The sequence below is a fragment of the Podarcis bocagei genome (genome assembly GCF_964188305.1).
Source record: "Podarcis bocagei genome assembly, chromosome: 11".
Classification (NCBI taxonomy): domain Eukaryota; kingdom Metazoa; phylum Chordata; class Lepidosauria; order Squamata; family Lacertidae; genus Podarcis; species Podarcis bocagei.
In genome coordinates, this window is record NC_138136.1 from 12626947 (window position 1) to 12771125 (window position 144179).

At 43.9% G+C, this 144179-nt stretch overlaps 2 long non-coding RNA genes across 3 annotated transcripts; both read left to right on the top strand.

The window, feature by feature from the left end:
* The first annotated feature begins 17063 nt into the window (after positions 1–17063).
* LOC308597895 lies at positions 17064–63477 on the top strand. Of its 2 annotated transcripts, XR_014013262.1 has the most exons (4): positions 17064–17163; positions 60464–60628; positions 61598–61695; positions 63115–63477. It is a non-coding gene; the product is annotated as an uncharacterized lncRNA (long non-coding RNA). The 2 variants fall into 2 exon arrangements; XR_014013263.1 differs by lacking the exon at positions 61598–61695.
* Positions 63478–97671: 34194 nt separating this feature from the next.
* Positions 97672–108288, top strand: LOC308597921. The gene is made up of 3 exons (XR_014013288.1): positions 97672–97793; positions 106982–107026; positions 108143–108288. It is a non-coding gene; the product is annotated as an uncharacterized lncRNA (long non-coding RNA).
* The last annotated feature ends 35891 nt before the right edge of the window (positions 108289–144179 follow it).

Below are 144179 nucleotides of genomic sequence, written 5' to 3' on the forward strand. Positions count from 1 at the left end.
AAATGGTGCCAAACAGTTGCAAATGCTCTCCTGAAAGCTTTGGCAGTCGAAACAGAAGGCTTTCTATCACAGGACAAGAAATCAGCCCTCCAAAACTTAACGGGTGGAAAAGATTTTTTTGAAACAATCCCGAAGCCCCGGGGTCACAATTTCATCAAAAATCTGACTTTTGGCAGTTCACTCAAAAATGTTGCCAGAAGCTTACAAATGCTCCCCTGAAAGCTTTTGCTGTCGAAAGAGAAGGCTTTTTATCACAGGACAAGAAATCAGCCCTCCAAAACTTAACCGGCGGAAAAGATTTTTTTGAAAAATCCCTAAGCCCCGGGGTCACATTTTCAGCAAAAATCTGACTTTTGGCAATTCACTCAAAAATGGTGCCAGAAGCTTGCAAATGCTCCCCTGAAAGCTTTGGCAGTCGAAACAGAAGGCTTTTTATCACAGGACAAGAAATCAGCCCTCCAAAACTTAACCGGCGGAAAAGATTTTTTTGAAAAAATCCCTAAGCCCCGGGGTCACAATTTCAGCAAAAATCTGACTTTTGGCAATTCACTCAAAAATGGTGCCAGAAGCTTGCAAATGCTGTCCTGAAAGCTTTGGCAGTCGAAACAGAAGGCTATTTATCACAGGACAAGAAATCAGCCCTCCAAGACTTAACCGGCGGAAAAGATTTTTTTGAAAAAATCCCTAAGCCCCGGGGTCACAATTTCAGCAAAAATCTGACTTTTGGCAATTCACTCAAAAATGGTGCCAGAAGCTTGCAAATGCTCCCCTGAAAGCTTTGGCAGTCGAAACAGAAGGCTTTTTATCACAGGACAAGAAATCAGCCCTCCAAAACTTAACGGGCGGAAAAGATTTTTTTGAAAAAAATCCCTAAGCCCCGGGGTCACAATTTCATCAAAAATCTGACTTTTGGCAGTTCACTCAAAAATGTTGCCAGAAGCTTACAAATGCTCCCCTGAAAGCTTTGGCTGTCGAAAGAGAAGGGTTTTTATCACAGGACAAGAAATCAGCCCTCCAAAACTTAACCGGCGGAAAAGATTTTTTTGAAAAAATCCCTAAGCCCAGGGGTCACAATTTCAGCAAAAATCTGACTTTTGCCAATTCACTCAAAAATGGAGCCAAACAGTTGCAAATGCTCTCCTGAAAGCTTTGGCAGTTGAAACAGAAGGCTTTTTATCACAGGACAAGAAATCAGCCCTCCAAAACTTAACCGGCGGAAAAGATTTTTTTGAAAAAATCCCTAAGTCACAATTTCATCAAAAATCTGACTTTTGGGAATTCACTCAAAAATGGTGCCAAATGGTTGCAAATGCTCTCCTGAAAGCTTTGGCTGTCGAAACAGAAGGCTTTTTATCACAGGACAAGAAATCAGCCCTCGAAAACTTAACCAGCGGATAAGATTTTTTTGAAAAAATCCCTAAGCCCCGGGGTCACAATTTCAGCAAAAATCTGACTTTTGGCAATTCACTCAAAAATGGTGCCAGAAGCTTGCAAATGCTCTCCAGAAAGTTTGGCAGTCGAAACACAGGGCTTTTTATCACAGGACAAGAAATCAGCCCTCGAAAACTTAACCAGCGGATTAGATTTTTTTGAAAAAATCCCTAAGCCCCGGGGTCACAATTTCAGCAAAAATCTGACTTTTGGCAATTCACTCAAAAATGGTGCCAGAAGCTTGCAAATGCTCTCCAAAAAGCTTTGGCAGTCGAAACAGAAGGCTTTCTATCACAGGACAAGAAATCAGCCCTCGAAAACTTAACCGGCGGAAAAGATTTTTTTGAAAAAATCCCTAAGCCCCAGGGTCACAATTTCATCAAAAATCTGAATTTTGGCAATTCACTCAAAAATGGTGCCAGAAGCTTGCAAATGCTCCCCTGAAAGCTTTCGCAGTCGAAACAGAAGGCTTTTTATCACAGGACAAGAAATCAGCCCTCGAAAACTTAACCGGCGGAAAAGATTTTTTTGAAAAAATCCCTAAGCCCCGGGGTCACAATTTCAGCAAAAATCTGACTTTTGGCAATTCACTCAAAAATGGTTCCAAACGATTGCAAATGCTCTCCTGAAAGCTTTGGCAGTCGAAACAGAAGGCTATTTATCACAGGACAAGAAATCAGCCCTCCAAAACTTAACCGGCGGAAAAGATTTTTATGAAAAAATCTCTAAGCCCCGGGGTCACAATTTCATCAAAAATCAGACTTTTGGCAATTCACTCAAAAATGGTGCCAGAAGCTTGCAAATGCTCTCCTGAAAGCTTTGGAAGTCGAAACAGAAGGTTTTTTATCACAGGACAAGAAATCAGCCCTCCAAAACTTGACCGGTGGAAAAGATTTTTTTGAAAAAATCCCTAAGCCCCGGGGTCACAATTTCAGCAAAAATCTGACTTTTGGCAATTCACTCAAAAATGGTGCCAGAAGCTTGCAAATGCTCTCCTAAAAGCTTTGGCAGTCGAAACAAAAGGCTTTCTATCACAGGACAAGAAATCAGCCCTCCAAAACTTAACCGGCGGAAAAGATTTTTTTGAAAAAATCCCTAAGCCCCGGGGTCACAATTTCAGCAAAAATCTGACTTTTGGCAATTCACTCAAAAATGGTGCCAGAAGCTTGCAAATGCTCTCCTGAAAGCTTTGGCAGTCGAAACAGAAGGCTATTTATCACAGGACAAGAAATCAGCCCTCCAAGACTTAACCGGCGGAAAAGATTTTTTTGAAAAAATCCCTAAGCCCCGGGGTCACAATTTCAGCAAAAATCTGACTTTTGGCAATTCACTCAAAAATGGTGCCAGAAGCTTGCAAATGCTCCCCTGAAAGCTTTGGGAGTCGAAACAGAAGGCTTTTTATCACAGGACAAGAAATCAGCCCTCCAAAACTTAACGGGCGGAAAAGATTTTTTTGAAAAAAATCCCTAAGGCCCGGGGTCACAATTTCAGCAAAAATCTGACTTTTGGCAATTCACTCAAAAATGGTGCCAAACGGTTGCAAATGCTCTCCTGAAAGCTTTGGCAGTCGAAACAGAAGGCTATTTATCACAGGACAAGAAATCAGCCCTCCAAGACTTAACGGGCGGAAAAGATTTTTTTGAAAAATCGCTAAGCCCCGGCATCACAATTTCAGCAAAAATCTGACTTTTGGCAATTCACTCAAAAATGGTGCCAGAAGCTTGCAAATGCTCTCCTGAAAGCTTTGGCAGTCGAAACAGAAGGCTATTTATCACAGGACAAGAAATCAACCCTCGAAAACTTAACCGGCGGAAAAGATTTTTTTGAAAAAGTCCCTAAGCCCCGGGGTCACAATTTCAGCAAAAATCTGACTTTTGGCAATTCACTCAAAAATGGTGCCAAACAGTTGCAAATGCTCTCCTGAAAGCTTTGGCAGTCGAAACAGAAGGCTATTTATCACAGGACAAGAAATCAGCCCTCCAAGACTTAACGGGCGGAAAAGATTTTTTTGAAAAAATCGCTAAGCCCCGGCATCACAATTTCAGCAAAAATCTGACTTTTGGCAATTCACTCAAAAATGGTGCCAGAAGCTTGCAAATGCTTTCCTGAAAGCTTTGGCAGTCGAAACAGAAGGCTATTTATCACAGGACAAGAAATCAACCCTCTAAAACATAACCGGCGGAAAAGATTTTTTTGAAAAAATCCCTAAGCCCCGGGGTCACAATTTCAGCAAAAATCTGACTTTTGGCAATTCACTCAAAAATGGTGCCAGAAGCTTGCAAATGCTCCCCTGAAAGCTTTGTCAGTCGAAACAGAAGGCTTTTTATCACAGGACAAGAAATCAGCCCTCCAAAACTTAACGGGCGGAAAAGATTTTTTTGAAAAAATCCCTAAGCCCCGGGGTCACAATTTCATCAAAATTCTGACTTTTGGCAGTTCACTCAAAAATGTTGCCAGAAGCTTACAAATGCTCCCCTGAAAGCTTTGGCTGTCGAAAGAGAAGGGTTTTTATCACAGGACAAGAAATCAGCCCTCCAAAACTTAACCGGCAGAAAAGATTTTTTTGAAAAAAATCCCTAAGCCCAGGGGTCACAATTTCAGCAAAAATCTGACTTTTGCCAATTCACTCAAAAATGGAGCCAAACAGTTGCAAATGCTCTCCTGAAAGCTTTGGCAGTTGAAACAGAAGGCTTTTTATCACAGGACAAGAAATCAGCCCTCCAAAACTTAACCGGCGGAAAATTTTTTTTTCAAAAAATCCCTAAGCCCCGGAGTCACAATTTCAGCAAAAATCTGACTTTTGGCAATTCACTCAAAAAAGGTGCCAGAAGCTTGCAAATGCTCCCCTGAAAGCTTTGGCAGTCGAAACAGAAGGCTTTTTATCACAGGACAAGAAATCAGCCCTCCAAAACTTAACCGGCGGAAAAGATTTTTTTGAAAAATCCCTAAGCCCCGGGGTCACAATTTCAGCAAAAATCTGACTTTTGGCAATTCACTCAAAAATGGTGCCAGAAGCTTGCAAATGCTCCCCTGAAAGCTTTGGCAGTCGAAACAGAAGGCTTTTTATCACAGGACAAGAAATCAGCCCTCGAAAACTTAACCGGCGGAAAAGATTTTTTTGAAAAAATCCCTAAGCCCCGGGGTCACAATTTCAGCAAAAATCTGACTTTTGCCAATTCACTCAAAAATGGTGCCAAACTGTTGCAAATGCTCTCCTGAAAGCTTTGGCAGTCAAAACAGAAGGCTTTTTATCAAAGGACAAGAAATCAGCCCTCCAAAACTTAACCGGCGGAAAAGATTTTTTTGAAAAAATCCCTAAGCCCCGGGGTCACAATTTCAGCAAAAATCTGACTTTTGGCAATTCACTCAAAAATGGTGCCAGAAGCTTGCAAATGCTCCCCTGGAAGCTTTCGCAGTCGAAACAGAAGGCTTTTTATCACAGGACAAGAAATCAGCCCTCCAAAACTTAACCGGCAGAAAAGATTTTTTTGAAAAAATCCCTAAGCCCCGGGGTCACAATTTCAGCAAAAATCTGACTTTTGGCAATTCACTCAAAAATGGTGCCAGAAGCTTGCAAATGCTCTCCTGAAAGCTTTGGCAGTCGAAAGAGAAGGCTTTTTATCACAGGACAAGAAATCAGCCCTCGAAAACTCAACCGGCGGAAAAGATTTTTTTGAAAAACTCCCTAAGCCCCGGGGTCACAATTTCATCAAAAATCTGACATTTGGCAATTCACTCAAAAATGGTGCCAAGCGGTTGCAAATGCTCTCCTGAAAGCTTTGGCAGTCGAAACAGAAGGCTTTTTATCACAGGACAAGAAATCAGCCCTCCAAAACTTAACCGGCAGAAAAGATTTTTTTGAAAAAATCCCTAAGCCCCGGGGTCACAATTTCAGCAAAAATCTGACTTTTGCCAATTCACTCAAAAATGGTGCCAGAAGCTTGCAAATGCTCCCCTGAAAGCTTTGGCAGTCGAAACAGAAGGCTTTTTATCACAGGACAAGAAATCAGCCCTCCAAAACTTAACCGGCGGAAAAGATTTTTTTGAAAAAATCCCTAAGCCCCGGGGTCACAATTTCAGCAAAAATTTGACTTTGGCAATTCACTCAAAAATGGTGCCAGAAGCTTGCAAATGCTTCCCTGAAAGCTTTGGCAGTCGAAACAGAAGGCTTTTTATCACAGGACAAGAAATCAGCCCTCCAAAACTTAACCGGCGGAAAAGATTTTTTTGAAAAAATCCCTAAGCCCCGGGGTCACAATTTCAGCAAAAATCAGACTTTTGGCAATTCACTCAAAAATGGTGCCAAACGGTTGCAAATGCTCTCCTGAAAGCTTTGGCAGTCGAAACAGAAGGCTCTTTATCACAGGACAAGAAATCAGCCCTCCAAAACTTAACCGGCGGAAAAGATTTTTTTGAAAAAATCCCTAAGCCTCGGGGTCACAATTTCAGCAAAAATCTGACTTTTGCCAATTCACTCAAAAATGCTGCCAAACGGTTGCAAATGCTTTCCTGAAAGCTTTGGCAGTCGATACAGAAGGCTTTTTATCACAGGACAAGAAATCAGCCCTCCAAAACTTAACCGGCGGAAAAGATTTTTTTGAAAAAATCCCTAAGCCCCCGGGGTCACAATTTCAGCAAAAATCTGACTTTTGGCAATTCACTCAAAAATGGTGCCAGAAGCTTGCAAATGCTCTCCTGAAAGCTTTGGCAGTCGAAACAGAAGGCTTTCTATCACAGGACAAGAAATCAGCCCTCCAAAACTTAACCGGCGGAAAAGATTTTTTTGAAAAAATACCTAAGCCCCGGGGTCACAATTTCAGCAAAAATCTGACTTTTGGCAATTCACTCGAAAATGGTACCAAACGGTTGCAAATGCTCTCCTGAAAGCTTTGGCAGTCAAAACAGAAGGCTTTTTATCACAGGACAAGAAATCAGCCCTCCAAAACTTAACCGGTGGAAAAGATTTTTTTGAAAAAATCCCTAAGCCCCGGGGTCACAATTTCAGCAAAAATCAGACTTTTGGCAATTCACTCAAAAATGGTGCCAGAAGCTTGCAAATGCTCTCCTGAAAGCTTTGGCAGTCGAAACAGAAGGCTTTCTATCACATCAGAAGAAATCAGCCCTCCAAAACTTAACCGGCGGAAAAGATTTTTTTGAAAAAATCCCTAAGCCCCGGGGTCACAATTTCAGCAAAAATCTGACTTTTGCCAATTCACTCAAAAATGGTGCCAGAAGCTTGCAAATGCTCCCCTGAAAGCTTTGGCAGTCGAAACAGAAGGCTTTTTATCACAGGACAAGAAATCAGCCCTCCAAAACTTAACCGGCGGAAAATATTTTTTTGAAAAAATCCCTAAGCCCCGGGGTCACAATTTCAGCAAAAATCAGACTTTTGGCAATTCACTCAAAAATGGTGCCAGAAGCTTGCAAATGCTCTCCTGAAAGCTTTGGCAGTCGAAACAGAAGGCTTTCTATCACAGGACAAGAAATCAGCCCTCCAAAACTTAACCGGCGGAAAAGATTTTTTTGAAAAAATACCTAAGCCCCGGAGTCACAATTTCAGCAAAAATCTGACTTTTGGCAATTCACTCAAAAATGGTACCAAACGGTTGCAAATGCTCTCCTGAAAGCTTTGGCAGTCAAAACAGAAGGCTTTTTATCACAGGACAAGAAATCAGCCCTCGAAAACTTAACCGGTGGAAAAGATTTTTTTGAAAAAATCCCTAAGCCCCGGGGTCACAATTTCAGCAAAAATCAGACTTTTGGCAATTCACTCAAAAATGGTGCCAGAAGCTTGCAAATGCTCTCCTGAAAGCTTTGGCAGTCGAAACAGAAGGCTTTCTATCACATCAGAAGAAATAAGCCCTCCAAAACTTAACCAGCGGAAAAGATTTTTTTGAAAAAATCCCTAAGGCCCGGGGTCACAATTTCAGCAAAAATCCGACTTTTGCCAATTCACTCAAAAATGGTGCCAGAAGCTTGCAAATGCTCCCCTGAAAGCTTTGGCAGTCGAAACAGAAGGCTTTTTATCACAGGACAAGAAATCAGCCCTCCAAAACTTAACCGGCGGAAAAGATTTTTTTGAAAAAATCCCTAAGCCTCGGGGTCACAATTTCAGCAAAAATCTGACTTTTGCCAATTCACTCAAAAATGCTGCCAAACGGTTGCAAATGCTCTCCTGAAAGCTTTGGCAGTCGAAACAGAAGGCTCTTTATCACAGGACAAGAAATCAGCCCTCCAAAACTTAACCGGCGGAAAAGATTTTTTTGAAAAAATCCCTAAGCCTCGGGGTCACAATTTCAGCAAAAATCTGACTTTTGCCAATTCACTCAAAAATGCTGCCAAACGGTTGCAAATGCTCTCCTGAAAGCTTTGGCAGTCGATACAGAAGGCTTTTTATCACAGGACAAGAAATCAGCCCTCCAAAACTTAACCGGCGGAAAAGATTTTTTTGAAAAAATCCCTAAGGCCCGGGGTCACAATTTCAGCAAAAATCCGACTTTTGCCAATTCACTCAAAAATGGTGCCAGAAGCTTGCAAATGCTCCCCTGAAAGCTTTGGCAGTCGAAACAGAAGGCTTTTTATCACAGGACAAGAAATCAGCCCTCCAAAACTTAACCGGCGGAAAAGATTTTTTTGAAAAAATCCCTAAGCCTCGGGGTCACAATTTCAGCAAAAATCTGACTTTTGCCAATTCACTCAAAAATGCTGCCAAACGGTTGCAAATGCTCTCCTGAAAGCTTTGGCAGTCGAAACAGAAGGCTCTTTATCACAGGACAAGAAATCAGCCCTCCAAAACTTAACCGGCGGAAAAGATTTTTTTGAAAAAATCCCTAAGCCTCGGGGTCACAATTTCAGCAAAAATCTGACTTTTGCCAATTCACTCAAAAATGCTGCCAAACGGTTGCAAATGCTCTCCTGAAAGCTTTGGCAGTCGATACAGAAGGCTTTTTATCACAGGACAAGAAATCAGCCCTCCAAAACTTAACCGGCGGAAAACATTTTTTTGAAAAAATCCCTAAGCCCCCGGGGTCACAATTTCAGGAAAAATCTGACTTTTGGCAATTCACTCAAAAATGGTGCCAGAAGCTTGCAAATGCTCTCCTGAAAGCTTTGGCAGTCGAAACAGAAGGCTTTTTATCACAGGACAAGAAATCAGCCCTCCAAAACTTAACCGGCGGAAAAGATTTTTTTGAAAAAATCCCTAAGCCCCGGGGTCACAATTTCAGCAAAAATCAGACTTTTGGCAATTCACTCAAAAATGGTGCCAGAAGCTTGCAAATGCTCTCCTGAAAGCTTTGGCAGTCGAAACAGAAGGCTTTCTATCACAGGACAAGAAATCAGCCCTCCAAAACTTAACCGGCGGAAAAGATTTTTTTGAAAAAATACCTAAGCCCCGGAGTCACAATTTCAGCAAAAATCTGACTTTTGGCAATTCACTCAAAAATGGTACCAAACGGTTGCAAATGCTCTCCTGAAAGCTTTGGCAGTCAAAACAGAAGGCTTTTTATCACAGGACAAGAAATCAGCCCTCGAAAACTTAACCGGTGGAAAAGATTTTTTTGAAAAAATCCCTAAGCCCCGGGGTCACAATTTCAGCAAAAATCAGACTTTTGGCAATTCACTCAAAAATGGTGCCAGAAGCTTGCAAATGCTCTCCTGAAAGCTTTGGCAGTCGAAACAGAAGGCTTTCTATCACATCAGAAGAAATAAGCCCTCCAAAACTTAACCAGCGGAAAAGATTTTTTTGAAAAAATCCCTAAGGCCCGGGGTCACAATTTCAGCAAAAATCCGACTTTTGCCAATTCACTCAAAAATGGTGCCAGAAGCTTGCAAATGCTCCCCTGAAAGCTTTGGCAGTCGAAACAGAAGGCTTTTTATCACAGGACAAGAAATCAGCCCTCCAAAACTTAACCGGCGGAAAAGATTTTTTTGAAAAAATCCCTAAGCCTCGGGGTCACAATTTCAGCAAAAATCTGACTTTTGCCAATTCACTCAAAAATGCTGCCAAACGGTTGCAAATGCTCTCCTGAAAGCTTTGGCAGTCGAAACAGAAGGCTCTTTATCACAGGACAAGAAATCAGCCCTCCAAAACTTAACCGGCGGAAAAGATTTTTTTGAAAAAATCCCTAAGCCTCGGGGTCACAATTTCAGCAAAAATCTGACTTTTGCCAATTCACTCAAAAATGCTGCCAAACGGTTGCAAATGCTCTCCTGAAAGCTTTGGCAGTCGATACAGAAGGCTTTTTATCACAGGACAAGAAATCAGCCCTCCAAAACTTAACCGGCGGAAAAGATTTTTTTGAAAAAATCCCTAAGGCCCGGGGTCACAATTTCAGCAAAAATCCGACTTTTGCCAATTCACTCAAAAATGGTGCCAGAAGCTTGCAAATGCTCCCCTGAAAGCTTTGGCAGTCGAAACAGAAGGCTTTTTATCACAGGACAAGAAATCAGCCCTCCAAAACTTAACCGGCGGAAAAGATTTTTTTGAAAAAATCCCTAAGCCTCGGGGTCACAATTTCAGCAAAAATCTGACTTTTGCCAATTCACTCAAAAATGCTGCCAAACGGTTGCAAATGCTCTCCTGAAAGCTTTGGCAGTCGAAACAGAAGGCTCTTTATCACAGGACAAGAAATCAGCCCTCCAAAACTTAACCGGCGGAAAAGATTTTTTTGAAAAAATCCCTAAGCCTCGGGGTCACAATTTCAGCAAAAATCTGACTTTTGCCAATTCACTCAAAAATGCTGCCAAACGGTTGCAAATGCTCTCCTGAAAGCTTTGGCAGTCGATACAGAAGGCTTTTTATCACAGGACAAGAAATCAGCCCTCCAAAACTTAACCGGCGGAAAACATTTTTTTGAAAAAATCCCTAAGCCCCCGGGGTCACAATTTCAGGAAAAATCTGACTTTTGGCAATTCACTCAAAAATGGTGCCAGAAGCTTGCAAATGCTCTCCTGAAAGCTTTGGCAGTCGAAACAGAAGGCTTTTTATCACAGGACAAGAAATCAGCCCTCCAAAACTTAACCGGCGGAAAAGATTTTTTTGAAAAAATCCCTAAGCCCCGGGGTCACAATTTCAGCAAAAATCTGACTTTTGGCAATTCACTCTAAAATGGTACCAAACGGTTGCAAATGCTCTCCTGAAAGCTTTGGCAGTCGAAACAGAAGGCTTTTTATCACAGGACAAGAAATCAGCCCTCCAAAACTTAACCGGCGGAAAAGATTTTTTTGAAAAAATCCCTACCCGGGGTCACCATTTCAGCAAAAATCTGACTTTTGGCAATTCACTCAAAAATGGCGCCAAACGGTTGCAAATGTTCTCCTGAAAGCTTTGGCAGTCGAAACAGAAGGCTTTCTATCACAGGACAAGAAATCAGCCCTCCAAAACTTGAAATCAGCCCTCAACAACTTAACTAGCGGAAAAGATCTTTTTGAAAAAATCCCTAAGCAATTTCAGCAAAAATCGGACTTTTGTCAATTCACTCAAAAATGGTGCCAAAAGCTTGAAAATGCTCTCTTGAAAGGTTTGGCAGTCGAAACAGAAGGCTTTTTATCACCGGAGAAGAAATCAACCCTAAACATCTTAACCCACGGAAAAGATTTTTTTGAAAAAATCCCTAAGCCCCGGGGTCACAATTTCAGCAAAAATCTGGCTTTTGGCAATTCACTCAAAAATAGTGCCAAAAGCTTGAAAGTGCTCCCCTGAAAGCTTTGGCGATGGAAACAGAAGGCTTTTTATCACAGGACAAGGAATCAGCCCTCAACAACGTAACCGGCGGAAAGGATTTTTTCAAAAAAATCCCTAAGCCCCGGGGTCACAATTTCAACAAAAATCTGACTTTTGGCGATTCACTCAAAAATGGTGCCAACCGGTTGCAAATGCTCCCCTGAAACTTTGGCAGTTGAAACAGAAGTCTTTTTATCACAGGAAAAGAAATCAGCCCTCAACAACGTAACCGGCGGAAAAGATTTTTTTCAAAAAATCCCTGAGCCCCGGGGTCACAATTTCAGCAAAAATCTGACTTTTGGCAATTCACTTAAAAATGGTGCCAAACGCTTGAAAATGCTCCCCTGAAAGGTCTGGCGATGGAAACAGAAGGCTTTTTATCACAGGACAAGAAATCAGCCCTCAACAACTTAACCGGCGGAAAAAGATTTTTTTGAAAAAATCCCTGAGCCCCGGGGGTTACAATTTCAGCAAAAATCTGACTTTTGGCAATTCACTCAAATATGGTGCGAAACGGTTGCAAATGCTCCCCTGAAAGGTTTGGCGGTCGAAACAGGACCAGCTTTCCAGGTCATGTGGCCAGCAGGACTAAACTGCTTCTGGCACAATGGGACACCGCGACGGAAAGCAAAATGCACAGACATACCGTTTACCTTCCTGCTGCAGTGGTACCTATCTATCTACTTGAACTGGCGTGCTTTCGAACTGCTAGGTCGTCAGGAGCTGGGACAGAGCAATGGGACCTCACCCCGTCATGGGGATTCAAACCTCCAACCTTCTGAGTGGCAAATCCAAAAGGCACAGTGGTTTAGACCACAGTGCAACCCATGTCCCGAATAAACAAGCACACAATCACTGATAGCTCCACCCGCCATTGTGAGGCTCAAAGCAATGAAGATGATGCCTCCCCAGCTGTTGCCATTGGCTGTGGGTTTCTTGTGATGCCACAAAAGCCCTTGGCAACTGAGGGGATATAAAGGCAGGCCAAGGGAAAAGCCCTTTTATATTTCCAGCAGGACAAACCTGGCAATAGATGTGACATTCAGCACTGCCCAGGTTTCTTCCACTTGGAGGAGGCAAAGTGGTGAATGGAAGGAGGCAATCCTCTGGCAGTGGGATGCTAGGGAGCGATAATAAGGAAGTTTGCTTGCTTGAAGGCTGCTGGTACCCGTGGTTGGAAGCTGGTGGACATCTCATGATGGACCTAAGAGAAGCTGGCAGATGTTGGTGGATGTAAGCCAGTGGCTTTTGGATTCGGAAGTTAGTGGAGGCTACAAGGCTAAAGCAGACTGATGTTTGTGGATGTTGGCTGATGGAAGTTCACCTTTGGAAGACAGTCATCAGAAGCCAGTGAATATTTGTGGACTGTCATGTTTTTGGATGTCGGCTGGTATATGTTTGTGTGAGTAAATAGGAGGTTTCAAATGCGGTTGAGGCAGAATAGTGTTTGCATGTGCACGAATGTGACATGTGAAATGTAGATATTCATGAATAGATGGAACCCATGGGAGGGGGGATATTGGTTTCATGGAATCAGAATCAGGGAATTGAGTTTCAGAGGGACCATGAGGGTCATCTAGCCCAACCCTTTACAGTGCAGGAATCTTTGTGGGGCTGAAACCCACAACCCTGAGATTAAGAGTCTAGTGTTTTTTGTGTTTTCGTGTTGTATTTTTATGTTGTGAACTGTCCTGTGATCTTTGGATGGAGGGCAGCATTCAAATTTTAATAATCATAATCATAATCATCATAATAAATATTGGTAGGCTGAAGTTAGCAGGTGAAGTTACCAGGCAGAAGCCAATGAAGGGTCCTGAGTGATGCTGTCAGATGGTAGCCTTAAAGCCTGGCCATCTATGAGGTAGGGTGAAGCAGCCACCTTGGCCTTTACAATCATAGAATCATAGAGTTGGAAGGGACCCTGAGGGTCATCTAGTCCAACCCCCTGCAGTGCAGGAATCTCAGCTAAAGCATCCATGATAGATGGCCATCCAACCTCTGCTTAAAAAACTCCAAGGAAGGAGAGTCAAGAACCTAATATGTTCAAGAACCTAATATAATTGTCCATATGCTAATACATTCCTCTAAGAAAGGAGAGTTCACAACTTCCTGAGATTGCTGTCTATGCCCTTTGACATCCCAAAGTATTTATTAGTTAGTACATTTAATAATAGTTAGCATTTATGCATAACTCTTGGGGCTTCAGAACACTTCTCTTACAGTGGGTGCTATAATCCTAACAAGGACAGTATTGAAAACACCCTTATCTCAGATAGGAAGCTACAATTTACCCAGGAGCACCCAGCGTATTCATGCCAAGGTGAGATTTGAACCAAGGACTTGGGTGATTTGTGGCTCAGTCTCCACACCACACCATGCCTTGACATTTTTAATATCCTTCTTGAAACTGAAAATCACAATCAGTACTGCAACAGCTGCTCAAAGGCTTTTTTTGTAGTTACCTTCTTGAGTAGAAGGCAATTACACGCATGTCGTTAGAACAATCTCAAGAAGACTAGGAAACATTATGTTCCCTTGCTATAATATGTACCACACAAAGCAAAAACATATAATCTGCGGTTGGAGCAGAGAATGAATTACAACAGTAACAATTATTTTGCTTAATAGAACGCTCACAAGCTGAAACCTACCTTGTTAATCCAGTTTGCTCTGCCCAACGCTGATTAAGGTACATTACTGCATAGCTTGGTAAAATCATGCAATTTCACAAGCATTTTACAACTGCTATTAGACACAGGGACATAGTGTTCATCTTCCAATAGCACATTTCTACGGTTCCATAAGATCTGATCTGCAACTGTTAAAATGACCCAGTCATTTCCCTAAATTTAATATTGCATAATTCAGACACTCTAGTGATGGTCAAAAATGTGCACCATTCGGTCAAAACTGTACTTATTTATTTATCTACTTGTTGTTAATGTGTGTGTTGTTGTTTTTAATTATCTGATTGGTTTTTTATGGGTGTGCGCCTTTTTAAAAATACTGCTTTTATTTATTTTAATGGTACAGAAGATACTGGTAACTCTTGAGGCAACAATTGTTACAACAGTAAACATTAATTATCTGATTGTTGATTTATTTTATGGTTAAAAGTTTGGGGTCTTTGCGTCGGGCCAGACCATATTTTGGAAAGAAAAAAAATATGAATGAATTCCTATGCCCCACAAATAACCCAGAGATGCATTTTAAACAAAAGGACACATTCTAATGTAAAAACACACTGATTCCTGGACTGTCCGCGGGCTGGATTTAGAAGGCGATTGGACCAGATCCGGCCCCTGGACCTTAGTTTGCCTACCCCTGGTATATATTATGAGACTAAACCTGGCTCTGAGTGAGTTTCTTTTAAATACATATTTTTACATTTATTTTCTCTAAAAGTACGTGTCTCCAAAAAACAAACTGAGCCAAGTAGCTCCAGAACATTTGAGAAATCATTACATTAAGAAATCATTACATTCCAACTAGTGGAATTAGTCCAGGAGGTGAGAATTAGGTTGGTTCATCTCAGAAACCAGAAATATTGAATTTCTTACTCATCTTTGATATAGGCTTCTCCAAGGAGTTCAGCAACCGCTTTATTCTGCCTACATGAAATTTTGGGAGGGGCTATAATGTTAATTCTCATTAGCACTGCAGCTCTGACCCTATTGCATTTCATTAACCTGCAATCATATTACAGGTTGCCCTGAGATGTGGAAGACAAATAAAATGAATGGCATATTTTGTAACACCTGGAAATAAGCACATGCAGGAACTTATATATTGCTTGTTTTGTTTTTGTGTTCCCGTAGTGGTACTTCTGGACTACCTGTCAGATATTATAAAAAATACAATAAAGACATTGACAAAACAAAACACCTTTGTCACCAAGCTTGCATATTCTTACTTCCAAAAAATAGTGTAATTAAAGTGATTTTTTTCCTGGGGGCACGCATACCCCTAAACAATTTGTGAATCTTTGTACTTTTGTCCATTTACTGTACTATAAAATGGTGATTTTCTTGAGTCAAAATGAGAGTACCCCTAGACATTCTTTTTTTAGAAAAAAAGCACTGAATAAAAGTATCTGTATGATCCATTTTGTCTTTCTCACGTTATAAGGCCCTACATTGTATTTATTTCCTGTATCACAGTGATGCAATGTAGCTTCCTTTAGAGACTTTAGGAGTATTTATGGGAGCCAGTTTCCTAGGAGTTTCCTAGGTTACTGGATCTGCGATATGGGAACGACGTTGTGAGCTCAGGCAGTGACATGGCTGAGATCATCATAAGCAGAACTGACAATCTGGAACAAATCAAGAATCTCATAGGTAAATGATTTGCTGCGTAGATTGTCTAAGAGGATGCAACTTAATCCCGGAGATATGCCTTTTCAATTGCCTGACCAAAGGATGTTACCATTGAGTGAGAAGGTTTGCATCATACAAAACAAGGTGTGTAATGAATTTAACCAAAGTGAAGGTAACAGGAACATGGATCAGCATCGCTGTCTAAAATTAACTGAAGCACATTAGAGTATAAAGTACAAAGAGCCACCAGCAAGCTCCCGTCAGCCATTTCCAAGAAGATATCCCCAAACACAAAAGCTGCCCATGTTGGGCAGCACAGCAAATAAACACAAGTTAATTTCCAAGTTTAGTTCATTAAATATTTCTAGTGTGACAAGTGACATGTTCTTACAATCACTGCATGCTCTAGGAGTATGGACGATTTAATCTGTTTCATGCCCTCCAACATTTCTCAGATGAAAATAGTGGCATCCTATATAGCAACAACAATTTTATTATTTATATCCCACACATCTGACTGGGTTGTCCCAGCCACTCTGGGCGGCTTCCAACTTATATAAAAACATCATTAAACAGTAAACAGTAAGAACACCTCCCTATACAGTGGTACCTCTGGTTATGAACGCTTCTGGTTGCAAATGCTTGGGGTTACGAACTCCGCTAACCGGGAAGTAGGTCTCCTGCTTGCGAGCTTTGCCCTGGGATGTGAATGGAAATCGTGCACCAGAGGCACGCGCACAGTGGGAGGCCCCATTAGCAAAAGTGCACCTCAGGATAAGAACGGTTTCAGCTTAAGAACAAACCTCCGGAATGAATTAAGTTCGTAACCAGAGGTACCACTGTACAGGGCTGCCTTCAGATGTCTTCTATATATTGTATAGCTACTTATCTCCTTGGCTCTGGGGTCACATAACTCTAGGTTGCAGGGTATCTCCAGAGGCAACAAGGGCTGGAGCGCTCCTCTGGGGGCCGCTCTAGGCTATGGACATCTCTGGACATGGCACAAGTTGGGGCGACCCTCTGGGAGCTGCTCTAGGCTGCGCTGTGTCACGTGAGGCTGCACAGGGCAGGAGCAGGAGGCCGAAGACAGCAAAGGGAAGAGGGGAGGGAAGGAGGAGGTGAGAGAATGGGTTGTGGCTGCAGGCAGGCAAGGAAGGGATTAGTGCCAGTGACGGGGATGGTAGTGGGTGCCCCGAATTTCCAACACAAAATGTTAGAGGGTATGTATTCAGCTGTCTGAAGTGGTATGCCAGAATACTTGGTGGATTGGTTCAAGAGGTAAAACCTATTATCCAGAGACTCACACCACTTCACTGAAGGTCATAAAATTACCAAAGATTTTTAAGTTGTATATACAGTGGTACCTCGGGTTAAGTACTCATTCTGGAGGTCTGTTCTTAACCTGAAACTGTTCTTAACCTGAAGCACCACTTTAGCTAATGGGTCCTCCTGCTGCTGCCACGCCGCGCCACCAGAGCACAATTTCTATTCTCATCCTGAAGCAAAGTTCTTAACCTGAGGTACTATTTCTGGGTTAGCGGAGTCTGTAACCTGAAACGTATGTAACCCGAGGTACCACTGTATGTACTATGACGGGATGAGCTCCCGTTGCTCTGCCCCAGCTCATGCCAACGTAGCAGTTCGAAAACACACCAGTGCAAGTAGATAAATAGGTACCACTGTTGCGGGAAGGTAAACGGCGTTTCCGTGTCCTCTGGCTTCCTTCACGGTATCCCATTGTGCCAGAAGCTGTTTAGTCCTGCTGGCCACATGACCCGGAAAGCTGTCTGTGGACAAACGCCAGCTCCCTCAGCCTGAAAGCAAGATGAGCACCGCAACCCCATAGTCACCTTTGACTGTCCAGGGGTCCTTTACCTTTTTTACCTTTACTATGACCGGTTAGTAAACTAACAAAATATGTAGTTAAAGTCTTCTGAAAGTGAGATATTATTCACAATGCATGTACTCACTTTTGGTGATGTGTTTCCACCACATAACCCTAACTCATGATTCAAGGTGTACTGCAACTCACAGGCCAGAGTTACTACTTCTTCACCAAAATTCAGTGCCCCTCTGCCTCTTGCACTCCTTTCTAAATAATATTTGCAGTGCCCCCGGCATCAACCCCAAAGTTCTGTTCCCAGTGCAATCGGAGCTGTCACACTCTCCAAATTCTGCCTCTGGTGGCAAGTAGCTCTGCCACTGTGTGATTCGATGGACAATGATTTCTCCTTCTCTGGCTTCATCCCCCCCAGAAAGATTCAAAATCCTACAATAAACCTCATCACAAGATGTGTGGGATCAGTAAGCCCAAGTGTAATATCTGCCTCTGCTTTTCAGTAGACAAGAAGGGACTTTCGTTATAGGCCTCATTTTATAGTAAGCAGAGCAAAATGTACTCTGAGCCTGTAGGGTTTTATAATTAAAACATTAGATGTCCACAACCTCAATATTTTACCCTTGCTGAGTACACAAGTTGGAAACCTTTCGGACACGCATTAAAGGAATGCTGAGACCCACGTCTCCTGTAATTGCATTTGGGAGTCTGCATCGTTGGCAGAATTTGTCTGCATTTGAAGCCACCTGGTGTTATTTAGAACATATGGCAGCAGAAAGAGAGATAAAAGAAAAGAAAATTAGGACAAGAAGCACCTGGCTCAAAAGCAGTTGCTCATCACTGCTGGCTAGAAATATTGAGCTCTAGATCCAGTTTTGTTACGTTTAGAAATCAGTGATGCTCCTCAAGCACATGGCAAGCTATTCTCTATATTTAGCCCCAACGTTGCATCCAGGCAATACTGGGAGCAATATCTGAATCCTGTTTGCTGAGGCAAAGTTCACAATAGGACAGTTTCCCCCTTTCTGAAGCCTCATAAGAAAGCCAGACTCTTCAGGTGATGGGGTTGATTGCCTATCCTTAGGGGCAGTGGTGTAGTGTGGGTTGCCAGCACCCGGGGCGGACAAGCCACCAATGCCACCAGAGCACCCCCCACGAGCCAATGTTGTAATTGCAGAGTCCTGTGCACAACGAAATGATGAGCAGTACGTGCCACATGCTTAATGTTCCTTTATTTTCAGTTCAAAGTGGAGAAATTACAAACATGCATCTTGCCTCTGCGGGAGCAGAGAAGCAACCGTCCTTCTCCTCGGAATGAAGAACTCCGAGAGAACAGTGAAAAACAGGAAACCAGTGTACGTCACATCCAGCTTCCCATTCCCGTGGGAAAACCCAACAGTACTCTGACTGTGGAATGTAAACATTGTCTTGTGACAAGCACTTCGCTGCACAGTGAAGGAGCAGAAACCAACAGCCAAGTGGGGCTGCACTGTACCGTCTGCCTGCCCATGCAGGGGGGAGCCTGGCCAACCTATGGCCCTTGGCAGACAAATCCCCCCAATGCCCGTGGACAGGAGCACCAGGCCGGGCCACAGTAGGGTCAACCCTTGCCCGCCTCCCTCCATCCATGCCAGCTCACCATGGACCCGAGCTGTTCTGCTGCCTTTGCCAGGGCGGGGATCCCCATGAAAGCCTGTGCCTTTCCCCCTACAAATTTTGCGCCCAGGGCCACAGTCCCCCACGCTATGCCACTTCCCTTGCAGACAAGTAGGGTTGGTTGAATCTGTCAATCACTGTTTCTGTTTCTCATTTTTTACAATTTCCAATTCTCCACATTTCCACATCTTTTGCATTTTTTTATTAAAAATAAGTCCTTATGAAAAGTCTGTAACATTTCTGCTAGTATCCACATCTTTGTAGGCGATGCTTATTTACAATCTTACTAGAGAAAGGTAAGGAACGTGGACGTCCCAACTTTTGAAGTTGCAAAGACAGAGGGTTTTAAAGTTCATCTCTTATTTTGGAATTCTTCCTCCCATTTGACTTGTGATGGAAGCGAAGCTTAATTAACAGTGATGTTCTTTAACTTAAGAAATTGCAGTGTACAGAAAAATTAATGCAGGAAAGACAAAGTAGGCTGATTAGTTTTCAAGGTGGAAAGAGACAATACATAGTGTGGGCTTGGCTTGCTCAAAAGTGGTGAGTTGTAAGCTCCAAGGGAGGGGATTTGATTTATTTTGAAGATTTCTGTTCCACTTTATCTTCAGTGAGTGCAGAGCATTTTCCATCAAATCACTAAACCATCAAGCTGATGAATAAAAAACAATAGCAAAATTATTATCAAAGAAATAAAATGTTCCCATCAGAATGAGCTATGGCACTAATCCATAAAAAGGAGACTGACCCCACTTGCAGCAACAGAAAAGTAGTGAATATTTTAAAGACCATCTGATCCTGAAGGCATTCAGTGCCCGAGGTAGGCATTCCATAAGTTTGGTGCCAGTAGTGAGAAGCCCCTGCTTCTGGCAGAGCCCAGGGTGGCACGCCTTCCGCTCTCATGCTCGGGAGCAGCCAACTATGGTCCTGTGTTGAAGGAAAGGTATTTATTTTCCTACAAAATTGTTTAAACATTAAGTGTTTGTTTTGATTTCAAATTCTCATTCCTGATCACTACACAGTCAGACCGCAGTTTTCCCTTGCTTTATTTTACCTGCTTTACTTATAAACTCCAAAAGTCAGATTCATGCGTTATTCCATGCAGCAGCAAATAATAATAATAATAATAATAATAATAATAATAATAATAATAATAATAATAATAATAAATTGTATTTATATCCCGCCCTCCCCAGCCGAAGCCGGGCTCAGGGTGGCTAACAACAATCAAATAATCAAACAGTCAAATAATCACACAATCTAAAAATATTTCATTATAAAAATTAATTAAATCAAATTGATGGCAACCAATTAAGCAAAATTCTGTGCAGGTTGCCAGAGGAGGGAGTCAGGCTGCGCCCTGACCAAAGGCCTGGCGGAACAACTCTGTCTTGCAGGCCCTGCGGAAAGATGTCAGGTCCCGCAGGGCCCTAGTCTCTTGTGACAGAGCATTCCACCAGATTGGAGCCACAGCCGAGAAGGCCCTGGCTCTAGTTGAGGCCAGCCTAACCTCTCTGAGGCCTGGGACCTTGAGGATGTTATTATTTGCAGACCGTAGGTTTCTCTGTGGGGCATACCAGGACAGGCGGTCCCGTAGGTACGAGGGTCCTAGGCCGTATAGGGCTTTAAAGGTTAAAACCAGCACCTTAAACCTGATCCTGTACTCCACCGGGAGCCAGTGCAGCTGGTATAGTACCGGATGAATGTGATCTCGCAGCGAAGACCCCATAAGGAGTCTCGCCGCGGCATTCTGCACCCGCTGGAGTTTCTGGGTCACTCTCAAGGGCAGCCCCACGTAGAGCGAGTTACAATAATCCAGTCTGGAGGTGACCGTCGCATGGATCACAGTGGCTAGGTCAGGGCGAGAGAGATAAGGGGCCAACTGCTTAGCTTGGCGGAGATGAAAAAATGTCGCCTTTGTTATAGCTGTAATCTGCGCCTCCATAGAGAGGGAGGTATCGAAGATTACACCCAAACTCTTAACGGACGGTGCTGGCACTAATTGCACCCCGCAAGAGATGGGAGTTGCCCCCTCGATCCCATATCGTCCCGCCCCAGCCAGAGGACCTCTGTCTTCGAAGGATTTAACTTCAACCGGCTCCCACGTAACCATCCAGCCACAGCTTCCAGACATCTGGTCAGTGTGTCTGGGGCCGAGTCAGGATGGCCATCCATCAACAGATAGAGTTGGGTGTCATCAGCATACTGATGGCAACCCAGCCCAAAACTCCGGACAAGCTGGGCGAGGGGGCGCATAAAGATGTTAAAAAGCATCGGGGAGAGAATCGCACCCTGAGGCACTCCACACACCAAGGAGTGGCGCGGTGACAATTCCCCCCCAAGCGCCACCCTCTGTCCCCGACCAGAGAGAAACGAGCGCAGCCATTGAAGGACTGTGCCCTGGATCCCCACGTCGGCAAGGCGGTGGTCCAGGAGTTCGTGATCGACCATGTCAAAGGCTGCTGACAGATCTAGAAGAATCAGCAGCCCCGACCCACCTCGATCCAGCTGCCTGCGGAGATCATCTGTTTGGGCGACCAGAGCCGTCTCGGTCCCATGACCAGCGCGGAAGCCGGACTGGAATGGATCCAAAGCAGATGTTTCATCCAGAAACCTACCAAGCTGTTCAGCAACCACAGGTATAAATTATTGGGTTAGGAAATACAGAAAAATGCTTCTGAGCACACAGTCTGCACTTGAAGTGGTCAACCCTGACATGTTTAGCACATCCAGAGGGATTTTAGTACATGGGCACATTAATACTCCCATTTGCACTCCAAATGCAATCTGGTTAACCTGGGGAAGACTGTACAATGTGCCTTTGCTAAATGTACAGTGGTACCTCGGATTAAGAACTTAATTCGTTCTGGAGGTCCGTTCTTAACCTGAAACTGTTCATAACCTGAGGTACCATTTTAGCTAATGGGGCCTCCCGCTGCTGCCGCCGCACAATTTCTGTTCTCATCCTGAAGCAAAGTTCTTAACCCAAGGCACTATTTCTGGGTTAGCGGTGTCTGTAACCTGAAGCGTCTGTAACTTGAAGCGTCTGTAACCTGAGGTACCACTGTAATTGGATCTGAAAACCCTCACTGTTTCTTGTTTCGCCATTATCTCCCGATTTTAGTTTTATTTTGAAGTTCCCACTCTATCAGTCTAATTAGATGAATTTGTTCCTCTTGATTTTAAGCTAAACGAACTGTTTTATTGACAATAGGGTTGATCTATGTTTCTGTGCTTTCCAAGTATCATTTGTGAATTTCTCTATCAGTTGATTTATTTCTTGAGCTGCCACAGCAGGGTACATTAAACAAAAATCAGTCTTGTAGCTGTTGATTTATTTGTATCCTCTTTTCCAGTTTAGAGAACGTTAAATTGATTTTGAAAGGAACTTAACTTCCTTTTCATATACTTTAAGAGAAAATACCACTTAAATAAGCCAGATTAGGTCTAGGTCTTTCTATTCATATTAGAATGGTTGCAATCAGGGTTGTATTTTGCCTTATATACGAGACAAATCTTTTACACCACATTTTTATACTAAAGACATCTCTTACACATCACCTTCCCCAACTTGGTGCCCTCCAGATGTTGGACTGCAACACTCATCAGTCCCAGCTAGCATGACCAATGGTCAGAAACAAAGGTCTGATAACATCCGAAGATCACCAAATTGGGGAAAGCTGCCGTATAAATTGGCTGCATTTAGAATGTGCTTGATCAACAACCTCAGATATGCAGATGACACAACCTTGATGGCAGAAAGTGAGGAGGAATTAAAGGACCTTTTAATGAGGGTGAAAGAGGAGAGCGTAAAATATGGTCTGAAGCTCAACATAAAAAAAAACCAAGATCATGGCCACTGGGCCCATCACCTCCTGGCAAATAGAAGGGGAAGAAATGGAGGCAGTGAGAGATTTTACTTTCTTGGGCTCCATTATCACTGCAGATGGTGACAGCAGTCACGAAATTAAAAGACGCCTGCTCCTTGGGAGAAAGACGATGGCAAACCTAGACAGCATCTTAAAAAGCAGAGACATCACCTTGCCGACAAAGACCCATATAGTTAAAGCTATGGTTTTCCCAGTAGTGATGTATGGAAGTGAGAGCTGGACCATAAGGAAGGCTGATCGCTGAAGAACTGATGCTTTTGAATTATGGACGAGATGGATGGACAGTGTTCTTGAAGCTACCGGCATGAGTTTGACCAAACTGTGGGAGGCAGTGGAAGACAGGAGTGCCTGGCGTGCTCTGGTCCATGGGGTCACAAAGAGTCGGACACGACTAAATGACTAAACAACAACAGCAACCTTCTTCAGGCTCACTTGCTTCCCTCACTGCTGCCACTGCTATAAGGAGGAATTCAGAAGCCCCCTTCAGTTTGTCATCCAGACCTGGCAAACTATCATCTTAACTGTGGTTTGCTTAAAGCAAATCCACTCCAAACTGTGGTTTATGAAACTGGTTTGTTTCAGCATATCATACCTAAGGCTGTCACAGTTTAGGGTTCAAATGTAATTCTAAACTGTGGTGATATGAAATTGGTACTTAACACTTCCAAACTCCTCTTCAGGACAGCACGAGAGCAAGATTGGGGAGAGCACAGGATCCCTGGGAAAGGCTAGGCTTGGTTTTTTGTGACATCTTGATGCAACCGCTGATATATATTGTATGAGGTAGGTAGTCTGTGTTGTGGGAATGTACATATGGAGCGGCTCCCTCTACTAAAATCATTTGAAAACTATAGTGGTGAAATTTGCTCTTTCAGTGCATCAGAGGCACAATATCTTAGGGTTGCCATATTTCAAACAGTGAAAAGTTGGGGCAAAATTGCAAGAGAGAGAGGGGGGGATTTTCCCAGACATCCCCCCCCACTTGATTTCCACCCAGGCACTGCTGCCAACTTCAGTATTCTGGATATGTCTGGAGAAATCTGGATGTATGGCAACCCTAAATATCTACAACAGATTGCATATCAAAGTGCTATGGTCTGGATAGAGTGCGTTCCCTAGCTTTTTCTGTAGAGCACATGACACTTTCTGAACACAACTAGTGGCGTCACAATCCTATTTCCCAAGCAGTGAGATTTTCAGGACTATCTTTAGAGAATGCTGGAGGCTTGCACTATCTTTGTAATTATCTGTTCATTTAAAAAATAATAATAAAAATTTACAGGTTGAACAGGAGTCACGGAGCACAAAATCAGCTGCACAGGTTTTATCAGTTGTACAGCTACATCAGTCCAAGTCTCACCAAATTCAGATCCAAATTCCAGACAGTTGATTGATGCTGTCAGGCATATGCTTTCAGACACAATGCACAACTTCCAGCAATCACCCTCCGGCTGGGTTTTACCAGAGATACAGTACAATGTGGTTTTAGATCAAAGTCACAGAGTGACTGTCGGTTGTCTAAGCCATCCAAACTTAAGAGCTGCCACTTTTCTTAACAGGGCAACATGACTAACCATCACATCGGTAATGAGCAGGTAAGACTGCATGATTCTCACCAGATAATTGCACAAAACTGCCTTGCAATGGCAAGAAAATCATTGAAGGAGCTCCTCTTAAGTTTGTAGCAGGAGAGGCCTGACCTGGTCGCTCCACACAGATTGCACAGCCTCTGGAGAGGTTTGCAGCTCAACTCAAAATAATATTTTTCACTGCTTCCAGATTTTGATCTCATTGCACATACAGTGGTACCTTGGGTTAAGAACTTAATTCGTTCTGGAGCTCTGTTCTTAACCTGAAACTGTTCTTAACCTGAGGTACCACTTTAGCTAATGGGGCCTTCCGCTGCCGCCACACAATTTCTGTTCTCATTCTGAAGCAAAGTTCTTAACCCGAGGTACTATTTCTGGGTTAGCGGAGTCTGTAACCTAAAGCATCTGTAACCTGAAGTGTCTGTAACCCAAGGTACCACTGTACTATTGAGGCATCAGGCATAAGCCTGCATTTTTATTAATGTTTGATCAGGGCTTGTATATTAAAGAGAGAGCTTAAAGATTTTCAAAAGTTTCATGCCAGGCAGAAGACAGCTGCTTAGAGAACCTTGGCAATGTTTTCCTCCTAGACAAAGGGGCCCCTTGATTTATAGCAAAAAACAATTCTCAAAGTCGTAAAAAGGGGGAATTACAGGCTGAGAGAGAGGACACTGACCCTACATGTTACAGAAGATAAAAAAGGCAGAGATAAACATAATTAGGAATGAGTAAATAGTAAAATAATACCAATGTGCCTCCCAGTAAAATGAGCCAGATCTTCTTTCTAAGGTTAAAAGGCCAAGACCAAATGGAGAAGCATCTAGCTGGCAGAAAGAGAGCATTTTTGGGAGAGCATTTTTGGGAAGTCTTTTTAAAGCTGTTTCTTTCTTAAACTGAGAGAGTTAAAGGGCAATAAATGTTGGGAAAAGCAGCTGGCTGAAGGGGGGGGTGTAAACTGAAGAGGCTTCTTTTAAAGCGGTTTTTTACTGAGTTCCTTTTCTACTTTACAAAGGCCTTATTCCTTTTAAAAGGCTACCTATGTTATGTATTAAAATATATTGGTTTAAATGTAATTATGCAAAGGATTTAAGAAATGCTAGATTCTTATTTCATATAGTTGTAAGAGTTGTATTTATCCTGAAATTAAGTCAGCCACCAGCCTAGCCCCCCTGCCAGACAGGAAGACGCCATCCAAGCAGTCCTGATATATAGCTGTCAGGCATTTGTTTAGAAACCTTCAAATGAAGGAGATCTTTCAATGTTGATGTGAAACTCAAGATCCTTGACATATGTTTAAAATAAAAATTTAAGATTAACCATTTGTTTTAGAAGGCAATAGGGCAAGGAGGGCAAGAGGTGAGCTGGTAATTAAGATTCCTTGTTGAGACACATGTAAGATATATTACTACTTATTTGTCATTTATAGATGTAACAATATATAGCTCTTTGTGTTCCATATAAGGACAGGAGGATATGGGTGTATCTTTTAGGATTGGTTATAGCAATCAGCCAATAGGAAATTCAACCAGGCTGATTGGACAGAGGCAGCCACAGGAGGAGCAAAGGGGGCTGGATTAAGGGAATATAAGTGCTGGCCATAATGGCAGGAGGCCAGGCCAGAGCTTGGTAACCATATACCACTGTGCCTCTCATTTATTTGTCTGACAAATAAATAATTATTTTAATTTCTCTATTGCTGCGTTGAATATTTCATTCCAGCTAAGCGTTAACCACAAGCAGGGTGCTACACTATAAATCCCCCAAGAGGTCTTTGTAAGTGACAGAGTCTGAAAGACACTGTTCGTTTTTTAAATATACCTGCACTCCTGCAGTGGCTGAGCTTTACAAAATACTCACTCTTATTAAAACAGCGACATGGGGAGCATATTCCTCCTTTGATGACTGACACTACCATTAATTAAAGTCATCTGACTGACTGAAGGGAGAAGCAGCACAAAGACTTTAGTTTTGTACAGCAAGTTCAAAATCTGTAAAAAAAGGTAAAGGGACCCCTGACCTTTAGGTCCAGTCGTGGCCAACTCTGGGGTTGCGACGCTCTCTCGCTTTAGTGGCCGAGGGAGCCGGCGTACCGCTTCCGGGTCATGTGGCCAGCATGACTAAGCCACTTCTGGTGAACCAGAGCAGCGCACGGAAACGCTGTTTACCTTCCCGCCAGAGCAGTACTTATTTATCTACTTGCACTTTGATGTGCTTTCGAGCTGCTAGGTTGGCAGGAGCAGGGACTGAACAATGGGAGCTCACCCCGTTGCGAGGATTCGAACCGCCGACCTTCTGATCGGCAAGTCCTAGGCTCTGTGGTTTAACCCACAGCGCCACCTGTGTCAAAATCTGTACCTGGTACTAAATAAATCCTGGTACTAATCTCTGTGGCTGCTTTTCCAATAAAACCTATGGTTGCTTCCAGGTGACTCCAATGTCTGAAGTTTTTCTAGTGGATCTCTCTCAACAGTTCTGCCTCTTAGTTGCCCTGTCAGCCATTGTAGAATCATAGAATCATAGAATCATAGAGTTGGAAGAGACCACAAGGGCCAACGAGTCCAACCCCCTGCCAAGCAGGAAACACCATCAGAGCACTCCTGACATATGGTTGTCAAGCCTCTGCTTAAAGACCTCCAAAGAAGGAGACTCCACCACACTCCTTGGCAGCAAATTCCACTGTTGAACAGCTCTTACTGTCAGGAAGTTCTTCCTAATGTTTAGGTGGAATCTTCTTTCTTGTAGTTTGGATCCATTGTCCCGTGTCCGCTTCTCTGGAGCAGCAGAAAACAACCTTTCTCCCTCCTCTATGTGACATCCTTTTATATATTTGAACATGGCTATCATATCACCCCTTAACCTCCTCTTCTCCAGGCTAAACATGCCCAGCTCCCTTAGCCGTTCCTCATAAGGCATCGTTTCCAGGCCTTTGACCATTTTGGTTGCCCTCCTCTGGACACGTTCCAGTTTGTCAGTGTCCTTCTTGAATTGTGGTGCCCAGAACTGGACACAGTACTCCAGGTGAGGTCTGACCAGAGCAGAATACAGTGGCACTATTACTTCCCTTGATCTAGATGCTATATTCCTATTGATGCAGCCCAAAATTGCATTGGCTTTTTTAGGTGCCGCGTCACACTGTTGGCTCATGTCAAGTTTGTGGTCAACCAAGACTCCTAGATCCTTTTCACATGTACTGCTCTCAAGCCAGGTGTCACCCATCTTGTATTTGTGCCTCTCATTTTTTTTGCCCAAGTGCAATACTTTACATTTCTCCCTGTTAAAATTCATCTTGTTTGTTTTCCCCCAGTTCTCTAATCTGTCAAGGTCGTTTTGAAGTGTGATCCTGTCCTCTGGGGTGTTAGCCACCCCTCCCAGTTTGGTGTCACTGCTTGTAGTCACTAAGCAGTAGCTTAAATCTAGGTAGAGTTCTTTGAAAGCCATTTTGCGTTCCCGGGGAGATGACGCTGCGGGCTGGGAGCAAGCCTTCCCCACGCGCATGGGGTGGGATAGCCCTTGCGCCATTGGATGGTCCTCAGGCACGTCATCCTTAGGCCGACCAATCCGGACGGTCCAGGGGCATGGCCCAGGCTATTTAAACTGTCCACAGCTGAGGACTTGCCCCTGTTTTCTCCCTGCTCTGTCAGTTCTCCTGCCCTTAGGTTAGGCTCGTTATGTCTTGACCTTGCTATGGACCTTGGTTGCTCGCCTTGGTTGTCCAAGGGGCCTGGTAGGAATTTTTTCCCACTTGGCAAATTGGCACCAGCCATTTGGTTTTTCGCCTACCTCATAGCAAATTGTTACAACTTTGTAAGGTTTGGCGGTTAGGCATTGGAGTATTCGGTTGGAAGTGAGGGGAGGTAGTGGCCATCACCTACCCCTCTTAATTTAAGGGTATTCCATTAAAGGATTCTGGGGGGGAGTGGTCTCTGTCTGAAGCCCCAAATGGGGGGCTAGGGCCATGGCACAACCCCTAGCAGTGACCCTGGGGGAGTTCCTGGTTGCTGTGCATCAGCAGGGCTCCTCCTACTGGTGGTTAACCCTTTCAAGACTCCTGCAGACGGGCAGATATAGTTGTGTGGTTTCCAGTGCCTAAGCCAATACCACTCACAATCTGTAACCAATAGAGTTGTGGCCTGTTTCAGCCATTAACCTAAAATACTGTTCCATGTGTCTTTATTCCACTTCCCAGGAGGGTTTGGGACCTTGCCACACAAAAACAAAGCAATTGAATTTCAGCACCCTCCATGAACTCCATGTTGGCAGGTCATTGTCTTGCATTGAAAACAAGCCTTCCAAACTGTCAGCAAACAATTGCTTAAAAAATAAAAAAAGTGGCTTCATGTAGTTATTAAATGAGAACAAGGCAGCCTGGTTCTATGGGGCTCCCATACATTTAACAGCCTTTACCAAAAGTGTAATGGGTTTTGAAGACACTCAAACTCAGGACAAAAGGGAGAAATGTGCTTAGAGAAAGGCACGCTTGGCAAACCCTCACCATGATCAACTCCAGCCCGGAAACCTATGTCTCCACTGTGGAAGGGCGTGTGGATCCAGAATTGGCCTCCACAGTCACTTACAGACTCACTTTTAAAATTGTGTTTATGGAAGACCATCTTACTTGGCTATGAGGGATCGCCAAAGAACTAGTTGCATATCCCATCTTAACAGACAAATACAGATTACCTACAAATGCTCAATGGCAACATCTCCAGATAAAACACTTGTTAACCACCATCTACGGGCCAGCAGCTTTTACAGCCTCAGAGACCCCAGAGATATTGAAGCAGTTGATTAATTCTTATGCCACAAAAAACCCCAGCCATCAGCATATATAAATCTTTGTTACTAGCAAACCAGTATAATACACAGGCACTGAGGGGGGATTGGAATAAAGAATTAGGCATCTCACTTTCGACCACACAGTGGGAAACTGTTTTAACTGCTATAACAAGGGTGTCTCTGGACCTTAAATTGACAAAAATATAATATTTAGAATACACTGACGTTTGTTGAAAAAAGGGCTATCTAAGGTATCTATCTGTTGGAGATGCAATAGGGATAATGCTTCTCTAAAACGTATGCTTTTTCATTTTCCTGTATTGAAAGATTTTTGCCAGAAGGTAACTGAAACTATCAACAGAACTGTACGGAACAACCTTACATTTACAGAGCAAAATATCCTCTTGAATTATATACCCAGCACATGGGACCTTAAAAAAGGACAATACGAGTGGTCTCTTCTGCTTAACTCAGTGGTGCAGGACTTTTTGGTGACTGTATGTGAAAATGAACTTCATGCTTATGCATGTTAATTGTTAATTGTTCAACATCCCTGGAGAAGGTACACCCTTAAGATGCTACTTTATGCCTTATAACTCTGTTTGAAATGTATGTGCTAGCCTGGATCTACAGCCACACAATATGAATCATACTTAATTCTAAGGACTCAGCTATACAGCTGCAAATAAAACATTTTAAGTGTGTTGTAACGTGCAATATACAAATGCGACACTAGATGGCAATGGTGAGCTATGGCAAATTCAATATAGTTTTCAAAAGGTTTTTTAAAAAGCATTTTCATAGCATTTTTTAATATGTGTGTAGATTCCACCCAGGATTCAGTGAAAACAGGTTTCAACCTTCCCCATACTATTTGTAGATGGCAAAGTGGGGGATACATGTAAACTGCTTAGATACCACTTGGGCAATTGAGCACATAATGTAATAAAATAATGATAATAATTTTTGCATATGGATGAAGGAAGACATGGACTAAGAGCTACAAGGAGGGTGGGCCAAGTCCTTTGCTTTCCTCAATATTAAAATAATATAGAATAATACTTAAATAGGATCCACAGTTGCAATTCACAGTCATAATTCACAGACAGTGAAACTAGGAGGAGCCAAAATATATTCAAGCAATAGACTGAAAATTTTCAACACTTGAGGACTATCTATAGCTATAAATTGACAGAAAATTTGTCAGAAAGTATGATTAACCATGGAGTCCTATGCATTTACTTAGGAAAAAGTCTCATTGTGTCCAGTGAGACTCCCTAATAAGTGTCCTCAGGACTGAAGCCTTAGGCTACACATTGCAAGTGCATGCTCACTTGCTTGGCAGTAAACTTGATTCTACTCAGTAGTACTGCCAAGGAAATACAGGATCAGGCCTGCAATCCTACTGCATTGGAATTACGGTAAGTCCCAGCAGTGAGTTGACTGCTGAAGAAACATCCTTAGGATCAGGCTACATGGAGGGCTGCAGTTTGTCTGAAACTCTTCACTGGCTGCAGAGATGAAAGGAGCCTGAATTCCAGATTTCTTAGATCTCACCACTAGATCATGCTGTGACACAATAGATGCCTCTACAAACCTAATTTTCAAAATCTGTTATCTAATGCTGCGTAACACAGTGGGCCTGCAGAAACTGACACATTTCCTCTCAGTTCGATAAGGCTGTTTTTATCCGGAGATCCGAACACGATTTTAATCTTTCTGAGAGAAGCTGAAATCTTATAGGGGCATTTGGGTTCTTTTGGCAACCATTGCTGAATCTGAACTCCTTTATTTTTCATTTTACACACAAGGGTTCTGTGTTGGGAATGGGAAGAAGGAGTGTAGAAACATTTTTATACAGTCATACCTCGGGTTACAGACGCTTCAGGTTGTGCGATTTCGGGTTGCGCACTGCACCGTACCCAGAAGTACCGGAACGGGTTGCTTCCGGGTTTTGGCACTTGCACATGTGCAGAAGTGCTAAATCATGCTTTGTGCATGCACAAAGGTGCCAAATTGCAACCCGCACGTGCACAGATGTGCCGCTGCGGGTTGCGAACGTGCTTCCTGCACGGATCATGTTCGCAACCCGAGCATCCACTGTATGTGTGTGTATGTTATGAGAAAAAAAACGGCTCCTTTTCCCTTATCAGGTACCCAAGAGCCCATATAGAGTCCTTTTGTAGTTTCTCTATCAGCAGGAGAAAATAACAGAGGCCAACCAGAGAATATTGAGAAGCAAAGCAGCTAGTAAGCCTGATCTTTATTGAAGCTGTTGCAACAGCTTGGTACATTTATGAACATCTATTTTACATATGTAAGACCTTAAAATTATTATAACAATATATATTGGTGAATTTTGAACTTGTCTAGTTTTGTGATGAAATGCAGACAGATCTCAAGTGCAGCAGCCCACGGTGTTTACTAAGCAATTCTGTCTGGATTTTTTGGCCTCTGGCGATACTTGTGGCTCTCCTTGACATTTTATGCAAGAAGAAATAAAGCAAATTTAAAGTTGCAGGAGTGGCCTAGAGTAATTGATGCTGCAAAGATGCATGCCAATTAGCAATATGCATTTGGTATATAAGGTAAAGGGACCCCTGACCATTAGGTCCAGTTGTCACCGACTCTGGGGTTGCGGCGCTCATCTCGCTTTATTGGCCGAGGGAGCCGGTGTACAGCTTCCGGGTCATAATAATAATAATAATAATAATAAATTTTATTTATATCCCGCCCTCCCCAGCCGAAGCCGGGCTCGGGGCGGCTAACAACAATAAAACAGTATAAAAGTACAACATAAACAACATTCTAAAATCATTCATTATAAAAATTAATTAATTCAAGCCACTGGCAACCATTGGGCCAGAGCTCTGCGAAGATTGCCGAGGGAGGGAGTCAGGCTGTGCCCTGGCCAAAGGCCTGGTGGAACAGCTCTGTCTTGCAGGCCCTGCGGAAAGATGTCAAGTCCCGCAAGGCCCTGGTCTCTTGTGACAGAGCGTTCCACCAGATCGGAGCCACAGCCGAAAAAGCCCTGGCTCTGGTTGAGGCCAGCCTAACCTCTCTGAGGCCTGGGACCTTCAAGATGTTTTTATTTGAAGACCGTAGGTTTCTCTGTGGGGCATACCAGGAGAGGCGGTCCCGTAGGTACGAGGGTCCTAGGCCATATAGGGCTTTAAAGGTTAAAACCAGCACCTTAAACCTGATCCTGTACTCCACCGGGAGCCAGTGCAGCTGGTATAGCACCGGGTGAATGTGATCTCGCAGCGAAGACCTCGTAAGGAGTCTCGCTGCAGCATTCTGCACCCGCTGGAGTTTCTGGGTCAGTCTCAAGGGCAGCCCCACGTAGAGCGAGTTACAATAATCCAGTCTGGAGGTGACCGTCGCGTGGATCACAGTGGCTAGGTCAGGGCGAGAGAGGTAAGGAGCCAACTGCTTAGCTTGGCGGAGATGGAAAAATGCCGCCTTTGTTATAGCTGCAATCTGCGCCTCCATGGAAAGGGAGGTGTCGAAGATTACACCCAAACTCTTAACGGACGGTGCTGGCACTAATTGCGCCCCCGCAAGAGATGGGAGTTGCCCCCCCAATCCCATATCGCCCCGTCCCAGCCACAGGACCTCTGTCTTCGAAGGATTTAGCTTCAACCGGCTCCCACGTAACCATCCAGCCACAGCTTCCAAAAATCTGGTCAGTGTGTCTGGGGCCGAGTCAGGATGGCCATCCATCAACAGATAGAGTTGGGTGTCATCGGCATACTGATGACAACCCAGCCCAAAACTCCGAACAAGCTGGGCGAGGGGGCGCATAAAGATGTTGAAAAGCATCGGGGAGAGTATCGCACCCTGAGGTACTCCACACACCAAGGAGTGGCGCGATGACATGTGACCAGCATGACTAAGCCGCTTCTGGAAAACCAGAGCAGCGCACGGAAACGCCGTTTACCTTACCGCTGGAGCGGTACCTATTTATCTACTTGCACTTTGATGTGCTTTTGAACTGATAGGTTGGCAGGAGCTGGGACCGAGCAACGGGAGCTCACCCCGTCGCAGGGATTCGAACCGCCGACCTTCTGATCAGCAAGTCCTAGGCTCTGTGGTTTAACCCACAGCGCCACCCGCGTCCCTTTGGTATATAGTCTTTTTGGTATATAGTCTTTGCCAATTTTTGAGTTTTCAAGTTTTACCCTATAGGCATTTTGTGTCTTCCAAAAGTGCCACGTAATATCAAACCAATCTAGAAAATAGTTATGTAAAGGAAACAGCAGGGGTGAAGAAACTCCAGCATCTCCTACTCTTCATCCTACTGTTAGCGATGATTAGCTGAATGAGATAACCACAGATAAGGACAGAAGGCGAAAGCCCACTGGCCACTTTCCCTTCCAGTAAGATGTCAAGGCAAGTCCAGAGGGAGCCTTCAGAATACCAAATAATTAGATTCCAGCTGCTTTTCATGTGATGAATAAAAAGCAGTTGGCTCTACGGTCTAGCAGAATGTGGTAGGAAGCTTATGGTGGGGTTCCCCACCATAGTTTGTAACTTTGGGGATCATATTTGTTGTTGTTGTTTTGTTTTGTTTTTTTTAAATACTCACAAAGAAAAAAGACTTCTCGTAAGTTGGAGAAAACGTAATGGGTTTCCAAAAGAAAAAAGTACACCCCCACATCCTGAAGGGATACTGTCTACTATTTCATGTCATGATTCTGCTGTCTCAGTCTGATACATGTCAGCATGAGGCACAAGAGCTACTTTACACTTGATGCCCAGTGAGATGGTAGAATGCCTGACTGTGTCATTTCAAGCGGCAGGTGGGTGTGTCTTTGAAAACTCCCTCATGTTAACACACATCATCTTGTGTGCAAAAGAAAAAAGAAAGAAAAGAAAGCCACATTGTGTAGCTCTCTGACTGTTGTACAGCAACACGAGCAGTTTTGAGGAGAATGTGCTTCTGGCGCAACGGGATACTGTGATGGAAACCAGAGTGCATGGAAATGCCTTTTACCTTCCCACCACAGCAGTACCTATTTATCTAGTTGCCCAGGTGTGCTTTCGATCTGCTAAGTTGGAAGAAGCTGGGGCAGAGCAACAGGAGCTCATTCCATCACGGGGATTTGAACCGCCAACCTTCTGACTGGGAAGCTTGGTGGTTTAGACCAAGGCACCACCCATGTCCCAAATAATCAAGCACACAATCACTGAAAGGTCCACCCACCATTGTGAGGCTCAAAACAGTGAAGATGATGCCTCCCCAGCTGTTGCCATTGACTGTGGGTTTCTTGTGATGTCACAAAAGCCCTTGGTAGCTGAGTGGATATAAAGTCAAGCCAAGGGGAAAGCCATTTTCTATTTCCAGCAGGACACACCTGACAATGGATGTGACATTCAGCACTGCCCAGATTTCTTCCACTTGGAGGAGGCAAACTGGTGGGTGGAAGGAGGCAATCCTCTGGCCGTGGGATGCTAGGGAGCGATAATAAGGAAGTTTGCTTGCTTGAATGCTGCTGGTATCCATGGCTGGAAGCTGGCGGATGTCTCATGATGGACCTAACTGTAGCTTCTGGCACAACGGACACCGTGATGGAAACCAGAGCACACAGAAATGCCATTCACCATCCTGCCACAGTGGTACCTATTTATCTACTTGCACTGGCATGCTTTTGAACTGCTAGGTTGGCAGGAGGTTGGCAGAGCAACGGAAGCTCATCCCGTTGTGGGAATTCGAACTGCTGACCATCTGATTGGCAAGCCCAAGAAGCTCAGTGGTTTAGACCACAGCGCCACCCACATGCAACAATCTCATCTTAATAAATAACAGTTGATTAGGCTGAGAACAAGTGCCAAGGCTGCATGTTCCTACAGCTATCACATTTGAATCCTGCTCTTCTGAGGCAACCAAGCTTTTCTGCATATTTGGTTAAGGGATTATGAATGCAACAACAATTATAGCATGCTGGCGTACTTTGAACCCCATCTTTTGCTGATATCATATCATGTTCCTGGGTAGAGTCATCTTATGCAAACAGATTATAATATATTAAATGTTTAATGTTAAATAATGTATCTGTGTTGCCCACGGCTCCCAACAAGCTGCAGCAATGAACAGTTTTACTACCTCTATTAGTACATTTGAATGACTGCCTGTTTGTTTACTAGTCCCATCGCTCAGAAAGGTAAAACAAAAACTCTGAACCAATTTCTGACGGAAAATTATCCATTGTTGAACTGTTGCTGCACATTTCCTGTTTAATGAGAAGTGTTTAGAAGCTTTAGGAAAAGCTATTGTTTTTCTGCAATTTCTTGAACGGCCAGGAGAAAGAAGAATTTGACTTCCAAGTCCAATGCAAAATTTATAGGCTAAACTGCTTTCAGTGACAACATTTCTCAAAGTAATGTGTAGCAGAAGTGAATATTCCCCCCCCAAGCATATCCTGTTTAACAAAATGCAACACCCGCCTGCTGCTTCTGTAACTCTCTTTAAATAGTAATCCTATTTTAACAGAACTTGTGGTTATGCAAACAATGTGGGTTTTCCCCAAACCACTCAGTAAATGGGCCTTACTGTCCCAACAGAAAGCAAAACATACTTAGCTGTCATTGCACATATTCTTCCTTTCCCTATTTTCCCTCCAGTAGCCAAAAGTCAGATGATGTGGGCGGGACACTCTTCCTCTCCCAGTACAGAGGCTGACTGGCAAATGTTTATCAGAGGAGGAATAAGACTCAGGGAGATTGACTGTGTGACAGTCCAGACCCTCCAGGTGTCCCTGTTTTCCAGAGACACTCCCAGATTTACAGAATCCGATTTGATCCAAGAACGTCCTGCTTTTCTTTAGGCCATCCTTATTTTCATCAGAGGTGATGGAGTCATGTGATCCCCAATTCAAGGAGAGAAGTAACTATACAACCTTTAGAAGACCCTGGAATTTTTAAAATGTTTAATGTTTTATTATGGTGTGTGTGTGTGTGCGCGCGTGTGTGTCAGTCAGGATGCTGTCATCAGCTCCTGGCTGGTTGCCCAGGAAAGTATAAAGACAAGGAAAAGTTTCTTGCCATCCTTTTTTATTTCAGTCTTTTCAGACAGAGGCTATAGAACCCAGCCTCTTGGACAGGCATAGGCAGACTTGGCCCTTCAGATGTTTTGGGACTACAACTCCCATCAGCCCTAGCCAACTGGTCAGGGATGGTGCGAGTTGTAGTCCCAAAACATCTGGAGGGCCGAGTTTGCCTATGCCTGCTCTTGGATAATGGCATTGTCCCGAGTGAATCTCCACCCCTTGTCTCTCTCTCTCTCTCTTTTTAATTTATTTAATCATTTTTTCAATACAAACAACCGCAAAAGACACATACAACAAAAACCATAATAACACTAATAACACAATTTGACAATTCAGATTTGAATACTGATATACCAATGACTACACCTTTTTAACAATATTTCCCCACCTCTCCTCCCCCTACTTCCCACCACTGTCCGCCTTATCGCTCTTGGATAAAGGCGTTGTCCCGAGTGAATCTTCACCCCATCTCTTCCACCTTCTCATTCATCATTATCATCTCCTCTGTGGGTGCTGCTATGTGCCTTCTGTCTTTGAGCTCTTTGCTCTCCTACTTTTAAGGCTCACCGGGTTCTAGGAGATGGAGGGTCTGGGATGCTTTCTAATGATCCCATGTCAGCTGGGTGTTGTTCTGGCTCTCCCATGATTTCCCAGCTTTCCCTCTCATCTTCCTCTGAGCTGTGACCTCCCTCAAACTCATGTTGTATACCGTCTTCCTCTTCCTCCTCCCTGGAAGGGTCAAGCTGGGGAGGCGAGGCGGTCTCCACCATTCGTCCTCTGCCCAGTCTCTGACAATATTGTGTGTGTGTGTGTGTGTGTGTAATCAGTCAATGACCAGTAGAGAAGATAAGAAGAAAACAAAACACATAAAACACAATAAAATACACTGAGTACAGTGGTACCTCTGGTTACATACTTAATTCATTCCAGAGGTCCTTTCTTAACCTGAAACTGTTCTTAATCTGAAGCACCACTTTAGCTAATGGGGCCTTCTGCTGCTGCCACGCCGCCGGAGCACGATTTCTGTTCTCATCCTGAAGCAAAATTCTTAACCCAAGCTACTATTTCTGGGTTAGTGGAGTCTGTAACCTGAAGCGTATGTAACCCGAGGTACCACTGTATACTATTACATGCAGAGATTAAAAACAATGTAAAATATTTTAGAAAAAAATAAGAGATATAAAATAGTTATTAAAATGGTAAAAAGACAAGGTAAGGTGTTAAAAATTCTAAACTTAATACATGATCCTGCGCCGACAAACTATTGCTGCTGCACAAAACTAGCTACCTTGGCAGTCATCTAGTATTCAAACTTAATGTGTACCATGTTTCATTCCAATATCGCAATAAAAAAATTCCTTCCAGTAGCACCTTAAAGACCAACTAAGTTAGTTCTTGGTATGAGCTTTCGTGTGCATGCACACTTCTTCAGATACACTGAAACAGAAGTTGCCAGACCCTTCTATATAGTGAGAAGGTGGGGAGGGGTATTACTCAGAAGGGTGGTGGGAATGGGAGATTGGCAGATAGCTGAGATGAGCCTGTTGACGACTCTTAACGACTGTAATAGGTCTTACAGGAAAAGGCAAGGGGTGAGAAGGTGAGAAATGGCTTAGTCATGTATAATGAGATAAGAATCCAATGTCTTTGTTCAGACCAGGTCTCTCCATGGTTTTAAGTTTGGTAATGAGTTGCAATTCAGCAGCTTCTCTTTCCAGTCTATTTCTGAAATTCCTTTGTAGTAAAACAGCTACTTTGAGATCTTGTATAGAATGTCCTGGGAGATTGAAGTGTTCTCCTACTGGTTTCTCTGTTTTGTGATTCTTGATGTCGGATTTATGTCCGTTTATTCTTTGGCGTAAGGTTTGGCCTGTTTGTCCAATATAGAGAGCTGAAGGACACTGTTGGCATTTAATGGCATACACAATGTTAGACAATGAGCAATTAAATAGTCCCGAGATGGTATGTGTGATGTTGTTGGGGCCAGTAATGGTGTTGTCCGGGTGTATGTGGCAGCAAAGTTGGCATCTGGGTTTATTGCAGGCTCTGGTGCCAGTGTCCGTGTTAAGTCTGGTTGTAGTATTATTATGGGTTAGGAGTTGTTTAAGATTGGGTGGCTGTTTGTAGGCAATGAAAGGTCTTCCTCCCAGAGCTTGAGAAAGAGAACTGTCATTGTCCAGGAGAGGTTGTAGATCTCTGATGATGCGTTGTACTGTTTTAACTTGGGAGCTGTATGTGATGACTAGAGGTGTTCTGTTATTTTCTTTTTTGGGTCTGTCTTGCAGCAAGTTCTCTCTGGGTATCAGTCTCGCTCTGTTGATCTGTTGTCTAACTTCATCTGCTGGGTATTTTAGTTCTGAAAAGGTTTGCTGTAGATCTCTTAGGTGAGAGTCTCTGTCTGTAGAATTGGAACAGATGCGGCTGTAACGTAGTGCCTGGCTATATACAATGGACTGTTTGGTATGTTTGGGATGGTAGCTAGAGGCATGTAGATATGTTTGTCGGTCAGTTGGTTTACGGTATAAGGTGGTGTCTATGCGCCCATCCTGTATTTTTATAGTAGTGTCCAAAAAATGTATTTCTTGCATAGATTGATTCATTGTAAGGTTGATTGTGGGGTGAAAATCATTAAATTTCTGGTGAAAGGTGTCCAGGGTCTGTTGACCATGTGTCCAGATGATAAAAATATCGTCAATGTATTGCAGGTACAAGAGAGGTTTGAGTGGGTAGGAGTTTAGGAAACGTTGTTCTAAATCTGCCATGAAGATGTGGGGCCATGCGGGTGCCCATTGCTGTGCCGCTGATCTGAAGGAACAGGTCATCACCGAATTTGAAGTTGTTGTGGGTAAGGGCAAATTGGCAGAGTTTGGTGGCAAGGTCCGCTGTGGTTTTATCTGAAATGGTGTTCCTTATAGCTTGTAAACCATCGTTGTGTGGGATGTTGGTATACAGAGATTCCACATCCATAGTAGCTAGTATAGTATTGTTGGGAAGATTATTTAAAGATTGTATTTTCCTCAGTAAATCTGTGGTGTCACGTACATAGCTGGGAGCACTGATGGCATATGGTTTCAGAACAGAGTCCATATAACCGGAGACACCCACTGTAATAGTGCCAATACCTGAAATGATGGGGCGTCCTGGATTTCCTGGTTTGTGTATTTTAGGTAGAAGATAGAAAGTTCCTGGTCGAGGTTCTGTTGGTGTGTTGGTGAGGATCTGTTCTTGGATGTGTGGGGGTAGCTCCTTAACAATCTTGTTCAGTTCTTTCTTGTATTCTTGTGTGGGGTCTGAGTCCAATTTTGTGTAAAAGGCGGTATTGGAAAGTTGTCTGTGAGCCTCCTGAATGTAGTCAGTTTTGTTCATGATGACGACAGCTCCACCTTTGTCTGCTTCTTTAATTATAATGTCTGGGTTGTTTCTGAGATTATCTATGGCTCTCCTTTCAGCATGGTTCTTTAATAAATATATCATGCTACAAAAGAAACAAACTGAGAAGCAAAGTAATCGTTGAATGGGGCAGTTAAGATAAAGGCTTCACTTTGCTTCACTGATGTTGTCATACTGTATTTGCTAATTCTTCAAAAAAACCAAAAATAGACAAATAATAATAATAATAATAATAATAATAATAATAATAATAATATGCTAAGCAGCTCTTAAAAAGCTGTGAAGAAAGGGAAGAAGAAAAGCACTTTGGGCATTGTGAGTTACTGTTCTCTTTTTTGTTCTCGGACTTTTCTTATTTGTTATTTCCCCCTTTGGACTCAATTTTAGGGCCATAGAGTCAGGAGTTGGGAGAAAACAGTGTGAAAAACAGTGTGAAAAACAGGCAAACAGGAAAGCCTAATTATCTAATTATCCAATTACCTAAGCATTTAAGCACCTAAGGACCTTGCTCTCAAGTTTAAAGGGACTGACTCCCCACGGTGGACTGTACTAAGTATTGCATCTCAATTTGGGAAGCCGACTGTTTTGGGACTAAGAACCTTATAAGTCAAGCTGTTATCAAAGGACTGGTTGGAATAGCCCAAATAGGGGCAAGAAGAATACAAATTAGGATACCACTGCGACGGAAGATCAACCATCCTCCTCTAAGCCTTAGAAAGGAGGACAATACATAAACATATTGGCTAAAACGAACGTTTAGAGAAGAGGGGTTTGGGGTCCTCTTTCTACCTTTGGTAATCTATCACCTGTCTTTACGTGTGGTTAACATTATATGTTGTTAATATACAAAGGGGTTTATAGCAACTTTGGAGATTAATACCCCTTAGGGGTTAATTGAGCAACTGGATAGCCCAACTATAAGGATAGGAGGATACATACCGGGAGGACAGGTGATTTAGTGACATACGTAGCAATACAAAGGAACCCACGAGGTTTAAAGAAAATGTCACACACTCAAAAGAAAGGGGCAGAAGGAGGAACCCCAACTGATAGGAGAGCCTCAAAACAAGAAACTGAATTTAAAACAGAAATATTGAGGATGTTTGCAGAAATAAAGCAAAGTGAAAAGAACTTAGAGACAAAATTGGAACAGGTGGACAATAAAATTGGAAAAATGGATAAAAAGATTGAGGAGACAGTAAGTGAGTTAAAAGGACAGATTAAAGAGGTTTCAAAAAGAGTGGATGAGGGATTAAAGAAGACAAAGCAGGAAATGAAAGAAATGAAGCGAGAAGAAGAAAGAATGAGGAATGAGATAGCAGACTTAAACAGAATACAGGAAGAAATAAAAGACTCTATTGCAATGAATGAATTAAAACAGAGGGAGATTAATTTAAGACTGAGGCAAATCCCGGAAGTACAAAATGAAAATATAAAGGAAAGATTAGTAAAAGAAATAGCACAGTGGATGGAGGTAGAGGAGGAAGATGTTGCGAGGACAATTATAAATGCATATAGAATGAAAATAAAATCAAGTAAAGCCAGGAAATTCCCAGGGGACTGTTTAGTCACATTTAAAGATAGAGAGATGAGAAATCTGATTTTGCAAAGAAATAGGGAAAAGAGACTTTATATTGACGGACATTACATAATCATATTTAAAGATATTCCAATAAGGCTGCTAAAACGAAGAGAACCCTATAAACCATTAGTGCAATTGCTCAAAAAGAATAGGATTGACTTCCGATGGGAATTTCCGGAAGGTGTCTCCTTTTTTTATAAAGGGGTTAAAAGAAGATTAACCAGCCCCGAGGAAATAGGAAAGTTTACAAGAAGATATAAAGAGCTTCAGTCGGGAGAGGAGGAGTTGAAAGGTGCAGAAGGCGGACTTAAATTGAGGGAAGAACTAGAGTTAGGGGAAGAGGAAGACCAAAGCAGAGGAGAATTAGAAGAAGAAGAAGAGGAGGAAGAAGGAGAGGAGACAGAAAGGATATAGAGTAACACCTAAATTAGAGTAACACTTAAATTAATATGTCTTTAAAAATATGGAATTGGAATATTAATGGAATGAACGATAAGAAAAAACGGAATGGAATCGAACGCATCTTAAAAAAGAAAAATCTAGATATTATATGCCTCCAAGAAACACACGTGGCCAGCAAACATAAAAAAATCCTTATTAATAAGAGGCTAGGGAATGAATTTATCTCTTCGGATAAAAAGAAAAAAAGAGGAGTAATACTCTATATCAAAAATAATATCGAAGCACACCAATTATTTAAGGATGAGGAAGGGAGAATAATAGCAGTTCGCATTAAATGGCAAGGTGAAACGTTGATAATAGTGGGGATCTATGCTCCAAATGGAAATAAAACGGAATTTTTCAGACTACTGGAAGAGAGATTATTTGAATACCTAGATCAAAAAATTATAATAATGGGGGATATGAACGGGGTGGTCTCAACGGAAATAGACAGACTAAGAAAAACAAAGACAGAAGGAGGGAAACTACCTAAGACATTTTTTGAAATGGTCAAGAACTGTAATTTAGTAGATATATGGAGATTGAAACACCCCTTGGAGAAACAATATACATTTCACTCTGAACCAAATCAATCGATGTCAAGATTAGACCAAATATGGGTATCAAATGAACTAACAACAAGAATTACAAAAACTGAAATCCAGGCTAAAGTTATTTCTGACCACAATCCCATAACAATGGAGATGAGGGGAATTGAAAAACGAACCTTCAGATGGAGACTAAATGATAATCTGTGGGACGACCAAAAATTTGTGGAAAAAATACGGACGAGACTATTTGAATATTTTACAGACAATTTAGATAAAGGGGTAAAAACAAGTGTGGTATGGGATGCCAGTAAGGCTGTAATGAGGGGCCTGTTTATTCAACAAAATGTGTGGAAAAGAAACAACAAGGAAAAAAGATCTAAGGAGATTTTGAGACAGATTATGGATTACGAACAAAAATTGACTAAAAAACCAAACAATGAAAGGATATTGCAGGAAATAAAGTCCCTCCAAACACAATTTGCAATGTTAATAAATAAGGAGGTGGAGTGGAATATTAAAAGACTAAGACAGAAAAATTTTGAATTTGCCAATAAGTCAGGGAAATGGCTTGCATGGCAAGTCAAAAAGAGAAAGGAACAAAAAACAATTAACAAAATACAATTAAATGGAGAAGAGGTAATAGATCCCAAAAGAATTAGAAAAGGATTTGTGGACTTTTACGAGCAATTATATAGAAACAAGGATAAAAACAACAACAGGAAAATACAAAGATATCTAGAAGAAAAAATGGTGAGGAAAATCTCGACAGAGCAAAAAGAAAGGTTAAATGCCCCAATTTTTAGAGAAGAGGTGGAAGAAGTGATAAAGGAATTGAAAAGAGGGAAAGCCCCTGGCCCGGATGGGTTCACTTCAAGCTATTACAAAGAAATGAAAGATATATTGATGACTCCGCTAGTTAACGTGATGAATAACATCTTAAAAGAAAGAGAGATCCCAAGTACTTGGAAGGAAGCTTTTATTACAATAATTCCAAAACAAGATGCAGATCTAACTCAAGTAAAAAATTACAGACCCATTTCTTTATTAAATACAGATTATAAGATCTTCGCCGGAATCTTAGCAAAAAGATTAAAAAAGATATTAATAAAGGTCATCCACAAAGACCAAGCGGGCTTTCTACCGGGAAGACAAATAAAAAACAATACAAGAAGTATAATTAATATAATAGAATATTTATCGGATAGATATGACAAACCAGCTAGTTTAATTTTTGTAGATGCGGAGAAAGCCTTCGATAACGTAGTCTGGGATTTTATGTTGAGAAATTTGGAATTTATGGATGTGGGTCAAGAGTTTTGGAATGGGATAAAGGCAATATATACAGAACAGAAGGCGAAGTTGATAATAAATAATGTCATCACTGAAGATATAAAAATCTCTAAAGGAACAAGGCAGGGCTGCCCTCTTTCGCCGCTCCTCTTCATAATTGTTTTGGAGGTCCTACTAAATGCGATAAGGCAAAATAAACAAATTAAGGGGATAACATTAGGTTCAAATGAATACAAGGTTAAAGCTTACGCTGATGACGTGGTTTTAACGGTGGAAGAACCTATAGACAGCATAAAGGGAATTTTGGAAGAGATGGAGGAATTCGGGAAGTTAGCAGGATTTAAACTGAATAAGAGCAAGACTAAAATGATTGTTAAAAATCTGGACCAAGACAAGATACAACTATTACAACAACAAACAGAAATTGAAGTCGTAAATAAGGTAAAATACTTAGGTCTTTGGCTCACTAATAAAAACATCGATTTGTACCAAAATAACTACATCCCGGTCTGGAATGAAATTAAAAAAAATTTGGAGATTTGGGCCAGGATGAAACTATCTTTTTGGGGAAGAATATCTATGGTGAAAATGATGATACTCCCAAAAATGCTATTCCTATTCCAAACGATACCCATAATTAAAGGCACCAAAAATTTTAAAGAATGGCAAAAGGCGATCTCTAGATATGTCTGGGAAGGAAAGAAGCCCAGAATTAAGTTTAAGTTATTAACAGATACAACGGAAAGAGGGGGCTTTGCCTTACCAGACATGAGATTGTATTACGAGGCTGCATGCCTTTGCTGGATAAAAGAGTGGATAAAGCTGGAAGACACAGAATTATTGGATCTAGAAGGGTATAGGAATAGATTTGGGTGGCATGCATACCTGTGGAGGGATAAAATAAGAGTACATAAGGGATTTTGCAACCATATCTTTAAGGGTCCTTTGATAGAGGTCTGGAATAGGTATAGGAATATATTAGAACCAAAAACCCCACATTGGTTGTCCCCATTAGAGCTGATAAGTGTAAAAAAAGTTAACATGGAGAAAAAATGGGGCAGGTATGGAGAAATGGTAATGAAGGAAGGAGCGAAATGGAAAATAAAACCATATGATCAGGTTAAAATATATACATATGACTGGCTGAGCTACTTCCAGATAAATGAAATATTTAAAAAAGAGGTGAAGGAAAGGGGCTATGAAGAAAAGGTATCGACATTTCAGAGAGAGATAATAAATAATGATCGTAAAAATCTGTCAAAAATGTATAATATACTGTTAGAATGGAATATGAAAGATGAGAAAGTCAAAAAGGTGATGAGTCAATGGGCAAAGGACTTCGGCTACGAGATTCAACTAGAGAATTGGGAAAAACTGTGGAGAGTGAATATAAAGTTCACTGCATGTGTGTTACTAAGGGAAAATATGATGAAGATGCTATTCAGATGGTACATGACACCTGTAAAATTAGCTAAGATGTATAAAACAGACAACAAATGCTGGAAATGCAGACAAAAAGAAGGAACGTTCTATCATCTATGGTGGGAGTGTACGAAAGTTAAAGGCTTCTGGGATGAAATTTACAATGAAATCAAAAAAATACTAAGCTATACCTTCGTAAAGAAACCTGAAGCTTTTCTATTAGGATTGACGGGAAAAGACATCAAAAGAGAGGATTGTAAAATCTTCCAGTATGCGGTAACGGCAGCTAGAATTGTGGTAGCGCAGAAGTGGAAACAGGAAGAAAGCCCAACGATAGCAGAGTGGAGACTAAAACTGATTGAATATGCTGAGCTGGATAAATTAACAGGGAAAATTAGATATATTAAGGATCAAAAGTTTATTAATGACTGGGGGAAATTTGTGGGATATCTGGAGAACAAATGTTTTGTAAACACAACGCTAGTGGGATTTAAAGAGGCACTGTAAAGCATTAAGAGGTACTGCTTATTGGATATAATGTATGAAGGGAGGTATAAATGGCAGTATGAACGATTGGAATGTGCTATAAAGAAACAAATACGAATGAATGTCAACGACGCTGAAGGAAGTCTAAAATGTATGAGATGTATGCAATACGAATATAATGTACATATATGGAATACTAATAAAATTTTAAAATGCAAAAAAAAAAAAATAATAATAATAATAATAATAAACCCCCAAAACCTGGACATTTCATGTAAAATGCAAAAATCCACCTGGGCAGGCATACTCCCCCCCCCAAAAAAAGAGGACGTGTCTGGGGAAACCTGGACATATGACAACCCTGTCATAAGGAATAATTGTTTTGGATCTACCATTAAACTGAATGGGCTCAAGGAGCTGGGGATTTTATAGGAGTGTATGTGTGCAGTTCAAAAGCACGTGAAAGTGCAAGTAGATAAATAGGTACCACTCCGGCGGGAAAGTAAACAGTGTTTCCATGCACTGCTCTGGTTCGCCAGAAGCGGCTTAGTCATGCTGGCCACATGACCCAGAAGCTGTACGCCGGCTCCCTCGGCCAATAAAGTGAGATGAGCGCCGTAACCCCAGTCAGCCACGACTGGACCTAATGGTCAGGGGTCCCTTTACCTTTACCTTTATCTGTGATTTAGGCTGCAGTGGCAGGTGACGCAGTAGGACTGTGCACTTACGTGACCTCCCTGCAGCTGAGTCAATGCTGCTACTGGGATGGAGAGCAGTGTGGTGTGACAGCGGTGAGGTCAGTGCGGTGCAATCACACGGGCAGGAACACCAGATTGGCTCCGCCAGCGCATTCGCACCACGCTGACCATTCTACTACCTCTTCTTCCCATTGCATCCTGGTAACCACCAGCAACTCAGCAAGAGGAAGATCAAGTAAGTGGCATAGCCCCACTGAATTCCATATACGTGTAACTGGGAGCAAGCCTTGCTGAACTTAACGGGAGTCCCTTCTGAGTAGATAATGGTGCTGTTATGAGATCTCTGTTTCTCTCTCTGATCGGATTCATTACGTTTCATGAGATCTAAAAATATATCCTCTTCTTGTAGCAGATGTTTGAAAGGCTGCACATTTATATTCAGAGATTCCTGCTCATCCACGAGCATCTCAATATGATTTATGAACTAATCTTGGCATTCGGTGCCTCTCAAGAATTTATCTGCTTGCAATTCTAGGAACAGATTGGAAAACTGGGTATCATTAATTTTGTCTCTCTGCAATACTTCTTCAAGAAGGAGAAAAAACTGTCGCTACAAGATTTAAGAGGGACGTGGGTGGCGCTGTGGGTTAAACCACAGAGCCTAGGGCTTGCCAATCAGAAGGTCGGTAGTTCGAATCCCCGTGACGGGGTGAGCTCCCATTGCTCGGTCCCTGCTCCTGCCAACCTAGCAGTTCAAAAGCACGTCAAAGTGCAAGTAGATCAATAGGTACTGCTCTGGCGGGAAGGTAAACGGCATTTCCGTGCGCTGCTCTGGTTCGCCAGAAGCGGCTGAGTCATGCTGGCCACACGACCCGGAAGCTGTACACCGGCTCCCTCAGCCAATAAAGCGAGATGAGCGCCGCAACCCCAGAGTCGGTCACGACTGGACCTAATGGTCAGGGGTCCCTTTACCTTTACCTTTACAAGATTTAAAGCCTTCAGTAAACCAAGCGCTTTTGCTTCTGGAAACGGACATCATCGAACATTTAACTAGAGAAGGATTCCAATGAAACCATTGTCTGAGTATGCAACTGTAGTTCAAGAAAATGACATAAATATTTATTTCTTAAATTTATATCACACCCTTCCTCCTGATTTAAGGAAAGCCCAATGAGTACAAATACATCTCTGGGTGGATATTACTGGGGCTTTAAAAAGCCTACAACCTTCTGAATGATGGCTGCTAATACTCTTTTAGCTGTTACAGATACAGTGGTACTCCGCAAGACGAACGCCTCGCAAGACGGAAAACCCGCTAGACGAAAGGGTTTTCCGTTTTGGAGGCGCTTCGCAAAACGAATTTCCCTATGGGCTTGCTTCGCAAGACGAAAGCCCATAGGGAAATCTCCGGGGACCTCTTTTAAATGCTAGCGGTGGGGAGCAAAGCCTTTCCCCCCCCCCACCGGCCTTCAGAAGAGGTCCAGGAAGGCTGGCGGGGGCCGAAAGGCTTTGCTCCCCAGCGCCAGCATTTTAAAAGCAGTCCGGGATAGCAAGGAAGCGCTTCCTGCTATCCCGGACGGCTTTTGAAGGCAGGAGAGATCCGCGAAGCCTGGGCGCGCTGATGTCAACGCGTGCAGGCTTCTGCATGCCGGCAAGTCTCCGCCAGCAGCGGCAGCGCTGCCGCTGCTGGCGGAGAGATCCGCGAAGCCTGGGCGCGCTGCGCGCAGGCTTCGGCATGCCGGCAAGTCTCCGCCAGCAGCGGCAGCGCTGCCGCTGCTGGCGGAGAGATCCGCGAAGCCTGGGCGCGCTGCGCGCAGGCTTCGGCATGCCGGCAAGTCTCCGCCAGCAGCGGCAGCGCTGCTGCTGCTGGCGGAGAGATCCGCGAAGCCTGGGTGCGCTGCGCGCAGGCTTCGGAATGCCGGCAAGTCTCTGCCAGCAGCGGCAGCACTGCCGCTGCTGGCGGAGAGGTCCGCGAAGCCTGGGCGCGCTGATGTCAACGCGCGCAGGCTTCTGCATGCCGGCAAGTCTCCGCCAGCAGCGGCAGCGCTGCCGCTGCTGGCGGAGAGGTCCGCGAAGCCTGGGCGCGCTGATGTCAACGCGCGCAGGCTTCTGCATGCCGGCAAGTCTCCGCCAGCAGCGGCAGCGCTGCCGCTGCTGGCGGAGAGATCCGCGAAGCATGGGCGCGCTGCGCGCAGGCTTCGGCATGCCGGCAAGTCTCCGCCAGCAGCGGCAGCGCTGCCGCTGCTGGCGGAAAGGTCCGGGAAGCCTGGGCCGGACAGCTTTTGAAGGCAGGCGGGGGGAGCAAAGACTTTCGCCCCCGTCAGCCTTCAGAAGAGGTCCAGGACCTCTTCTGAAGGCTGGCGGGGGGCAAAAGTCTTTGTCCCCCCTGCCTGCCTTCCCAGGGGCTTTTAAATCGCCCCGACAGCGGAGAAGTCCTCCGCTGTCCCGGGGCGATTTTAAAATGCCGCCCGCCAGCATTTTAAGATCGCCCCGGACAGCGGAGAAGCCCTCCGCTGTCCCGGGGTTTTTTAAAATGCTGGGGGTGGGAAGAAAAGCCCTTGTCCCCCCCCCAGCCTTCAGAAGAGGTCGGGGGACAGACTGTCCCCGGACCTGGTCTGAAGTCGGTTTCCCTAGGAACGCATTAATTGATTTTCAATGCATTCCTATGGGAAACCGTGCATCGCAAGACGAAAAACTCGCAAGAAGAAAAAACTTGCGGAACGAATTAATTTCGTCTTGCGAGGCACCACTGTATCAGTGGTAGACAACTGAGGGGCTGAGCTCTTGACACTCTAGCTGCTTACTAGATGAAATAAATAGATGCAATAAGGTTCTTGATAATGTAAACTCATTTGTATTACAGTGGTAGCTTGGTTCTCAAACACTGAAAACCTGGAGGTGTTCCAAATGTTTTTCAGAAGCCGAAAGTCCGATGCAGATATCAGCTATTGTTTCCAGGGTGCCTGCACCAATCATAAGCTGTGCCTTGGTTTTCGAACATTTCAGAAGTCAAACGGACATCTGGAACGGATTAAGTTTGGCACTTTTGTTTTTGCTATTTATTTTGTGTGGGGGTTTTTTGAGGCTTTTTTGGTTAATTTGTTTTTGTGACTTTGTGGATGATAATTTTTGTCATCTACAATACTGTCTTATTTATTTTATAGTACAGCACATTGATTATTGCTTTCATTTTGTGGATCAATGGTCTCGTTAGATAGTAAAATTTATGTTAAATGCTGTTTTAGGGGTTGTTTTTAAAAGTCTGGAATAGATTAATCCATTTTGCATTACTTTCTATGGGAAAGCGTGCATTGGTTTTGGAACACTTTGGTTTTGGAATGAACTTCTAGAATGGATTAAGTTTGAGAACCAAGGTACCATGGTACTGTGACACTGATCTGTTATATTTGATTTTGATATGTAAATTTGTCTTGCTGTGCTTAGTGCTTCATATTTACCTTTTTAGCATTTGTTAAGCTAAATATTTTTGTTATGTCCTGTTTCAATAAAAATTAAAAGGCAATATTTTTTTAAAAAAAGAAAAGAAAAAGAATTCTTAGGGCAGTAGAGGGGCACTAACAACATAGTGGATCCAGGCAGAGGAGTCTTCTGTTGCATGTGATTAATTGTATTTATATACAGATATTCAAGGTTACTGAAGATAATACAAAATAAGACTGGAAGGAAAATAAGTAAACGCATGCCGATCCAAATCTGTTGCCAATTTTTATGAATTCATTTGTCCCCTGCAAAAATTAGAAGGGAGTTTCTCCTAGGGTTGGTTTTTTTTTTTTTGGGGGGGGGGTATTATTGTAATGCAATATAATTCATTTATTCTTTCACCACCACCTAGGTTGAAAGGCATCCACTCTAGAAGGAGTGCTGAAACATGCCTGTGAATTTAGATTAATTGGCTAACTAATATCACAGTCAGTGATAAAGGAGGGGAGAGAAATATTACCTCATTAGTTCAAACAAATGGCCCTTCTTGCTAACTTCACGCAGAATGCCATATTTAAAATGTCAGACAAGCGCAATATCAGCATCACTCAATTGCAGACCCCAAGATAAACCATGTGGAACCTCAATGAGTAATGAATTTTAGAATCACCCTTGACAGCAAGCTCCATAACTGTGTTGACCTCACTAAAAATAAATTAGAAGGTAATGGCTCCTCTTCATGGTGAATTTTGCATTGCAAATGGATATTGTCCTCCAGGAGCCTCATTCAGATTGTTTCTCAAAGAGATTTCAGAAGTGCTGTCATGCCATAATAAAGCACTTGGCAAGATTTAACAGGCACTGATGCCAACCAGGAATAATATTTTTAAAACCTGTTTTTATCCTAGTTTTGAGAATGCCTTTTACCTGTTGTTCAACTTATTGTTCTACATCACTACAGTCGTAGATCCTAAATAAAAGTAGACTTCATTTTAGCCTCTCTCCAAACATACAAATCAACATTCTTAACCTATAATTTCATTTACGCTTTAGGTACAGAATGGTGGAAACACAAACAGAAAATAACAAGTATGGAAATAATTACAACAGTGAATAGAGTAACAACAGGAGGAAACTCCTCAGTTTTACTTGCAACAAGTTTAATAGCGGATGGCGCTGTGGGTTAAACCACAAAGCCTAGGGCTTGCCGATCAGAAGGTCGGCAGTTCGAATCCCCGCGACGGGATGAGCTCCTGTTGCTCGGTCCCAGCTCCTGCCAACCTAGCAGATCGAAAGCACATCAAAGTGCAAGTAGATAAATAGGTACCGCTCCGGCGGGAAGGTAAACGGCGTTTCCGTGTGCTGCTCTGGTTCGCCAGAAGCGGCTTAGTCCTGCTGACCACATGACCTGGCAGCTGTACGCCAGCTCCCTCGGCCAATAAAGCAAGATGAGCGCTACAACCCCAGAGTTGTCCGCGACTGGACCTAATGGTCAGGGGTCCCTTTACCCTTACCTAATATAATACAGGCACAGAATTGTAGAGCTGGAAGGGATCTCGATGATCATCTAGCCCAACCCCCTGCAATGGAGGAATCTCAACTAAAGCATCCATGACAGATGGCCATCCAACCTTTGTTTGAAAACCTCCAAGGAAGAAGAGTCTACCACCTCCCAAGGGAGTCTGTTCCACTGTTGAACAGCTCTTACTGTCAGAAGGTCTTCCTGATGTTTAATCAGTGAATTGTAGTATATTTATATAATTTTGAACAAATGTTATAAAGCAGCCATTCTTCTTAGACATTTCAATTATCCAGGCAAACGTGATGATGTTCATTGGTACGCAACTACTGCATGCTAATTGGGAAGCTACCTTAAACTGAGTAAGACTATTAGTCTTTCTAGTTCAGATTTGTTAATAATAATAATAATAATAATAATAATAATAATAATAATAATAATAATAATAATAATTTAGTATTTATACCCCACCAATCTGGCTGGGTTTACCCAGCTACTCTAGGCGGCTCCCAACAGAATATTAAAAGCACAATAAAACATCAAACATTAAAAACTTCCCTAAACTTCCTTGACATCTGATGGGAAGGCGTTCCACAGGGTGGGTGCCACTACCAAGAAGGCCCTATGCCTGGTTCCCTTAGCTTCACTTCTCACAGTGAGGGAACCACCTGATGGCCCTAGGAGCTGGTCCTCAGTGTCCAGGCAGAATGATGGGGGTGGAGACGCTCCTTCAGGTATACTGGGCCAAGGCCATTTAGGGCTTGAAAGGTCAGCGTCAACACTTTGAATTGTGCTCGGAAATGTGCTGAGAGCCAGTGTTTGTACTGAGAGGTCTGTGCTCTCCAGAGTCAGAGATCTAATAAGATGTTGAGTCCATAGATATACACATGACCAAGTATTGTTGAACACCACCCCAATCTCCAAGCAACGTGAAATTCCTGGGATTCTAGGCACTTACCAAGGGTTCAGTTTCCTTTGGAATGAGGAGGAGCAGAGACTGTAGTGTCTTTATGATGTATGGTTTATTTACACATATATACAACCTGAGCCTACAATAGAGGGGTTCACAGCATTAACACCCCAAGAGGGTCTTGCTTACTCCCATAGCCACAGCCTTAGATTTCAACTGAAATTAGGCATGATTCTGGCTCCTGGCTGCCCAGCCTGCAGCCTGCAGCCTGCCAGCTTCTAGCTTCTAGCTCACATAACTCAACTTTCAGTTCTGGCCTTTGTATTTCTAACTGCCGGCCAGTAGAGCGATGGGGGCCCACCCACTGGCGGAAGAAGAGAGCAGGGGGAGCACACCGCCCCCAGCAGAACGATCCCGGTGGGGTGCCATCATGGCTGCCCCCCACCCTTGTTGGGCGCCACGCCCCCACAGGCATACAGTCTACCCGCCCTCTGCACACTCAGAGCAGTAATGGTAGAGGATGGATGAAGTTAACAAAGTGAGAATTCAAGAACAGGAATTCTATTAACACTTAGGATAGTTGGTGAGCTGTAAATCCAATGGAAGGTAATTACATTTTATTGAGAGAGAACCATTTATATTGCTTATTCAAGCCTAAAGAATGTGTCACATATGCCCATGAAATCTATTGAGCTATTTTTTTTATTTTTGTTGTTCAAATATAGCAACTTTTAAAGTCAGAGACAAAATGCCCAAGGAAACAGAGACAGGGCCTCACAGGTTCTTCTATATTTTAGTAGTTGCGGCTGGCAATACACATTTCATCACCTTCCATTTTAAACCGTCGTTAATACGCATACATTTTCCATTTCTGTCTCAATTAAATCAATTATACTTAACAGAACCTGTGCCTTCAGGGGAAGTGTAACTTCAACCGACCAGTTTCTTGGACACAGGAAATTTCTTTTGCTAGTTTTCCCTGTATCTATATGGCTTTGTTTTTGTTTTGTGTTCAATGGGAGCACATTCTCCATTCACACCTATGATTCACCTCCTGAGTCAGGCTAGGAGAAAATGGATTATATGATTGTATTGTATACAGAGCAGCACTCACCAGACATGCCAAGCCTTCTTTCACACCCTATTTTGCTTGCCTTTTCAATTGCAATTTGGCATCTCAAGTCCCATCAATCAGGTTGCTTAATGAGGTACTGTAGGCAGCTGTATTTGTCAGCCCAGAGGCTAATGCACAATGTGCTTGTTCCAAAGGGGTTTTCTATTTCATGCATATGATGAAGTAGGCTATTACCTACAAAGTTCATTGCTCGGTCCCTGCTCCTGCTTCTGTTCCCCTCAGTAGGGAATCCCCTATCACCACTACACGCCTCCTCTTAGGTTTGGTCGGGGTTCTTCCGTGAGCTGTCCATTCCAAGGTCACCTGCACATTCCCTGAGGACTGACTTTGCTGCTCGTCTTCATATACCTGATCGACTGTAATGAGGGAGAGATCCTCAAATGGAGTCTGCTCTTCGTCTTCCATGCTAGGGGAGAGGACCTCAAAGCGATTGTGTATTTCTAAACAATCAGAGCGAACCCTGGGCCTCCTACTTCTTTGAGTCACGTTTCTCCATATATCTGGCTCCTGTGTTGGTGAACTAGCCTCCTTCTCAGGGGAGTCCCCTGTCTTCTCCTTGGTGGAGACGGTGTGCTCTGTTGCTTCCAAGAAGAAATCCAGCTCTCTTATTCTTTGGAGCGTAGCTACACGTTCCTCCAGTTGCTGGACTTTGTAGTAGATAGGTAGCCGTGTTGGTCTGCCATAGTCAAAATAAAAAAATTCCTTCCAGTAGCACCTTAAAGACCAACTAAGTTAGTTCTTGGTATGAGCTTTCGTGTGCATGCACACTTCTTCCTCCAGTTGCTGGACTTTGTCTTTTAAGAGGGCAATCAACATGCAATTGCTGCAGGTAAAGCTGCCTGCAACCTTTGGCAAGATGGCAAACATTGCGCAGGAACCACAGGCGACTGCAGCTGTTCCCTCCCCCTCCATCTTGAGAACGTGTCATTGGGGGTGGCTACAGCGGTCCTCCATCATAAAAAGCGTGAAGACAGGACAAATAACTCCCCCCACAAAAAAACTAGGTCTCCCCTAACAAACGTTTGAGACTAGCTCCCCTAAATCTAAAAGATGGATCAAACTGCGTGCGCCGCTAATCAGCCACAAAGAAACACACACACACAAGAAAACCCTTTTTGCTCCTTCTTCAACTGCTGCCCTGCTAGCTCTGATAAGCTCCTCCCACAGCTAATCCCCTGCCTCAACAGAAACCCTGCCCCCTCTGACCTTTGCACAGGGAGAACAGCTAATCAGCCACAAAGAAACACACACACACAAAAAAAAAAAAAACTCTTTTTGCTCCTTCTTCTACTGCTACCCTGCTGATGTGCTGACTGCACAAATGTGTACATCCCTTTGAGAATTTTTTTAATTTTAATTTTTACTTTAAAGTGGCATCCTATCAAATCAATCAATCATGTATCTGGCTTCCCAGGTACAGCAACTGTAGCAGCGACATTGAGCAAACCAGGCTTATTGCCCATGGTGTCCCCAGTTGGTCCTAAGAGATTATTACAGGGTTGCATGGGCGTGAGGTTGGGCATGGCCCAACAAGGTGGCAGTGCCAAATCACTGGTCTCACAAAGCCTTAAGGCGTCTTTTGCGGAGGACAGCCTGTGTCGCTCTGCTGTTCTGTGGCCCTCTGAGTGACAAACACCTGTGGCTTTCTGTTTTCTCCAGCATCTTTTTCATTCCCCACTAATAACTTGTGAAGAAAGAGAAACCAAATTGACTGCTGTGGCTTCCGAGAAACGCAACTGGTGAGAAACTGATTAATGCGCTTGACAGTTAATCAAATGCCCGAACAATATTTCCCTAAGCCCAGAAGGGGCTGTGTAATTGCAGCAGCGGAGATTTCATAGCTTCCCACTTGCCTCGGGCGCTGGGTAGGCACAGTTGCTACCTTTTGAAATGAAGTGCAGCACAACATTTAAATCATTTCCTGGGTTAGGAAACTAACCAAACGATAAATGCAACCCACATGAATATCCAAAGGACAAGCCCACTTAACAATGTTGTGTCATTTTGTATTCACGTAGGTTAAACACACAATGGCAGGAATGTTACAGCGACTCGATTCGGACTTCTTTGCCACGGGTTTGGAAAGAATTCCGCTGCGATGGTGATCAATTTTTAATTACACTTTCTGGCAGCGTAATAATATGGTGATTCGTTTTCCTGACAGGAACCTGGAAGATCATTATGCAGCATGAATAATTCAGAGAAGCAAAGTTCTTGTTGACAAGAATTGTAATAGTTTTTGCATTTTTCCCCCCTCGCCCAAGGGGATCTTGTTGACACCCCTAGCTAGAGTTAAGACATGCCAAAAGGCTTTAGCCACAGGCCTTGAGTAGGTTGGGGAAAAAAACACCTGGAATGGAGTTTGGAAAGTAGATTCGAAAATTTTGTTAGGGCAAGCAAAATAACGTATGTCAGCTGAAATTTCTTTTAAAAGTTTGAATAAGCATTATTTATTTCATTAACATATTGTTCATATGGGTCTTTATAAAACAACAACACACAATTATGCCGTGAGGATACATTCTCCATCAAGCTTATTGGTAAATGAAATATGACCCAATTTTCATGATGGAAATGTTGCCTTTGCTTATAATGTGCATTTTACAGCAGGCTGCACAGCGAAGTGGTGGTTTCTTCATTCCATTGTGCAGCAAGCAGGCTACATTTTCAACCCACAGGGAGGTGCATGGAAAAAGTTAACACTCTCCAGACTGAAAATTGATCTGGCCGCAGCGTGGAGCCATCAGATGACCACTTCATTGTACAACCCATGTGAATCCACCTCTATTTATAAGCTATATATTTTAATCTTTTATATGTAGTTATAGGGAAATATATTGGATTTTCTTTTACATAAATGGATAATTTGTTATTAATTTTGCAAATCTGCTTGCTTCTGCCATTAAACACACACACACGCACACACACCTTTCCCTGAACTTATGCAGCAAAACTATGCATTTCAAAGTTGCAGTGTTTTTGTCTATTGATTGCTCACCTGCCCCTCCATGATCAAGGATATTCCATTAAAGGACTCCAGGGGTTTGGATTTTGTCCAAAGTCCGTGGAGGGGTGAGGGCCATGCCATGACCCACCCGGAGCACCGGGGTAGAGTGTGAGTTGATTTCCATCGACCGAGCTCCCTCTTCAGCTGGTTACCCTTACCAGACTCCCTACAAGGTGGGCAGGAGTCAGTTATCGTTTTGGATTCCAGTGCCTAAGCCAATACCGCTCACATTCTGCATTCAGTAAAGTTGTGGCCAAAATTTGCCCATTAACATTTAAACTTAATTCATGTGTCATGATGTCTTTATTAACCAGGAGGTGGACTGTGGCCTTGAAGTGCAACCTGGGGTCTGAGGCGATCAGAATGAGGGAGTCATTTTTGCATCTGAAGCCCTGACAATATGTGCTGGCCAGGGATGAAGGTGTAGGTAGTACAGTCCTACCTCGGGTTACACCTGCTTCAGGTTGTGTCTTTTCGGGTTGCGGACTGCCAAAACCCAGAAGTACCGGAACGGGTTACTTCCGGGTTTCGGCAGTTGCACATGCGCAGAAGCGCAAAATCGTACTTTGTGCATGTGCAGAAGCGCCGAATCGCAACCTGCACATGCACAGATGCACAGATGCGGGTTGCGAATGCTGCGGGTTGCAAACGTGCATCCTGCATGGATCATGTTCGCAACCTGAGCATCCATTGTATCCTATTCCACCCCTCGCTGTGCCTGCTCCAGGTGGCATGAGAGGTCCAGCCTGCCTCCACCAAAATGCTTCTCACATTAAACCACTGATGGGTGGAACACCCACAGAGGCTTACCACTTGCCTGGATATAGATTGGGGCCTCTACCACAGGGAAGTCCCCCACCCACTGAGCCTCTTGGGCTTGCCGATCAGAAGATCGGCAGTTCAAATCCCTGCAACGGGGTGAGCTCCCGTTGCTCTGTCCCAGCTCCAGTGCTAGTTTACTACTATTACTACTATTACTGCTATTAAAATTTGAATACTGCCCTTCATCCAAAGCTCACAGAGCAGTTCACAGCATTACAACATGGAAACATAAAATATATGAGACTCTTAATTTCAGGGTCATGGGTTTGAGCCCCACAATGGGCAAAAGATTCCTGCATTGTAGGGGGTTAGGCTAGATGACCCTCATGGTCCCTCCCAAACTCGATTGCGTGGCAAGTCCCCTCCCCCATGTGAAATGAAGACACAGGAAACATTATTTAAGGTTAATGGGCATAAAAAGGCCACAAGTTTATTGATTACAGGAATAGGAATGCCTTGGGCATTGGCTCCTATCGACTACCCGGCATGGAGACCGGGAAGGGTTATCCACAAGCTGTGGGGGTCCTGTTGAAGTACGCCAACTAGGATCCCACGGGTGTCACCGCTCGGGGGCGTGCCGGAGGCCCTTACCTCCCTAGGTTTCGGACAAGGCAACGCCCCCCGGAGTCCTCTACCGGACTACCCCTTTCATTGGGGGAAGGTGATGGCGCTTCCTTCCCGCTTCATTTGCATAACAATTACCCCTGCCAATGCCTAACCGCCAATCGAGCAAAGCTCGCCACCAATACCTTCAAACCTGTAACCAATTCCTAATCCCTGCTATGATGCCCCCCAACCAAATATCATTTCCAACATCTGACAGATGCACGCCATCCCATCTGTAGAGGGCCTCGTTGCTGTACTGGATGCCTGGGTGGCCTATGACGCAGCCACCCAGAGCCGCCACTCTACGTGCCACAGCCTGCTCCAAGACCTTTCTTGCTTTATTGATTCCAACCGGGCTCAAACTATCCCTCCATGTCCTCCTCTCAAGCAACAAGGACCACAAGATAGTAATGTTTGGATAAACCGCCATCAGCTCAGCAAAATCGTCAAAAATGTTCCATCTCAAGTCAATAGCTTTGCGGTACGCTAGGTCGTTTTCCCCTAGCTGGATAACCAGGGCATCACGCGGGCCCTCAGCGGCGGCTCTCGCCAACACGGCTGGCTTGAATTCGCTCCAGCGCGTCCCTCTTCGCGCTATCCATGCCAGTTCAACATTTTCAGGTAAGTTCAAGTTTTGCCCGATGGCTCGATTCTTGGCCCAATGCACGATGCTGTGGCCCATCAACCAAATGCGCACGCTCCTGTATTCTGAAAGGCAAATAGACAGAAAAACCCAGGTCAGGCGCCCAACTAGTCATAAATTCTTTCTCACATAAGCTTTGTATGCATTAGATTTCTACTGCCCCAAGTCCTTTATCCTCTCAGCAGAAAGCCTGAGGTGTACTGCAGTGGTAGCTGCCCCAATCCGAAAGGAGTGAGCCGCAAATTCCGCCGCGGGCAGCCCGCATGCTGCCAAAGCCATGCGCATCACCCGCGTAAACTGGTGTCTGGTCAAGAGCGATCCATCCGCGTGAATTAAGAAAGGGCCGGGGCTATTGGGTCTTAAGTAGAGGAAATGCCTCGTATCCCTAACCGGGCAGGGTCCGCTACCTTGTGCGGCTGGTAACCTCAAGAGGGCCCCCCTATCCTGTTGGTCCATCTTAGAGCTCCGCACTTGAACGATTAGGTCAGTCCTAGATAGGGTCAGATCACTTAAGAGGATGCCCCTCTGGCCGTGGACATCCCCACCCTCACAGACTACCTCCCCTATGCGAAGGGCACCAAAGAAGGCTATGGAATAAGCGGCAGAGAAAAGGCGAGCTTCATATTTTGACCAGCGTATTGATCGTAATATCTGGGTCAGAATATCATAAGTTAAAGGCCTCCTCTTGTCAGTGCTGGGAGGCTGGAGCCGGCGCCAACCCTCTAAAGTCTTACGCACTATAAATTCATCACGTGGGTCAGTGGCGAAAAAGGCTTTACAAAAATATGAGATCCCTGCGGACTGAATATTGAGAGTCTTTGGTGCCCTGCCCAGCTCCTTCAGGTGGGCTAAGTAGCAGAGGACCTCTCTTGTTGAGCGAATGGAATTCTGCCTCGTGCTGGGTATTCTGTTGCGGAACTTTAGGAAGTCAGCCCACGCTTTCTTGTATGATCTCATTGTGGAAGGGGCAACTGCACCGAATACTCCCTTCATCACTTCTTGCTCCCAAGACTCCAGAGATGCTCCGGGAAAGGCATCAATGATTGTTCCGCATCCGGCGCTAATGAGCGGAAGCGCTCCATCTGAAAACGAGACAGAGCATCCGCGATGTCATTATTAATGCCAGGTACGAATTTGGCTGAAAAATATATATTCTGCTCAAGACAGAGGAGGACGAAGGACCGTAACAAGTTTCCCACCCTGGTGGAACGCGCGGACTGTCTAGAAAGAACCGCTACTACTGCCTGGTTATCTGTGTTGAAGCAAACCCTATGATTGCGGAACTGCTCTGCCCAAAGATGTACTGCCACTACAATAGGGAAAAATAGGGAGACGTCCATCAGCTTCCAACCACGGATACCAGCAGCCTTCAAGCAAGCAAACTTGCCTTATTATCGCTCCCTAGCATCCCACTGCCAGAGGATTGCCTCCTTCCATTCACCAGTTTGCCTCCTCCATGTGGAAGAAACCTGGGCAGTGCTGAATGTCACATCCATTGTCAGGTGTGTCCTGTTGGAAATAAAAAAGGGCTTTCCCCTTGGCCTGCCTTTATATCCACTCAGTTGCCAAGTGCTTTTGTGACATCACAAGAAACCCACAGCCAATGGCAACAGCTGGGGAGGCATCATCTTCATTGCTTTGAGCCTCACAGTGGCAGGTGGACCTATCAGTGATTGTGTGCTTGTTTATTGGGACACGGGTGGTGCTGTGGTCTAAACCACCAAGCTTCTTGGGCTTCCCAGTCAGAAGATTGGCGGTTTGAATCCCCACAACGGGGTGAGCTCCTGTTGCTCTGTCTCAGCTCCTGCCAACCTAGCAGTTCAAAAGCACGCCAGTGCAAGTGGATAGATAGGTACCACTGTTGTGGGAAGGTAAACAATGTTTCTATGCGCTCTGGTTTCTGTCACGGTGTCCCGTTGTGCCAGAAGCAGTTTAGTCCTGCTGGTCACATGAACCAGAAAGCTGTCTGCGGACAAACACTGGCTTCCTTGGCTTAACCATCCAGGAGTCCTTTACCTTTTACCTATTTACCTTATCATTTCTAATTACTACTTCAATGGAAATGTGAAAGGACTGCAGTCTTAGTCTTCCGCACAACTTAGAAGTCTGGATCCTTCTCCTGTATTATATGAAAACCCCTCAAAATAATAAAGCTAAAACAGGTATTCCATTCCTTGTTGGCTAACTCAAACAGGACTCTGGGATTTCTGCCATCTGGAATTCCTAGGTTGTCCATGTGTCCTACTTTGCAGATGATCTGAAGGAGTCCTCTGTTCAAAGGGCTGTGCAAACCAAGCTCAATTCAAAGATAAAGAACCAGAAAAAGGGAATGGACCTTGAAGTTGTCCGAAAGTTGGCACCCGGACAGCAGACCAAGGAGGCATACAGAGCACCCAATTGCAGCCTTCCCTGCTAAGGTGAGATATCTTGTTTCTATTTAAAATATAGTAATTATTTCCAACTGTATATATGCATTAATTAATACATGCAGATTATATGCAAATCCATGTCTTCTTTCTGGTATTGCATAACTGGCCACTCTACAGATTTTGCATTTTCAGTGTCCCAAGCAAAAGGAAGAGGAGTACCTCCCAGTTGTTGTTGCTACTTCTTCTCCCACCACTACTAGGTTAGATTTCCATACCCTCCAACATTTCTCTGATGAAAATAGGGACATCCTAAATTATTATTATTATTATTATTATTATTATTATTATTATTATTATTATTAATACCCCACCCATCTGACTGGGTTGCCCCAGCCACTCTGGACAGCTTCCAACATATATAAAAACATAATAGAACATTAAACATGAAAAAACTTCCCTATACAGGGCTGCCTTCAGATGTCTTCTAATGGTTGCATTGTTACTTATCTCCTTGGCTCAGGGGTCACATAACTCCACACCACCCAACATTTTCCAATGATAATAGGGTTGTTCTAAGGGAAAAAAGAACATTCTGGGACCAAATCAGAAACTGTGACAGCTTCTGTAAATCTGAGACTTTCCTTGGAAGATAGGGACGCTTGGAGGGTCTGGATTCTGGAGAATGAAAGGGAGCAGTAGGGTAATATTTAGGCTTGTTGGGGGAAGAATAAGCTTCAGAGAGTCATGGAGGAGTTTGGAAATTCTTGGGGAGGTTTTGATTCTGCTTCAGTCCTGCTGATGTTATCAGGTACATAACAGGTTTCTAAATTATGGGATCATTAGGTGGAGAAAGCTTTTTTGAGGGGAAGGGGAACAATTCATTTGCTGAGCCCAATTCCAAATGCAACTGAAAAAGTTCCCCATAACAAACATGCACTACAAAATCTACTGTACATACACGACTCATATATTTTCCTTTGCTATTGTTGTCATTGGCAAAACTTTGTATCCCAGCAGCCAAGGGCTCCTTCAGATTGAAAGGATGGATGAAGCCCAAAAGGGTTGCTAATGGAGCACAGATACCCAGATGTCTGCAGAATCTGAAGATGCAAGGGGTGAGAATTATTTCACATTGTGTTGATGAGATGTGGATTGCCAGCAATTAAAAATCAATTATCCCCAGCAGCTGCGTTCATATTTCAGCAGAAATGGGGAAGCAGAGTTTGGGGCTTCCCAGGCAAGCATTTCCTCCTCCCCCATGTTATTCTTAGTGCTATATTAGCTCCATCCTTGATCCACTGCTACTCATGAAAATGAGAAGGGCTGCTCCTTGTTCTTTCTCACAGAAAACTGCAGCCGTTCTTCTCCCAAGTAGAGTTACTGGCAATAAAGGGATTCAACTCCAGCCTCTTGCATGTCCTCTCTTACAAGTAGATACACTGGCAGAGAATAGCACAAGTCAAGGCTTTCCCCCTCTGCTGGAACTTGCTGTAATGGCTTTCCAGTACCTCTCAGCTGGGTCCCAGTTATGAGAGAGAGACCCAACAATGAGGAGACCCTCCCAGGAACCTGAAGAGGACATCCTCTATGGCAGGGGTCAGCAAATTTTTTCAGCAGGGGGCCAGTTCATTTCTATTTTTTTTCCCAAAATATAGTCCGGCCCCCCACAAGGTCTGAGGGACAGTGGACCGGCCCCCTGCTGAAAAAGTTTGCTGACCCGTGTGGTAGACTATTATATTGTTCTGCAGGGAAAAGCAGTTTTATTCTGTTTAGCAAGCAGAACACTGAAGCACATAGAATATTCATTCAAGGACCTTGGAAGAAAAACAGAGTGAACATCTGAATTGATGTCCCCCTGCACCTCACTGTCAACTCTCCACAATAGAAACTATGACTAATGCTTCCAGCAATATTCCTGTTGCCACAATGAACGTGTGTTTTTATAAACAGAGACTATTATTAGAAAAACAGGAAGTGAAAAAGAAAGAATGAGAATGCTGTAACGGTAGCATTATCTCTCTGTGTTAAACTGTACAGATAAGAAGGGGAGGATTCACTAGTACAAGGCACAAGATGGTTGCTGAGAACAGTAAACACTTTAGGTGCAACAACTGATAAAAAAGGATTTTACCAGCAACACCTTGACAAACACAGGGGTGCCTAGGTTTTAGGAATGGGGAGAATTCAAATCAGATTGCATTTAAACATGGATTTACCCATTTTACACTTGTTAAGATTATATGTGGACTAAAACACCACCACCCTTTGAAATTTGTACTTCTCTAAATTTTGCAGTTCGGTTCTCCAGCTCAGCAATATGCACAAAAATCCATAAACTAAAGTAAAGTGTGCGTGAAAATGCACATAAAATAACAGGGGGGGGAATGATTTAGATTAAGGAAAATACAATGAGATAAAATATACTTTGCAAAAATGTGTAAGGCAAAATTGCATACAAAAATGTGTACATATTAGAAATGCTGATGAATTTTCAGGATGACTATTTATTATTATTATTTTATTATTTTTAAAAGGAGAATTCAGAAGCTGATGTGGAAATGTGGAGAATTGAAGACAGGTGACATAAGCAACCAAAATTGACAGGTTTGCCCAATCCTACCTGGTCAGAACATGTCTGAAAATGAAAAAATGGGGATGTTTTGGCAGCAGCGGCTGGTTTGCCAATACAATGGGAAGATGTTGCTGTTGCCAAGTGCAGCCAGTGGATAGGGAAGTCTCCACACCCTTGCTGGTGGGAACAAGGGTGTCAGAAGGCCAGTATAGTCAACACCATGAAAGGTGCAGGGCTGCTGTTGTATCTTATGTGTTCCTGGTGTGGCCAGTCAGTAGCTGCAAACCTGCACAGCTTTGACTTTACAATTCCTGTTGCTGACAAGTCTGCTACCAAAAAGGGTGGGAATGGGGGGGGGAGCTCTCTTCCCCTTGCTCACTTCTGAGCATCAACGGTCTCTTCCCAGTCCTTCCCATCCATCTGCTACCTCGCTGGACGCTGGTGGTTCTAGGAATTAAACCTCAGTGTGTCATTGTGGCTAATACCCCACCAGAGTGGTGCATGCTCTAATTATCTCCCGCTTGGACTACTGCAATGTGCTCTACGTGGGGCTACCTTTGAAGGTGACCCAGAAACTACAACTAATCTAGAATGCAGCAGCTAGACTGGTGATTGGGAGAGACCGCCAAGATCATATAACACCGGTCCTGAAAGACCTTCATTGGCTCCTAGTACGTTTCTGAACACAATTCAAAGTGTTGGTGCTGACCTTTAACGCCCTAAATGGCCTCAGCCCAGTAGACCTGAAGGAGCGTCTCCACACCCCCCCCCCCCATTGTTCAGCCTGGACACTTAGGTCCAGTGCCAAGAGTCTTCTGGCGGTTACAGGGAACCAGGCAAAGGGCATTCTCGGTAGTGGCACCCGCCCTGTGGAACACCCTCCCTCTCAATGTCAAAGAAATATACAACTATCTGACTTTTAAAAGACCTCTGAAGGCAGCCCTGTTTAGGGAAGTTTTTAATGTCTGATGTTTTAATGTATTTTTAATCTTTTGTTAGAAGCCGCACAAAGTGGCTGGGGAAACCCAGCCAGTTGGGCAGGGTATAAATTATTATTATTATTATTAAGAGCAGGGAACCAATATTTCCTTCCTTCTTGCTTCTGTCATGTATTCATGATGTGATCTGCCTTGCACCCCTTGTTCCTCAGTTTCTTACCAGGTTTTTGATTGGGGAATCATAGAATATGTGAAGCCCTTGTTTATTTGGACAGCAAACGGGGAGCAGATAATGTTGCAGTTCTTACCGAGCGGCTAGACCAGAAAAGGTGAATGAAGTGGTCCAACAGCACAGGAGCTCTCCAGTGTCACATGATAGGAAGCATATGATGATCTGAGCCGTACCAGGCTAAGTGGCAGGCATGGGCAGTGGAGGACACTTGAGAGCACTACTGAGCTACTGACAAATGCTGGTTCTAACTAAGGAAGCAGGGAGATGAGAGCTGGAAATGGAAGAGTGTGGGCAGCTTCCTTGTTCTGGATGCAGGTCCTGCAATCTAGGAGGCAGGCAGAAATGGAAGGGACACCAAGTGGGAAGTGCCTTGCCAGTGGAACAGGCCCTACCTATAGGCTTAGAGTGGAGTGGTTGCCTCAGGCAGACGTTTTTGGATATTACAAGGAAGTAGCTTTTGTCTTCAAGGAGAGAGAGACCGTCCCTCTCTTTCCAGTCAGCTAATGTCACACCCAATCCACACTTTTACGTAAGTCAGCCTTTCGCTTTAATAATAACTTGAACAAAACCTGAACACCACACTACTTAGCTGCAGGAGAGGGATTCATGAATGGTTGGATCTGATTGAGATAAAAGAGATGTGGGGGTACTCAACTAAGTTTTACTCAAGAGCAGACCTACTGAAATCAATGCACCTGACTTGCTTGAATGCCATCCATGATATATGGCTGAGGTGAAAATGTAACCCCAGACTTTAATAAGTCTGCAGAGAGGGAGTGGCAGTTTGGAATAAATGTGATATATGTATACAGTGGTACCTCGGGTTAAGTACTTAATTTGTTCCGGAGGTCCGTTCTTAAGCTGAAACGGTTCTTAACCTGAAGACCACTTTAGCTAATGGGGCCTCCCGCTGCCGCCACGCCTCCGGAGCATGATTTCTGTTCTCAGCCAGAAGCAAAGTTCTTAACCTGAAGCACTATTTCTGGGTTAGCAGAGTCTGTAACCTGAAGCGTATGTAACCTGAAACCTATGTAACCTGAGGTACCACTGTATACATAAACATCTGAAATGCTTGTCTACAGAGCTTTATGTATTTATATTATATCGCTTAAACATAGAATTTTAAAATTCTTAAATCTGCAATCCCGTGCTTAATTACTTGGGAGCAAGTGTCATTGACTATTAACAAGACTTAACTTCAGAGTAAACCGGCAAAGGATTATACTGTTAGACCATGCCTGCATACAAAGAATTGAGCTTGTTTGCAGTAGAGTTTTATATTTAGCTTTGTCCCTATATGGGAGGTCAAAAATCATGTCACATAATATGCATGAGTGAATTCTAAAACTGCATCATGGAAATCGGTGACCTTTCAGAGAACCTCCTCTAGAATCACAAAAGTAATCTGAAAACTATAATGCAGTGTTAAGGAAACATGTTTAAAAATCCACCCCATTGTGGATAATTATGTGTTACTTAATTTATTTGCATAATATTGACAATAGACAAAGTCAGCTTTGCAGCTGCCATAGCCTACTCTGCTTTGTTTATGAGTAAGATACTCATGGGGTCTACTGATAAATTTCTGCCCCTAAAAAGTGGTAGTTAAGGCATAGCTACTCTTCCTAATTGTCATTCTTATACAATAGCTTCTAGATTTTAGTTTTCTAAATTGAATTGGCATCTCCCACAATAGCACCAGCTAGGAGTGGGAAAACACTTTCAGTTGCAGTAGAAAATAATCTTGGTGTGTCAAATTATTTTGCCACCTGGGTAATGTAGATCAGGGGTCAGCAAATTTTTTCAGCAGGGGGCCGGTCCACTGTCCCTCAGACCTTGTGGAGGGCTAGACTATATTTTGGAAGGGAAAAAATGAACAAATTCCTATGCCCCACAAATAACCCAGGGATGCATTTTAAATCAAAGGACACATTCTACTCATGTAAAAACATGCTGATTCCTGGACTGTCTGCAGGCCGGATTTAGAAGGTGATTGGGCCGGATCCGGCCCCTGGGCCTTAGTTTGCCTACCCATGATGTAGATGCTTCAAGTCCTTTGTGAACTGATCTCCACCCCATTGATAGGCCTGGACGAACAGGACTCATGTAGTGGCCTGACATCATCACAGAAGGTAGAGGCCATCCATTGGAGTCATAGGCACCAACTCTATGGAGCTGAGGACAGCTTAACCCCCCCCCCCCAACAGGAATGGGACTCAGCCCCCTCCAATCTTGAGGGGCCCGTGGTGGCTGAGAGCCCCACCAAGCCTTTCTGCAGGGGTGGGGGACCTTGTTGGGCCTCTCTGCAGTGATGGAAGGCTTCCCTGGGCTGATATAAATTATACTGTCAACCTGTATTGAAGCACCATGCCTCAGTCAACACCTAAGAATGCTCACCACAAGGTGATGGTGGGAAGGGGCTTTCTGGGCCTACTCAAAAACTTTTCCAGAGTTGAAAAGGACCTAAGTATCTCAAAAAGAGCCTGAAGAATTCAACCCTGAAAGCTGGTTAATTCTGTGATTTGGTAGTGCCCTTCCCAACTATACTATCAAGAGTCAATTTTGAAAGCTGGATATTTCCACTACCCAGTGGGATTATGACTATTTTGAGTTCTTTAAATTAGTTCTTTCAATAATGATGAGTTCTTTAAAAGACTGAAATGGGCAGGCAATATAAGGCAGAATTTGTTGAATCTACAAGTCTTAAATGATTTTTAGTCAAATTTATGATTAACTAATAAAACCAGCAGAATGAGAACTTAATTTCCAATTATGGAAGCACTGATTGCTTCTGGATGTAGTGGCCAAAGAACTATTTTTTCAAGAAATAGCATTTTGCTTTTCTCTTTTTACAAAGAATGTAGGGAGATTAACAACCTATTGCATTGTCTATATTTGTAGAACCATAGGGAGAATTTTAATATGTTGCCTCTTTCCTATTACTACATTAAAAAACATCTCTGTGAAAACTGAGATTAAAAAGAGGTATAAAGAGAATGAACTTTGAGAAATATAGCCTTTTCCCACAATAGCAGAGATTTTGAGATAACAATTTGTTTACTATCAGTAATTAGTAAGGTGTATACCACATATCTTAGTCTTCAGAAATTTGTACTTGTCAGATGTGGACCATAAGGTCTGCTCTTAAAATATATTGTTGCATCAAAATGTGTGTTCCAAGGGCATACTTTGGCTCCCAGTTTGTTTGATCTGTACTTGTATAACCTGTCATTCATGTTCAGTTCATCTGAGATTCATAATTCTAAATTGGAGAGCACAACAATTAGTATATTACTGCATATAAATGATGCTGTATTGTTATCTAAAGCTCTTGCGTATGATTGAACATGAGACCCTGGGCATACTGTAGCACCCTGCTTGTGGTTAACGCTTAGCTGGAATGAAATATTCAACGCAGCAATAGAGAAATTAAAATAATAATTTATTTGTCAGACAAATAAATGATAGGCACAGTGGTATATGGTTACCAAAGCTCTGCCCCCTCCAGCCCTGATGGCCAGCACTTATATTCCCTCAGCCCAGCCCCCTTGCTCCTCCTTTGGCTGCCTCTGTCCAATCAGCCTGGTTGAAATTCCTATTGGCTGTTTGCTAGAACCAATCATAAAAGATACTCCCATTTCCTATTACCTTTTATGGGAGACAAAGAGCTATATTTCCTTCTATCCATAAATGGCAGACAAGTAGCCATATATCTTACATTTGCCTCGACAAGGCACCTTAATTACCAGATCACCTTTTGCCCCTGTTGCCCCTGCTGCCCCTGCATTCCAAAACAAATGGCTAAAACAAATGGCTCATGGTATTAAATTCTATCTAAACAGGGTTCACATTCTCACACACCATCAATGAAATAAGAATCTAACATAAGAATCTAACATTTCTTACTTTCTAAATCCTTTGCATAATTACATTAAGCCAATAAATCTCATACATAACATAGATAGCTTTTTAGAAGAAAAGGCCTTTGCAAAGTAAAAAGAAACTCAGTAAAAACAGCTTCAAAAGAAGCCTCTTCAGTTTACACCCCCCTTTCTCAGCCAGCTGCTTTTCCCATTAGCTCTTACCTTAAACCTTAGGAAAATATGGCTACAGTCTGATGGGAGGCACATGGTATTATTTTCTGTTAAACAATAAATCTTACTATTTACCAACTCACAATTAGTGTTTTTGCAGCTTGATTGTATTCTGTAATATGTAGGGTCAGTATAACCTTTGCTCCCAGCCTGTAATTCCCTTTTACAACTTTGATAAACTTGTCTCCTGCTACTGCTATAAATCAGGGGGGCCCTTTTTCAGGAGAGCAGGAAGATAAACAACTGCCAAAGTACTTAGCCAGCTGGTTTCTGCCTGGCATGAAACATACAAACATTTGCAAATATATTTTTAAGCTCATTTTAAAATACAGGCCTTGATCAGATGCCTCAATACAATCATTGGAAAGATGTATGAGATTTGAACCCCCAAATGCACAAACTCTCCAAGCCTCCCTATTTTCCAGGGACAATCCTGGATTTACAGAGGCCATCCCAGTTTCTGATTTGATCCCGAAATGTCCCGCTTTTACTTAGGATGCCCCTATCTTCATTGGAGAAATGTTGGAGGATATGGAATTATCCAACCCCCGAGCCATCTGAAGGCAGCCCTTTATAGGCAGGGTTTGTTTAATGTATAATGTTTTATTATGTTTTTATATATGTTGGAAGTCACCCAGAGTGGCTGGGGCAACCCAGTCAGATGGGTGGGGTATAAATAGTAAGAAATATTATTTATGGAATAGGGCGTCCCTATTTTCATCGCAGAAATGTTGGCAGGTATGCACTCAATATTTCGAGGCCAGTGTGGTGTAGTGGTTAAGAGCGGTAGTCACGTAATCTGGGTAACCGGGTTCGCGTCTCCGCTCCTCCACATGCAGCTGCTGGGTGACCTTGGGCCAGTCACACTTCTTGAAGTCTCTCAGCCCCACTCACCTCACAGAGTGTTTGTTGTGGGGGAGGAAGGGAAAGGAGAATGTTAGCCGCTTTGAGACTCCTGAAGGGGAGTGAAAGGCGGGATATCAAATCCAAACTCTTCTTCTTCTTCTTCTTCACACGAGGAGCAAACATGGGTACATGAGTACTATGTTGCAACCAGGTCTGGAGTAGAGTATTCTTCCACATACCGTCAGCATGATCGAGTGGATATTGGGAATTATTGTACAAAGTCTTGCACAACTTTGTACCGTATTTCAGGACACAGCTTTGTGCACATCTGGTACAATGCTAAGTGCACAGTTAACAAGGCAGAGTGCTCACACATGACCAGAAAGCCCTCAGGCCTTTTAATTTAACTGAACACCCACAAAAAAACCCCAATTTTGGGTATTGCTGGGAGTGTACATTGTTTCCCAGCAGTGAAGCCTAGGTGGCACTATATGTTCATTGGTGGGTAGAGGAAACATGGCATGGCCTCATTCAACCCATCCAGTCTTTCGGAAAAGGTAAATACTGTCATTTGCTGAATTTCCTTCTGTACTGGAAAATGATTGTGCTCTAGAATGATATTAGATATTCCCATGTCTACTCAGAGGTCCCATTCAGTTCAACAGGGCTTCTACCCAGCAAGATTGGTATAGAATTTTGACGTTATTCAGATGGAATAACGTTCCATCTATTCACCTATCCTTTGACTTTTTAAAGATGTGTCTGTTAACAAACATAGCTTACAAATAGAAAAAAGAATGAAAAAACTGGGTGTAGAGAGAGGCTCCGAGTCAAAGATCTCCTATTCTCTTCCATTTCCTCCATCCCATAATCTCTTTCTTATCCAATTAATGCACCAACGTTCTCTCATCTACAATCACACATGTACATACATATTGAACATTCACACATAATCAGATACATTAACATCTCGTGTTCTTGATCATGGTCCACATGATCAAATCTTTGTTTAATAAGCCAGGAAATGCACCCACAAGTAGCTTTGGAGCTTCACTCCTCCCTTGGGGCAATCAACAAAACAAAGCAAAAAGCTACTATTAACCATGGTTTCCTGTGACATGCAAACCACAGTTTAAAGATGGCTTGCAAACCTGGCTTGTTTGAAATCATCACATGTAATAGGAAGCTGTGGTTAACTTGTTTTCTTCACCACCCATGCGGTGGAGGGGTGAATGTGTCCACATGCAGATGAAATCAGTGCTAATATATACTAGTTATAATAATAATATAATATAATATAATATAATATAATATAATATAATATAATGATATGATATAATATAACCAGGATCCAGTCATGCAAACATGGCAGCTGCGGAGGCAAGGAGACTGTCTTTCACTTTCTGCCCTACTGCCATTATCCATTATGATAACACATTCACACAAGTGTGGGTGTGGGTGTAGGTGGGTGTGGATGTTGGGATCTCCTTAATTTATCCTCATATGTCTGGCAGATTCCCTGCCAGCCTGCAGAATCGATTCATACAGAGAGACCTACGGTTGTCAACATAGCTGTTCAGAGGTATCAGCTGTGCTGGCACCAGTGGCAGATAGAAGATTTCTAATCTGTTTCAGAATTACCCTTCACTGTGTTCAGCGCAACCAGGTCCACCCACAAAGAGACCCTTCTTGTTGAGGGGTTCATTGGGTTGAGTGAATTGATTAGCTCCTGACCTCATCCCAAGGCCTGATTATGATTTTGGGATAAAGGCCAATAAGCAAACCTCTTCCTTGAAGCTATGATTGTGGGCTTAGGCCAGGGGCAGGGAAGTTGTGCCCCCACCAGATGCTGCTGAACTACAGCTCCCATCACCCACCACCATTCAGCCAGAATGGTTGGGGCTGATGGGAGCTGGAGTGGAGGGTCACAGTTTCCCCATCCCTTAGGTGCTTCCTCTGAGTGCAGCCATAACCCATGGCAATCTCTTTGGAAGCAGATTTCAATTGATTCTGCTCCACCAAACTCTGCTGCCTCTTGAGATTCCAGGGAGCTTTTGTGAGGAAATGAGCAGCAGCAAGTAGTCTGATTCCTTTTAGCATAGCAAAAGAGTGTTTTCCTGTAATTTGTGCCTTACATCTGGAATTTAGAAGAGGGGTTGGCTTACCTGTGGCCCTCCAGATGTTGGTCTCCCATCACTTCTAGTCAGCATGATCAATGACTGGGGTTGAGGACATCTGGAGGACCACATATTACCCAACATGGAAGTTTATCTGACATAGTAATAATAGTAATAATAATAATAATAATAATAATAATAATAATAATAATAATAATAATAATAATTATTATTATTATTATTATTATTATTATTATTATTATTATTATTATTTATTATTTATACCCTGCCCAGCCACTCCTGGGCGGCTCCCAACAGAATATTAAAGACACAATAAAACATCAAACATTAAAAACTTCCCTAAACAGGGTTGCCTTCAGATGTCTTCTAAAAGTCAGGGAGCTGTTTATTTATTTGACATCTGGTGAGAAGGTTTTCCACAGGGTGGGTGCCACTACCGAGTAGGCTCTCCATAGGTGGAGCAAGAAGAGGAATGTTTTGGTGCCTGGGAGGTGTGGTAGGAGTGGCTTGGAATAGTGGCTGAAATTTGCGTGTGTAGACCCCCAAAACCACTCCCAAATGAAGACACAATAGACACAGATTTTAGTTTAAGGTTTTTGGCATTAAATTTTGGCCACAACTTTATTGATTACAGCATGTGAGTGGTTGTTTAGGCAATAGTTCCAGAATACCTGAACCTGCACAGTGGAAGGAACAGGACTGACACTAGGCACCACCATCCACTGGGCAAGCATCCTGGGGGAGCGAGAACTCTTTCGATCTCACAGCTCACCCCACATGCTCCTAGGGGCTCTGGCGTGGCCCTGGCCCCTTGACAGAGTTCGGACAAAAGCAAGGCGAGCTCCTGGATTCCTTTAACAGAATTCCCTAGCAGCAGCAATGGAGGGGCAGGCACAGCCAACCACATCCTCTCCCCAAAACATTGAACCAAATGCCTAGCCGCCAACCTTACAAAGTTGTGACAATTTGCTACACAGTAGGCAAAAACCACGTGGCACCAGCCAATCAGCCCAATGGCAAAATTTCTACCGGGCCCCTGCTCCAAAACAGAGACCCCTAGATAGGCATAGCAAGGCCAGAAGAACAACCCTAAATATAGGGAGAGGTGGGTGGGTGATGCGCTGCACGTCGCAAGAAAGTGAAACTCTCCAGCGACGTGCAGCAGCTTAAGTACCCCTCAGCAGCCAATAGCCAACCCAACTGACCAGATTTCTGCCCCAGCAACAGAGGGGCAACCAATGGGGTGTTGTGGCCATCCAAACAGTCCCGCCCCACAACACGGAGGCAGTTTCTGGTGATCTCACCGCAACACTTGCCCTCCATGATGGAGGACTGGTAGCAAGCTTCATTTTCTTCTCAAATCCTGAGTGAGAAACATCTGTCTCAACATCTAAACCATTTTGTCTCAATCGTTTGTGTGTTAAAATAGCTTGCTTTTTAACAGGTATGCTGTCAACTTTGGCCAACACATAACTCTGTCTTGCGAACAGAACCACCATGACAGAAACGTTAAGGATGGATTTTTGTCTCCCAATTTCTCAGCATATGCAGCCAAACCTTTTAAAAGCCTTGCAAGCTGACTAACAGCAGGAGTTCCCTTTCATGCCAGGAACAGCTTTTACTTAATTAAAGATGCATGCTAGAGAGCAAAGGAGGCCTGGGAACAAATCAAAGGAGAGAAGTCAAAGATGGTGGATCAAACAGTCTGGCAGTCCTTTGTGGGGAGAGGGGAGCGCTATGCTAATATCTTCTTTACTGACAGTTCAAATGCAGTGATGGAGAAAAGACGCAATCCAGGTCTCTGTGCCAACTAAATTCAACTTCAGGCATGATTTTTTTTTAATAAAAAAATTTATGATAATTACAATAATAACCAGAGCTAGAGGAAATGTTGCACCCCAAAACTGAGGATGCAAGGGCAACTGCGTAAAACACTCACAACATAGTAAACCAGCATTTCTTTAAAAAGTGGACTGTGATCTACTAGTGGATCTCCGACCACTCAGGTGGGCTTCAGCGCTACAACCTGTGGCCTTTTGATTGGGCCAATGATGACACTAGAAGGTCCTTGTATAATACTGTAAGCAAACGTGGTTAAGTTTCAGAAAAACTCCTTCCACTGAGGCAAAAGGACTAGAGGAGATGTTGAAGGAAATTAGAAAGAGTTACTTTTTAAATATATGTATAGAAATTGGGAATAGAAAGGAACATAATAAGAGAGAGAAGCTATTACAGGAAGAAGTGAATTTAAAAGGAGGGATGGAAAAGACTGGTCGTTTGGGGGAGAAAGGAGAAGGTAAGTAGAAATTACAGGAGGTAAATAGAAACAGTTTGAGAAGCATTGGGGAGAAAAATATAAAATTAAATACTTTCTGTACTTTGAGCCTCTGGATCAGAAAATTATTCCTAAAATTTGGGAGGAGAGTCACAATTCTTTCTGAGCTAAAATTTGAGGAAAGCTGCATTATGAAACTCCTTGCTATAAGGAAAATGCTATGGCAAAGCATTTAGCATTTGCCAAAGAAGGATCAGGTATCAGTAAGAAATTGCATCGGCAATTGCCGCTGCTGAACTCCGATTTCACCTGCCATCATTTTGTGACTGTTTCTACCCCTGTTGCACCATCTTGTGACTGGTGGACCTCAGTAATTTCCAATCCACTCAACTGGAACCTGGGAGTAGAAAGTTTGAGAACTCCTCCAAAAGCTAATAAAAACTGAAGATGCTCATTTTGAGAGGTGCTTGAGGAGTTCCATATTTGTGAATTCCGATATGAATTGATCTGATTCACAGCTTCTGGCCAAATGTGCAGACTTACATTTTATTGTCCTTTTGCTTTCACACCTTCCAACTGTTCTGACACAGTTCCTGGAAGAATCAAAATATGTTTACAAATGTTTGATTTGAGAGAAAATATTATTTAAATACAGAAAGACTGCAAATTATGCACATTTAACTTGTGTGTGTTCAGCTTCATGTGTGCAGCAAGAAAATTTAAAAAGGGCGTGGAAAGGGGGAGGGGTTCTAGAAAAAACGGCTTTGGCAATCCCACCTGCCATTGAATCTAATGAGTTTTGACTATACATGATTTTGGCTTTAGGCACGATCCCTGGAACATCACCCTTGTGTAAGTTGCTGGTTTACTGTATATGTTTAAGTATTCATTTAAAAGTGAATTTCCATGCAACTTTTTTTGAAAACAGCAACAACAACAACAACAGAGTAATGTGGAAATGTGATGGAACACGCCAAAGCAATGACAATTGTTAATAGACTGTTCCTAGTGACAGTCACAAAAACAAAAAGATTCCTGCTTCTTGGGAGAAAAGCGATGGCAAACCTAGACAGCATCTTAAAAAGCAGAGACATCACCTTGCCAACAAAGGTCCATATAGTTAAAGCTATGGTTTTCCCAGTAGTGGTGTATGGAAGTGAGAGCTGGACCATCAAGAAGGCTGATTGCTGAAGAATTGATGCTTTTGAATTATGGTGCTGGAGGAGACTCTTGAGAGTCCCATGGACTGCAAGAAGATCAAACGCATCCATTCTTAAGGAAATCAGCCCTGAGTGCTCACTGGAAGGACAGATCCTGAAGTTGAGGCTCCAATACTTTGGCCACCTTGTGAGAAGAGAAGACTCCCTGGAAAAGATGGAGGGCACAAGGAGAAGGGGACGACAGTGGACGAGATGGTTGGACAGTGTTCTCAAAGCTACCAACATGAGTTTGACCAAACTGTGGGAGGCAGTGGAAGACAGGAGTGCTTGGTGTTCTCTGGTCCATGGGGTCACAAAGAATCGGGCACTACTAAATGACTAAACAACAACAACAAATGAAAACTCATTTTTCTCAATATTGCAGCTGTTCAGTGATCATGAAGCTTGTGGTAACCGATGGGATGTGATTAATGTTCAAGGCAGTATATAACAGGAGAGGGGCATGAAAGCTGCCTGGTGGAAAATGTATGAGGACCATTTATTTCTCCTTTGTCATTAGAAACCAATAAATAGGACGAGGAAGCAGTTCTTTCTCCATTAAATTGTTTTAAGGAGGAAGAGTTTAACAAGGTCAATTAGGGAAAGTTCTTTCTTGGGAACATGGAAAAGCAAGGGTCATCAGCAGCTGTGGATAAGCATGCTCCTTTCTGCTGCAGATAGAGATGGGTAAACCATTTAAAAAAGTACCATGTTTTGTTTTTAATCTAATGTACACGAGTACTCATACATTGAGGAATATAAGTATTGGAATGTTATCCAAAGCAATAAAATCATAAAGGGATTATGGGGCTGCTATTTGAGAAATACAAGTCCACAGCCTTAGTAGACATGCAGAAGAAAGTGCATGCTGCCATGATCTGTGGCTAATATCATTCATTGAACCAAATGCAACATATTATAGCAACACTTTTGGAAACCCTCTCCACCACATTGTATTATCAAGGGGTTGGTTTTTTGGGGGGTAGGAAAAATAAATATAAATTATGAGTATGCTCATTTTTGCTTTCCATCTTGGCAAGAATGAGAGAGGCAGCTTTCCATTTGCACTAACTAAAAATAGGTCTTGAGTCATGCATCAGCGTTTGACACTGCAGTAAACTTATGCAAGCCTCACAAAAAATAAATAAAGGTAGCCTCGTTGACCCAAAATAAAAATTCCAATGTCCATCTTAAGGTAATAATATGTATCAGGCTAACTCAAATAGCACAAAATAATGTGCAAGTTCTCCAGAACTCAGGCAGGATGGTAAACAGCAATGAAGGGAGGAGGAATATTATTATGTTGAAACCATGGCATCTATATGTGGTCATGAGGCTATTTGAAACTCAAGTGCATTATAGAACTAGAGGACAGAGGTATACAAGCTCATTTACAAGTTATGTCCTCGCCCAAACACCTATTCCATTTTTATATGCATTGTGGTCCTTTTGTCTTCTCAGCAAACGTTAGATTGTTGCCAGATCTCACTTGCTCAAGATTGTGATAAGTCACTTTGAACAGTTCCATGAAGGCATAAGTATAGAATGGGTTCAGGTGATGTTCACCTTACCACGAAGTGACACAAACCACCCTTTTTATGCAGTAGATCCTAAAGAAGTGAGATTTCCCTTGCTCTCTGTTTTTGCTTGCTGTCAGTGGCGTAGTGTGGGGGGTGTAGGGGGGGCCAGCCACACCGGGCGCAACATCTGGGGGTTAGGGTTAGGGGGCGCAAATCCACAGGTTAGGGGGCGAAAATTACTTGCTTTGCCCACACTACGCCACTGCTTGCTGTTCAAATGTGTGTTACTTAACTGTTTACGACATCCCACTCTACTGAAGAAGATCCTGTACCTTTGTAATAAAACCTTTCAGTATGCATGTGAAAGAGTTGTAAGGGACAATGATCAATCTTTAACAATGGTGAATTTAGAAACAAACAAAACAACAAAATAGGCTACTGTTAACTTTGGAAGACAAAAAGCAAAACCACTGCCACACTCAAATCTCTATGATATATTGTAAAGAACTGCTAAATCCTGTTGAGGAACTCTGCTCAGTTAATCAAAACCCTTTTGCTTCATTATGTCATGTAATTTTTGTATTTATTTTGCAGGAATAGCAGTTCCACATTTGCCCTGAAAGCTTCACTTATGGAAAATTTTCATTCTGGACAAAAAAAGCAGGACTGTCAGGCAGTTAGCTGCATGCTCTGCTACCGGGGTGGAGAGCAGGTGGGGGCGTGGCTGGCACCCCTGGGGGGCGTGTCACACATCCTGGGGGCATGGTACGCCGCCTGCGAGTGTGTGGCGTGCTGCCCACAGGGGCATGGTGCATGTTCCGGGGGCATGGCATGCTGACTGTGGTGGCATGGCACCCGGCGCGTGGGGGGGTGCGTACCGCGATGGCACCCTACTGGAATAGTGGTGCCGGGGGCGGTCTGCTCCCTCTGCATTCCCGTTCCTCCGCCAGTGCTGTCAGGAATCATGCTGTGTCTTTGGAGCTGCAAAATATTTTCCATGCTCTTACCTTGAACACTGATTCTCAGCCAGAAGGGCAAAAACGGCAGTTGCAAACTCCAGAACACACTCTGATGGCAGCAGAAGGTAGTGTACAGAACAATTCCTGCTGCTTTCCAGAGATGTGTGGTGGTGGCACTTCACTCCTTACTGGGGGAAACCGAGGCAGCAGTGTGTGGAAGAAAGGCTCATGGTTTCAGTTATCTCTATACTAATGCACAGAGTATGTGAAACAAGCAAGAAAACTAAACATCAAAAACAACTTTTTGACATTAAGAGCTGTTTGACAGTAATGGACTATCCTTCCTTGTAGGCTTCAGAACAGAGGTTAGGTGACTATCTGTCATGTGCATTTTAGTTGAGATCCTTGCATTTCAGGGACTTGGACCTGATGACCTCCGGGGGTTCTTCCAATTCTACAACTCTATGATTCTATAAAGAGCTGTCCATTTCAAGTCTGGTTTAAAGAGAAGGACTATTAAGCAGGAGAGAAGGAGCTTTGGAGTTGCCCATCAACAGTTAACAGCATCTGGTCAAAAGACACACAAGTCACCTGGTGTCTTTCCCACTGTCATGAGATGTATTCTATTTCTACTGAAATTTTTGTAATGATTTCTAAATTTGTACCTATACATCTAAATTACCATATGAAAACCGGTGTCCTCTTTTGTTCTCTCTTTTGTGTGTCATGCAACCCCACTTTTTTGACAATGTGTAACTGGCCACACTAAGCAAATGACAAGTATAAAAGTTGACTACATGGACTAATACAGGTAGGTAATTTTAGATCACTGCCTTGTAGTGGCTCTTTGGGGTTTTAGGCAGGAGATATTCCCAGTCCTATCTGGAGAAACCAAGGACTGCACCTGAGACCTTCTGCATGCAAAGCAATTGCCCTTCCGTCGAGCTTAATGCCACCATACTTTAAAAGTAAAAGAAAACTACAATATGGAATAACTGGGGGTTATTATCCCTGATGGGCCACTCTTGTGGACTTTTTGCCATTAAATCTACAAGAAGGAACACAATTGTCCTGGAAGCAAGAATTGATATTTCAAAGCTGTTTTACAGTGGCTCTTGTGATGTTTTATTATAGGTTTGAGGTTTGTGTTTCAAGTAGATTTACAATTTGCAAGATGAATGACGCTTCTTCCAGACTGAACTGGTGACCTACCTAACATAGTCGTCATTTTGGTTCAGCATGAAGCTAGAAGAAAAGCTCTGGTTCGTTTTAAAAATAAAAAGGTTGATTCTTCTTTCAGGAAATATCTGCTGCTACTTCATGCTTAGGAACACAATGGAAAAGAAATGCGATCAGAACTAAAAAACTAGTTTGTTAGTGGGAAAGACTTGCTTGGCTGCTTTCTACTCTGAACCTTCGCCAATATTTTCTTTCTTGAAATTTTGTCTCTTTTTTCCTCTTCACACATCACAGTGTGCCACTAGTTTTGACTGCCTACAAGTTTAGATACATAGAAAGAAAGCATGGCCTGATTTGGATGAAATGCTAAATAATGGTATATACATAGGTCTGCCCCTCTCCCATTTCTCCTCTGGTATGGATGTGAGGAGAAGGTTGAAAGCTGTTTTTCATTACCTGTAGTTTGTCATTATGTTTGAAAAGGGGGAAACTGTAGTTAAAACTATGTTTGTCCCAAACAAGCCAGGACAGATTGGACAAACCACAGTTAAAAAAAATAACGGGTTGTCCCATTTCAGACATCATGACGAACCTCAGTTAGTTGAAAACAGAAGCAAATGCTTCTATTTTTTCCCCCAGGAACACATTAGAGGAAGAGAGGAGAGCAGGTACACTGGAGAGCAAGGATCATTCATGTAGCACTAAGCTATAGCTATGTGCTTTTCAAACGTAAGAGTTGGTACCTGCGATGTTAACATATGAGAGTGCTGGAGGTGAAATAGTTAAACAGGTTACCCAATCAGGACCCAGGGGGGCGGAGTCAGAGGGACTATAAAACCAGCTCTGGGAGGGGTGAAGGTAGGAGTTCGTTGGGAATTGGGTGGTTGGTTGGAGTGGGAGTGAATTGGGATAGAGTCTGTAGGTTGAGTTAGTGTAGCGAAATAAGCTGAGTGAGGAACAGTTAGGAGCTGGGAAGACAAGTAAATATCTGAGAGGTGGTTTAGTGAGTGAGAGCAGGTAGCGAAAGTTATAGGTATGTATAGGCATCCCATGAATGTAATTGACCGATACCGTTTATGAAACCACACACTTGTTAAACTGCAATAAATAAACAGAACTTTATGTTCCAATTTAACCCTGACTGGACTCAGTATTATACCAGGTAGGGCCTGGGTGGTGGCAGCGAGAAATAAAGTGGTGGCACAGGGATCAATAGACGGTGAAACATCCGGGGACCCTGTGTGATTGCCACAGTACCATTTGCGCTATTTTTACTGAATCAAAATAATGCCTATCTACTAAAAGCATGAAAATGTGAAACTACTAGAAGACCCTTCAAATTGATTCTAGTGTCACTTATTGTTTCTCCATGGCAACCAGCTTAGAACATATTTGGATATGTGATATTACCTGTGACAAGATAACGGAGATAAGCACACATAAACAAACTCAGGCAAGGTGGTCTTAGAAATCCATGATGTAGGGTTCCCGTTTTCTCTTAAATTTCCAGTTGTGTTCAGAGCAGCCTTCTTCTTGGCAGCACTTCCACACACCAGGTACCACAGAACTGTTTTGAAAGTTGTGCTATAAAAGCTGACGTGAGTCTGGAAACGATAGGTCAACAGGCAAGCTTCTTCCCATTTAATTAAGCAGATTAGATTAAACCGTTTTGACACTGAACATCAAGTGTTTGTCTTTAGATGTTAGTTTTCATGTGTTGACTCACTCTTCCCCAAAATGCCCACAAGCCGGAGTCCAGTTGTGCTGCTGCGAGGTTTGAGGCAATCAAAAACATTTTATCGCTGTTGGTGGAGGACAAGTACCCAACTGCTAGGCCATTATGTTTTCAGTTAGCCTTTGTGAGGGGAAGCAAAAAGTCTTAACCAGTGGAATAAAAGCAAATAAGGAAGTAAATGAAAATGCTGCATGCGTGAGTCCCCTGCCGGAGCTTTCATGTGTTCCTATTGTGTGTACAAGAAATGCATACACAGAATTCTGACGATGTATATTCAGGCTAGATAGAACACAGTTTGCTTGACCATAATTGAGTGTGTCACCACCCAGAGCAACTCCCTATGTGGATATGACTATATGTTTTGTTTTTAAAAAAATAAAAACGATTTGAGTGACTCAGATGCTCCAGTTATTGTCTGAAGTGACATGATTTTAAATTTATTAGGTGATGCTCAGATGGTCCTTTGATTCCTTGTTTCTGAGGGTAGTGAATGACGCATTTTCCTTGCTGTACTTTTCAAGCACCCCTGCTGTTTCTCCCTCTTGCTTTAGATTGTGTTCTTGCCACCTGCTCCAGCAGAAACTCTTTCTCTCTTGACCTTATCGCCAATTGATCCCATGACTCACCACAACAAAGAGGCCGTCTCTTTTTTAAAAAGAACAGAAAAGAACCCTACTACCAACAGCTATTTGTTAGAAACATAATACAACACGCTTCTAGCAGGCATCTCAGCAGAGGAGAGGGGCAGGATAGCAGCCAGACATCCAGCGGGGATTTTGCGCGTCGAGGTCCCCAAGACACCCCAAATAAAAACACAATGACACTTAATTTTTGTTTAAGGTTTTTTGGTATAATTTTGGCCACAACTTTATTAAACTACAGCAATGCTTAGGCATTGGTAGCGACTATCTGACCCCGCCCGGGGACAGCTTTGACATTCACACTCCCCGCGAAGTCAGCAAGGGTAAGTCACCTGGGGAGAGAGACGGGACTGGGAACCATGCCTCACCTCTCCTCAAATGCTCCCAGGGGCTCTTGCGTGGCCCTAGCCCCTTGCCAGGGGGTTTCGGATGAAAGCATGGTGGGCCCCTGGGTTCCTTTAATGGAAAACCCTTGCAGCAGCAGCAGCATTTTGGAGGGGCAGGCACAGCCAAATCCATGCCCTTCCATCAACCAATTCCCAGACCAATGCCTAACTGCAACCTTACAAGTTGTGATGATTTGCTACGCAGTAGGCAAAAAACCAAGTGGCACACACTAATCAGCCAAATGGACAAAATTCCTACCGGGCCCCTGCCCCAAAGCAGACGACCCCATGACAGGCATAGCAAGGTCAAGCGAACAGCCTAAAATTAGGGAAGGGAGGGCGGGTGATCCGAAGCATGCAGCAAAAAGAGGAAGTTCGTCGCTGTGTGCAGGGTATTTAACAAATAGGGCTGTCAGTCACTAAATGGCAACGTATAACTTTCCCCATTAACAGCCCATCCCTGCTTAAAAGATGGCCAAACCTTTTGCCTAGCAACAATGAGGTGTCTCGTCAGCCCCCACCGCAACACGTGCTCTCCATGAGGGAGAACACGCTTTATCAGGAAGTTCTTGGTGACCCCTCAAAGTGAGAAACCGGGAGTCCATGGCTTATTCTGTGCCAATTTCCTCTTACGTTCCTCTCAATGTGTAATGAGTGTGGGGTTGCTCGTGCGTAAGTTACTGCCACTCCTGGCTGTGTTGCCTTGTTAAACCTTTCTGTCTGGACAGCCCTTCACTTCGTGGCTGCCTCAGTCGCTAGCAGAATCCGTCAGTGGGCGTTTCTTAAACCTTTTCCAACATAAAAGTTGTTTGACGCCAAGTCTCCTCCTACTCTCCCTGCGCTGAAGTCTTCTGCGCAGGCGGGGCGTGGGTAGCGGAGGACCCGTGCTCTCCCCACTGGTGTCCGGTGAAGAGTCCTGGAGCCCTCTCTCCGATTCCCCCATCTGCCCCCCTTTATCCCTGGTGTTGCACTGATTTGCTTCCCCATCTGCGGAGCTGCCTCTCTCCCTGCTGGGCCCTTCTCCAGCATCATTTGAGAGCCTTCCCTCCGCCTCTAGCTCCGAAGTCAGTTCCCTGACACAATGCATCAGTTGGGTAAAACCTAGAGAATTGGGGAGCCTATGCATATTCAGATATACACATGTAAAAACAAGAATCAGAATTCCACCCATTGTCCCCTGCAGAATATCTGGTGAAACTCCCTCCTTCCTCAATAAATGTCATCACCTGCCTATGGGAGGTGAATACAGTTTTAATGCTGAATCATATAGCTTCCCCCACTGTTCCTTCTTGCCCTCCACTATTATTATTTATTAGCCCATTGCTTTCTTCATTTACTAGACCATTCATTAATATGAGTCAACTATAATTTCACACAGCATTAACTGAGCTGAAATTTTCCAGGATAGTATATTTGGGGAGATTGCTTTTTCCCTGCCTGTGCACATACACATCCCTCATGAGATTGTTGGTGAATATTTGATTGAAATCTTTGCAGATAAGGTGGAGAATTTTGAGAGGCACCAGCTCAAATTGCCGAGGGATTTAATGGTCAAAACCAGCGCTTTAAGTTCAACTTTACAGCAGATTAGCAAGCAGGGAATGCAAGATAATATCAGTGCAATGTGTTCGAAGCAGCAGGCCCCAATCAGTACCTAGGCTGCCACATTTTGTATCAGCTGAGCTACGAAAAACTTCTTTTTCTAGACTGCAATATGCATGTTGCCTACTACTTTCCAACGGATTACCTGAATTTGCAGTATAGGTCTTTGTGGTAAACAACTTACCCCCATGTGTCTTGCTGCTACAGAATCCAAGCTGCATTATGTAGGCCCCAAATGTCTGAAAGACCATCTCTTTCCCTACAAACCCTCTCAGGTGTTAAGACTGGCAGCGGAAGCCATACTTTCTGGTGCTGATGGGAGTTGGAGTTCAGCAGTATCTGGAGGGCATCCCATTGGCTATTGCGGCCCTAAATAATCCCTCTGTAACTTGGCTCATGTGGGGTGGAGCATGGGAATCTGGATTCCCTTGAAGTTTTGCCTAAGGAAATCCCTATAAAGCGTGTTCTCCCTCATGGAGAGCACGAGTTGCGGTTGGGGCTCACGAGACACTTCACTGTTACTAGGCAAATGGTTTGGCCATCCTTTAAGCAGGGGCGGGCTGTTTCTGGGGAAATCTAGATGTTGCCATTTGTTGATTGACAGCCCTATTTGTTAAATACAATGCATGCAGAGACGAATTTCCTCTTTTTGCTGCATGCTTCGGATCACCCGCCCTCCCTTCCCTAATTTTAGGCTGTTCGCTTGACCTTGCTATGCCTGTCATGGGGTCGTCTGCTTTGAGGCAGGGGCCCGGTAGGAATTTTGTCCATTTGGCTGATTAGTGTGTGCCATTTGGTTTTTGCCTACTGTGTAGCAAATCGTCACAACTTGTAAGATTGCGGTTAGGCATTGGTCTTGGAATTGGCTGGTGGAGGGGTATGGATTTGGCTGTGCCTGCCCCTCCAAAATGCTGCTGCTTCAAGGGTTTTCCGTTAAAGGAACCCAGGGGCTCCCCATGCTTTTGTCCGAACCCCCTGGCAAGGGGCTAGGGCCACGCAAGCCCCTGGGAGCATTCTGGGGAGAGGTGAGGCATGGTTCCCAGTCCCGTCTCTCTCCCCAGGTGACTTACCCTTTCTGACTTCGCGGTGTGTGTGTGTGTGTGTGTGCGAATGTCAGAGCTGTGCCCGTGCGGGGTCAGTTAGTGCTACCAATGCCTAAGCAACTGTCAGGGAACTGACATCGGAGCTAGAGGCGGAGGGAAGGCTCTCAAATGATGCTGGAGAAGGGCCCAGCAGGGAGAGAGGCAGCTCCGCAGATGGGGAAGCAAATCAGCGCAACACCAAGAATATAGAGGGGCTGATGGGGGAATCGGCAAGAGGGCTCCAGGACTCTTCACCGGACACCAGCGGGGAGAGCACAGGTCCTCCGCTACCCACGCCCACCCTGCGCAGAAGACTTCCGTGCAGAGAGAGTAGGAGGAGACTGGGTGTCAAACAACTTTTATGTTGGAAAAGATTTAAGAAACGCCCACTGACGGATTCTGCTAGCGACTGAGGCAGCCACGAAGTGAAGGGCTGCCCAGACTTAAAGGTTTAGCAAGGCAACAAAGCCTGGAGAGGCGGCAACTTACGCACGAGCAACCCATACACATTACAGCAACCATTCACATTGCTGTAATTTGAATAAAGTTGTGGCCAAAATTATGCCAAAAACCTTAAACAAAAATTAAGTGTCAATTGTGTTTTTCTTTGGGGGTGTCTTGGGGACCTCGACGTGCAATGTTCCAAAAATAAGATACTTTCCCCTTCCTAGTCCTGATCTTTTCTGCTTTGATGGGACAGGTATTTCAATAAAGCTGCAGCAAGTGTTAGTATTGTAATCTTTCACTTCCCCGCCATTTTGGGCTCCATTTTTGTTAATGATATGTAGAGGGAGAGTTTTCCCCTAAAAATAGAAGTGTTCCTAATCAGGTTTTCCTTGTGAAAAAGATGAGATGCAATTTAAAGATGTGCAGAAATCAGAACCTTGAGTAGCTGAACTCAGAAGCAGTTCTCTGTCATTTCATTGTCTGCAATTTAATAGGAGAGAGAAACTTCTCAGGGCCTCTGACAAATGTTGAATGTAATGAAATGCAGAAAATCATAATTGTTCCTAGCTGGGTGGTCATTAAGTCAGTTTATATTTAGACAGGGGCCATTGTTTAAAATGCAGAAACTAGAGGGAAATTTGTATGCCTGAGAAGAGCTTGCTGCTCACACAGCTGAACTTGCATCTGTTGAGTAGCAAATATATCCAATGGAGGTAATTCCACAAGGAACAAACCACAGGAATGTGGGAAGCCTGCCTGCCTGTGTGCCAGGGTGGGATTGTCTTCCACCTTCAAGTGATTGACATTCAGAAACTGAAAAGTCTAAGCAGCCAAAGTGCCAATCAAAATACATTGAAACATATCAATTAAATGAAAGCAGCTTGTGAAAGTATTTGGCTGGTTCAAAATAAGTCAACATGCAGCCTTATTCATTGGAGAATCCATAAAAGGTTCAAAACCTTTCTGATCCTTACTTTCAATAATCTTTATGAAGAACCTGTTCCACCTTTATCTCTTACAGTTCCTGCTGTCTGATACTACAGGACTCAGCACTGGTCTGGTAATGGTGCCTAGTTGAAGAGTGTTTCCCCAAAGGAGAGCATCTTGGACTTGTCCTCCGGAGCCTAAATTGTGGTTGGAGTAGGGGCAAGAAGAAAGGGGCAATTGGGGTCAGGACCAAGAGGGAGATCTAGCTGCTGGTATCAAGCCTAACTGTGATAAACCACAATTCCATTTATTTCAGTACAGCGGTACCTTGGGTCATGAACTTAATTCATTCTGGAGGTCCATACTTAACCCAAAACTATTCTTAACCTGAGGTGCACTTTTGCTAATTGGGCCTCCCGCTGCCTCCATGCCATAGCTGTCAAGTGTCCCTTATTTGAAGGGACAGTCCCTTATTCCAGCGCCATGTCCTGCTGCTGTCCCTTATTGATGGATGTCCCTTAAATGTCCCTTAAATGATGTCCCTTAAATTTCAAAGAAAGCAGCTCCTCTCCCTCCCTCCCTGCTGGCCAGGGAGGAGGGAGGGTCCAACTGTGTTGCTTGGCTGTGTTGCTCACCCAGTAAGAAGTCTAAGAATGACTGGGGGGTGGAGCTTGCATGCCTTGTGTGTGGCTAGTTAATGCAAGCTGAGGGGTTTTTTGAATGCTGGACGCCATTTTGTTGCATGTGCTGCTGCAAACTTTGCAGTGCAAAGCCAGGCCGGGGAGCCATCTTAAGTTGAGGCTGCATAGGCCTTGTGGTGCATTTGATTCAGATTCTATTCAGTTGAACCTCTGGTTACAGAGTTGGTTGGACAGTGTTCTTGAAGCTACCAGCATGAGTTTGACCAGACTGCAGGAGGACAGGAAGACTGGAGTGCCTGGAACAGGTGAGGCTGCAGGTCCCTTATTTTGGCTGCTGGTCCCTTATTTTCAAGGCTGCTGGTCCCTTATTTTCAAATCTGTACGTTGACAACTATGCTCCACACTGCCGCTGCGCAATTTGCATTCTCATCCTGGGGCAAAGTCTGCAACCCGAGGTGTTTGTAACATGAAGCATTTGTAACCTGAGGTATCACTGTATATCAGGACCTGGAAGCCTATAGGTAAAGGTAAAGGACCCCTGGATGGCTAAGTCCAGTCAAAGGCAACTATGGGGTTGCGGCACTCATCTCGCTTTCAGGCCAAGGGAGCTGGTGTCTGTCTGCAGACAGCTTTCCGGGTCATGTGACCAGCATGACTAACCGCTTCTGGTGCAACAGAACACCGTGACGGAAGCCTGAGCACACAGAAACGCCATTTACCTTCCCACTGCAGCGGTACCTATTTATCTACCGTATTTTGCGCCCCATAGGACGCTCCGGCCCATAGGACGCACCTAGTTTTTTTTGGGGGGGGGAATAAAGAAAAAAAATTATTTCCCCCCCAGGTGCGGGGCTGGAAGAACCAGGTCGGGGAACAGTGGGAAGGCACGCTCTGCCTCCCTGCTGTCCACCGAGCTTGTGGGGCTGGCGATGGGGAGAAGTGCGCTGATCCCGGGACTGCAGGCAGCTCTGCACCGCCATCCGGAGCGGGGCGGGACTTAGCGCCCCGCTCGGGATGGCGGCGCAGATCTGCCTGCAGTCCCGGCAGGGCAGGCAGCTCTGCGCCGCCATCCGGAGCGGGCGGGACTTAGCGCCCCGCTCCCGATGGCCGCGCAGAGCTGTGCTGAGCCAGGGACTGCAGGCAGCTCTGCGCAACCCTCGGACCCGGTCTCCCGAGGGTTGCGCAGAGCTTCCTGAAGCCTGGGTGCGCACCGACCCCTCTCGCTCTCCAGGCTTCAGTGAAAGCCTGCATTTGCACCATAGGACACACCCAGATTTCCCCTTCATTTTTGGAGGGGAAAAAGTGCGTCCTATAGGGCGAAAAATACGGTACTTGCACTGACATGCTTTCAAACTGCTTGAATTGGCAGGAACTGGGACAGAGAAATGGGAGCTCACTCCATCACGGGATTTCGAACTGCTGACCTTCTGATTGGCAAGCCCAAGAAGCTCAGTGGTTTAGACCACAGCGCCACCCGCATCCCTATAATCATCAGATGTTGTTGTACTACAAGTGCTTCATCCCAGTGGTGTAGTGTGGGTTGCCAGTGCCCAGGGCAAGTGGGACCCGTGGACCATGTGCTACATGTACCCCTCTGAAGGTGTTAAGAGAGCAGCCAGGGAGATGCCTCTCCACCACCTGAGAAGCAGCCCCACAGGCAGGTCTGCTCTACCTAACAGGCCTCACAGCTGACCTCAGGCACAGTGGCATGTGTGTGTGACCACCATCCATCATCTCTCCCTCATGGCATCCCCACACATTTACCTACATATTTGACCTTCGCTATGGCATCGTTTAAAGGGGGCTGGGCAGAGTGGTACCCCCTCATGCTCTGACACGGCCTCATCCCTGACCATTGACTGCAGTGGCTGGGCCTGATGGGATATGGAATCTAACAACATCTGAAACATGAGGAACTGCCTTAAAATGAGTCAGACCATTAGTCCATCTAGGGACTCAGCTCCATTGGTCAAAAAAACAACATTTCGAATGCGTTATAAACATGCAACACCACATGGCGCTGTAGAGTAATAAACTTTTCTATGTGATTTTACATAGCAGGTTCCCCCCTCTTTTGTTATAACAATTAAATTTCTGACATAGTGTTTTTTCCCTGTGCGTAGATCCACCCTAATTCCATACTTCTTTTTTTTTACATTAGTTCACTTTTTTGCTGGGCCTGATGGAAGATGGCCTGGCAACAGCTGGAACTTAGGAATCGGCCTTGTTCCCAGTCAGACCACTGGTCCATTAGCTCATGACTGTCTACACATGACTGTCTCTGGGATTTCAGGCAGCGTTTTCCCCCAAACACTACATGAAGATGCCAGGAATTGAGTGTGGGAACTTGTGTATGCAAAGCAGATGCTCTACCCCTAAACCACAACACTTCCCCTATAGTCATGGCTTTAGAAGGCCATGTTTTGTGTAGTTATATTAGCATTCCCCCTCGTGTTTGTTTGTTTAAACACAATTAATTAGTGTACTTATTTAAAGCTATCTCAGAATCTAGAGAGTTACATTTCTCGTTTAATTCACTGTATTGCTGTAATTAACTCTAACAGGATTACAGGATCCATAGAGGCATGTGGGTGGCATTTGTCTGAGAACTCTAAAAATACTGTTTGAAGCAATTACTTTGGGCTTCGGGCTTCCCATTGTATTCAGAATTTGGAGAATGTTTTTTCTGTTTTGCTCTTCTCTTGTCCCTCTCCTTATTTTCCTTTGCTTGAATCTAATCTCCATACAGAAGAGGAAGAAAGAGCATTTATCAAGATTTCTCTTTGCCTCGTGACATGCAGTTTAGAACGTTGCCTTAAAAAGCAGTTATCTTCATTGTTCACGAAAGGAATTCTTGGCTTCGACTGAAGGGCAGCATTGGCAACTGTGCTATTTAGTGTCACACAGAAGCAAGCTGGTTCCAAGTGATACTACCATGAAAACAAAATGCAGAGCAGGGGGGACAAAGATGTAACACTGGCAGATCTGAAAATGTAATTAAAGTGCCCAGTCTTTTTCTCTTTACCTTTTGTCATCCTTTCCCCATTTGGGGCAAGTAAGAGCATCTTGAACAGGGTAAGGAGCTAAATGTAAGATGGACTAATCAACTGCTTCCTTTATGTGCCTGTTGCTGTAAAAATAAGCCTTTTGCACAAATGTTAAAAATGATACTTGGTTGAGTGATGAAGAACACACGAATGAGAGATGAGGCTTTGCAGGCAAGCATGAAGATATTATACAGCAAACATGAGTCATGAGCAAATGATTTAAAGAACACTTCCCAAGTTGTTGGAACTTTTGCAATTCTGAGAAAGATGCTGAGAAAGTGCAGAATACTAAGGCTTTTTACAAATAGAGCTTGTTTTTACAAACAAGGTTGTAGGAAAAGGCAATGGAAGCTGCTCTCGTTCTTGCAACAATGGAAGATATTTGCGTGGATTACAGATTCAGACATTTTAAATGTTCCCCCATTGGACTATTGGGGTGCTTGTTTGAAAGCACCCCCGTATCAATACTTTTCTCCATGTGGAGAGCTAAGAGATCAGGGAGATTTGGCACCTTCTCATAGGACAGTCAGGCTTTTAAGTGCTCCTGTGATCGTATGTCGAATACTATTTGTATTTGTCATTTCAAAGGTATACTACGGCTGTTTCAGAATAAACATCATTCGGGGACAAACACCGAGTCTTTTAAAGTGAGAAGATGTACTGTTGCTGAAAGCGGGAGGTGTCATTTGTATTTTCGGATGTAATGTCAGATGTGGAGGTGGTGCAGTTCTTGTAAAGAAGGACGGGTTATTTTAGTCATGCCACCATTTGGATGTCTGAGGAATGATGAGTAATTCTCATCTGTTACGGATGCTGCTTCTTCAATATATGCAATATTTTAGAGGCGTTATTTAAGTAGAATGGGACTTATTCCCAGGTCAGGAAATATGCAATTGCAGCCTAAATTGTTTAAGAAGCTTGGGCTAAGGGCTCACCCAGACTTGAGTTGGAGCAGTTTTCTGCTTGTTCCACACTTTCTAGGCAGCGATCCAACTGGTTTTGCCCTTGCCCTGCTGCTTTCCCCCTGGAAAACCTATTCTTTACCAATAAATCAGAGCAAACATCAATCCAGAGAAAACCCGCTTGATGTTTGCTCCGATTCAGTGGTAAAAAATGGGTTTCCTCTGGAGAAAGAGGTAGGATGAAAGAAATGGATGAACCTGGAGTATCACTCCTGTGCACGCACTGTTTAAAGACAGCTGCAGTGTGGTAGGGGAAATAATTACAGAAATGATTTTTAAAAGATGCAGTGGTACCTCGGGTTAAGTTCTTAATTCATTCCAAAGGTCCGTTCTTAACCTGAAACCGTTCTTAACCTGAAGCACCACTTTAGCTAATGGGGCCTCCTGCTGCTGCCGTGCTGCTGGAGCACAATTTCTGTTCTCATCCTGAAGCAAAGTTCTTAACCTGAAGCACTATTTCTAGGTTAGCGGAGTCTGTATCCTGAAGCGTATGTAACCTGAAGCATATGTAACCCAGGGTATCACTGTACTCCTATTCCCTTTGGGCCGGGGAACTGTTACTTTTAGGGGGGGGGAATCCCTGCCGCATCCACCAAGCTAACAATAAAGGTGCCTTTGCAACGTTGCTTTTCTCATGCAGATAAAGTTCTTCTATAGCTATATGGAAAGGTAAAGGTAAAGGAACCCCTGGACAGTTAAGTTTAGTTGAAATTGACTTTGGGGTTGTGACACTCATCTTGCTTTCAGGCCAAGGGAGCCAATGTTTGTCCACAAACAGCTTTCCGGGTCATGTGGCCAGCAGGACTAAACTGCTTCTGGCGCATCGGGACACCGTGACAGAAACCAGAGTGCACGGAAACACCATTTACCTTCCCGTCACAGCAGTACCTATTTTATCTACTTACACTGGCATGCTTTCAAATTGCTAGGTTAAGTCGGGTCAAAGACAGTTTTACAGGTCATGTGGCCATCAGGATGTAACTGCTTCAGATGGAATCCAGAGCACACACAAATGCCGTTTACCTTCCCACTGCAGAGGTACCTGTTTATCTACTTACACTGATGTGCTTTCGAACTGCTAGGTTGGCAGGAGGTGGGACAGAGAAACGGGAGCTCATTTGGTCACGGGGATTCGAACCACCAACCTTCTGATCGGCAAGCCCAAGAGGATCAGGGGTTTTGACCACAGCGCCACCCGCGTCCCAAATGAACAAACACACAATCACTGATAGGTCCACCTTCCATTGTGAGGTTCAAAGCAATGAAGATGATGCCTCCCCACCTGTTTCCATTGGCTGTGGGTTTCTTGTGATGTCACAAAAGCCCTTGGCAACTGAGTGGATATAAAGGCAGGCCAAGGGGAAAGCCCTTTTTCTGTTTCCAGCAGGACAAACCTGGCAATGGATGTGACATTCAGCACTGCCCAGGTTTCTTCCACTTGGAGGAGGCAAAGTGGTGAATGGAAGGAGGGAATCCTCTGGCAGTGGGATGCTAGGGAGCGATAATAAGGCAAGTTTGTTTGCTTGAAGGCTGCTGGTATCCATGGTTGGAAGCTGGTGGACATCTCATGAAGGACATAAGAGAAGCTGGCAGATGTTGGTGGATGGAAGCCAGTGGCATTTGGATTTGGAAGTTGGTGGAGGCTACAAGGCTAAAGCAGACTGATGTTTGTGGATGTTGGCTGATGGAAGTTCACCTTTGGAAGACAGTCAACAGAAGCCAGTGGACATTTGTTGATTGCAGCCAGGGCACAAACGTGAATGGATGTCATGTTTTTGGATGTTGGCTGGTATATGTTTGTGTGAGTACATGGGAGGTTTCAAATGTGGTTGAGGCAGAATGGTGTTTGCATGTGCATGAATGTGATGTGTGAAAGGTAGATATTCATGAATAGATGGAACCTGTGGGAGGGGGGATATTGATTTCATGGAATCAGAGGATGAGGGCATCAGATTTGGGAGGGACCATGAGGGTCATCTAGCCCAACCCCTTACAATGAAGGAATCTTTTGCCAGATGTGGGGTCAAACCCACTGGCATGCTTCCAAACTGCTAGGTTGGCAGGAGCTGGGACAGAGCAAGGGGAGTTCACCCCGTCGTGGGGATTCGAACTGCTGACCAGGGGTCCTTTGCCTTTACCTTACCAAGCCACGATTGGTCAAGCTACGGGGCAAGGCCAATTCGTATTTCCTTTTCTTCGATGTGTCTCCTGTGTAGTGGCTTGTGTTCGTATGAGGGCCCTTCCAAGCTGCCCCAGCCATCTGCCTGAAGCTAAGAGAACAAGGGAGGCGGGGTGCATTTATTTGGCTTGCACCAGCACCAGAGGTGACCCCGAAACCAGCTAAGGAGACAGAGTGAATTAGTTTTTAGCACCTCCATGGGTGGTGAACACAGCTGTTGTCAAACTGGGATCTGTTCAGCGCTGCCCCGAGTCACCCGGCGACTTATTATAACAACTTCATGGTGAATTTTGGCACCTACTTCTCTTGAAAAGAAAAGCACTGGATGAAACGCACCACTGTAAATTTACTTTCTATCCCAGATAACTCCCCCCGCCCCAAAATAAATATTACTTGTGAAAATGTCATCTGCAGCTAAGACTTAGGCCACAATCCTAAACACACCTTCGAAGGAATAAGCCCTTACTGAACAGAATGGGATTTACTTCTAGGTAGACATGTGCAGTTAGGGAGCCGGATGCCCTGTGGATTTAATATTAAAACAAATCCCCAAGGTCTGTATATCAGTTTACAGCTTTTATCTGCATCAGCTAATTCTATATTAAGGATTCTCTTTCATGGAGGAGAGAATTATGTCACATATAATAAAAAGAAATCTTTTGGAGCCAGATCAGAACTTAGCATATTTTCCTTAATGATCTGCAGTGCAAATACAGTATTTTCATCTTGCACGTTTTTAGCTTTTTAAATGTATTTTTTATTTATTTACAATCTTTCTAAGCTGCCTTGGTATACAAAGATGATAATATTAGTTGCAAAAAATATATATTAACTGCACAGGTATACAATAGCTCCAGTTTAAAAGTGTGCAAAACAGTAATTTGAAGCTATATAAAAGCAACAGTAGCAATCTCCAACTAGTTCCCACATACAGAAGCACAGATTCTTCACCAATTTCCAGAAACAGATCACAGAAGAACACATGTGGACTAACTCATAGGCCAATAGTCCTGATCTTGATAGATTGTAGTGATGGAATTGGAAATTAGGCTTCATTGGCAAATCTGAAAACCATCCTAGAGTGCCATTTCCTCACCATCAAATGGCAGTGTGGCATTTGCCTCCTAGGTGGGTCATAAGGAAAGGGTTAAAATGAGTGTGATGCGATTGGCCAGTGGAAACTGATAGGAGGAGTTAGGGTTAGAGGGGGAGTTGTGTGAAAGTCAGTTGAGAGTTGAGAGTTGGAGAAGGAAGAGGGAGGATAAGTCTGTGGGTTGGTCAAGTTGTGTTGTGAGTGAGTGAGAGGAATTGTTAGGTGGAGTCAGATAGATAGTTGGAATAATCAGTTTGAAGTTGTTAGGAATGCATAGGACAGTTAAGGAACTAAGATTAAGAAAAATTAACTGAAACCATAAGCTTGTTCATGCCTAAAAATAAACTTGATTATTTGTTAATGTTAGCAACTGACTGGACTCCGTGTGTACCCGTGAGGAGAAACAGGTTGGTGGCAGCGAAGAAAGCAATCACAGTGGTCCCTTCTCCCAGACTGAAGCTGGTCTGGGGACCCTGTGTGATCGCCACAGGCAGGTTCATCCCACAACCATCCATGCTTGGAATCAGAAAGAAAATGCCAGTCAGTTATTTGAGATTGAATGTATCTAGCTCTCCGGTTACCTCACTAAATGGCATAGTGGTTAATGCAAGTAGGTCAAGGGAGAGAGGGCTCTGTGGGTACCTAGAAACCAGAATGTCAGTGTGTAGATCCTTGCTCTGTGTGCAATGCTGCAGGGAGTCATGATTCCCTCTATTTCCATGGCCCGTCCTTCTGAGGCCACTTTTTTGGTCCCTCCCTCCCTCCCTCCATCTTTCAGGGTGCCAATGTTGCCACAATGGAGGAAGAATTGGGAGCGATTGGACAACTCCTTCGGGCATCCCTTCGAGCATCCGCTTGACCTCTGGCAAAATTCTGGTGCTATGATGGGTTTGAAATCAGGTTGTGTTCCTGTGGTCCCTTCTCCCAGACTGAAGCTAGTCTTAGGTCCTTCTGTAAGGCAGATTTTCTCGGGCTCCAGAGTAGGCTGCTGAGGCAGACTTCCTCACTTCCCAGAAAGAATCTGTGAGTTCCCAGATTGGCTCTGTTGTGACCACTTACCTCTTCATCTGTTCCTCACGTACACTCCACCCTCTTTATGCTGGTGCTGAGGTTGTGACTGTTGGCACAGCTGCCTTGTCTCTTTCCTTCCACCTCTTGTCTCTTTCCTTCTTCCCTTTTCACTTCATGTCATACAGTGGGCTTTAAGCTTTCCAGCAAAGCCTCTACTGTTGTTGTTGTTGTTGTTGTTTATATATTTTATTTATTTATGATTTTCAGTTTTATACATTTCAATAATTTTACAATCATTTTAACATTTCAAAACTCGACTTTGTTCGAGTTTTCTCTTTCTGCAACTCCTTAATTTTTTATATATATATTTTCTGCATATCAAAATTAACTTAATTTGCTAATTTATTCATCTACTTTAATAGATATACATTTATAAAACTGCAGGTTATTACAATAATCCTGCCAATGTTCTTATCTGTTTACAATTTAAATATTCAATAAACCATTTCCATTTGTTTATAAAAAAATGTTATCTTGATTTCTTATTTTTCCAGTAAGTTTTGCCATGTCTGCATATTCCATAAGTTTTTGCATTCTCCCTTCGCTGGGACTTCTTCTTCTCACCATTTTTGGGTAAGTAACATTCTCGCCGCTGTAGTCGCATACGTAAATAAATTTCTATACCGTCTGGGTAGTTCTGTCTCTGTAATTCCCAAAAGGAAAGCTTCTGGTTGTTGTTTATTTTAACAAACATTATTTAAAACATATTTTTCAATTCATTATATATCATTCCCCCCCACACACACACACATTTGTGCAAAGGGTCCTTCTGAGCTATCCTAGCCATTTGTCTGAATCTGAGTTTGACCAAACTGCGGGAGGCAGTGGAAGACAGGAGTGCCTGGCGTGCTCTGGTCCATGGGGTCACGAAGAGTCGGACACGACTAAACAACAACAAGAGAATGAGGGAGGAGGGGAGCACATTTATTTGACTTGCACTAGAACCAGAGGTATCTGTTCAGAGCTGCCCCAAGTCACCCAGGGACTCACCTGTAATGACATCATGGTGAAGTTCTGGCACCTATTTTTCGGGGGGGGGGCACTGTGTACAACTTACAGGCATCAACGTTAGTTTCTTGGAGGGAAGAGAGGGTTGTTCCAACCACTTTGCCTTTATTCCCTGGAAGACAAGGGTTCGCTACTATTTGTACTATAGAGATTCTCCCATGCAGCATTCAGAAGCCCACCCCTAAACTATTGAGATGACATATGTCCACTTTAGGGCATGTTGTTGTTGTTGTTGTTTAGTCATTTAGTCATGTCCAACTCTTCGTGACCCCATGGACCAGAGCACACCAGGCACTCCTGTCTTCTACTGCCTCCCGCACTTTGGTCAGACTCATGCTGGTAGCTTCGAGAACACTATCCAACCATCTCGTTCTCTGTCGTCCCCTTCTCCTTTTGCTCTCAATCTTTCCCAAAATCAGGGTCTTTTCCAGGGAGTCTTCTCTTCTCATGAGGTGGCCAAAGTATTGGAGCCTCAGCTTCAGGATCTGTCCTTCCAGTGAGCACTCAGGGCTGATTTCCTTCAGAATGGATAAGTTTGATCTTCTTGCAGTCCATGGGACTCTCAAGTGTCTCCTCCAGCACCATAATTCAAAAGCATCAATTCTTTGGTGATCAGCCTTATTTATGGTCCAGCTCTCACTTCCATACATCACTACTGGGAAAACCATAGCTTTAACTATATGGACTATACTATATGGCGTGATGACAAAAATACAAAACATGAAAGCATTGAAAGCACCTTCCTAGTCAATATTCCCGTAGGCAATAATATTACATAACATGTTTACAAAACCTTCCACAAAGCACAAATTCTTTACAAAAATGGAATGAGCATATTTCAAGGACAAAGCATTGAAGATACATGGCATATACATTCAGAAATGTGTAAGTCCTGTACAGCCGGTATTCAGTTTGACATCAATTTAGATCACAGGGGTGCGTGATTTATGATTTGCCTTTATGCACGTGTTATTTAAACTGTCCAGATAGTTGCATGAGCAGATATTTGAAATCATGAAAGTATATTAATGTTGGGTAAGATAAGCTTTAAAAGTGATTGGTCTTCTATGTGGATATCTTTTCATGGTTTCATTCTGTTATGTAAAATGGCCACTGCACTTGAAGCATAAACATTGCAATGTTAATCTTCAAGAACAATGAAGTTTGTAATGAACATTTAACAGCCAGAATTTCCTTTGCAATAGATCATGTTCATTCTTTCTTGTTCTAGGGAGAAGAATGAATTCCTTGTGCAATTTTCACTCGAAAAACAGCACATACTTCAGGCAAGGACCTGATTACAGCTGCTGCAGAACAGGATATTGCTTTCTCTAATCCTGTACCATATTTAAAGCTTAGCCATCAGTTCCTGCCTCTGTGTATCCAAGCACAAAGCATTTAAAACTACAGTAAATCTGAATGGATGTGAAATAGGTTGACCTTGGAAATCTCTGCTTAATCTTTTTTTCCAGCTTTCATCAACCAATAACAGTCACCCTTTTGAAAGCTTCACAAGCCATCAGCTGGGATTTCAGACAACTGCAGATATGTTATTTGGACAAAATGAGTTATTTCTTGCATAGGGCATACCTCCTGTGTTATTTTATGCAGGTTACAAGTGTTTGCATCCCACCAGCACATCACATATGGGTTCACGACATTCCTCCCTGTCTTCAAAGTACATTTTTCTTACACCTCTTTGGTCAACCAATAATGACTGTTGAGAAGGCACTTTTACAAAGACTCAGTCAGAGAATACTGAAACAATTATGACAATTAGCTTTACGTGTAGGAGATGTTGCAGATATTAATATTGTACAGTCTGAAGTGACTGGAAGCATAAGAACTGACTCCTTTTGGAAGAAAACATTGTCCAGGCCCATAAAAATATTACTCAAACTTTTACTGGGAGAACTCTTCAAAACAAAACATAAGCATCAAAGATACGCCCCCAAAATCCATACAATATCTTGTTCTGTCCAGCACAGGCTCAGCATCTTAGAAAATATGAAATAATCCAAACAGACCTAGAATCAGAGGTCTCTCTCTCTAACAGCATCCATTTCCCTGGAACTTTATTTACATCTTCTGTTCCCTGTGGTGTTCAGAGAAGATGGCTCACCTTTTCCAGTGGACGGCATGGTGGCTAGGCATCCAGGACCCAACAGTGATCCAGCACGGGGGCAGAGATGGACTCCCCTTCCTCGTGTCGCCGTGGCTGTGTCACCAGCGCTAGCATGGTCCCGCTGACCAATCAGCACTGGTATCGGGTGTTGCCACAGACGATTTAACCACAGTGTGGCCAGGGGCCTCCCTCTCTCCCCTCATTTTGTTGGATTTAACAGCCACCACCCTTTCAAGATGGTGAATTAGCAACTCAATACCTTTGTCACCTGATCTAAGGTTACAACAGTTTAGAGTAACAGAAAACAATCTGCAGGTAAAATAACGTTAGCTAGTGACAGTTCAGGGCCCTTTAGAAACCTACCTTGGGGGGGGATGGGACCCAGTGTTAGTAATAGAATTTCCCCATGTTAAATCTTCAGCAGTACACACACATTTTCCATTTCTGTGTCAATTAAATCATTATACTTAACAGGAGAGAGTGGCTTGGATTCAGGTTTGCATGATCTGAGATGTAGTGAAAATCTGGAACTGGAGGCAACATAGATATGGTTCCCAGGCAGTCACACATCTAAGCACTTAACAGGATGTTTTCCACCTTTGCCTCAGGCAACGACATGTTTTTGACCAGCCCTCAAACCTTTGTGAGGGTCTCCTTAGCTACTATTTCAGAAGCTGTGATTCCCCTCAGGAGCATGCCCGAAAGGACACTTTTGTCATTGTGATGCCAAGCAAAGACTTACCTGTTTCCCAAGGCTCCCCCCCCAGTAAATTAGGCCTAGATGTTTATGGAAAAACCTGTGTTTATGTTTGGGCATTCCCAACTGAGCGTTTGCTAGCATTGGTCCATATTTTGATATCTTTAGATGGTGCTATTTTTGTCCTACGTCAACGTTTTGATTATTCTTATTTTCAATTGCTTTGAGAAGTAGCGGCCTAGGAATTGATTAAATACCGTAAATAAATATAAAGGAGGAACCAGAGTTGACCTGCTTAGCTTCAACAAAGTGGGTCTGTGCCTTCAGACCATAATCTGCACGGTCATCTTCAATGTAGGAGCCCGTGTGTGAACAAGTGCTCCCATGTCGCCTTCCACACAGTTGGGTGGGACATCTGATTATGCTGGTATCCCAGTATTCACACATAGGCTTCTACACTGCAGACAACCACACTAGTGTGTGACAGTCAAAAGATGGAGCATCAGCACACCTGAAGCCTTGTGTCAGGGCTCCACATCACTGAAGGCAACTTCAGGCTTTTGCTTTTTGAACTGTGTAAGGTGGAAAGAGGGAACTTATATTCTGCATTGTGAGATGGGGAAATTCTAAATAATAATAATAATAATAATAATAATAATAATAATAATAATAATAATAATAATAATAATAATAATAATAATAATTTATTATTTATACCCCACCCATCTGGCTGAGTTTCACCAGCCACTCTGGGCGGCTCCCAATCAAATGTTAAAAACAGTACAGCATTAAATATTAAAAACTTCCCTGAACAGGGCTGCCTTCAGATGTCTTTTAAAGATAGGATAGCTGCTTATTTCCTTCACATCTGAAGGGAGGGTGTTCCACAGGGTGGGCGCCACTACCAAGAAGGCCCTCTGTCTGGTTCCCTGTAACCTCACTTCTCGCAATGAGGGAACCGCCAGAAGGCCCTTGGAGCTGGACCTCAGTGTCCGGGCTGGACACTGATTCTAAATACATCCTAAATATACATTCCAGGGAGATGTGCAAGCTCTTCCTTGTGTAATGTGCAGAAACACAAAATTCAGAACTAGAAATCACCCATACACCCTCTTTTATTGTTTGCGGGTCCATGAGCTCACCCTGTCCTTGGGGCCCTTCGACCCCTTCAAAGGAAGAGACCAGACAACAAGGTATGGGTTCGAATTGGCCACAACTTTATTGAATTCAGATTTCAGATGTAGGCAACCTGGCCTTGGCCTTGGAAGGTATCCCTCTTAACCCCACGGGGTGGGCCAAGCCCGCAGTTTCCTGGTGGCACCTGGCCAGGTGGTTCCGCTCAGGCCCACAAACTCCACCCACCTGTTGGGAAGGGGTGAGCAGGTATTCATTCTCTCAGAACATATAACACCAACCTTAGTCCCATGATATTTTTTTCCACAGGACAGAATACTTTAGGTAGAACATCAGGAATTCCACTTTCAAATTAGACTTTTCTGCAGTAAGAATCATAGAATCATAGAACGGTTGAGTTGGAAGGGACCCCCTGCAACGAAGGAATCTTTTGTCGTATGTGAGGTGCGAAACCTGAGAACAAGAGTCTATTGCTCTACCAACTGAGCTACAGTGGTACCTCGGGTTAAGTACTTAATTCGTTCTGGAGGTCCGTACTTAACCTGAAACTGTTCTTAACCTGAAGCACCACTTTAGCTAATGGGGCCTCCTGCTGCTGCCGCGCCGCCGAAGCATGATTTCTGTTCTCATCCTGAAGCAAAGTTCTTAACCTGAAGCACTATTTCTGGGTTAGCGGAGTGTGTAACCTGAAGCATATGTAACCCAAGGTACCACTGTTTATTATCTCCAGGCTCAGAAGTACATTAACCAAGGTGACCTCACACACACACACACACAAAAATCACCACAGGGAAATTTTATTATATTTTTTCCTGAATATAATGTGAGCAAGCCCCAAAATCCATGTCACATAATATTAGCACCAAGCACACTAAATATTATGTCAGCCAGCACACGAAGTTGCTGTCATGTCACCCAGGCTAATGTCATTTACTGTCCGTTCCTTTGGCAGAAGACGGAATGCAATGTGACACTGGGGATTCTGGGGATTCTGTTTGTCCATGCAGCCCAGTATTGTCAATTCTAATTGGAAGTGGCTCTCCAGGGTCTTGGGCAAAGGGTATTTGCCCATCACATGCTACCTGATATTTTTCTTCTTCTTTTTAACTGGCGATGGCAGGGACTGAACCTGGGACCTTTGGTACAAAATGCAAACACTCTGCAACTGAGCTGTGGTCCCTTCCAAAGCTATAGTCCTCTCAATATGCTCCACAATATAGTACCAACCAAGTTAAGCAGTGAGTTGGTGTAGCTTAAAGGAGAAACGTTTTCCACCTTAAACACCTTGGTACAAAGCCATAATATCTAATACCAGCCATCAGCACCCAGTCTAAACCACTGAGCCTCTTGGGCTTGCCAATCAGAAGGTTGGCGGTTCGAATCCCCATGACGGGGTGAGCTCCCGTTGCTCTGTCCCAGCTCCTGCTAAACTAGCAGTTCGAAAGCACGCCAGTGCAAGTAGATAAATAGGTACCTCTGCAATGGGAAGGTAAATTGCATTTCTGTCTGCTCTGGCTTCCGTCACAGTGTCCTGTTGTGCCAGAAGCAGTTTAGTTCTGCTGGCCATATGACCCAGAAAGCTGTCTGTGGACAAACGCCAGCTCCCTCAGTCTGAAAAACGAGATGAGCGCCGCAACCCCATAGTCACATTTGACTGGACTTAACCATCCAGGGGTCCTTTACCTTACCTTTAGCTATAACCCCTGGAGTGTGCAGAATTTCATACAAAAACACTCTAGCTATAACAGACAATAACAGCAACCCCAGTGCAAGATATTTGCACATGTCCTTCTAGTCAGGCAACAACAAGGTGATAGGCACCATTAGTCATATTCAGACTAGACCAACTGAAATCAACAGAGACAATTACCTTAAGTCCATTGATTTTCATGGGTTTACTCCAAGTAGGACTAGCATTGGATTCCACTCATGGAATTTCAGTAACTGATACATTGCTTCCTTATTCATGGTTGTTATCTGATTCATTACTAAAGTTCTTGTTATATCTGAAACTTTCCAAAGTTTCATTTCTGGGTATGATGCCATAACAACTTTCTTAGTCTCCTGGAGCTGTGTTGCTCAGCTGAACAAACATTAAGGGAGCTTATGATGCAGAAAATATAAAGGACATGGCAGGCTTTGCTTCATGTGTAATTTCCTGAATTTATTGGAGGTCTCTAAGAGCTCAGTAAATTAACAGCATATTACTCTGCAAATGGCTCCTTTGAAATGATGACAGCTGTCGCTGGATTTATGGCCTCCTTTTATAAACTTACTTTAAGCAGCTCATATTATTAAGCAGGCACCTTGACTATGCAAACAAACCAAAGCTGAATTGGAACCTACCGCGCAAGCCTGGACAATCTGTGACAGACTGAAGCAAATTGGAGACTGCCTCATCTCTCTGCTCCTGTAGCATGGCAAGTGACAGGCAAGTTGACATAACCTAGATTTAGCATTAGGCACAGGCGATGACCATCAGGAATGGTCCTACATTGAAGCAGAATACTAGTGGCAGATACTAGGGGCAGAAAGCAGCAGGTTGCTTCATTATGCACCTACCTCCTGAAATTTCATGTGCTCACCTAACTTTTCACAAGCTTTGCAGCAATGTGGAAAATTAGGATCTGGGTAAGTGACAAAACAACCACATAGCCACTTTACCTCACATTCAAAGGAGGGTGGGAGCACTGGCGGAGGAAAGGGGGGGTGGGAGGAGTGTACCACTCCCAGTACCATCAGGGAGGGGGGTACCATCGTGGCTGTCCCCCAGACATGTGCCACGTACCCCCCCACCGTGCCGGGTGCCATGCCTTCACGAGCGGCGTGCCACACCACGCTGGCATTGTGCCACACACCCCGGGGCAGGCCCCACGCCCCCGCCTGTTCTCCGCCCCCGGTGTCAGAGCATGCAGCTTCGCCACAGGGAGGGAGACACATCCACTTTTTTAGATAAAGTTCAGGACCCTCCAGACTGTTTTTTGTTGTTGTTGTTTTTTTGGTGAGTGTGTTCTGCAAGTCTGCTCACCCCTTTAGTTGCGGCAGCATTGCAGGACAGCAGAGGCTCCACTGGGGCCCCGATGAGGAAACCATGATTTTGGTTCCCTTCCTGATAGGAGGCTGGGGCATAAGCCCCTACCGCCTATCAGGAGCAGGATCCTAGCCTACATCCTGCTTTGACGAATGGGGATGCAGGCTGGGACTTGGGCTGTGCCAGGGGGTGGAGCCCATGGAGTGGGAAGGCTTTCCTCGGGTCTGCCCCCTGGTCATTTAAGCAGCCTGCTCCAGGGGCACTACCTGCTTGTCCCTTTGTGGCTTTTTCCACCCCACCCCCTCGGTTTAAGCTGATAGTGAAGGACTTTGCTGTGCTATGGTGGTCACTGTTCTTTATGGGGGTGGGGTAGGAATTTCTCCACTGGGCAAATTGGCTGTGACCCGGTGGTTTTTGCCTACCTCATAGAAATTGTCACAACTGGGTTGGGCATTTGGGCAATTCTTTGAATTGGATGGAGGGGGGGTTGTCGTCTCCGCCTGCCCCGCCAAACTCTGGGGTATCTCGTTAAAGGGATCCGGGGGGAGTGGCCATGTCCGAGTGCCCAGGTGGGGCCAGGGCTGAAGGCACTCTCCCAAATGCTGGTCCCTGTGGGGGTCACCCTATTTGATGTAAGTCTTAGGAACCCCCACCTGGATTGACCACACGTCACTTCCGGCGGGCAGGCCAGAAGTACAGTGGTACCTCGGGCTAAGTACTTAATTCGTTCTGGAGGTCTGTTCTTAACCTGAAACTGCTCTTAACCTGAGGTACCACTTTAGCTAATGGGGCCTCCTGCTGCCGCCACGCTGCCGGAGCACAATTTCTGTTCTCATCCTGAAGCAAAGTTCTTAACCCGAGGTACTATTTCTGGGTTAGCGGAGTCTGTAACGTGAAGCGTATGTAGCCTGAAGCGTATGTAACATGAGGTACCACTGTATTTCAATTGCCCCATGTCCAAGCCAAATCTCTTTCATCTGTATTCAATAAAGCTGTGGCCTGTTTTGATCCAAACCAGTCTTATTGGTCTCTTATGTATCTGCATTGGAGACTGGGGAGCACAACCCCTGGACCTGCAACAGGTCATTGACAAAATAATAGAGCATTTGCGGAGGATTTATACTGGAGTTTCCACACACCCAAGGACCAAGGAGGACTAACCAGCCCCCGGTGCGGGGTGTCAGGGGCGGGGCAAACCACCTGGCGGCGCATGTGCGGTGGTTTGCTGACGGTGCCGCTCAAGCGCCGTACGGACAGCGGCAGGATCCTCTGCTCACAGCTGCAGTGACGCGATGGCTTCTTGTCACCCCCCCCCCTCAGAGATGGCACCCGAGGTGAACCGCCCCCTTCCTCCACCACTGAACACACCATGTTGCCCTTGTTAGTTACTCTGTGATATTTCACCAATGTTACCGCATTAAAGGTAAAGGTAAAGGGACCCCTGACCATTAGGTCCAGTCATGGCCGACTGTGGTTGCGGTGCTCATCTCGCTTTAGTGGCCGAGGGAGCCGGAGTACAGCTTCCGGGTCATGTGGCCAGCATGACTAAGCCGCTTCTGGCGAACCAGAGCAGCGCACGGAAACGCCGTTTACCTTCCTGCCACATTACTGCCATCGAAAGGGGTCCTCTTGCACTGTAGAACAACAGAAACCGAACAATCTCCCCACTCAGAACATTTTGTACTGTAAAAAGGTACAGGAATTTAGCAGGAATCTATGGGACATGCACTAATTGAAAATGAACCAGTACGTCCACCCCAAAACAGTACTGAAAGTGGGATTGCATTTCGCTGCTCCAACATAATCATGAGCCCAAATAATCCTGAGTCCACAAGGTAAAGAGCAACCCAAACTGTTTGTGCAAGACAGCCAGTAGTACCTAGACATGCACACAAATGTTGTTGACGTGTTACCATTTTTGGAATCATAACGAGACCAACCTGTAAGCTAAATGCCTGGACCTCTGAACAAGATACAAGCAGCATGTGGTAACAGCTGAAAGATTTGCTGACAGTTTGATTAAGGAGGGTAACCATTTTCAGCCCACAGAAAATGTACATGGGGAAAGAAAAGCGATATGATAACATTTCAGAACAAAAACACATTGCTATGGCAACTCCGTGTTTTCCCTGGGGGCTCTTTCTTCTAAGAAATGTTATAAGTGCACACTGCTAAATTGCAGGGTCTCTGTGCATACTTTGTCAGGAAGAGAAATGAATATTAATAAGGATTCACACAGAAAGGCAGCTTTGCAAATAAGCTTTGCCCAAAGATGTGGGCGGCTTTAAAATTGCTGCCTAATTTTCTGAAACAAACATAGGCAGAAATTTCTTTTTAAGGTTGCAAAAGACTCTGCCGTATTCCTCCGTAATCTTGTGGGCCGAAGTTAGTATTGCTAACTGTTCAGTATTTTCAGCATTCTTGCTTGCGTTGGGGTCAGGTATTTTGTCCCAGCAACTTGGAGCTATCTGTTTCATTTCCTGTTGACACCACACCCTTAACTAACAGAACCTGCCTCTTGATATACTCAGATTCAGTCAGAACCCTCAACCCTGAACCAACAAAGATGTAGTCAACTCTCACTGCTAACCCAGCCTTCCCTGACATGGTACCTTCCAGATGTTTTAGACAATTACGGCTCCAGCTAACATGGTAGGAGATGGTGGTAGTCCAAAATATTTTGAGTACACCAAGTTAGGGAATGTCATACTCACAACCAGCACTGTTGTTTTTCTGGGGGGACGCATACTGTTAAGTTATGGGTGAACATATCAAACGACACAGCAGTTCTTTAAACAGCTCTTGTTTATTCACAGGCCAGAACTGAACTGAATAGTTCAGTCAGCCTGCTTATATAGAGCTCCAGTACAACGTAACTGTAACAATTTTCTAAAACTATCCAATCACTGAACGTCACTTTCGATCCCTTATTTGCATAACTATCTACAGTATCCCCCTGCTGGCCCAGGGTGAGAACTTCAGTACATAACACATACCCCTAAACATTTTGTGAATCTTTGTACTTTTGTCCATTTACTGCACCGTATTTTTCCGTGTATAACACGACCCCTATTTTGGAGGAATCAAATTTAAGAAAATGGGGGGAGATGGCCCAAAGTTGTCAAGCTTTTTTGGGGGGAGGGAATGCAAATGCTGGCTATCGCTCACATCACAGAAGCCAACAAGCGTCTGCCTGCTCACAAACAGCACCCGACAATCAAACGCCCAATTGCCACATCGCCAGCCAATCCGCAGCGGCATGTGCCACAGCAACCAATCACCCACCCAATTACCGCAGCAGCAGCCAATCCAAAGCAGCCCTTGTCACAGCCACCAATCACCCATCAAATCACCTCTGACAAGCTGCAGCTTGCGGCTGCAACCAATCACCCGTCCCCCTCTTTGCACTATTCATGTACAAGACGACCCCCGATTTTAAGCATAATTTTAGAGTAAAAAAACCTCATCTTATACATGGAAAAGTACAGTATTTATTTTCCCTGATTTGAACTATAAAATGGTGATAAAATGGTGATCTTGAGTCAAAATGAGAGTACCCCTAAACATTTAAAATAAAAAACGCACTTCTCACAACCCATCCCTGACTCTGTCCATTAGACTGGAGTTGTTGTTTTTCTAATTCACAAGCTGCCATTGACCACCTCAGCTATAGTTCTTTAGTGTTCTCCAGAGGTCTTCTATTATGTGTCCTCTCCCAGTCATCAATGTGAGTAGATTGGCAAACCAGCCACAATATTTATATGGGTATATCTGTCTCTGCGAAGCAGTTCAAGTGTTTTCTGCTGAGCAATGCATTTTAATTTTTGCTGGTGCAGCAAATCAGTTGTGTTTTTCAAGTTTTTAATCTGCATTTCTCATGACAGGGTCATATGATCAGTATTATTTTCTGTGGCGGCCATAGTTTTCAGTTAGTCCCTAATGAGTTATGTCAGCCTATGCTGACACAGTTGTTTGCACAGGACCACGTTGTGATCGGTTTGCTCCAGATCGGGTTTTCCAACCTAAATGTCGCTCAGCATGAATTCACCAAAGCTAGTGTAGCCAGAAGCCATCATGAGCTGTCTAAAAACGGCAGCTCACATGGTTTACAAAACACTCAGTCATGTGAACAGTCATGTGTGAGAATCAGTTTCTGTTTACCAACACAAGAAAATGCATGGAAAAGGAGAGACAAAAAGGCCAGAGAGTTTATGCTCACTTTATATGTATTTTAAATTAATTGTTAATTGTAGAATTGTCAGTGTTGTTTTGCAGTAATATTGTACCCCATGATATATATAATAATTTTTTGTTATTGATATAAACTGCTTATTTTCTGTCATCTGCTTTGAGCACAAATATTTGTGGGAAATTTGGCATAGAAATAAATTACTATGACTAAGTTGATTATGCCTGGTGGTTGGTGACTTGGAGAGAGAAAGAGTGCAACCACAACTGAAAACGCATCAGACAAATAAGAGTGTATATTGATAAATGTGGGTGGGAATTGGATAGGAGTGACAGAGAAATTCTTCACTGACTTAGATAAAAATCGAATCCAGAGAAGAACTCAAGGCCATAATGAGCTTCACCTTTTTATTTTTTATTTTTATCTATCTATCTATCTATCTATCTAAACAGATCATAAAAGGGAAAGTGGGATAAGAGTAAAAGAACACAACACTGGTAAGATGATGATGATGGTAAATTATTATTATTATTATTATTATTATTATTATTATTATTATTATTATTATTACCACCACACCCATCTGGCTGGGTTTCCCCAGCCGCTCTGGGTGGCTCCCAACAGAATATTAAAAACACAATTAAAACATCAAACATTAAAAACTTCCCTAAAGATAGCAAGAAACAGAAAACAATGTTCACTTTTAAAGAAGTTCATTGTAAAGTGATGCCTTTTTGTGTGTAAATAGATTGGTACAAACTAGTCCTTATGTGTTTCCTTTTTCAAGTCTGAAAATATTTAATATTTTCTATTCTCCAAGTTGGGGGTGCACAAGTTCCACGGACTTCGCTTCTCCCTCTCATCCCACCATGACTGAAGCCAGCAAAATGCATTAAAAAGCTGCATGAGAACATGGAGCAAAATGCAGAAAGGCATGGCAAACGTTTTGTTTTAATTAGGAGAGAACTGAAGGCAAAGTATAATATATACAGTAAGGGGGGGGAGCTTTGTTAATACAGCTGCGGTTATTGAGAAATCAATGTTTGAACAGAAGTTGCGTTTATTCAGATGCATATATTTCAACAACAGTAATAACAGACTTTCATTTAAATACTCTCCACATTACTTAGGTAAACAGGCTGTGCAGCTGGTCTCTTATTTGTGCTGCATGGGATTAAATTTCAGTAAATCCCGCAAACAGCATTAGGCCCTGGAAGCTTTACAATCATACTAATAGCAAAATGATTATCTTCTGCGTTGCTGGGGTTCACATCTCTTCCTTCCCTCCCATCAACATATTAAATACGTTTTATTGTGCAACACGGTAAATATAATGAACAGCTGGATCAAGCATAGCCGCCACAGACTTCCTAGATGTGTGTTTTTTTCAGTGTTTTGTGTGTGGCGCATCCCAGATTAATGCTGCGTGCATGTGTGTGTGTGGTGTGTTGGTGCTCCTGCTGGCAATCTCACTTCCCTGTGTGTGTCACTGATGTTTTGTGAAATGGGATGGGCAGTGACCATCTGTTACCTGGGCTCAGCATCAGAAAGAAATACTGTGGATGGACAGACTTGAGTCCTGTCCTTTTCCCTTTTCTCTCTTTTCTTTACAGATAATTCGGTAACAGTGCCCTAGAGATGTGGACCAATGAACTGGTGACAGACTGGCAAGTCCTCAGAGATACTGAAAAAAAGAAAGAGCTTGAGGGGAACCACTGCCCCTGAAAAATTAGAGTATCTAGAGAAGTGGTTCCCAACCTTTTTTGGCCATGCCCCACCTAAGCATCTCTAGAATCCTGATGCCCACACCACCGCCCCGTGACATATAATTCTTATTATTCAAAAGGTGAACTCCTCTTCACGTGAAGCAAGCCTAAAAGGCTGTTGTTGTTGCTTGGTCATTTAGTCATGTCCAACTCTTCGTGACCCCATGGACCAGAGCACACTAGGCACTCCTGTCTTCCACTGCCAGGAGTGCCTGGCGTGCTCTGGTCCATGGGGCTCACAAAAGGCCATTAACTTGATCTAATTATTAATTATTAACGATGTCAATCAACATTTGATGATCTCCTTCTACCGGTCAACAATAGAAAGTGTCCTTTCATACTGCATCACGGTGTGGTACACTGGTTTGACATCAACTGATAGGAAGTGCCTACAGAGGGTGGTGAATACAGCACAAGATATAATGGGCTGTCCCATGAATCCGCTGGATGAAATAGTGGAAGAACGTTGCCTCAGGAGAGTGAGGAAAATTCTCCGGGATGACTCACACCCTAGCCGGCACTTTCTTGATCTCCTGCCCTCGGGCAGAAGATATAGAAGCATGATTAGTCGCACCAACAGGGTAAAGAACAGCTTCTATCTGTGGGCTGTTAGGCTGCTGAATGAAAAGATAACAACAGGGCAACTGACTTTCGGGTTTGGTGGGTGTGCATCAGTAAACGAGGGGAATTAAGACTAAGAGAGCTGAGTGGGGGGTGCTCGTGTAATCTCACTGTATACAAGTTGTACAAGTGACAATAAAGTATTTCAAATCTAACTCATTCTCAAGTTGCCCCCCTTAAAAATAAAATTGCCCCACTGTGGGACGTGTGCCAAACGTTGGGAACCACGGGTCTAGAGTAAAGGAACTTCTTCCTAATTGCAGGACTAACGGGTCAAACACACTGGTAAGGGGCTGGTTCTAAGAAAGGAAGACAGTCAGAACCAATATTTCCTCTCAAGGGTTTATCATGCAAGGCAGGCTTCCCATGTGAGGATGAGTTAAAACATGGTGTCTTCCTTCAACTGGAATGTGGACAGCCAGGAAGGCCACAGAGTGCGGTGTGCTGGTGAGATGATTTGTAGGCTGAAAGAAAGAACACCTACAAACACCCCTTGCCCATCTCAAATGGAAGATGGGCACAACAACAAAACAACCTGCGCCTCACCTTAGATGAATATCTCATCTATTTTTCTCTTTCTTCCTGGATGCAATTTCTTTTCTCATTAATTTTTGAATAATTTTTTTTTTAAAGAAGAGTGGGAGAAAATTTCTGCACAGGACCAACAAATTTCATGCTTACCTCATGGTGCTGATCCAATACAATACCACCCAAAAATCTTTATGCTGGTTCAGAGAGGCCATAAATCAGGAGATACTGAAATGGTATAAACCCTTCAGCTCACAGTTTCCCTCACTCTCTCAGCCCCGGAAACTCCTGAGTCCACATTTGTTGAACTAGTATTTGAATGGGTTAAATGAGAAAGAAGCCTGGAATCTATTCACACTCTGACCCTAGTCCTTATACTAATTATTTTATTGAACTCAACAGGAGCCCATCATTAGCAATGCAGAGCCCAGCAAGATGGTACAAATTATTGTGCACTGGATCAGTTATTTTGGTGATATGGTGAACTAATAGGATTTGGGGGGGGGGTTGTTATTCTGTATCATAGACAGCTCTTTCCAAAGTAAACATTAAAAGAGTTACCTAGAATTACTGCAGGCTGCTCTGAATAAGCTATAATTTTCTTCTTAATTAACGTTTTGGGGAAGGACGCACAATGAAAGCAGTCGGAATGGAATTCTCTCCTCAGAGTTCTTTTCTTGTTTCATGTGACATTGAAAACAAGGCAGAGGAAATTGCTATTTGGTAAACAGAGACATAACTGGTTTTTTATTTTATTTTTTAAAAAAAACCTCTGATCACAAGAACAAAGAAACTCTTCAGGGCATGAATTTGGGAACTCTTTCAGCACTAAGGGCCACATTCTATAAATGCCCATGTCAACTTTTTGAAGGAAGAGCAAGGCACGTGAGAAAACAGGGAAGACGGTCCCAGGTTCAGTTCCCGGCCTCTCCTGGGAAAGACTGACTCCATGAAACCATGGACAACCACTGCTGGCCAGTATAGATACTACTGGGCCAGATGGACAAATGCCAGATGGAGCCAGCGTGGTGTAGTGGTTAAGAGTGGTGGACTCGTAATCTGGTGAACCGGGTTCGCGTCTCCGCTCCTCCACATGCAGCTGCTGGGTGACCTTGGGCCAGTCACACTTTTCTGAAGTCTCTCAGCCCCACTCATCTCACAGAGTGTTTGTTGTGGGGGAGGAAGGGAAAGGAGATTGTTAGCCGCTTTGAGATTCCTTAGGGTAGTGATAAGGCGGGATATCAAATCTAAACTCTTCTTCTTCTTCTTCTGACTTAATACAGTGGTACCTCGGGTTAAGTACTTAATTTGTTCTGGAGGTCTGTTCTTAACCTGAAACTGTTCTTAACCTGAAGCACCACTTTAGCTAATGGGGCCTCCTGCTGCCACCACGCCACCGGAGCAAGATTTCTATTCTCATCCTGAAGCAAAGTTCTTAACCCAAGGTAATATTTCTGGGTTAGTGGAGTCTGTAACCTGAAGCGTATGTAACCTGAAGCGTATGTAACCCGAGGCACCATTGTATAAGGCTGCTTCCTATTTCCCTCTCTGTGGATGAAATGATTTGGCAACACTGCCACTTATGAAAAGAGGCTTGTAGTCAGGGGCATAGCGGGGGGGCATAGCCCCAGACACACCATTTTTAAGGGTTGCAAGCCAGGCACACACCCCAACACAGAGATCACCATCCTGCCCTGCCTGCCACTGAGGGTCTCTGGGCCTTGGAGCCTGGCTGCCAGGGACCGTGCAGAAGAGAGCTGCACTGAGGAGGAATGGTGGAAGTCACTGGAAGAGAGAGGGTTAACAGGTTCACAGTCATTGGACAGCATTCCTCCACCGCCCTCCTCAAGGTCGAGAAGAGCTCAGAAAGTCTCAGAACAGAAAGCGCAGAGGGTACAAGCTCAGATTACAAGACGTGGGAGTGACATAGATTAATAGGGATGGAGGGGGTAAGCCTTAATTGGGAGCACAGCCGTTTCTAGGGAGATGTGTTATTTTGTCTCTCACTGTGGTTATTAAAAAATCTAACTGGTAAGACGTTCCTTTTGTTTGATCTTCTTATTTACTGCTACGAGAGACGAAGCCAATTCCCTGATGCCTGACTCTGGCCTGGCCTCACTGCCGTGGCTCTGGCCCCCTCATTGAAAGGCCATCTGGCCAGCATTGGTGAGGGGATTTGCCCACCAAGGGCCATGTCAGTCAGCGGGGCTGCTCTGTGCACAGGTGGGCAGGGTGCCCCTCTTGGCTCCAGTGATGAGTGCTGAGAGGGCACATGGGGTCCACGACCCCTCCATGCCCCATAGTGGCGAGGACTGGCCTGGTGTGGTGGGTTCTGTTGACCCTCTATGCCCCACTCCCAACTGGCACACACACACATGCACACACACACACCCCGGGTGCCAGAAAAGGACGCAACGCCACTGCCTGTAGTTTCATTCTTTTTATCTACTAAACCTTTCAGTAATGTTAGGCTTTCATTTCAGCGCCTTTGAATGGAGCAGGACTTGCAGAAGCACATGGAGGCATTAACTGAAAAGAAATGACCACACTTATTCAAACAATTAATCCTACTTTATTATGTCAGCTCTTCCTCCTCAGTCACGGGTAGACTATTTTATAGCTGTTACGTAACTAACATGAAGCTACATCCACAGCAGATGCCAACAGTTCTTTTTCATGTCCCAGATGGACATTTCTGTTATGTACTTTCCACTTGACCTGAAAAAGAGAGAGAGATTACAGAGAGTATAAGTACATAGGACAAGCTTGGGGGCTTTCATCTGGATAAACGCAGTGCAATAACTATCTTTGAGCCTGCGTGTTAGCTTACACATGAAATTTGCACGAAGTCACATGCCAATGGCTGACAACATGTCATGAGCATCTTTTGGACAATTTACACCATCCCTGCCAAATGATTCTTCTTTTTTTAAAAAAATAATAATAGAATTTTCAAACATTTTACATCCCACTGAATATCCAACAACTTCCTTGGTTCATTTTATTCACCTTCTCTTCCTGCGTATTTTACTAAAACCATTTTTGTCAGTTCTCCATTTTTACAATCCCTCAAACAATAATTACACTGTTGATTTTATCTTAATGCTGCCAGTGTTTTTAAGTGGCTGTGTTGTACTAGGATAGGGCTGGGGAGCCTTTTTGGCTCCAGGGGGGGCAGATCTCGATGAGGCCCCATCCCGCAGGCCAAATTTTGACAGGTTGGTGGGGACATCAAATGATTGGCTGATGGGTTGACCCACCCACCCATCATGACATCAAATGATTGGTTGATGGCTTGCCCCACCCACCTGTCATAATCCTTTGTGCCTGAACAGCCTGTCCAGCCTGTCCTTTCAACTTCCAAATAGAATATTGTAAAGATCAGGGGAAGGTGGGTTTTCCAAGCCTTCCTCCTTCCAAGCTCCACAGCCAGTGTTTGAAAGGAGGGTTGGGAACTGGAGTAAACAACATCTATATTGACTACCTCAGAAGAGGGTGTGTATGTCTTATACCAGGGTACAAGTATGCAAGGGTAACCTTGTTTTTATCTGTGAAATATTGGAGAATGCCGTTGAATCAGGTTTTGTCGGAACGGTGTGTGCTGTAAAGGCTCATTGTAATGCTTCAGGCCCTGGCATCTTGAACTTCAAGCGCTGCATATATTAGAAACGTAACCTTGAGTAATTAGCTGAAAATGAAGTCCCGAAAACTACCTGTGGAGAATACAAGCCACTGCTTACATTTATAGCCCGTCGTTCTGCTTCCCAGAGACAGAAATAAGAAGCTCAGAAATGCCAATCAGCAAACCACACAACCGGAAAAACAGTTCCCCACGCAGTAAAACACAGGAACAGTAATTTCACACTCCAGAGAATGGGGTGAGGAGAAGAGTCTACAGGTGGACCACATTTTTAGAAAATTGCTTATCTCATTTTTATTTTCAGTTAATGGGCTCAGGACTTTACAAGCTTTGTCCTATATATTTGGCAAAGTGCACTTGCTACTGATTTGCTTTGCTCAAACTCAGAAATGCATGAACCAGCCACTGAGTAATTACAGTTCTTCTTCTGATAGTGAAGCTATACCTATATATATCATTTGTGAATCCCCTTACACGTATATGGCCCAAGGCAATTTACAGACATAGCCTTAGAAACAACAAAAATTATTTTTAAAAGAGCACAGTAACAACTGGATATACATTTTAAAACAGCAAGAACGAACACCTAAACAGAGACCTTTTCATCTAACTCATAAAGGGTGAGTGGATCTGCTTCTATCTACGACTGTTTAATTATCTGTTCTAGGATGTTTCCTTATATCGACGTCAAGCTGACCGGTCAGTAGTTGCCTGCATTTTCTTTCCCCTTATTTCTGAAGATGGAAAAAAGAACTTGCTTGCCTCCAGTCCACAGGGTCCTCACCTGTTCTCCAAGAATGCACAAAGATTATAGACAGAGGCTCTGAGATTGCATCTGCAAGTTCCTTTAGTACACTTGGATGCAAAGCTTCAAATAGCCTCTGCCATCGTATGTAACATATGCCACTGCTCATAAAGCAGCTGATTAATAGATTTAATTATCCTCCTCTAGCTTTGCCCCAAAGCTCTGCAGTGTAATAGGATGCTAACACTGATATCATCAACAAAGAAGGAAAACGTTCGAGAAACTGGAAGACATGTCAGCACAGCACTAGTAATAAGGGCTATAGCAAGGGTGGGGAACATCTGCCCCCTTCCTGATGTTGTGGGACTCCATCTGTCCCAGGGAGCTTAGTCAATGGTCAGGCATGGTGGAAGCTGTAGTCTAACAAACATCTGGCAGGTAAGAGATACTGCATCCCTGGTCTATGGGCACCTGGAATGGCACAAGATGGGCCTTGTAGGCCAATATCCACTGTCTCTCTCTCCCCCTATATATGTGTGTGTGGTACAGACTGCAGTCTTGATTTCACATCCTTCAGGACCTAAAACTATTCTAAGGAAATGAAGGTTGTGACTGTTGCGGCTGCTTAGGATGGAGCTGAGCACCACCATCCATTTTCATACTGCTGACCAACAACAGGGTGATGTTGATTTGGGGCACTTAGGGAACTTAGCCCAGGGCCCCCATCAGACCTGGTCCTGGCCAGAGTCCACGTCTGTGACCTTGAGATGCTCACGAGCATTCAGAATTGCACACACAAATATGAACTCTGCACAATCCCAGAAGCACCATGTATGTGTTATTTATTTCAATGGGAGTTGGGCTAAGATTGAGCACTCACACCGTGGGTCTCGTGGTCCAGAAATTGCTGGTGTGGAAATCATGGATAGCATCCAGCTCACTACATAATTTTGTCTAGGTTCCATGAGCCTTTCTGTTTCTGCCCAGTCTGCTGATTCCAAGATTTGTTCCCCTCTTCCCCTCTGCCTCGAATGGATGCAGGTGGTGCTGTGGTGTAAACCACTGAGCCTTGAGCTTGCCAATCAGAAGGTCGGAGGTTTGAATCCCCATGACAGGGTGAGCTCCCATTGTTCAGTCCCAGCTCCTGCCAACCTAGTAGTTCGAAAGCATGTCAAAGGGCAAGTAGATAAATAGGTACCACTCTGGCGGGTAGGTAAACGGCGTTTCTGTGCGCTGCTCTGGTTTCACCAGAAGCAGCTTAGTCATGCTGGCCACATGACCCGTAAAAACTGTCTGTGGACAAAGTTCGGCTCCCTCGGCCAGGAAAGCGAGATAAGCACCACAACCCCAGAGTCGTTCATGACTGGACTTCACTGTCAGGGGTCCTTTACCTTCACCTCCCCCCCCCCCCGCCACAGTGGTAGGAAATTGAGTTTATCATCCTTGAATTCTGAACATCAAATATTATCTGATTTTGGATATTAAATAACAAATGTTATCCAATACCACCAGATACCAAACTATAATACCCTAATTAGACATTCAGCATTTTCTGAGAGGAATTTCAAAACGTATTTAGGATGTGTACAGGTTTCAGTTCCACAATCAACAATTAATTGCTATTATTTTGTGACACGGGAACATCTTTCTGTACAAATTATGTACAGCAGCAATGTAGTCGGCGTTCACTTTCTCTGTGAAGCGTTCTTTAATTGTTGCAGGTTTTCATTCCCTGCATCTCCAGGTTATCATGGAAAACTATAGAAATGTACTAGAGAAATAATTAGTGCTGTTTTTTGCTTTCAACAGTTTCTGGGAATACTCTATAAATAGTGTTCAATCAACACCATCTCATCGCTCCAAGTTGGCTCCAAGTTGGCTTCACACGTCGTCACGACGTCTACCATGTAAAAAGTGTTTATGATAGCACAGGTGAAATAGTTCCACACAATAGCTGCTAGTTTCCCCCCCCCTCCAATTTGAACACAGTATGTACAGCCCAGCTCACACCCAGGAAAGTTGGAACACTTAGATACACAGCTCAGTCCTACACACATTAGCTTGAAAGCAGTGATGCTAGAACTCCTTTCCACTCGAGCTGTCTCTGGGCCACTAATTATGAGCTTCCTACACAAATAATAAAACACACACACGACAAGAATTCCAAAATGGCTCATTAACTTTTGACTCCCACATACTCTCACTTGGGAACTGTCGGGAGAAGGATTGTCAAATATCAACATATTACCTAAACTCCTCTTCATTGTGCATCACAAGTCTGGTACCTCGGTTCCTAATTGGCTGCTGAGCTGTGGAGGAGAAAGAAGAAACTCCATCAGCATTAGCCATGTTGGTTTTTCTTGCTAGACAGTGGGCTGCTGCTGAGACAGAGCAGGTGCCTTCTGCAACAGCAAATATCCTGCAGTCCCTTCAGGCCATGTGTAAGTGGAGCCTACTATGTAGGCACAGGAACAGAGACAGTGGGTGGCAGGTCTGTATTTTTCAGGAGGGAGTAAAAAAAATACATCTTGGAAATGATGGGGAAAGGCACAGAAAAAGTGTGGGATGAGCAAATGACTACTGGGAAGATGTGCAAATACTCCACGAGGAAATCAGGAGCAATGCCTCATAGTAATACAACCACCCTGCAAACCATTAAGAATTAATGCTCAATAAAGGCAGTACATAATCTAAGCACTATGTAAGCTTCACAGCAAGCAAATCAGTATGAATGCTGAATAACTAGGCCAACTGGAGGAGTCCCAATATTTCAGGAAGAAACATCAAGATTGAATAAGAAAGCGTGGTCTGAGGAATACCAGCCATGCAGACACAGAAGAGAACTTCAGTTTGGGGGGGAAATGTGTCTGAAAAATTACAAATGGAGTAAGAATTTCAGGACAAGAGTGCCAAGTATCATAAGCAGTGAAAATATGTATTACAAGGCTGTTATTTGTTACCTTTGTCAGCAGTGATCCTTATAAGTAAAAGGTAAAGGTAAAGGGACCCCTGACCATTAGGTCCAGTCGTGACCGACTCTGGGGTTGCGGCGCTCATCTCGCTTTATTGGCCAAGGGAGCCGGCATACAGCTTCCGGGACATGTGGCCAGGATGACTAAGCCGCTTCTGGCGAACCAGAGCAGCGCAAGGAAACGCCGTTTACCTTCCCGCCAGAGCGGTACCTATTTATCTACTTGCACTTTGACGTGCTTTCAAAGTGCTAAGTTGGCAGAAGCTGGGACTGAACAACGGGAGCTCACCCCGTTGCGAGGATTCGAACTGCCGACCTTCTGATCAGCAAGTCCTAGGCTCTGTGGTTTAACCCACAGCACCACCCGCATCCCCCTTGTAAGTCAGCCCCACAGTAAAATCAGAACACCTCTGAAACTGTAGGCAATGTTATAGTTTGTGATTTTATGTTGGAGTAATCATAAATGTACTTTATCCTAGGCAATTCTTCTTCTTTTTTACTGATGCAACAAGTTTGGGGGTTGGACCAAAACCCCAAACTCCACAAATTTAAATGCAAAGTCCAATGGGTGTTAAATTTGTTCCGCTTCTAAAATATTCTGTATTGGATTAAAAATATATAGTCGACAGTTTTCCAAATGATGATTGACCACTGTCATCACTGTATGTAGTCTTTGGGAAGTTTCACCAGATGTCGAGGAAGATTTTTGTATACACCTACACCCAATCAGAAATCTGAGGGAAGCAGAGAAAAACTTTTCCTTACTACTAGGAAAATTGCTACTGGGCTGTCAAACACCATTGTCTCAGACAACAGGGCCCAATTCACACCTGTGGAATTGAGCATGTTCCTGGATAATGGACTAATTAAACATGTCATCCAGCAATGAATGGTTAGGCAGAGAGGATGGTGAGGATGACAGAGGATGCATTGACATGGATTGTTGAGAATGACTGGACCAAATGGCCACATGACGTGTCAACATGTGGACTGGATGAGAGGGCAAACTCCAGTTCCACTACTTCTCTCTGAGAGCAATAGGGATGCTCAAGAGGAAGGAAACAATGAGCCAGTGGCTTTTCCAGAAGTCAGACAAGATATTTTGTGTCTGGAGCCTGATAAGGACCAGCATGGTCCAGAACCAAATGAAGTGCTGGGTGGCCCACTATCAGCGCCAATTCATTTCAGCCACTGAAAGATGTCAAGTCCCGCAGGGCCCTAGTCTCTTGTGACAGAGCGTTCCATCAAGTCGGGGCCAGTGCTGAAAAGGCCCTGGCCCTAGTTGAGACCAATCTAACCACCTTGTGACTTGGGACCTCCAAAAATGTTGTCATTTGTGGACATTAAGGTCCTCCGCGGGGCATACCAGGAGGGGCAGTCCCATAGGTACATGGATCCTAGGCTGTATAGGGCTTTGAAGATCAAAACCAGCACCTTAAACCTGATCCTGTACTCCCTGTACTCATGAGAGAAGCTTGAAAAGTAATTGCTTTCGTGCATCCCAGGCTCCCTCCCTGTGAGCTACAAGAGCAGTTGAGAGGGTGGTGGCAGCAACTATAGGAGAGTAAGAGCCACTGACAGCACTGCATGGTTGTTCTGTTGTAGTTGAGCAATGAAGAGTGTGTAAGAAGCTTCTCTTGGGCTTTCCCCATCGTCACACCATCAACACTAGAGCTCACCTCTGGTATCTTCAGGACTATGAGAGTTGCAGCAGAGATGTATAGTTTATTGACTGCCCTGGCTTGCCATACCAGGAACTGCTGAGTTAGTTGTCAGATTGTGAGCAGCTTCAGTTTGCACTTAAGCAGCAACCTGCTGAATGGTTTGTTCCATCCACAAATTGTTTTCTATTAAAGGGGTTCTTGTTTTACATCCTCTGGGTGACCTCCTCGTCGTGATACATTTCACATGCATACACAAAGCAATGACACGATGCTCTGTTCCTACCTTGTACTGGAACTTTCTGAAACCCGAACAGGAAAGTGCGTTTGTGGTTTGGGCATTATGTCATTTATAGCTAAAAAATGAAATTACATCTAATGGCTCTCTTCCAGGTGTGTGCTAGAGAAAGACAGAGAGGAAGAGTGCATGTGTGGGATTGGTTTTAAAATTACCAAATTGGTTGAAAGCTTCAAAGCATTCATTGTAGGCCCGTAATTATTTAAATGTCAGTCATGCAAAAGCAACAGAGAATATTCTAATTTTAGAATCCTTTGTCACGTGGGAGATCAGCTCAAATAGAGCGAGAGCCATGAACAAGACTTGGAATTCTAAAAAGGGACCTGTGATTGCCTCCCAGCTATATATAACTAGAGATATTTGTCCCATAGCAATGGATGATTGTGAGTTGCCAGAAAGAATTTCCTTCTGCTTCCTGATGATTGATTCCATCTTTCTCTTTTCAGTCTCAGGGAACTGAGCCGAGTTTTTTTTAATTAATGATCATATATATATATATGTACATGCTTGGATTCATGAAAATTAGCATCAAGGCTTTAGTGCCTCCAACAACTTCAGTGAATTTATGTGTCATCAAAACTAGGTATAGGGGGAAATCGTTTTTCAAATTGATGTTGATTTCAATATGCCTTATCTATAATGTGTGAATTGAGAATAGCATCTATAGCGGGACTGGGGGATCTGTGGCCTTCTAGATGTCGATGGATTACAATTTGCACACCTCCTGGCCATTTGCCATGTTGGCTGGGATTGACAAGAGATCTGGTTTTGGGGAGATCGAGAACACCTGGAAGATCACCGATTCCTCATCCTTGACCTATACAGTGGTACCTCAGGTTACATACGCTTCAGGTTACAGACTCCGCTAACCCAGAAATAGTGCTTCAGGTTAAGAACTTTGCTTCAGGATGAGAACAGAAATCATGCTCTGGCGGTGTGGCGGCAGCAGGAGGCCCCATTAACTAAAGTGGTGCTTCAGGTTAAGAACAGTTTCAGGTTAAGTACGTACCTCTGGAACGAATTAAGTACTTAACCTGAGGTACCACTGTATGACGATCTTTCTTCCTTCCTACAAAATTAACTGGATTCTGGAATATCTTTGTGAGATGAAAAGGGAACAAACAAAAACTTTCTAAGCAAAGGTGGAGCACAACTGAAGCAACACATATTTTTGTATTAAATATGAAATTGTCACAATAGATAACTGCAGTGCAGGGAAAAAATATGAACAAAACACTATCTCACACTGCCAGTTAATGGATTGGCAAAATGATCTTTTTTAAAAAATGGAATAAAGTACAGAAGTACTCTGAACCAGTGCAAAGTTGAAGGCTTGCTAAAGATTAGTGAAGACATTTCCTACAGAAATAGTTTCTAGAGCATGTAGAGATGCGGAGGACATCCCTGTAAGCAAATTTTAAGCCCCTGAATTTGATGTCAAATCTACTTTTGTTTTTCAGTAAGCAATATAATACTAAGAAATGCTTGTGCTCTGCTGAGCCCTTTAAATCCTATGTAGGGAACCTAACATTTAAGAGGAAAATATTTACTGAACCATCCGTGTGGAAATAAAAGATGCAAGGAATAAGTGTTCACAATAATGACAATAGTTGTCTTTCGTATAATGACATTGGTTGTTGTTTTTATTTATTTTTCTTTTACAGCAAGTACTGTAAACCTGTAACACTTCAGTCACTTGGAGTAATAATAATAATTTAATAATAATAATTTTATTATTTATACCCCGCCCATCTGGCTGGGTTTCCCCAGCCACTCTGGGTGGCTTCCAGCAATATATATACTGTATTTTTTGCTCTATAAGACTCACTTTTTCCCTCCTAAAAAGTAAGGGGAAATGTGTGTGCGACTTATGGAGCGAATGCAGGCTGCGCAGCTATCCCAGAATCCAGAACAGCAAGAGGGATCGCTGCTTTCGCTGCGCAACGATCCCTCTTGCTGTTCTGGCTTCTGGGATTCAGAATATTTTTTTTATTGTTTTCCTCCTACAAAAACTAGGTGCGTCTTATAGTCTGGTGCGTCTTATAGAGCGAAAAATACAATATATATATATATATATATATATATATATATATATATATATGCAGGTTTTGGTGTCTTCGGGTGTCTTCCCGTGTAAGAGTTGGGGTGTCTAGGCGACGTTTCGACGAGGTCTCACTCGTCATCTTCAGGCTGGTGCTTTCGGCTTCTTGTTACTGGAACAGAGCAGGATCTCAGTGTTTGAGTTCCTATAAATACTGTTGAGGGGGTGTGGTGTATAGCCTCCAACGTTCTGGGCAGAGAGGAAGTTCCCAGGTTAGTGTGCCTTTTCTTCTTTTGTTCATTAATTACTTGAGGGATATCTTGAGTGATTTCTTGAGTGATATTCTGAGTACCACTTAGGAGGGTCATTAGGTGTGGTACTCCTAAGTGGTACTCAGAATATCACTCAAGAAATCACTCAAGATATCCCTCAAGTAATTAATGAACAAAAGAAGAAAAGGCACACTAACCTGGGAACTTCCTCTCTGCCCAGAACGTTGGAGGCTATACACCACACCCCCTCAACAGTATTTATAGGAACTCAAACACTGAGATCCTGCTCTGTTCCAGTAACAAGAAGCCGAAAGCACCAGCCTGAAGATGACGAGTGAGACCTCGTCGAAACGTCGCCTAGACACCCCAACTCTTACACGGGAAGACACCCGAAGACACCAAAACCTGCATTCCTGTACCCGTGAAAATCTACGAAAGCAAATATATATATATATATATATATATATATATATATATATATATATATATATATATCAAACATTAACAACTTTCCAATACAGGGCTGCCTTCAGGTGTCTTCTAAAAGTTGTGTCATTCTTTATCTCCTTAGCATCTGATAAGAGGGCGTTCCACATCTGATAAGAGGGTGCCACTGCCGATAAGGCCCGCTGCCTGGTTCACTGTAACTTCACTTCTTGCAGTGAGGGAATTGCCAGAAGGCCCTCGGAGCTGGACCTCAGTGTCCGGGCTGGACAATGGGGGTGGAGACGCTCCTTCAGGTACACTGCGCCAAGACCATTTGAGTATGCTGTTCAAGGGAGGGCTTTTATTTTGAGTGCTAATAGCATGTGTAAAGGTGCTCTTGTCTAATGGTAGATCCTAATGAATGGGTAGGCAAACTAAGGCCCGGGGGCCAGATCTGGCCCAATCACCTTCTAAATCCAGCCCACGTACAGTCTGGGAATCAGCATGTTTTTACATGAGTAGAATGTGTCCTTTTATTTAAAATGCACCTCTGGGTTATTTGTGGGGCATAGGAATTCTTTCATATATATTTTTCAAAATATAGTCCGGCCCCCCACAAGGTCTGAGGGACAGTGGACTGGCCCCCTGCTGAAAAAGTTTGCTGACCCCTGCCTAATGGTTGAGCTTTAACAATGACTCTTAACAATGTGCAACAGATTTAGTCAGGGTGAGTTCACATGTACACGTTCATCATCATCCACTGAATGCAACATCAAGTGAGGACCAAGCATGTGTGAAAAAGTCATCCTTGATCAGACACTAGACAGGACATTAAATCCAGACTATACCACTTCCACTAAGTTCTTAATTATTTCACTAGGACATAACAAATCAGAGACATCACCTTGAAAACAAAGGTCCGTATAGTTAAAGCTATGGTTTTCCCAGTAGTGATGTATGGAAGTGAGAGCTGGACTATAAAGAAGGCTGATTGCCGAAGAATTGATGCTTTTGGATTATGGTGCTGGAGGAGACTCTTGAGAGTCCCATGGACTGCAAGAAGATCAAACCTATCCATTCTCAAAGAAATCAGCCCTGAGTGCTCACTGGAAGGACAGATCCTGAAGCTGAGACCCCAATACTTTGGCCACCTCATGAGAAGAGAAGACTCCCTGGAAAAGACCCTGATGTTGGAAAAGATGGAGGGGACAAGGAGAAGGGGATGACAGAGGATGAGATGGCTTGATAGTGTTCTCGAAGCTACCAGCATGAGTTTGACCAAACTGCGGGAGGCAGTGGAAGACAGGAGTGCCTGGCGTGCTCTGGTCCATGGGGTCACGAAGAGTCGGACACTACTAAACGCCTAAACAACAACAACAGGACATAACATAAAGCATGACTAATGGTGCAATCCTAACCAACTCTGCTCAGAAATATTCATTGGGCTTACTTACAGGTAAGTGGGGTCAGGCTTGCAGCCTAACTTTTCACACGGATTGCACCTAACTTAGTTGGAGCAAAGTCAAGACTGTTAGATCAGATCAGTTCAGACACAGTACTGTTAAATGGAGGCAGTTGACACATTCTGCTGCAACTTACCCCTGAGGAGGCATTAGCTAATGCTTCACTGGGTGGTGTTCATGTTTGTGTGAATCAGTCCCCAGGCATTTAGTTATTCTTGGATAGATACTTGGGTCAGGGCTTCTTGCAATTTCCTTACTCCTCTGAAGCAAGGCATTTATTGCTGCCTCCTTGGGGTCCTCTCTGTGTTCACTGCTCTGTGTTGACTTCTAGAATCCATCACTACCATATCCTGAGTCCTCCGCTCCCCTAAGTCTCCTTCGCAATCATGCACCTACCATGCACTTTCTATCTTATAGCTTTTGCACTTTGGTTATGCAGGGCCCAGGAAGTGGCGCATGGGCTCTATGCAGGAACTGGGTTGCATCTAATGATCTGTTTTAATGGACCTAAGTTGTGCATTAATTCTGGATACAATCCAAAGTGTCTGGGGGCCAGCACATCAGTTAAGACTCTTTAATAAAACACATTTAAAAATTAAGCTCTGCTGTGCAATCATTACATCCCAAAATACCCAGTTGCTATATGTAGCTTGGAAACGAATTTGTGACCTGGCCAGATCCATTGGTGTACCCGAATAGAGGGGTGGCCAATCCCTGTACCATGTGCAGTTTATGATGGGTGTGGGTTGCCCTGTCTTGCCGTGGCCCAAGGACCAGACTACTGTGTGGTCTTTTGGTCTCTTCTCACTCTGTGACTTGACTTTGTTGTTGTTGTTTAGTGGTTCAGTCGTGTCCAACTCTTCGTGACCCCATGGACCAGAGCACACCAGGCACTCCTGTCTTCCACTGCCTCCCGCAGTTTGGTCGGACTCACAGCTTCAAGAACACTGTCCAACCATCTCGTCCTCTGTTGTCCCCTTCTCCTTGTGCCCTCCATCAGGGTCTTTTCCAGGGAGTCTTCTCTTCTCATGAGGTGGCCAAAGTATTGGAGCCTCAGCTTCAGGATCTGTCCTTCCAGTGACTTGACTTTAGACTAAGCAAACTTTCAGATTGTCTGCTACATCCCTGGTATATTCCTTGTTTGTTCACATTTCAGCCACTGACCACAGCAAGATGTGAGCTGGGTTTTTCCTGCCATATGCTTTAAACTCCTCATCTTCCTCATTGCAGCAAGACATTTCGGCATGCATCACTTGTCTTGTTGATTCTTCGGCACCTAAGCATATGTGGAGTGAAGGGCCATATGGAGCCACCGATAAACACAAATGTCATTTGTTTTCTTTGGGGAGTGTGTGTCATATAGGAATTGCAGAGCTGACATTTACAAGGGGAAAGTCTTTTTTTGGGAGTATGCATGTTTTCCCTGCAGTGACATCAGGGAACTGGCATTTATTAGGGAGATTTCTATTCTGTGACTTGCCAATCTAGAATAGGATCATTTGCCTGTTTGGAGAGTTGTGAAACAAAAAACAGAAACAGGCTGTAGGCATTAGCAAACAAAAAATAAGAACATTATGCCCCAAGCAATACCTGTGTGTATTGCAGCAAAAGCAACAGAGTTACACCTTAAAGACTAATTGATTTCTTGTGGCATAAGCTTTCTGGTCAGCTTTGGCAGACGCACAAAGGAGAGGCATCCTGAGTTGGCAGATTATATGGAGAAGGGGACAGAGAAGACAAAGAGCGATATAGAGGAAGGGAAAGTAAATCATCAGGCCAAATTGCTAAGAAACGGAAGAGGTACAAGGGCTGTTCACACGCAACCTCACATGTTCACCAGGTGTCAGGGATTGGGTAGAGGGGGAATGGTGGAGATCGCTGTGGCGATCAGACAGGGTCTCCGGACATTTCACTGTCTATTGATCCCTGTGCCATGACTTTATTTCTCGCTGCCACCACCCAGGCCCTATCTGGAACAATACTGAGTCCAGTCAGGGTTAAATTGGAACATAAACTTCTGTTTATTTATTGCAGTTTAACAAGCGTGTGGTTTCATAAACGGTATCGGTCAATTACAGTCATGGGGTGCCTATCCAGACCTATAACTTCTGCTACCTGCTCTCACCTCTCAGATATTTACTTGTCTTCCTAGCTCCTAACTGTTCCTGACTCAGCTTATTTCGCTACCCTAACTCAACCTACCCACAGACTCTATCCCAATTCACTTCCACTCCAACCAACCACCCAACTCCCAATGAACTCCTCCCTTCGCGCCCCCCCCCCCGGGGCTAGTTTTATAGTCCCTCTGACTCCACCCCCTGGGTCCTGATTGGGTAACCTGTTTAACTATTTCACCTCCAGCACTGTCATATGTTAACGTCACAACCGCCTCCCCAGCCTGACCCTTCCAGAGAAGAAGGAGACAGTTTAGAATTACAACAGGGATTTGAGGGAGGTCACAGTTCAGAGGCAGATGAGGGGGAAAGCTGGGAAATAATGGGAGAGGAGGAAGAGGAGGAGGAGGAAGAAGGAGGAGGAGGAGGAGGAGGAGGAGGAGGAGGAGGAGAGCAACAGCTGACAGACTCAGAGTCTTTAGAGAGCATTCCAGACCCTCCACCTCCCACAACACAGTGGACCTTGAAACTAGGAAAGCAAAGAGCTCAAAGGCAGAGGGCGCATCCCAGCACCCGTAGTGATGACTCATAAGGAAGTGGGAGGGGTTGGAGATTCACTCGGAGCAACGCCATTATTCCGAGAGGCCACATTCCCAAGCCTCTCTCTCTGTGAATATTGAATAAAAGCAGATGGTAAGGACTTTCCCTTATCTGGTCCATTCCTGGCAACCTGCTGTAGGGGTTGGTTCCTCTGCTGCCTGACACCAGGGGGAACAGGGTTATGCCCCCATCTTCTGTTGCCCACTCCCTTCAGTATTTACACATCTGAACATGGATGGGCTCCCTTCAGACTGCTGCCAAATGCATGGTCCCTGGGGAATTTTGCCATCAGGTTCATCCGAATGGAGGCAAGCCCACATGATCCCACTGTTGGAAAACGCCCTGGGGGTGCCCCTGCAGCCCCCGAACTCCGAACATCCTCCGGTAAAGGCATTTCCCTTCTTCTCCTGTGTGCTTCAGTGACATATATCAAATGATATATGCACACTAATCTTCTAGCATAACACAGCAAGAAGCGTGAGACATCGGAGAGCTAATCTACGTATTTATTTACACACTATGTACAGACAAAGGAATCATGGCATCATCTCTCTCCAGCTCCAAGAGGAAAAAACAGGAACAAGTAAAAGCAAAAGTACAGTACAATAGTACATACAGCAGAAGAGATAAGACTGTCTTCCATTCCCACACTCTTCCCAGACATGCATGTGATTTACACCAATCTCATCTGCAGCAACGGAGGTGTGAAATACTAACACACACCACTGTTCCTAGGGAACAACCCAAAGGTCTATAACAGAGTTCTGCACCCATAACAAAGGTATAGCATCAAATAAGCCAATGAATGTGCCAGCTGTATTAACCAGGGATAACCTTAGCGTTCCCATTTTTGTTATCACCTGTAGTGCGAGAGGGACCCATTGTTCCAAAGAAGTATCTTTTTGTTCCACAACTAAATGCTGGTGTTTACCTTTGAAATTGCGTTGCCAACCAAATTCCTGCAACAGATTAAATGGAGCCCATTCGCGTGCAAAGGTGGGGAGTAGGGAGTCACCTAAATAAAATATGGATGATGAACGGCAGTTCTGAGTGCAATCCTACTCCAGCCCGGATGTTGATGGCTGGAGGTTTGAGGCAGAGTGTGGGAAGAGATAGCAGAGGCAATGGATTAAGTTCTCTTAGGTGCTATGCAGGCCTCTGTGATAAAGATAAGGCTGATTTGCCCACCATCCTCACACAACAGGAACCGCAGTCCATATTTCAACTCTTGCTGCTCCATCTTATCTAGCCTGCATCCTGTGGCTTACCCAATGGCCATTTCCACCCAAACTGATTTTCCAAGTTAACTAACTATGCTTTTAGACATTCTCTCTCTCTCTCCCATCTTGCTCCTTTGCAACCATCTACACCTCACCTGCCTCAACTTTGCTCGAACCTGACAAAACTTCTCCCCAAGCCCAAGATCTCCATGTTGGGGGCATTGTTTTAAAGTTATGCATACTTTCATTGCGTCGCTTTTGAGTTTCCTCCACTTGAAATTTTAAATAATTCAAAACAGCGAAGAGCTGCTCCCGCCTCCAGTTGCAGATGAATATTTGAGTCTAAAATGAGGACAGACGTGGGTGGAAGGGGGTGGTATACTTTAGCTGCTTGCCTCAGCCTGGAAGCTGGATTTTTTTTGCATATACAAAGCAACCTTCTTTCCCCCCCTTCCTTTCCTCCGGCTCCTAGTGGATTATAACTTTTAAAAATGCAGTTTCAGAAATAGTCGGATTCTGGCCTCATATCTTTGCTTTAGGGGAACAATCCCTAGCGACACCACTGCGCAGTATAACTCTCCTTAGTTCATTATCATTGCATTAAAAAAGCTCTTTTAAAAGCGGTGCTTTGCTTAATGTGATACACCCCACAGGATGCTAATTAATTTTGACTAAAATTCCTGACTTGTTAATACAAAATGCCATTACATCTGTTGCACTCTTCAGATTTCATTTTCTCGTGGTGATTGCGCCAAAGAAAATAGCAAACATGACACTTGAAAGGGCCGGCGAGAAGAGAGGGCAGATCAGTACAGCCTCTTTGCCACGCAGACAATTCGTAGTCCTGTTTCCATGTCAAACATGGTCAATCTCCCTGAGCCCCAAAAGAGCAGCTGCCAATCAAAATAGAGTAGACAGCACGGGTCTACAGGGATGAATGGTGCAACTCAGAATGCAGTAGTTCCTTATAGTTTCAAGTCCACTTTCAGATCGCATGCTGGACAAGTATTGCCACTGTCAATGCCACTGTATTCTGCTCTGGTCAGACCTCACCTGGAGTACTGTGTCCAGTTCTGGGCACCACAATTCAAGAAGGACACTTACAAACTGGAACGTGTCCAGAGGAGGGCAACCAAAATGGTCAAAGGCCTGGAAACGATGCCTTATGAGGAACGGCTAAGGGAGCTGGGCATGTTTAGCCTGGAGAAGAGGAGGTTAAGGGGTGATATGATAGCCATGTTCAAAAATATAAAAGGATGTCAAATAGAGGAGGGAGAAAGGTTGTTTTCTGCTGCTCCAAAGAAGTGGACACGGAGCAATGGATCCAAACTACAAGAAAGAAGATTCCACCTAAACATTAGGAAGAACTTCCTGACAGTAAGAGCTGTTCGACAGTGGAATTTGCTGCCAAGGAGTGTGGTGGAGTCTCCTACTTTGGAGGTCTTTAAGCAGAGGCTTGACAACCAGGAGTGCTCTGATGGTGTTTCCTGCTTGGCAGGGGGTTGGACTCGATGGCCCTTGTGGTCTCTTCCAACTCTATGATTCTATGATTCTACAGATTCTAATTATAATTTAAAACCATTTTGTTTGTCATTTATTGTCAGGATGCTGTCATTGGCTCCCGGCTGGTTGCCCAGGAAAGTATAAAGACAAAAAGACAAGGGAAAGTTTATTATCACCCTTATTTATTTATTTATTTCAATGTTTACACAGAGAGGCTATATAACCCAGCCTCTTGGATAATGGTGTTGTCCTGAGTGAATCTCCAACCGCCATTTCTGCCACTTCCTCATTCATCACTTCTACAGCTGCTGCAACATGCCCTCCATCACTCTTTGCTCTCCTACTTTTAAGGCTCGCCAGGTTCTTGGAGATGGAGGGTCTGGGATGTTTTCTAAAGACACTGTGTCAGCCAGCTGCCGCTCTGGTTCTGCCTCCTCCTCTCCCATTATTTCCCAACTTTCCCCCTCATCTGCCTCTGAGCTGTGACCTTCCTCAAACCCCTGTTGTAAATCTATACTGTCTTCCTCTTCCTCCTCCCTGGAAGGGTCAGGATGGGGAGGTGGACTCCACCATTTATATACCAGTCCCTGACATTTATATACCACCTTTGATTGCAGCACTACCAATCAGTTCACAGCATCAGAAAACAGTTCAACAACAGGGAAGCTACATTTTAAAGGATTCTCCCTAATCCTAAAATAAAAGTTTTAATTGAGGGTATATATATTCCACATAGCACACCAGGACTCCATGATGCTAGCTGTTGCTTTTTTAAATTACCTCTCTTTTGGTCCAGTAAGAAATAATAGTCAAGTGGTAACCAAAACGTAAATAATGGATATGCCAATAGTCAATATTTCACACCTCTTCTTTTTGAAAAAGCAGTTCCTGTCCAGTTCGTTAATTACTTTTGTATAACTTTTGTTGTTAAAGCCAGTCTCATGGGAACTGCAGCCCATTTGCCAATCATTGCATTATGCTTGAGTGGCTCCATTTACCGCAACAGGATTGCACAGGAGAAATACTTGCCCCCCTCTTCCGGCTCCTGTTACCTCACAAGCAACTGGAGCAATCCAAACTGGATTTAACTTTATTGGACAGACAAAATAAAAGATGTGCATATAATCAGAACACAATTCTAAACCTAAGGCCATGAAAACTAACGCATGCAAGAGCATCATAAATATTAAACACTGGATCCACAGAGTCTCTAGAATTATTTAGAAACAATGCTTTTCTTTAAAAGGGGGGGGGGACAGAATAGTTTGATTCAGGTGATCCTCCAAACTTTTTCAGCAGGGGGCCGGTCCACTGTCCCTCAGGCCTTGTGGTGGGCCGGACTATATTCTTTTGGGGGGGGAGGAATAATGAATTCCTAAGCCCACAAATAACTCAGAGGTGCATTTTAAATAAAAGGACACATTCTACTCATGTAAAAACACGCTGATTCCCAGATCATCTGCAGGCCAGATTTAGAAGGCGATTGGGCCAGATCCAGCCCCTGGACCTTAGTTTGCCTACTCATGCTCCAAACTGTGGCAGAAGAATCAGGAATGAGCCACAGGGTTGTGTGTCCCATCCTGTCTTCCCCTCTCAATGGTGCCATCAAGGAGGACTTGGAGGCAAAAATCCAGTATTTGGGGGGGTGCCCAGTTCCTTAGGAATTCTCCCTCAACATTTTAATATTTCTGCAAACCTGGGGGAGTCCCCCAAGTCTGTTGCAGAATTCCTCTTGCCTGTGCACGGGTACCACTTTGGCCACACAAAAGTCACAGCTTAAACATCAGATACTGATGAAATTGAAGTCCTATCCAGTTCAGAGGCACTTATTCCCAGGAGTTAGGATTGCAGCCTAATTTGATTTTGAATTGATTTTAAAATGAATTGATTTTAGAATGCTGTGTTACTTTAATTGTTGTTAGCTGCTCTGAGCCCCGCTTAGGCTGGGGAGGGCGGGATATAAATAAAATTGTTGTTGTTGTTGTTGTTGTTGTTGTTGTTGTTGTTGTTGTTGTTGTTGTTGAAGTACTGGACCAGTGCAAGACATTCACCAGAAGAACGCATCCTGGTCGGAGCATCCTGGTGAGGGCAAACCTGCCCTATCACCACTTATACAAGGGGATCTTGAGCATAACTTGATGAAAAGTCTCTCCTGCTATGCACTGAGGTTCTACATGGGCTTCAGTGATCCATGAGCGGAAAGAGCTTGAGGCAAATTCCTGAACACGTTTGTAGGAAGATCTTGGCCCTTAATGAACTGAGATGAGCTTAAGCACTAACCGTTGAATCAGCAGAAAAGGTCCAGTCAGCTTGTCCCAGGGAATATCAAAATAAAGTACAGAGAGTACAAAGACTTGGTTAAAAGGCATGCCAACTGAGTGACGCACAGAGCCATATGATTTTATTTTATTTATTTACTATTGATTGGTGATCTGAGTGCTCAGCAAACTGAGCAGAACCCCTGCCCTTATACTAAGCGGAAGATCTTTTGCTGCAACCCCTTCCTGAGAGATGCAAAGTAATTCTCCAATTCACTGTTGCTGACCGGGCTACTTGGATAACCTTTCTTGGACTTTGCAGCCTCGTACTTGATAATTAAGACTGCAGCCAAGGCCTATTTATGAAGCGTGTTCATTGGAAAGAGTTCTGGTCCCTTGAGGCATCTGAATCTGGCTGACAACAGAAAAATAATTATTTCTTTCATACATTTTATAGGTTGCTTTTCTTTCAGCATTTTATAAATAGCAGTTCTTTCATTAATAAGCATTGATGTTTCTGGTGGAATAATTAGGGCATTTCCTTGAAATGTGCACTAAAGATCAAGGCAGGGAGCGACTTAAGAATAATTCTCCTCATTTCATGTCCAGCCTTAACGTTTTGATTGGGCTTTTGGGAACAGGGACTATACAGTAGAGCATTTAGGGTGGCGGGGGAGGGGAGGCAAACATTATTTTACATCAGGGATGGGGAACCTGTTGTTGGACTTTAGCTCCCATCATTCAGAGGCAGACCATACTCTCTCCATTCTTCTGGAATAGATGAAGGGCTGATGTGAGGTTCTGGAGCATTTAGGGCACTGCTGAAAACCGATCACCCTCTCTAAAGCAATGTGGTAAAGCTCCTCTTCAGGGACATGGGTGGTGCTGTGGGTTAAACCACAGAGCCTAGGACTTGCCAATCAGAATCCCCATGACGAGGTTTGAATCCCCATGATGAGGTGAGCTCCCGTTGCTCGGTCCCTGCCCCTGCCAACCTAGCAGTTCGAAAGCACGTCAAAGTACAAGTAGATAAATAGGTACCACTCTGGCGGGAAGGTAAACGGCGTTTCCATGCGCTGCTCTGGTTCACCAGAAGCAGCTTAGTCATGCTGGCCACATGACCCGGAAGATGTACGCTGGCTCCCTTGGCAAATAAAGCGAGATGAGCGCCGCAACCCCAGAGTCGGTGATGACTGGACCTAATGGTCAGGGGTCCCTTTACCTTTTAAGGCTCCTCTTGCAGGCATAGGAGCCAACTCCTAGAGGTTTTGGGGGCTTCGGTCTCCACAATACCTGCGATAACCTCAGACATCTGATTGATTGATTGATTGATTGATTGGATTTATATACATTGGTACCTCGGATTACAGACTCTTCAGGTTACAGACGCTTCAGGTTACAGACTCCGCTAACCCAGAAATAGTACCTCGGATTAAGAACTTTACCTCAGGGTGAGAACAGAAATCGTGCAGTGGCAGCGGGAGGCCCCATTAGCTAAAGTGGTACCTCAGGTTAAGAACAGTTTCAGGTTAAGAACGGACCTCCAGAACAAATTAAGTTCTTAACCCGAGGTACCACTGTAAAAGCACACATTCCACTCATGTCAAAACACTAACGGGCCCCACAAATCACCTAGAGATGCATTTTAAATAAAAGGACACATTCTATGCATATGCTGATTCCTGGACCCTCCGTGGGCCGGATTGAGAAGGCGATTGGGCTGCATCCGGCCCCTGGGCCTTAGGTTGCCTATGTTAGGATTTTTATCCACCCAAGCTGCTCAGCAAGTAGCACTATGGCTGTTTATATCATGTGAGTGTCTGAGAGCATGAGACAGGAAGCCTCAGGACTGTTGGAGAATTCACTTTCATTTCTGTATGTGATGCTTTTCTGTACTGCTGCTGAGAGTGCACAGCCACGCAGATGGATTCTTTGTATATAGACTGTAAATAAAGTAGTTTAGAGCTACTGATTGTCTCTTTCTTCTGCAATGAGATGCCAGAAGACGAGTGTGCTCCTTTCAGGAGGGAGAAGTCGCTTATCACCGGTCTCTCTGGACTAAGGAAGATTTACAGCCAGAGAGTGACCATCGGAGAGACGCCCCGGTGTCTTGGGAAGGTGGTGGCATTCCTGGGCATTTTTCCAACAGCCTACCCCTGGTCTGGTCCAACCCCTTGCAAGGCAGGAATCTTTCGCCCTGGGATTAAGAGTCTCGTGTTCTACCGACAGAACTATCCCAGAAAAGGCAACTGTTGGACAATTCCATTACACCTTAAGGAGCATACATGGGATTGTTACGTGTAACATGTCTGTTTACATTCCAGCACAGCTTGCTGGGAACTTCCGTTGTGTGTATAGCTTTTGCTTTTCTCTGTCTCTCTGAGGAGAAGAAAGGGAGACGACATGTTTTCTTTGTCCTGATTTATGCTTAATAAATCTTTAGCTGTTAGTATGTTTCCACAAGCCTCACGCCTGTTCTGTTTGCGCAGTATGCTCTGCTAATATAGCGTGCTCAGGCTTTTGAAGTCTGAGTCGCTGATTTACGTCGCACCAGAGATAGGGGGTTCGTCGCGGCTGGAAGGGCATGATCCAGCTGAGGGCTAGCCAGCTGGCATCTCGACCCCCGAAGGATGCCGACAGCAACAACGTTTCAGGGTGTAGTTGCAACTCAAACCTTTATGCTGTGTAGCAGCACCAGCTTTAGAAACAATGGCTTACAAGGTTCTACCAATACAAAATGTCCAAGCAGTTGGGTGTTGAATATCTATTACAGTGGTGCCCCGCAAGACGAATGCCTCGCAAAACGGAATACTCGCTAGACGAAAGAGTTTTCCGTTTTGGAGGTGCTTCGCAAAACGAATCTCCTATGGGCTTGCTTTGCAAGACGAAAATGTCTTGCGAGTTCCTGTGGGGGTTTTTCCCTCCCCCCCTTTTTCTAAGCCGCTAAGCCGCTTATCAGCTGATCCGATAAGCCGATAAGCCTCTAAAAGCCGCTAATAGCGCTAATCCGCTAATCCGTCAATGGGCTTGCTTCGCAAGACGAAAAAACCGTTAGACGAAGAGAATCACAGAACGGATTATTTTCGTCTTGCGAGGCACCACTGTACCTCCGAAGTTATTCGAGCAGTTACAGGATGCTATGTGACTAGAATTCAGCTTGCAAAACTGGAACAATTGCCTGGGGTTGTGAATCATACTCTGGGAGAATGGAAATTCTTGTAGAGCTGCTCCTGAGTTTGCCCAGCTTACTAAAGAAATTGCATTGAGGAGGGGCTTCTGCAACAGCACCCCATTTGTGCAGGGGTTCCAGCAGCACCATCTGGTCAAAATTCCCTTTAAAGATATGGTCCTGTTAAGACAGATACAATTCAAGGTGCTGGTTATCACTTTTCCAGTGCAATCCTATGCGTCTCTATTTCAAAGTAACTGTTATTGGATTTAGTGGGACTTACTCGTAGGTTATGTGTGTAGGAGTGCATACCTAAAGAGTAATCCTGTACAAGTCTACTGAGAAGTAAGTCCTATGAAATCCAATGGAGCAGCGCTGGTTCCTTGAAACCCCAAACCAGAACATCGTTAGTTCCGCCCCCTAATTTTTCACTGCAATTCCTAGTTCTTCAGCTTGTTTTAAATGAGCCAGCTCATTACTATGGAGAAACACAAAGGCTTTTAAAGACCCGGCAGGATTTAGTTAATTATTTAGTTAGCATCCCATGGAGTAAACAAATTAGCTGGCATATATTCTCCATTGAAACCTACAATTCCCACCCCCCTTTCTTTTCTTTGATCACTGTAATTTCCCCAGGGCCTACTGTGCTCAGTCTTGTCACTTTTCCCGACTTTACAGACACCAAGATATGGAATGGAAATGTGTTATGGCTACTTATTAGTTGAGGATAAAGAATAAGCCACATTCTGTGATACAGGTTTTAAGAGATATTCTCATTTGGTCATTCGTCTCTTGGCTTCCAGTCCAATATCCTTGGCACATATTTGGATATGAGGCCACTGGCTTTGGAGTACTCTGGATTTAATCGGCTTTGTGCTTTGCTTTAATAAATGCCGTGGACAGCATTCATTCCAGAAAAGTGTGCAAAAACTCTGAGACAGGAGACAATTCCACCAAACAAGTAAGTGGCTTCTTGGGCAGGATTCCTGCCTCGTGGATGACTCAGTTCAGAACCTTTGCTCCTGAATTTGAGACCCTTCCCAACACCGAATAGGGAATTTCTCCTGTCTCTGATTAGCTAGTTTGCTATTTGCAGCATTTGCCTGCTGTCATCGAACATAAATGTCTCTAGGCAGCTTAGACTACATAAGTACGAAACAATTTAAATCAGAAAACAAATCCCGATTAGTGCCTTAAGGAGAATGGGGAGGTATTTTCCTTGTTTCTTGGCTCACATCAGCTTGTTATGTAAGCCCTCTTCAGGTTTCCTTGTTGTGTGTCAAAAGAAATGTGCAGCAGGGAGGGCATGGAGACAAGCGTACCTCCTCCACCAGTGAAGGTGAGGTGAAGGAGGGTGAACTTCTGAAGCAGGGAGCCTCCTGTACTCATCATCATCATCATCATCATCATTCATTAGTTATACCCCGCCCACCTCGCCAGGTCTCCCCAACCACTCTGGGCAGCTCCCAACAGAATATTAAAAACACAATAAAATATCAAACATTAAAAATTCCCGATACAGGGTTGCCTTCAGATGTCTTCTAAAAGTCAGATAGTTGTTTATTTCCCTGACATCTGATGGGAGGGCGATCCACAGGGCAGGCGCCACTGCAGAGAAGGCTGTCTGCCTGGTTCCCTGTAACCTCACAGTGAGGGAACCGCCAGAAGGCCCTCGGAGCTGGACCTCGGTGTCCAGGCTGAACAATGGGGGTGGAGACACTCCTTCAGGTCTACTGGGCCGAGGCCATTTCGGGCTTTAAAGGTCAGTAGCAACCCTTTCAGTTGTGCTCAGAAACTTACTGGGAGCCAATGTAGATCTTTCAGGACTGGTGTTATATGGTCTCGGTGGCCACTCCCAGTCCCCAGTCTAGTTGCCGCATTCTGGATTAGTTGTAGTTTCTGGGTCACCTTCAAAGGTAGCCCCACATAGGGTGCGTTGCAGTAGTCCAAGCAAGAGATAACTAGACCACTCTGGCAAGACAGTGTGCAGGCAGGTAGGGTCTCAGCCTTCATACCAGATGGAGCTGGTAGACAGCTGCCCTGGACACAGAATTGGAGAGCTATGAGTCCAAAATTACTCCCAGGCTGCACATCTGGTCCTTCAGGGGCACAGTTACCCCATTCAGGACTAGGGCGTCCCCCACACCTGCCCTCATGTGCCTGGAGGGGACCAGAATGGTGTCAGAGTGGGCTCATTCCATAGAGCCCATAAACCCTGAAGAGGGCTTTAGTCTACCTGTATCGTAAAGGTAAAGGTAAAGGGACCCCTGACCATTAGGTCCAGTCATGGCTGACTCTGGGGTTGCGGCGCTCATCTCGCTTTATTGGCCGAGGGAGCCGGCGTACAGCTTCCAGGTCATGTGGCCAGCATGACTAAGCCGCTTCTGGCGAACCAGAACGGCGCACGGAAACACCGTTTACCTTCCCGCCAGAGCGGTACCTATTTATCTACTTGCACTTTGATGTGCTTTCGAACTGCTAGGTTGGCAGGAGCAGGGACCGAGCAACAGGAGCTCACCCCGTTGCTGGGATTCGAACCGCTGACCTTCTGATCGGCAAGTCCTAGGCTCTGTGGTTTAACCCAGAGTGCCACCCGCGTCCCTTCACCTGTATTGTGGCTATGGGCAAAAATAAAATGGAGAAATAAGCCAATGGAGAAATACACCTGCAAAGGTATGGATTAGCCAGTAGCACTATAGGGGGGCAAACCTGAATAACTCTCACTTCCCGAAACAATGCAGAAACTGAAACTCAGCCAGTGATATCAAACTGCTTCGCTGGGATTAATCATTATCTTTTGGTTCCTCTGTCCCTGTTGTGGCAGGAACAACATGAGCTGCAGTTCAAGATAATCTTGTATATACAGCACAGCCTGGCAGCCTGTCCCATTTCAAGAAGAAATGCAGCAACCATCAATTTGTCCGCTTGTAAACCTGAGTGCCTGCACTTTAAAAATAGCTTTTGATGGCACATTTTGGTATTTCAATCCTGCGGAGGCTTTTTGCTGACATAGCACTGTGAGGAAGAGAGTGGGCTTTACACAGGAAACAAGGCTCCTAGGTCCATTTTATGCTTGTCTTCAGCACTACGCACAGGGAACTAAACTGGTCTAATGGATGGGGTTTTTGGTCCTGAACCAAGGAGGTCTGGGTAGGAATCCGTGCTCAGCTACGAAGCCTTGGGTAGGTTATCGTCTCTCAGCCTTACCTACCTCTCAGGGTTTTGTAAGGATAAATTATATAGCCCGGTGTTATCCTCCTGAGTGCATTCAGAAAGGCTAAACTGCAACTATGATTAATAGAGAACTGCGTCCTGTAGAAGGCACCTTCATTCTATATGCATTGTTACAGATTGTGGGGGGGAGACCCCCTGAACTCTAGAAATTAATAAATGGTAGGGTTTTGATTAATTGGGATATGGATGACAGTCCAAGCTGCAGAGCTGTGATAGACAGCAGATTCCTGGACTGCGGCGCTATTGTTCTAGAAAAAGAGGTTCCGGAACTCACCATGAACAGCTCTCTCGTTCTCTTAGAATGCCAATGGCACCCACCTAAGAGATGCTGGAATTGAGTTTCCCTGAATTCCTACTGGGAAAAAAGCCTTGGCTTATGTAAACCAGCCTGGATGGCCTAGCAAAGAGTAGATCTGTTAACATGACAAAAGGGGTTGTAGGGCCATCGGAGAGGAATCCTTTGGCTTAGGGAGACAGATGTTGCCAAAGTGATGGGGTGTGTGTTTGAGGTGACAGGAAAAGAGAGTTTTTGAGCAAGATGTTATGGGGAGGGGGGTAGGACTGGGATCCATCTTGGGCAGGCTGGCTGAAGGCTGGCTGGGAGAGATGCCTTGGGCTCCAGGACTGCATTGCTGAGGGGGACAAGCCCCTCTTGGAATGACCATGCTCTAAGATCTGGACTCCCTCCATGCAGACAAAAGGTGTAAGTAGGTGAATAAAACATATTTCTTAAAGCTACAGCAGTCTCTGCCATGTCTCAATTCTCCAAAGAAACACAGACCCTGGGTGAGTGCCTGGAACCCCATGAGCTCTTGCCACCGCTCGGCAGGGAGAGGGAGAGGCACCAAGTTTTGTAACAGTGTGTTTAGAAACTTAAAAAATAAAGTTGAGGATTTCCCTTTTTTTAAGTCAAAAGGACACCTCCATTTTGAAGAGACTTACTAGAAGTCGGTGTGTGCATGGGAGAGTGAGTGAGTGAGTGAGTGAGTTTATTTCATTTATATCCCTCCTCAGTGGTTGGAGTGCTGGACTGGGACAGGATTTGGTGGGCCTAGACGTGTTGCCAAACTGCAACTCTTATCATCCCTTACCATAAGCTATGCTGAGTGGGGACAATGAGAATGATAGTTCAACAACATAGAGCAGGCTACAAGTGTCAGGGACTGGGCAGAGGAGGAATGGTAGAAACTGCCTCCCCAGCCTGACCCTTCCAGGGAGGGGGAAGACAGTATAGATATAATAATAATAATAATAATAATAATAATAATAATAATAATAATAATAATAATAATTAGACCCTGCCCTTCCTGGTTCAAAAACCGGACTCAGGGTGGCTAACAACAGATTTAAAACAATTATAAAAGCAGCATAAAATACAGTATAAAAACATGAATAACAATAAAAATCAAAAATCAATTTAGGGGAACTAAGCATTAGATAATCCCCAGGGCTAGCTGGCTGAATTGGTCCTACTTGGGCCAGCGAGGAGGCCAGGGGAGAATTAGCTGTGGGGTCCCAGAGCGGGTGATCTTCATAAAAGGGGAGGGGGAGGAAAGAGAAGGGAAATAAAATATCAGGCTGAATTCAAATTAAAGGCTAGGCGGAATAGCTCTGTCTTACAGGTCCAATGGAAGGAGGTTAAATCCTGCAGGGCCCTAGTCTCATGGGACAGAGCATTCCACCAGGTCGGAGTCATCACTGAAAAGGCCCTGCCCTGGTGGAGGATAGTCTGACTTCCTTAGGGCCCGGGACCTCTAAACTATGGTTATTTACAACAGGGATTTGCAGGAGGTCACAGCTCAGAGGCAGATGAGGGGGAAAGTTGGGAAATCATGGGAGAGAAGGAAGAAGAAGCAACAGACGGGCAACAGCTGACGGACTCAGTGTCTTTAGAAAACATTCCTTACCCCCCTTCCCAGAACCTGGCGAGCCTTGAAAGTAGGAGAGCAAAGAGCTCAAAGACAGAGGGCATGAAGCAGCACCCGTAGAAGTGATGAATTCAGAAGTGGGAGAAATGGGGGGGGGGAGATTCACTTGGGACGATGCCATTATCCAAGAGGCTGGGTTCTATAGCCTCTCCCTGTAATTACTGAATAAAAAATGATGGTAAGAAACCTTCCTGTTATGTACTGAGTTGAATAGGATCCAAAAAGCAGCAGTCTGATTGGTCCTAGAACAATAGGATTCAGAATGCAGCAGTCTGATTGGTCCTAGAACAATGCAGCAGTATGATTGGTCCACAGAAGCCACCCAATCCAGCTCCAGGTGGAAGTGAATCCGCAACCTGATTGGCCTACAGGAGAATCCCAGAATTAGCCAATCACGTGCGACCCATTGTGTAAATAATGTATATAAAGCAGATATTTTGGGGAAACTTTCATACCTCACTACTATGAGCTGAATAAAGAGCATGAAATCCACTCTTGACTCCAAGTATATTTCACTTCCCTTGTCTTTATACTTTCCTGGGCAACAAGCTGGGAGTCACTGACAGCATCCTGACAACAGGTTAGCTACTGCTGGTGTAGAGGTGCAAGAGGGGAAATCAAAATCGTAGTGAGGGTACTGAGTTCAAAAGGTATATATATTGAGAAGGTGAACAATGAGCAGCCAGCAAGAACAGTCTGCTCATTGCTTTAGAAAGCAGCTAATTGTGCTTCCGTTGCACAAGCCTGCAAATGCTTTAATGGAGAGCCGTAGCACAGTCCTTTGTTACCAGGCTGTTACATAATCCCCACTCTGAGAAATTCGAAGCCTCTGCTTGCAGATAAAATGAAGGCGCATGCCAGTTTTGAAAGAGGAATGACAGCCATAAAAGCTGCTGCTTTTAAAGAGCAGTTAGGAATTGCTAAGCTTAATGATAGCTGGATTCCTTCTTCTTTTCTTCTTCCTCTTTATTCCACCATGGCCCATAATGGAAAAATCAGTACATTTCTGCTATATGGGCTATGATCACTCTCTCTGGAGTACGCCTCAAGTGAATTCAATGAACTTACTTTAGAGTAAGAATGCCTATGAACGAGGCTCTTAATGCTGCTGCCTAACACTTAGTGAGGCCATTATCGCAGCTTTTTAAAACCCTCTGACTCATATCTGTTCTGTGGCAAAAAAAGGATCCAAATAATTGATAGGAATACAGACATTATTAGTACAAAATTGTGAATGTGTGTGTGTGTGTGTGTGCACGCGCGCAATACATAGAGTGCTATTAGGAAAGGAGGAGAATTTTGATCCAGTTTGCATTTAAAGGAGGATCTATCAAATTTGCACTTTCCAAGACCGTATTAGAATCGAAACATAGCCATCCTTCAGAATTCACCCTTCTTTGAATTTTGTCATATGGCTTTCCAACAGGTCTGTGTGTACAAAATGCATCTATTGCAGTAAAGTGAGCCTAAAATGCTTATATCTGTAGAAATAACATTGTGTGTTTGTTCCCCATTTTTATAATATTTTTTATTAAGTTTTCTGTTTTACATTTTCAAATAAACATTTTACAAACATTAAAATATCCAGTGACTTCCCGTCTTCTCTTTCCGTGGTTCATTTTTACATATCATACATCCTTGCGTATTTTACTATAACCATTCAAATCAATTTTCTGCATTTACATCCACCAAAAATTATTTACTCTGTTGAATTCATCTTAACGCTGCCAGCATTTTTAGCTGTATACAGCTATTTCCCATATACTCAATAAATGTTTTCCAATCTTTTTAAAATATATGCTCTTCTTGCTCTCCTATTCTATACAGTGGTACCTCAGGTTGCGAACGGGAGCCGTTCCGGAGCCCCATTCACAACCTGAAGGGAACGCAATCCACATCTGCGGATCGTGATTCACCGCTTCTGCACATGTGCATGATGTCATTTTGCACATCTGTGCATGTACAAGCGGCAAAACCCAGAAGTAACACTTTCCAGTACTTCCGGGTCATCACGGGACGCAACCTGAAGCGAACGTAACAAGAGGTATGATTGTATGTTAAATCTGCAAGTTGTGCATATTCCATCAACTTAATTTGCCAATCCTCTTTGGTTGGGACATCGCTCACTTTCCATTTTGGGGCTTACAAAACACGGGCTACAGTCCATACCTAAAAAAAACCTTTTCTGACACCTGGGAATTTCAGACTGGGCTATCCCCAACAAAAAGGACTCTTTAAAAAAAAATTCAATTCATTATAAATCATTTCCCAATACCCTTTTACCTTTTTACATTTCTACCACATGCTTGTTTGTTTCCTATACAGTGGTACCTCGGGTTAAGTACTTAATTCGTTCTGGAAGTCCGTTCTTAACCTGAAACTGTTCTTAACCTGAAGCACCACTTTAGCTAATGGGGCCTCCTGCTGCTGCCACGCCACCAGAGCACGATTTCTGTTCTCATCCTGAAGCAAAGTTCTTAACCTGAAGCACTATTTCTGGGTTAGCGAAGTGTGTAACCTGAAGCGTATGTAACCTGAAGCGTATGTAACCCGAGATACCACTGTACCGCCCTTCATCAGAGGTTCACAGGGCAGTTTACAACATAAAAGCACAAAAATACATGCCATAGTAACAAATAAAAACAATAACCCATACACACAGTTTAAAAGGCCATAGACAGTTTAATTAGACAAAGTCCTGGGAGAAGTGTCCCATCCCATCCCCCGGCACGTAAAGATATGCAATGAAGGTGCCAGGCGAGTCTCCCTGGGGAGAACATTCGACAAATGGGAAGCCACTGCAGAAAAGACCTGTTCTCGTGTTGCCACACTCCAAACTTCTCAAGGAGGAAGCACATGAAGAAGGACCTCAGATGATAATCATAGGGTCTGGGTCGGTTCATATGAGGAAAGGCAGTCCTTGAGGTATTGCGGTTCTGAGACAAGGCTTTATAACATTAAACAATGCATTACAAACTGGAAAACTGCTTTGAAAACTGTGTATATTAGGAGAAAATGCCTACCGTATTTTTTGCTCTATAAGACGCACCAGACCGTAAGACGTACCTAGTTTTTGGAGGAGGAAAACAAGAAAAGAAATATTCTGAATCCCAGAAGCCAGAACAGCAAGAGGGATCTGGCTTCTGGGATAGCCTCTTGCTGTTCTGGCTTCTCAGATAGCCGCTTGAAGCCTCTTCAGGACAGCGGGATGAAGGCTCCCCCGAGAGCCGCGCTCCCTTTAAAGGGAGCGCTGAGCAGAGCCTCCCGCCTGCATTTGTTCCATAAGACTCACACACATTTCCCCTTACTTTTTAGGAGGAAAAAAGTGCGTCTTATAGAGCGAAAAATACATTATCTTCCAAACCTATCTATTTTGCTCTTTTCTCAGCAGGGTTTGTGTCCAGCAGGTGTATCAGTGGTGGTGAGCAGAGCTCCCCAAACATGTGAGGGTGGTCATTGGGACACCCCACATTGTTGCCGTGCAACAATACTACAAAACCTGGAAAAGAAATTGGACATGAAAATCCACATTGCACTCAACAGGGTGCATTTAATATTAGCTTTGTAAATGAGAAGATGGAAGGATGCTGAAACCCAGGGAGTTCTTTCCCCCCTCCCTTCTTCTAGCCAAAAGGAAGCCAGAGTATGCAAATGCCATCTAACAGCAAAGAAGGAGCCTAAAGAGATAACATATTGTAACACTGCAGGGGGCTTTGGTAATTTTCCTAGAACTGGGGAGGAATATTCGTTCACTCTTAATTATCTGTCTCTTTCAACAGCCACCCTAGAGTTTGGTATGAAAAGTAGTTCATAAAGCATGAGGTGTGAAAACTATTTTGTTAAGAATAGGGTGCCTCATTTGTGCACTTTGAAAGGTACATCTTGACTTCATCTCTTTTTTAAAACTTACTTTTTGGTTAGTTACACACTTAAGCAAGTCTGCTTTTTAAAAAAATCATTTTTATTTGATTTTATAAATGAAAAATTAATTACGATGCCAAATACATATCCATAAAATGAGATTTCTCTGAATCTCACCACCTCATCCCTACGGGTCCTATTGTCAACATTTCCAACTGCATATTATTTCAAAGCAAGTCCCCTTTTGTACAAGTTGTTTTCCATTGTTTTATATTGGTTTACAACCAGTATTTTTACATCGCAGGACTCAGTAAGCTGAAACAGCATTATCCAAAACCTTTAATGTAATTATTTTAGGGTAATTATAGACGCAATATGCATAATGTCATATGCAGTTAAATATACAGAATTTGCAACATGGTATAGGCAGTTCCTAGTTTCAAACTAACCACATGTATTATTTCAGTGATGCACTAAAAGGTCTTTGTATTATTATTATTATTATTATTATTATTATTATTATTATTATTATTATTGCCTTTTAAGTGGTCTCATTTCAATGATCACAGGTTGTAGTGAGCACCAAAAATTAGCAGATTTTGCTCTAGAAATGCTATCTATATTTATAAGTCTTGGCTCTCATTATTATCAGGTTTTCTTATATGGCCTGAGATCTCTCGAGTGTATTTTCACAGGAGTAAAACACTCATCCCAAAACCCTTTAGCAGTTTAATTTGTTAATGTGTTGTTAAAGCAGAGCCTGGGAACCTGTACCCCCACGCCACCCCAAGGTGTTGTTGGTCTACAACTCTCATTGTTCTGCCTGGACACTGAGGTCCAGTGCTGGGCCTTCTTGCGGTTTCCTCGATGCGAGAAGCCAAGTTACAGGGAACCAGGCAGAGGGCCTTCTCGGTAGTGGCACCCTCCCTGTGGAATGCCCTCCCACCAGATGTCAAAGAGAAAAACAACTACCAGACTTTTAGAAGATATTTGAAGGCAGCCCTGTTTAGGGAAGCTTTTAATGTTTAATAGATTATTGTATTTTAATATTCTGTTGGAAGCCGCCCAGAGTGGCTGGGGAAACCCAGCCAGATGGGCGGGGTATAAATAAATAAATCATCATCATCATCATCAGAGAGCCAGTGTGGTGTAGTGGTTAAGAGCGGTAGTCTCATAATCTGGGGAACCGGGTTCGCGTCTCCGCTCCTCCACATGCAGCTGCTGGGTGACCTTGCGCCAGTCACACTTCTCTGAAGTCTCTCAGCCCCACTCACCTCACAGAGTGAGGGAGGAAGGGAGAGCCGCTTTGAGACTCCTTTGGGTAGTGATAG